The sequence below is a fragment of the Cololabis saira genome, chromosome 7 (assembly GCF_033807715.1).
Source record: "Cololabis saira isolate AMF1-May2022 chromosome 7, fColSai1.1, whole genome shotgun sequence".
Lineage (NCBI taxonomy): Eukaryota > Metazoa > Chordata > Actinopteri > Beloniformes > Belonidae > Cololabis > Cololabis saira.
The window spans coordinates 22557949-22677382 of NC_084593.1; the positions used below are offsets into that span (position 1 = coordinate 22557949).

At 40.9% G+C, this 119434-nt stretch overlaps 5 protein-coding genes across 7 annotated transcripts; 1 reads left to right on the forward strand and 4 right to left on the reverse strand.

The window, feature by feature from the left end:
- Positions 1-5797: 5797 nt before the first annotated feature.
- On the reverse strand, positions 5798-10363 carry si:ch211-153b23.3 (uncharacterized). The gene is made up of 11 exons (XM_061726230.1): positions 10284-10363; positions 9398-9596; positions 7831-9312; positions 7658-7750; positions 7461-7565; positions 7253-7362; positions 6967-7158; positions 6721-6883; positions 6432-6597; positions 6210-6304; positions 5798-6134 (listed from the first exon to the last, which is right to left on the reverse strand). Exons 2-11 carry the CDS (start codon positions 9552-9554, stop codon positions 6049-6051), a joined length of 2649 nt encoding a protein of 882 aa, XP_061582214.1. The 5' UTR covers positions 9555-9596; positions 10284-10363; the 3' UTR covers positions 5798-6048.
- A 215-nt stretch (positions 10364-10578) lies between these two features.
- irg1l (immunoresponsive gene 1, like) lies at positions 10579-14680 on the forward strand. Of its 2 annotated transcripts, none has more exons than XM_061726231.1 (6): positions 10579-10760; positions 11200-11269; positions 11405-11592; positions 11930-12022; positions 12616-12821; positions 13232-14680. In XM_061726231.1, the coding sequence occupies exons 1-6, from the start codon at positions 10743-10745 to the stop codon at positions 14157-14159; spliced, it is 1503 nt and encodes a 500-aa protein (XP_061582215.1). In that variant the 5' UTR covers positions 10579-10742; the 3' UTR covers positions 14160-14680. The 2 variants fall into 2 exon arrangements, with proteins under 2 accessions (XP_061582215.1, XP_061582216.1); XM_061726232.1 differs by having other exon boundaries at positions 10579-10754.
- An 8196-nt stretch (positions 14681-22876) lies between these two features.
- On the reverse strand, positions 22877-24533 carry glod5 (glyoxalase domain containing 5). Its single transcript, XM_061726233.1, has 4 exons — positions 24407-24533; positions 23746-23901; positions 23316-23471; positions 22877-23206 (listed from the first exon to the last, which is right to left on the reverse strand). Exons 1-4 carry the CDS (start codon positions 24461-24463, stop codon positions 23084-23086), a joined length of 492 nt encoding a protein of 163 aa, XP_061582217.1. The 5' UTR covers positions 24464-24533; the 3' UTR covers positions 22877-23083.
- A 1905-nt stretch (positions 24534-26438) lies between these two features.
- On the reverse strand, positions 26439-37531 carry rlim (ring finger protein, LIM domain interacting). Its single transcript, XM_061725085.1, has 4 exons — positions 37400-37531; positions 32346-32573; positions 30128-30232; positions 26439-30036 (listed from the first exon to the last, which is right to left on the reverse strand). The coding sequence occupies exons 2-4, from the start codon at positions 32512-32514 to the stop codon at positions 28178-28180; spliced, it is 2133 nt and encodes a 710-aa protein (XP_061581069.1). The 5' UTR covers positions 32515-32573; positions 37400-37531; the 3' UTR covers positions 26439-28177.
- Positions 37532-43626: 6095 nt separating this feature from the next.
- On the reverse strand, positions 43627-107976 carry nexmifb (neurite extension and migration factor b). Of its 2 annotated transcripts, XM_061725086.1 has the most exons (4): positions 107493-107976; positions 56823-56954; positions 47078-51287; positions 43627-46540 (listed from the first exon to the last, which is right to left on the reverse strand). In XM_061725086.1, the coding sequence occupies exons 2-4, from the start codon at positions 56902-56904 to the stop codon at positions 46297-46299; spliced, it is 4536 nt and encodes a 1511-aa protein (XP_061581070.1). In that variant the 5' UTR covers positions 56905-56954; positions 107493-107976; the 3' UTR covers positions 43627-46296. The 2 variants fall into 2 exon arrangements, with proteins under 2 accessions (XP_061581070.1, XP_061581071.1); XM_061725087.1 differs by having other exon boundaries at positions 46401-51287.
- Positions 107977-119434: the final 11458 nt, after the last annotated feature.

Below are 119434 nucleotides of genomic sequence, written 5' to 3' on the forward strand. Positions count from 1 at the left end.
TTGCGAGATAAGCAGTTTCTGTGCTTGCTTTGACTAGTCGAGCATTATTTAAACTGGGAAACCCCCTAACACCCAAAGACAGCTCCAAGGGCATTTCCTCCCTGCTACTGATAGCAGATCTTTTCAGGTACCGTCAAATGATTTACTAAAATAAAACCACGGGTTAAAACTTTGATCTAATATAGAAAAAGTTGTAAATGTTTCCATGATAACTTCTTGTTAGACTCTCTGCTGAATCGATTATGTAGACTCTTTGAACTACTGTAATTCCAAAGACATGTATTTGGATCATCAGCGATGGACTGGCTGCAGAGAGAGCTGATCTGGCTCCAGCAGATCCCGGTGAACTGGAGAACGCTGGTGCAGATGGATGGATATTTGGATCATGATACTTCACCTCGACATTAGATGTCAACAACCAGTTTTTCCACCACAATTCAAAATTTTGTGTCTTGATTTCTGTCGATAACAAAACAGTATCAGATTTTCTGACAAGAATCCACAAAGTAAGCTGATATTTTATTGATATTGTTTTTTCATAACATTGTTTCGTGCTGAGGAAACATTTTGTTATGTAATCGAAATGAAGGATAGCGAAAAAGAATTTGAAAAAATATTTCCATTGTCTTGTTAGGTGGCATTTACGTGTCACAGCTTCTAAGTATTTGACAATTCCCGTAAAGACAATTGAAGGAACAAAGGAGGACTGTGATAACCGTAACCCTGTTCTAGGTGAAGAACTCGTCATGCAAGTCACCATTTACTAAAGCAATATGCAGTTGAAGATGCAACAAAATACTACTGACAACACAAATTACATTAGATAATAAAGCCTGAAGTGCATCACTTGGTGCACTTGATGCACTTGACTTCTGTGAAATGCTTGGGTTCATCAGGGTTTTTGTGTCTTTCAACTTCTGACCCCCTCTGCCAGGCGATCCGGCCAGGAGTGATCAAGAACCGACTTGCATCCAAGTAGCACCCAAGTGGCACATCCTATACGAAAAGATGACACTAACTTTGGTAGCAGTTTATGTTTGAAACAAAACATGTTGTATATATTGTTAAAGCCAAGCAGTCTGGAGGTGTCTGGGTCATGCAACCCCAAATATAATTTTCAAATATAAGCCATAACCTAAAGATGATTGGTGTTATGCATGGAAATGAATTGTAATATAATAAGAACAGTTCTAACATTAATGAATACAATAAAATAACATACATGATGTAGTTCAGTTAGGTTGACCGAGCAGACCCCTTGACTATATCTTATTCAGCTGTGGATACTCACGTAGTTTACCATTACCAAGTATGAATGAGTAACGGGACCATTGTGAGCACTTTGAGTGTCCTTAAAAAAAGCGCGATAAAATCTAATCCATTATTATTATTACTTATGTAATACAGGCCTGGGCTGCTGGAGAACGTCCAGCGATGTATTTGCCAAGTGCCAACATTCTTACTTTCACGTTGATGCAAACAAGGAAATAAGAACAATTGCAGTTCCTTCAGACTGCTGGAGCATGACTGCAAATGCAGGAATCAGGTAGAATTATATAAAACAACAAACTTATTAGGGGCATGGACTTCTTATGTGCAGCCGCCACAGTCAATGACTAACTATCATCCCTTTTGCTACGTAGCACTTGTGTACTGACTTGTTATCTAAGCTTGCAAGCTGTGAATAAACACCTTTTGGATCATAGTCATTCATATTTTCACAAGAATAAGTTAAATTGAGCAGTTCATTTTACAAACAGATTTAAGTGACTGGCCTCTCAGCCGGTCAAGGTCGAAGTTTGGCTGAGAGCAGGAAGCCTGTACTAACTCAGCGATGCCTAAACACAACAGTCATTTCTAGTTTTGCCATCCAAAATGACATTTGAAATGGGAGGTTCTGTTGCAAATATTCGCTGGTAGCTCCTCAGCTTCTCCAGCGTGGATCAGCTGAAGGCCTGAAGGCCAGAAGCCACGAGGATCGTTTCAGGACCTGTCCAAGTGGACGTCTACTGTACCTTCAGTCCATCAGCCAGCAAAACCAGCAGGATTGTCTGAATACAACAGGTCCAACCCCACTGGCAGCTGGCCGAGTGACCAAGGGTCCCAGCGGAGCTCGAGCAGTCCTCATTTCAGTTCTGCCAACACTGGTTTCATACGTAAGAATGGCATCACCACTGTAGTCAGTGCTTAGACAAACGTGGATAAATGGAAATATTTTCTCCTCCTCTTTAGTTTTTGGTTTATTGGGTTGGTTTTTTTTTGGGGGGGGGGGGGTCACTCACAAGACAACAAATTTAATTAGCTCTTTTTTGCAGGCTGTTTAAACTTAAAGAGTGATTATGTTACCATTTAAAATATTCTTGGCAGTTTTTAAACACTTCATCCCTACCATTTCTGGCTAATGTATCACAAGATAAGATAAGCAGTTTCTGTGCTTGGTTTGACTATTCAGGCATTATTTAAACTGGGAAACCCTACAAAAGCCATTGACTCTGTTTGTATGTAAAACCACAGCTTTAAACTTTGATATAATAAAGAAAAAGTTGTAAGTGTTTCCATAATAACTTCTTGCTAGAGTCTCTGTTAAAGTGGGTATGTAGACTATTTGAACTTTGAACTTGTGTTTGACAAATTCCTGTAAAGACTATTCAACAAGGGCTGTGATAACCGTAACCCTGTTCCAGTTGAAGAACTCGTCATACAAGCCACCAACTCTAGAAGTTCACCCGATTCATTTACTGAAGCAATATGTAATTGAAGATGCAACAAAATAATACTGACAACACAAATAATATCAAATAATTTAGCCTGAAACGTGAACTACTGGTACCAAGAAATAAAATGAGAAAGAAAAACTACATTTATTTGAAATTTCAGTGGCACATCCAATTTCCAATATACCCCTGTATTGTGCAGGCTGGTTAAACTTAAAGACCAATTATGTAACCATTTAAAAGATTCTTGGCAGTGTTTAAACTCTTCAGCGCTACCATTTCTGGCTAATGTATCATTTTGCGAGATAAGCAGTTTCTGTGCTTGCTTTAACTAGTCGAGCATTATTTAAACTGGGAAACCCCCTAAAACCCAAAGACAGCTCCAAGGGCATTTCCTCCTTGCTACTGATAGCAGATCTTTTCAGGTACCGTCAAATAATTTACTAAAATAAAACCACGGGTTAAAACTTTGATCTAATATAGAAAAAGTTGTAAATGTTTCCATGATAACTTCTTGTTAGACTCTCTGCTGAAGCGGTTATGTAGACTCTTTGAACTACTGTAATTCCAAAGACATGTATTTGGATCATCAGCGATGGACTGGCTGCGGAGAGAGCTGATCTGGCTCCAGCAGATCCCGGTGAACTGGAAAACGCTGGTGCAGATGGATGGATATTTGGATCATGATACTTCACCTCGGCATTAGATGTCAACAACCAGTTTTTCCACCACAATTCAAAATGTTGTGTCTTAGTTTCTGTCGATAACAAAACAATATCAGATTTTCTGACAAGAATCCACAAAGTAAGCTGATATTTTATTGATATTGTTTTTTCATAACATTGTTTCGTGCTGAGGAAGCATTTTGTTATGTAATCGAAATGAAGGATAGCGATTAAGAATTTGAACAAATATTTCCATTGTCTTGTTAGGTGGCATTTACGTGTCACAGCTTCTAAGTATTTGACAATTCCCGTAAAGACAATTCAACGAACAAAGGAGGACTGTGATAACCGTAAACCCTGTTCCAGGTGAAGAACTCTTCATGCAAGTCACCATTTACTAAAGCAACATGCAGTTGAAGATGCAACAAAATACTACTGTCAACACAAATTACATTAGATAATATCTCAATGGCACATCCAATTTCCAATATACCCCACTTCCCGCCTCACTTGTTTAAATATTACCGTAAAACTGAATATTTCTGCTGTGGAGTCATGGCAAAAAAATTGACAGGTTGCAAAAACAGAGTGTAATTAACTTTATGTAACGACAGCTCTGAGATGAAAAGACCTTTGATCATTTCTGGCATATCTGCTTTCAGGCATAGGCTGCTGGAGGACTTTTACTGATGCATGATTTATCTCTCTGTTCTCTTAGACTCAATTATTTATTCTTTGCCTTTCTCTTTGCAATCTTGTTTCTGTCTTCAGGTAATTCTGGTTCCAGAGATAGATGTTTCTGGTCTGTCGTCACTACCCCAACAAACTGGCCCATTGTCCGTCATCTATCTTAATCAATTCTCTTTTTTTATAATGTTGTTATCGCATCTAGCTGAGACAGATGGTAACCCTCCCAAGATCTGGTTCTGTTGGATGTTTCTTCTATTTAAAGAAACTGTCAAAAGCACCTGCTTGAGGGAAATGCTTGAGGGGTTATTTTATGTAACAACCTGAAATGACTGTTGCTGTGAATAGCCACGATATAATATTTTTTTTATTGAAATTTATTACGTTTACTTCAAAGTACAGCTTTGTACATTTGTGTAACTGTGGATGTTGATTAATATTTTTTAAAGTTCAATAATTTAAAAAAAACATATATATTTTGCTATATCCAGCATATGGCACCAGGGTTGGGTATAAACATCTTTATTTCTTCTTTTACCTTTCTTGCTATACACACAAGAAATGTTCAGGGACCAGATGGTGAGGAGATTTTCACTGAATATGACGAAAAGTGTTCTGAGTAAGAAGAAATCCTCTAAAATTGCTTAACCTGCTTTTAAGATAGTATAGTTGTCACTTAAATGCCATTCTTTTAGATTTTTTACTTTTTGATTTAAAAACATCTTGACCCAGTTGTTCTTATTATGAGCAACAGCACAGATTCATGCAGCTGTTTCCAACTGAAAATGTAAATGTCTTAACAGGACTAGTGTTTATGTAGTCTCGACCCACAACTTAGAGAACGTCCTCTTGTGTGTGTATTTCCCATGCAATACACATACACTTAAGGGTTGTTTTTTTGTTTTGTTTTATAAGAAAAAATAAGTTATTTTGCAAAAACACATTGAATCGATCATGATTAGTCGTGAGCGACTATACAACTAAAATTAAAATCATCATGACTTAACAGCACTGCTGTTTATCAAGTTTTGACACAATTGCGTGGACGGCTTTCCCTTTGAGAACTGATCTGGTGAGTGTATTTGCTCTGCAGCTCCGTCATCACACTATTAATTAAATGAATTAATCAGGTAGCTTTGTGAATTAAACCAGCAAAGAAGACATTTAAAAAAATGTAAATGAACTAAGGAAATCTTCTTATTAAGAATATTCCTTTATTTTCAATTAAAACTTAGCAAAGAGATTTAGCAACATTTTCCTTTTCCTTTTTCTTCCTTAGTGCTTAACTCTTATTACTTCATTTTTAATAATTGCTCAGGGGTCATGTTCTGGGTCTCTGGAAAGTGCCTAGAGAATACTTCTGTTGTAAGAGACGTTATATAAATAAATAAAATTGAATTGAATCGAATTAACTGAATTCAAGGAAAGTTTTGCAAACATTTTATTTACATATATATTTATTTACATTTTTGTATTTGGTTTTAGCATACAAGCATATCAATGCAAGAAAACACAAAGAGCTTAAATGCATGCACCTCAGTACACCAGTGCCTTATTCCAAACTTCAACCCACAATGTGTACATACAGTATAAATTAAATGCATAAATACATATTTACAGCACGTATAGAAGGACAAATACACACACACACACACTCTATATATATATATATATATATATATATATATATATATATATATATATACTGTATATATATGTATAGAGAGCGAGAGAGAAGGGAGGGGGGGCGGGGGTTGCAGCTGTTTTTACATGGTAAGAAACATTCTTTTCAACAATGCATAGTACCACATCTCAATTTTGTTATGTAAAACAATAAAAAATGTAATAAAAATCAAATTATTAGTAGGAATAATGTTTCTTCTGTTATCATGTTTGCCAACACATCCATTTGCTCCAGGGTTGAATAGAAAAGCAGGGCTGAGGAGGCACAACTTGACTTGAGGGGAAGCTGCTCTTCTGCCTCAGAGCATTGTGCTCTTAACCCTCTCAAAGATCTGCTGGACCTTAACAGCAGGAACACATCCTTCCCTCACAATGCCGATGGAACCTGGGTGAAGAGTGAGATGAGCTTGAGTTTGAAAGTGCTTGATAAAACACACATAAGTTGCTAGTACACACTTACCTTCATCAATCTTCAGACAGTTGACTACGGTGGAAGCAACAACTTCGTTTGAGTCCCCATCACAGAGAACTCCTTGGATCTTGTGCCCCAGACGGCTGTGACAAAAGAAAATGGTAGTAAAAGGAGATTAAATATATTGTCTGAGTATTTCCCACTTTTGTCAGCTTGCTCTGCAAAATTGTTAGTTACAGTACATTCTAGCCTTTTTAAGGTAAGACTCACTTGATGACCATGCTGTGGTGGGTGCTGTCTGGTTCTCCACTTGGATTGGCGGAGGTAATAGCAAGAGGTCCAGTAATGTTACATAAGTGGCCGGTCACTGTGTGGTCGGGAACACGGATCATGATGCTGTCCCTGGTACCAACACGGTCGTAAGCTGGTCCCACTCCTATACAAGATCGTTCAGAGATGAGATCAACATGGATGATATCTTTTTGCTTTTTGTAACTAGACTGATAATGTCCTTAAATGACTGATGATAATGTCAATGCGATTAGTTTACACTGTTTACCTAGTTTGAACAGCCAGTCTCCTTTGCTGACGATGCAGCTAATGCCTCCGGGATACACATTCCTCATAAACTCCCACAGTAGAGGACTGAAAGGAGGCTTGGCTTCCACCAGTTGCTCCACACTGGAGATGCAAATGCAAATGGGTTTCTCTGCCGGTCTATCCTGAAATAGAAGCAATATGTAGGTAAAGTTCCACCACTTTTCACATCTTACACGCCAACAGTAACCATATCTTTGTTTCTTACTTTAATGTTGTAAATGTTCTCTATTGCCTGAGGATTTTTGCATGAGGCAGCCAGAGCATACACGGTGTCTGTGGGAATACCACACACTCCTCCCTCCTCCAGAATGCCAGCGATCTTCAACAGGCCGCTGGTGACACGTGACTCAGTTACTGGACAGGGTGGCTCTGGAGATGTTTCCTGCTTCACTTTTTCCTACGAGGCAAAGAGGCAGGCATGTGTTTGTTAAATGCGCAGGTTAATACATTACAGAAACTTCTATAATACAATTTAGTTTCTCATTGCCAACCTTTATCAAGGGAGGCCCCATAGGTAGAATCCTCTGTGAGAAGATGCAGTTTACCAATGAAGCCAAAGTGCCATACAGGCAAATGATGGAAACCAGTGCAAGCATGGCAACTATGAAATGAAAACAAAAGTAATCATTTACTAAATGGACACCTGTTCTGATTAAAAACTGCTTTTAAATTTAAAATTTTAACTTTTTTGATACTTACTTTCAAGTTCATATGGCAGTCTCTGCAGGGTGGAGAGCAGGAGGCAGACCAGAACAACTTCCATTACTACTGTTAGAAACAGCAGGACCAGGTTCCTGCAAGCAGCTGACACAAATAACAAAATAACTGTCAGCAAATTCTCAAAATAAACTACATTACAAAAATTTAAATTATTAAAAAAACATGATTAACCTTACCAATCACTATGAGGAAAGCATTGATGACCAAGAAAGCAATGGCTCCTGCTGTAAAACCATAAGCTGCCTCTGTGGAAAGTTGAAGCTGGTCACCTAGAAAATAATAATACATTATTAGAGTGATGTGTAAACTAGAGAGAACAACATTAGCAATATGACATATACTGATGTACCTGCAAATCTAAACCAGGTCCAAGTTGCCCAGACCACAAGATAGTTGGATGCGATGACTGACCCAAACCGGCCCCCTCCTGTGACCTGCAGCCTGCTGACATAGGCCTGGATGATTGCTCCAGAAATGAGGACCCAGGGAATAGTCAGATGGAGGAAGGTAGGATTTCTACTGGAAATTATTGAATGAACAGCGGAAAGAGACGCAACCCCATTGGAAAAGTAGAACAGAGCATCTGAGCCCTGGTCAGTTTGGGGTAGTGCCTCCTGGCCTCCCTGTTTAGACCCCCTGCACGTCAAAGCGCTCTTCAGCTGCTCATTGGGGATGGGCTGTGGTCCGACAGGGATCAGGGACTTTTCCGCAATGCTGTTGATGAGTCGTGAGAAGGTCTCATAGAACGAGGCTGCAGTGAAAAGGGAGCAAGCTACACCAAAGAAGATGTAGTAACCTTGCAGAGGGATCTGGGGGATTGTTGCAACCGTGAGCAGGACAAAGAACAAGTTGTGGATCAGTTCTAAGACATCCATGTTCAGGCTTCCAATGCAGAGCACCAAGCCTGTCGCTACGAAGAACCAGTCTCCCACCATTGCTTCTCTCCCAGGGACAACTGGACTGTCCTTCACACTCAGAGCAGATAGCACAAACTCATCCCAAGCCTTGATAAGCCAATATGTAGCATGAACTCCAAACTTTGTAGCGTGGTAGCAGTCTTGGCGCAGATGGGCATAGTAGCTGGACAGCAGTTGAGCAACTGATATGATTGAGACCCATGCAACTCCTAAACCAAACGACTTCATGTAACCAAAACTGTAGAAAGCAAAAATGAAAGGAGCAACGGAATCACAGAAGAAACCCAAGGCCATTGGTTCGGCATATTTCGTGTTCTTCTTCTTCTCTTGGCCAATGCTCTGAGCACTCGCTGAGTTGGCGGTCCCTAGCAGGAGAACATTAAAGAGGGGAGTCCCAAAGCCTTTGAGGGCTAGACGCTGAGTCAGACCTTTGAGGAGCAGAGCAGCTGAACCGTACATGGCAAAGATCAGAATGAGCAACTCTAGAACCCCAGCCACCACCAGAGCCCAGGATTCTGCCACTAAAGCTACCGCTTCAAAGATCAAAGTGGCTGTGATAGCCCCAAAAACAAAAGGCATGATGTAGTTGACTGTGGCAGAGCAAAATGCAAGAAGGAAAGACAGAAGGATGTAGGGGACCAGCCCAGCAATCGCTGACTCCCCTAAGGACAAGAACAGATGACAATCTCTGGAGGCATTCAGAGACGTGATGCTCAAGTTAATGCATGAGCTGTTTATCATCTGATCTGACTTGGGATCATTTAAGACACCATAGTAGATTCTGGTAGCACCATAACTACCCCAAAGGGCAGCATAACCAACGAAGGCAGTGCCACTCAGGTGATCATATTTTCGAAAGGAAATCAGTCCGGCCACCAGTTGGCATATACACCCAATCAGGATGAGATGAACACCTGCAAAAACAAAACAAGAACATTGGAAATTATTAACATAAAAAAAAGCTTTATGGTATTTTATCATGTTTTCTAAGGTTTTTACCTGCAAGTATGTTCTCTACTCCGACTGGTGCAATCCCAGTGTGAGCTGTATTAAAGTTCTGTAGAAGTACAAGGAATGCACTGATCCCATTGGACAGCATACCTAACACTCCAGGTTCCCCATAGAAACTGGCAGGAAATCCATCTAAAGCTGCCATGGCGTTGTCTTTTTATTATCAGTCTGCAGTTGTGCAAGGGTACTAAAACAATTAAACAAAACACACAATAAATGTCTACAACAACCTGTTTGTTTTACTCGCAACAGATACATGTGTCCCCATCCAAACTACATTTAAAATAATGTCTTTATTTACTAATTGTGATATCATAGTTGCCTCAGTGAAACATTTTAGTATATGTGACAGTACATGTTATTAGATTTAGAGATATGATGAAGAACATTTTTATTTTGTAATGACATGTTTGGGGGAAGAAAATTACTTGTAAGAAAGAAAAGGAAAATTGAACACAAATTTAAAATACTTATACTATATATGAGAGATTATTAACTGCCTAACAAAATCAGTTGATGTTTAATTAGATTATATGCTAGATTGAAAAAGAAAACTCTCCCCTGGGCTCTTTGATGAATTAGCACCACAATGATGACACCTGAGACTCTTAGTGTGACAGAATGCAACAGAAATAAAAGAAAAAGATGCATTCTGCTTGTTTGCTCTCTTCAGTGGAAAGTGGCACCAGATTCCCCCCAAAATCAAAGCAAATTATTCTTAACTCAAAACATTCATATTATTCCAAAGTAGTTATTGTTTTTCTATCTATCTTTTAAGATATTTTAATCCAGGACTCTGTAACTTCTTAGGTTAGGTTATTGACAATGGTTTGTGCTCTTGTCTGCAATAAAATAAATAAGAATAAACTCTTACCTGGTGAAGTTGCTGAGACAGGTAAACTGTTGAGTAGTACTGGAGGAGGGATGAAAGTTTGTAATAAGGCTTCCCTCAGAGGAGGAGGAGGAGGAGTTGGTAAAGAAAAATCCCCCACTCTCAAATACAATTAACAAACCGAGGTGACATCACTGCACCTTGCACAGAAATTGCAACTTCTTCCTCCTCTAAAGCCCTTCAGGGTGATGATGATGATGATAATGATTGTAACAATGGTGAAGATGACTCTCATGGAAATTCCTCCTGTTCTTACGTAAAGAATTTGTGATGGATGCCTCCCCTTTCCTGGTACTTCAACCCTTGTATTTACGGTCATTTTGAGACCTGGAATATAAATGTGGGTGGCTACTGGGAAAGCATAAGCATCCTTCACCACAAGTCTCTGCATCGAAGAGAAACAAGAAGAAGTCAACGTGCCAGAAACCTCTTACTAAAGCCATGCTCTCAAAGGTACAGGTAAAAACTAGTCATTCTTATATTCCTAATTCTGCTATATTAATAGAACATTACATTATCTAGATTTCATTTATGGGCATAAATCTCTGTTATGTGTTTAAAGTAGATTATAAGTTTCACTTATAACTAGTCATCTTAATTTTATACTGTGTATATGATGATTTCTATGTCGATTGTTGGTTTTGTGTGCATGTTATGGAAGAGTTTGTATCAAATGTTGAGGCAAATACTTTCACTGAACCACACCTGTCACAGCACCTGTCACAGCACAATAGCTCTTTCAAACAAGCACACAAGACAGTAATAATCATTATGGTGATAGCAAATTCTTCTCTGAATCCGGCACAAAAGGCATAAATTGTCACGTCTATCAACAGCCTCTATAATGGTAGTTTACACAAAAAGATTTTTATAAATAAAACTCCTTTGTGGTTTCCAGATGTTTGTCATGCAGAAAACCTTAAGACCGGTGCAGGCTGTCAGAGCACTGCATAAGTCTGCAGTGGAAGGTAAACATATTTGCTTACTGTGTCATGTTCCCAAATACAAACATGTTTTTCTCTGGTTCAGCCTAAAAAGAAAAAAGTCCAATGTGTTAGTTTTTTGACATTTCTTCCTCCTTTACATTTGTCGAATTCCTGCAGAGCTGAAGCGCCCGGATCCTGAGGACACAGTCACTGCTAGTTTTGGGAAGTTCATCAGTGAAATCAAGCCCCAGCATTTATCACCTGTCATGCTCCACCGCAGCAAGCGGATGGTCCTGGACAGCATTGGAGTCGGTCTGATTGGAAGCACAACGGATGTGTTTGAACTGGTCCTACAGCACTGCCAGGTGAAAGGAAAAGTGATTTAAAATGAATTGAGTGTTTAATTGATATCTATAATGCTGTTACAGAGATGACAGTGAATGTCTGAGCTTAGTCAAACAATAGAGCTAAATCAGGGACAGGTCTGTATGTGGGTGGGTGGAATGAAAAAACAACAACTTTGGTTTCATTTTTAACATTTGTCTCTGTCATTGATTACCTTGAAATTTTCCATATCACATATTTACAGAGTAGGCTAATGTCCCCCAGGTACTAAAAGGTCAGAGCAAGTGTATGTTTGTGTAAGCGATGATACATTCTGGGGCGTAAATGTTGCTTAGCTGTGCTTTTCCCTCCCTGCAGCATATGTACGCCCCAGATAACATCAGCTCGGTGTACGGCCGCAGGGGCATCAGGCTCTCCCCAACACTGGCCGCTTTTGTCAATGGAGTGGCGGTGAGTATAAAATAGTGGTTGCCATTACCCCGACGACATCAGGACACTCCACTCAGCTAAAAACCCATTAACTCAGTAAAAAAATAAATAAATAAATCAGTCTGTGGATACTCAGCTGTCAGAACAGTCTGACAGCAGGCTGTATTTTTCATTTTTATAAACCCCTCCTGTCTATAAAAATAAAAAACAAGTAAACTCACCTAAGAAATTTCCATCATGTCAGCCCAACCCATCGTTTCCAAAGGAGTCACCTGTATGTCCGGCAAAGTTGTACACCATGTATTTGCCTCAAGCTGTGTTTGTGTTCAAGCTGGACATAACAATTACTGAGGTTTTCCGGTTAAACTGCACCAAGCTGACCAAACACAGTGAAGGAACCTGTGTTCACTACAAAATAAAAAAAGGATGGGTGTGGAAGCAAATTGCATCATTTAGCGTAAACAGTTCCTGGGTTTACAACCTGCTCCTGTGGTATTTCAGGAAGCACGGCAGTGTCATATGCGTGGTAGATACACCGAGTATCAATTACGTTCTAATTGCTTTCACGCACGCTATGATGTAACATTCTCTGATTAGAATCTGTTTGCTTTTAGACTCACTCCATGGACTTTGATGATACATGGCACCCTGCCACCCATCCCTCGGGAGCCGTTCTTCCTGCTGTGTTAGCTGTCAGTGACATGATGCCTTCTGTTAGTAAGCCTAGCGGCCTGGAGTTCCTGCTCGCCTTCAATGTTGGCGTGGAGATCCAGGGACGTCTAATGAGGTTCTCTAACGAGGCCCACAACATCCCCAAGAGGTTTGTGCTTCACAGCTAGCATGGTAGCATCATTATTTTCTCTTGTACCTTGTCTCCCTGTGTGATTCATAATTGACATTTTCTCGTTCTTAAATGAATCAGCAAGTACCCACATGAATTTATAGATGTTCCTTTTTGACTCTACTGATCTCTGCACTTTGGTGTACAAGGACACCTCTGAGGTGCAATGTGCACTTTTTTTAGTTCCGCAACAACAGAGGCTCTGTGTGAGAATATCTCACGAGACTCCATTTGGCGAGTGTTTTTGTGCACGAATAGCCTGGCATTAAAAAAATTCTGTCTTTTAACATCCTTGAAATGAGCTGCTGTGTATATAGAGAGTGGTATTGAACAAAAGGTCATGAGGGTGAACAGTCACTAAATGTTTTTCTCTGCATGCTTCTTGTCAGGTTTCATCCACCCAGCGTGGTGGGCACCATGGGAAGTGCAGCGGCCTGTGCTCGCCTCTTGTCTCTGGATGCCTCCCAGTGCAGTCATGCCTTGGCTATAGCTGCCTCTTTAGCTGGGGCCCCAATGGCTAATGCTGCCACTCAGTCTAAACCCCTTCATATTGGTAATGCTTCGCGCCTGGGGCTTGAAGCCGCTCTGCTGGCCTCTCGAGGCCTAGAGGCCAGTCCTCTAGTCCTGGATGCTGTTGCAGGAGTGGCAGGCTTTAATGCTTTTTATGAAGATTATGTGCCCCGGCCTTTAGAATCACCCAGCGATGACGGCCATGTGTTCCTGTTAGAGGAGCAGGACATGGGCTTCAAGCGCTTTCCTGCTCATCTGGGGATGCACTGGGTGGCAGACGCTGCAGCCTCGGTCCATAAACGTCTTGTGGGAGTTGAAGATGGTAAATTCTCCCAAGCTCGCGTCCGAGACATCCTGCTCAGAGTGCCTAAGTCTAAATACATCAACAGGCCGTTCCCTGAGTCTGAGCACGAGGCACGCCATTCTTTCCAGTACAATGCTTGCACCGCTCTCCTGGATGGTGAGGTGACTGTGCAGTCTTTCACCCCAGACGCCATGAGGCGTCCTGAGCTGCTCAGCCTGCTGAGCCGTGTTCGGTTGGAACATCCTCATGACAACCCCGCTAATTTCAACCGTATGTACGGTGAAGTCCAGGTCACGCTGGTTGGGGGGGACATTCTAAGTGGCCGATGTGACACTTTCTACGGTCACTGGAGAAACCCACTGACGAATGAGAGCCTGGTGAAGAAGTTCAGAAACAACGCAGCGACGGTGCTTCCATCAGAGAAGGTTGAGCGGCTGATCGAGGCGGTGGGGGAACTGGACAGATTGGAGGACTGCGGGGTTGTTCTCTCACAGCTGCAATGAACAACTGCAGACGTATAGAAAGAAAAAAATGACTGTATATGACTAAATTAAGTGGTTATATGGTAATATCATTTGAAAAAATTACATTAGTCCAAATCAATGTTGCACATTTACACTTTTCTACCTTACAATATACAATATATATCATACTACTGCAGGTAGTCTGTTTATTGATTATTATCCATGCATTACAAACATCTTTCACTGACATTTTTCGTAAATCTTTACTGAAAAATATTGATAAACCTGTTGAGGCTGTACATGATTTATTTGCATGAATATAGAAAAGTTTTATCTTTAAACTTTACAGAGAAATCTATCATAGAACTTAATAAATGTGATCAAATGGGTAAAAGGGGATTTTTCTATGAGTGCTCTCAGATATCACTGTTCGATACATATGGTATACAGTGTGAGGGTGTGTATATATATATATATGTATTGTTGACATAATACTGTTCTTTTTGTTGTTGTTGAATGTTTCTGTTTACACTGAAATTAAATGTCCTGCTTGTATGTTTTCATTTGAATAAACTCACTAAAAACTACATCTTTTATGCCCATGATTTCTTCAACACAACCTGTAAATACAGACAGACCAAACTGCAACTTCTCAGGGTGATAAAGGAAACTTGGTCCAAATATGGGCCATTCTTTGAATGGCATATTATTGATGGCACAAATATAACTATTTCCAGTGTTTCAGGTCCCGTTTCAGGTCAGTCAGGATTACTAAAATTATTACATGTTGCTAAATGCCATAATAATGAGAGAGATAATTTCTTAGAGAAATGTATATTGCTTTCTTTGAAATCAAAAGTTTACATACATTTCCTTAGTATTTAGTAGCATTGCCTTTGAACTGCATGACTTGGGTCAAACGTTCTGGGTAACCCTCCACAAGCTTCTGACTCTGCTGGAGTTCTGGCCCATTCCTCCCGACAGAACTGGTGTAGCTGAGTCAGGGTTGTCGCTCGCACATGCCTTTTCAGACTTGCCCACACATTTTCGATGGGTCTCAGATCGGGGCTTTGTGATGGCCACTTCAAGACAATGACTTTGTTCTCCTCAAGCACTTTTCAACTATTTTGGCAGTATGCTTAGATGTTCTCTTAACATTTCCATGTCAAGTTCTTTCTTCGTGATGCCGTCTATTTTATGAAAAGCTCCAGTTCCTGCTGGAGCAAAACAGCCCCACAACATTATGCTGCATCCTCTCCGCTTCACAGTTGGTATGGTGTTCTCACTAAGGATACTATGAAAATGTATGCAAACGTTTGACATTAAAGAAAGCAACAATTACAACAAATACAATTCGGTAGGAAATTCTCTCTCTCATTATTGTGGCATTTAGCAAAATGAAATAATTTTGGTAATCCTGACTGACCTGAAACAGGAGATATTTAGTCGGATTCACAAGACAGTGAGACAAAAAATGTTACGTGTAAAATCAAAGGTCACGCTGTCGCGCTGAAGTGCGTGTTAAGTTCCCCCATGACTTCAGTGCCCACACCCTGGGTGGGGTTGGCGAAAGGGCCTTTCTGTGTGGAGTTTGCATGTTCTCCCCGTGTTCCCTTGGGTAGCAATGTGAGCTACCCTCACAAAAACATGCACCAGTCCTGGGCTATACATGCCCCCTCTGGCCAACCGGGGCGCCAGATGGGGTGGGGAGGATCTGGCCTGAATAACATGATCCTTCCACATGCTATGTCCGGCCGGAGAAACCCCACCCTGTCTGGTGAAAAGATGCGGCCTCCTCACTCCTCAGGTTAAGGAGGAGACCTGAGCTCAGTGCAGGGCCCTCCCGGGGCTTGGTAGAGGATGGCAATGCCCAGGACTGTCACTTAGGTAGGAGCACTGGGTGATAAAATGGGGGAAAAAACTGGGATAAAAATAATAAAAAAAAAAAAAAAAAAATCAAAGGTCAAAACACAAAAAAAAAGTACTAGCATTGATAAGATGGTGAAGGGAAATGGGATGGTGGAGGTGAATGAGCAATAGTGTCTGGGCATAGGAGTGGGTAGACCCAAAGCGCCACTATATCTATTTACAGAGGTTTCTGTCAGCACAAATGGAGCCAGATATTACTAGCAATATGCTCATAGAGCAAAACAGAGCTACCACATCCTAATCACATTTTTTTTAAATGCCTGTGAAGGGATGAAGGTGGAGGTCAAGATTACAGGTTGTAACTGAAACTGGGCGCCAATCTGAATGTAAAAATGAAGGTAGAGCAGTTTTTCACAGATATTTCTGTATTCCCCTTCTGTTGAGAACATATTATATCGGTCGCTGCTGTGGCCTCATTTATACGTCACGAAAATAGTTAATCATAAGTGATAAATGACAAAAACATTTGCAGTCAGGATTTCCCCACTCTGACAAAAATAGATGATTTCCCTGTCCAGGTGGGTTCATTTAAAGATGTGAAAAAAAGGAGCTGTTTCTTTCGCATCTACAGCTGTTCTGGGAAACATAACAGCTTCCTTGTTTCAGGCTGTAAACCTTACATCAATGTGTGTCCTGCAAAAAGTGGCCACCTGTTAAGCTTGGCCCTGCAAGGGATACAAGGAAACCAATATACTTCTGCTGGCCCGTGTAATCCACAGACAGAAACTCTGCACAAGAAAAAGAAAAGAAAAGTGACAATAAACTAGAATCCTTATGACAATCTTTCAGAATAACCTCGAACATGAAAAAAAAAATAAATAAAAAAGTAAATACATTAAAAAAAAAAAAAGATAATGAAGGCAGGACAGATAATGAACAGTAATGTTTCTTCAACTCAAGAAGAGAGTCTTTCTCTCTAAAAGGTATGTGCTTAGGTTTGTCAATCAAAAGGCAGACAAAATTAAAGTTCAGGTGTTGGTTTGATCATAATGCACTGCATCACATTTGACACAGCAATCATCACCAACACCTCATAGCAATTCCAAAGCACGGCGATGGAAGAGTCATGATTTGGGTTCATTTTGCAGCTACAGCACCTGCATGAGCTCCTTAATTTGACCACAAGCTCCTCTCTTTTTGTGACACCTGTCTGTCCAAAAGCTAAAGATTAACTGAAGTTTGGTCATGTGATGGATTAATAATCCCAAATGTATCCGTAAATTTGTGGTTCTAAGAGCCGATGAATATAGGATGTAATCAATTTTTCGTACACTACTTCACATTTTGGCTTGAGACTTTTTACAATATTAAAACGGTGGTGTGTTGTTGCCCCTCTGTGGTGGTATTCATCTATTTATCTAATTTTAACCCCTGATAAGGGGCCTGAGGATTTTTTTCATCTTCTTTTCTGATAAGTAAAACCTTATATTTAAAAAATATGTTGTTTTCTTTTTCTTTTTTTCTTTTGAACAGAAATGGGAGGCCTTTTCATTGAAACAAAGATGAGATTCAAGATTATTATTCTTGGGTAAGTGTCAAATTTATGTTGAGACAATGGTTTAACCCTTACCTGGCAATACACTGTAGAACAATGTGTTTCCCACGCACACAGTGGCCTAGATGAAATGGTAAGGTCAACAGTCATGTGTTTACACAGTTGAAGCTGTAAGCCTATGCACATCATTTTATGGCTTTTAATTTAATGCCAAACTCCTCGGTTTCTGGGTTTCAAAGCCCCAGAGAACATGGTGTCAATCGAAACAGGTGAAACCAAAGACGCTCTGGAGGAACTGGTATAGATACTCGATGAGTAACTCCTTTATTATTTAATGAGAACCGACTAGTCACTAACACGTGAATGAAAGATAAACACGGATATGTGACTGAGCTTGTGAAGTCTCTTTTCTGCATCTAATTCCAACATTCTGGGAAATCATGTATACGTGGAGTTTTAAACGGAAACTTGTGAAGTATTTTGAACATTTTCAGCACTGTTTTTGAAATGATAATTTTGAATTGATAAAAGAATAACAAACATAAAATTAAGTAATATTTTAAAATTACTCTTATTAGTTAAATAAAATGATATTATCTTTATCGCATAATTAACTTTGTCAATCACTTGATTGACTAAATAAATAAATACGTAGCATTACTTTAAAGTTACATCGTGGTTGAGATCGTTGCAGATATTTTACCTTTCTAATCTGTCTGTATACTCTGAGATAAAGAAACCATACAAGGAAAATCCTGCAGACGTAGAGACAATAGCATCAATGGCTAAATGACTAATAAGGAAGTATGAATAAGGTGGAAAGGAAATACTTGGGTTTTTAGTGTTAGAACTCTTCAAATACAACAAGGAAGGAAAGCGAGGTGATAAAATACCTGCAGTAAACAGGGCACATCCTTTAGATAACATTTAATTAACGTGAAATACACTAGACAGATGACTCATTTAATCTTGGTAAAGTTGTGTGGAAAAATAAAAAGGTGAATAGGATTAGAAAAATGAGGAAAGCCACTGGTTTTGCTGCATTGGCGAGGTATTTTAGTTATGCTGTGACCATCCCATTTACCAGATCTAAACACTTTGACACCTGAAAACAAGCTAGACAGCTATCCTGACACTCACTCACAAAAACAAGTCATTTATTGTATTTATTTATCTATAAGTTGTAAAGTTTAATAGATTTGTGAAGTTAATATGAATGTGCATTATATCATTATATTATATTGAGATCATAAACCTCTTATACTGGCCAAAATAGGCGCACAGCACATTATACACAATCATATAAAGATCAAACAACGATAATCTGATGAAATACAAACATTAACTCTGGAGGATCCCCGGAGAATATAATGAGACCTGGTAAATTGTCTTGTAGAGGATAAAAGTACAAGAAACAATTTGTCTTGAAATATAAATGAATCACAATCTTTTGATTAAAAAAATCTAAAATCATTCCAAAATGAAAAAAGATACAGAAATAAACACATGAAGGAAGATAATAAAAAGAGAAAAAACTAAATTAAACATGAAGAAACAATTAAAGGTTGAAAATAAAAAAAATATGAAGAAGTTAAAAAAAAAGTTGAATTGATAAATGAAAATTGAGGCTATTAATGCATGTATACATGAATATAACCAGAAATTAAAGTCGATTATGCATTAATTGTTGCCTTTTTTTATTCACTGATCCATTAATGCTTGTCTATTTTGTATTTTGTCAGTTTCAGTCCTTCATCAGTCCTCCATGGAAACAATACTTACTACACTTGGCACACATCAGCCAGTATAATCTGTATTAGCAAACTAATATTTGAGATGCAATCAATAAGTCAGAGTTCAACAACAGCGGGCATGACATAAAAGTATTTTTTCATACTCTCACCTGCCACCCCAAATAAAGCAAGGCAGCAGTGTGTCACATCATATGACGCAACACATAGAGAAATTTGAGCCTCTGGAAAGTGTGAAATAGATGGAGTTTCCACACGTCAATACCTGGCCAGGTTGATTGATTACTTGTTTGAAACCTTTGTTGTCCCCTCTGGGGAAAATCAGTTGTCAAACAGCTCATGACATTTAAAAAGATGAAGAAAAACAGAAAAACAGAGTTGACAATGCAATAAATAAATATAAACACTAAATAAATATGAAGTGCTGGTAGTTGCTGGTAGTTTGTTAAAGTCCCAAGTCAGTCAGGCTAACAACTCTAGCTCCAGGGCTCCCTGTGCCTGCAGGGTCGGGGTTGTAGAGTTCCGGTCAGGCCTTTGCCTCTCCTGCCTGCAGATAACCTCAAAATATCCATGCTGCTAAACTGGGTAAACGTGTCAGAGGGTTGGTAATGGCTCACCTGGGGCGTATCTTTTCTGGTAAATACACATAGCGAGAACACAGAGAATTCTGAGAAAAATTAAAAGAATGTTTCTTTGGTCCCTCTTGTTCCAGCTTACGGGAAACATTGTAAGCATGAGGAACTGTGAGGAGAATATGTTGAGGGTGTGCAAAGAAAAATAGTCAATTTATTAATTAATTTAACCATGTCAGTCCCACTGAGATCAAACTTCTCTTTTTCAGTGGAGTCTTGGGCAAGAGGCAGCAGCATATGGACCATTAGAAATAACTACATGGAGTATCAGAATATTATACTTTAAAATAATTTTAATGTAGTACCAATTCTCCCTGTTCAAAATGCCTTTTTTATCAAGTCGTCTTAAGGAGAACTGTGGAAGAGAGAAGTCACTTGTTGTCGCAGTACTGGCGCTATTTGTGGCAGAAGCAGGGTGTTCTGTGAAACACATGCAACTTGGTGAATAGTAAAAGCAAAGGCCAAAAGATAAATATTCATGCAAAGGCACACATTATCGTGTGCCTTTGCATACATTTGTTTATTTGGTCAAAAGGATGATAACTCTCCATGACTATTAACTGTGCAGTATGTGACAAATGCTTTCAAAACTACAGCCACTAATAGTGTTTGCCAATTCAATTACAGAATCATAATGACATAAAGAGAAAATAACAAATAAATAAGTTACTTGAGCTTAATCAAAGCAACACCAGTTCTAACAGGTTTCATGTACACAGTGGATCAAGGAATCAGGCAGCACATTTCCTTTCTTCACCTTCCTCATCGGATGACGCCAACTCTCCAAACAAATGTATTCAAACGATGCCATAATCACAACGACGATGTATGTGTGAATCGTGTTGTTATTTGGTTCGAAAACAAAAGCAAACTAATATTTGAGATGCAATCAATAAGTCGGAGTTCAACAACAGCGGGCGTGACATAAAAGTATTTTTTTCATACTCTCACCTGCCACCCCAAATAAAGCAAGGCAGCAGTGTGTCACATCACATGACGCAACACATAGAGAAATGTGAGCCTCTGGAAAGTGTGAAATAGATGGAGTTTCCACACGACAATACCTGGCCAGGTTCCGGTCAGGCCTTTGTCTCTCCTGCCTGCAAATAACATCAAAATATCCATGCTGCTTCGGGTAAACGTGTCAGAGGGTTGGTAATGGCTCACCTGGGGCGTATCATCTCTGGTAAATACACATAGCGAGAACACAGAGAATTCTGAGAAAAATTTAAAGAATGTTTCATTTGTCCCTCTTGTTCCACCTTACGGGAAAAATTGTAAGCATGAGGAACTGTGAGGAGAATATGTTGAGGGTGTGCAAAGAAAAATAGAGTCAATTTATTAATTAATTTAACCATGTCAGTCCCACTGAGATCAAACTTCTCTTTTTCAGTGGAGTCTTGGCCAAAAGGCAGCAGCATATGGACCATTAGAAATAACTACGTCGTGGAGTATCAGAATATTATACTTTAAAATAATTTTAATGTAGTAACAATTCTCCCTGTTCAAAATGCCTTTTTTATCAAGTGATCTCAGTTAAGGAGAACTGTGGAAGAGAGAAGTCACTTGTCGCAGTACTGGCGCTATTTGTGGCAGAAGCAGAGTGTTCTGTGAAACACATGCAACTTGGTGAATAGTAAAAGCAAAGGCCAAAAGATAAATATTCATGCAAAGGGACACATTATCGTGTGCCTTTTCATACATTTGTTTATTTGGTCAAAAGGATGAAGCTTAACTCTCCATGACTATTAACTGTGCAGTATGTGACAAATGCTTTCAAAACTACAGCCACTAATAGTTTTTGCCAATTCAATTACAGAATCATAATGACATAAAGAGAAAATAACAAATAAATACGTAACTTGAGCTTAATCAAAGCAACACCAGTTCTAACAGGTTTCATGTACACAGTGGATCAAGGAATCAGGCAGCCCGTTTCCTTTCTTCACCTTCCTCATCGGATGACGCCAACTCTCCAAACAAATGTATTCAAACGATGCCATAATCACAACGACGATGTATGTGTGAATCGTGTTGTTATTGGGTTGAAAGACAAAAGCAAACTAATATTTGAGATGCAATCAATAAGTCGGAGTTCAACAACATCGGGCGTGACATAAAAGTATTTTTTTTCATACTCTCACCTGCCACCCCAAATAAAGCAAGGCAGCAGTGTGTCATATCATATGACGCAAGACATAAAGAAATTTGAGCCTCTGGAAAGTGTGAAATAGATGGAGTTTCCACACGACAATACCTGGCCAGGTTCCGGTCCGGCCTTTGTCTCTCCTGCCTGCAAATAACATCAAAATATCCATGCTGCTTCTTTCTTCACCTTCCTCATCGGATGACGCCAACTCTCCAAACAAATGTATTTGTTCTGTTTGTATTTCATCAGGAAATTCTGTCATTTTCAAGACACAGAAAACCTGCCTTGGTTTTGGCCTGAATGTGGACTTTGTCAGGCTGACTACATAAAATCCAGTGGTTGACGTCTGTTGTAGGTTAAGTCAGTTCATTATTACTACTACTACTACTGTCATTTAGCAGATGCTTTTATTCAAAGCGACTTATATCTGAGATGAACACACCATTTCATGTAGCAATTAGGATAGAGGGCCTTGCTCAGGGGCCCAAGGTGGTTCATCTTGGTTGCCATTCTGGGGCTTGAACCTCCAGACCCAAACCCACCTCTGTAGCCACTAGGCCCCTTTAAAACCCATTAAAAACAAAAACTTTATTTTATCATCATATAATAATATAAATTGCTTAAGATATTTATACACTTAAATAAAAAATCAAAAAATACTTAAAAATCGGTTTCACACTTGCGGTTAACTTTGTGGGGTAACCTGTCTAACCGCACCAGTAAGTGAATGTAGACCTCCAACAGGTTTTTCAGTTTTCACTGCACAGCTGTGATAGTATTCTCCCAATAAAACCAGGAAATTAAAGAAAATTGTTAGATTTTTATTTTATTGTCAAAGTTAAGGTATTTGGCATATGACTTAGTTTCCCATTTCTGACCCAACGTCACTGACACAGGATACACACACAGAAAGCAAAGTAGAGCTTCAGAGCTGGCTGATGTTTCCAGTCATTTTGACTAAAACACTTCATAGTCAAAACACTGATTGTGCAGTGAGGGTGAGAAACTCAATGGTCGTAGTTTGACACTTCAATGAGGTTGTGATCAGGGTCTCTGAAATAAAGTGAGGTGATGGGTCCCACAGCGCCACTTCTTTCCACTGGACCCTCTTCAATATTCACCCCACAAGCCTGCAGAGATGGACAGAAGACATCTGATTTTAGCTTTACAAATTGTGAAACAAAATCAACAGAAGTAAAACTGCTAATTAAAGGCAGTGTCAGGCGATGTAAGGAGGACCTTTAGATGTGCAGCTACAACAGCCAGAGGGGTTTTAGTGATGAGGCACAGGTCAGCTGAGCCTGAAGTCGGATGTTTGGCTTTTGGATCAAACTCTTGGCCGAGTTGGTGGAGGTTAAATTTCTGCTGCCCAAAACTAAGAGCCTTGCGGTTTCCCTGTCAAAAGCAAAACAGGTGGTATTTGAGGACAATGAAATGTCTGAGCTCACTGGACCATCAAAGCCTGCCATCTAGTGGATGTTCTCTCGAACCAAACGCACTAAAGTGCTTCACTTTTCCTGGTCCTCTTGCAAAAAGTGCACATATATTGCAGATTATTTTAATACATACATCAAGCATTATTGTTGACAATAGAATTAAATTGGCACTATGATTACAGTGCAGTACTTATTCTTAGTTTATGAAAAGGTCAATAGAAACTGACACTTACTTTGAAAGTGATTTCTTCCATGCCGAGGACTGAGGTATAAAAGTTGATGGTGTCTGGGACGCTTTTCACGGTCAACACCAAATGATCCAGATGGCTCATTTCGACTGGACTGGTAGCTTTAAATCTGACAAGTCTCTGTGTCTGAATGGAGGATATCTACAAAATGCAAAATAAAAATTTAAAGGATGAACGGAATAATATATTATTATATTATTATAAACCACTGCCTTCAACATAAATGCATCAGAAACAGCGCCACTCGGTGGTGAAAGTGTTGCTACAGCATCTGAATGACAAATTAAAGGCAATTTAGAGAAAATAAACGGAATATCGGTGAATGTCGAAGTAATACATAAACTAGTTTGCTAACTTTCCATGATTATAACTGTTATTTATGACAGAGTACATTTACACCCACAGAGGCAGTTTTCAGTGTCACGGTAAGGATTAAGGCTGATTTATGGTTCCGCGTTACACCAACGCAGAGCCTACGGCGTAGGTTACGCGGCGACGCGCACCGTAGGCTCTGCGTTGATTTAACGCGGAACCATAACTCAGGCTTTAGCCTACGTTGATTTCAAGTCTGTGCCAACAAAGTTGGTGGGACAAACGTGAGAGCAAATGCTGAGTAAAAAAATGAACTAGTAATGGCCGTATTTACCTTTAAACAGGTCCTTTGAAAGAGCCACAAATGACTCCCTGCTGCCCGGAGCGCCATCCTTTCCACTTCCTTGTTTGTCTTCCCTGTCAACCAACTCTACCAAACTCACCCATGTTTTTAGCAGCTTAGGTTTTTAAGGCTCTACGGGCCAAAGTGTGATAAATTTGTGTGTGAACATTTTTATTAATTTTTCTTAGAAGTTAATAATGTGATATCTTAGCAAAAGGTTATGCTCAGAAATACTGATATTTGTAGAAATGGATAATGTTAACATACCAGCAGGGGGCGCCATTAAGCACACTAATGCATACTTTTATTACACTTTGTACATTTCCCTTCTACGACGGAGTATTAGGGCCAAACTAAGACAAAAAAAAAGGGGGAAATTACGAGAATAAACTCATAATATTATGAGAATAAAGTCGTAACATTACGAGAATAAAGTTGTAATGTTGCGAGAATAAAGTCGTAATAGAATAAAGTCGTAATATTACGAGAATAAAGTCGTAATATTACGAGAATAAAGTCGTAATTTATGAGAATAAAGTCGTAATATTATGAGAATAAACTCGTAATATTATGAGAATAAAGTCGTAATATTATGAGAATATAATTTATGAGAACTCTAACAGGAAGAGCATCTTCCCCCTGTGTTAAAATGAGGAATATTGAGCATCTTGTGAAGTTCTATTTATATATTTATAATATATTTAATATTACGACTTTATTCTCGTAATATTACGACTTTATTCTCATATTATTATGACTTTATTTTTTATTTTTTGTGTTAGTTTGGCCCTAATACTCCGTCGTACCCTTCCACCTACAAACACTGTAGCCAGAAGTTACTCTTTGACCCTGACGTCTGGAAAAACAAGTGCAACGCTTCTTAAATTTAAACTACCGTATTGGTTCCATAATAACTTACCGGGATTGTTATTTGCTGCTGTTAATGGACTCACCGGCAACTTCATTTGGTAACACCTGGTGTACGTAATACAGTAGTGTGTACACAACTGTACATTCACCAGTAACTACAAGTCACACAACCGAGTTGGAGTCAGCACACTGGGTTGTACAGCACTGAGCATTTGAAGTCCATTTATCCATCACTCTACACCAAGACACTGGTTGAATGCCAGTCTAACGGCATGAATACCAAATGAAAATATCAGACAATACATGTCAGAGTACTTTTAATTGAATTAAAATACTTCTTGGTGTCTACTTTTAGTAAAGGAACCGAGTTTTACACTTAACTGTTGGATGAACCCAGAAATAACATTTTAATTAATTACTGTGATTTGACATGAATGGAACTGATTGTTTAATCAGAATTGTTTCACATTAATTGCTAAACCAATTTAAAATTGTATCATTAATTGATATAATACTGTATGAACCTTCCGGATTCATCAGGTCAGAACCGGACATTGAGAAGCTGTGTTCAGCTTCTATGCTCCACATGTCTGGAACAAACTCCCAGAAAGCCTCAGATCAGCAGAAACAGTATTTAAGCAAAGGTTGAAGAAGCACCTGTTTTCAATTCCATTTGAATAAAAGGTCCAAATCTGCACTGGTACTTGTAACTTCCAAAACCTAAATCAGATTTTGGCTACTGGTGTTTTTCTATCGTTCCTATTTCTTTCTTTTTTGTTTAAACTTTAAATCATGCTTTTTATTTCTACTATGTGATGTTATGTCTCCGAAAAGCACTTTGAATCACCTTGTTGTTAAATTGTGCTATACAAATAGACTTGCCTGCCTTACTATATTGTGATCCAACTTCTGATGTGCAACTCTGCTGAACCTCTGCATCTTGCTTGCTATCCACCGATTCTACTGTCTATTATGTGATGACTCTGATAACACTGGCAGGAAAACAACATCTTTGATTCTTCATCTTCACACTTATTATTAGAAATTAATAAACAGAATTCATTAAAATGATCATTAAATCAAACAATACATATTTTGTACAATTGAAATAACAAAAGGCTGCAATAACAAAAGGCATACATGCGATGCAGTATTTCAAAGCATAACAACTTGTTTAATTGAGCGGTTAGTTTCATTTAACACCCAGTAAACATACTGCACTGGGTGGATCACAGAACGGGGTCAAACCTAAACTTGACCTCAGTGAAGACATACATTTACATGTTTATGATATTCAAAAAAAAAAAAAAAAAAAAATCTTGCATTCAAACTTTTAAGTCCCAAAAAGGGATGTCGTAATTGTGGCTAAGACATCAAACAGTGAAACAAGAAATATGACAGGATGGCATTAAAAGTGATACCCTTTCTTTGTTTTAGCCAGTGTTCCTGTTCTTCAACAGTGCTAATAAAACCTACAGAAATTCTAAGTCAAAAGAAATTCAACACATACTGTAAAAGGGTATTAGGTCTTCATTTAAGATTTTAGACAGCCATAAACAACCGTTTTTAACAACAGTATACATTTATATCATGGTTTGTACTTCTACTTGTAACTTTTGCATGTATTGCACACATTTGGAGCATTGCTCATGAGGCAGTAAGAGGGCACGTTGGACAAATGTCTGTACTTTCTACTGAAGCTTAGAATAAAAAAAAAAAAAGAATGCATTTCTCCAGGCTTGATAAGTGTCTGACAGTCAACATCTGGATGAATAAATTAAGCAGTATCGTGTTTAATAGATCTATTCTGGTTGGGGTTAAGTAGGTAAATCAACAGGAAAACATAAAACCAGCTGGCAGGTGGCAGATGATTTGATGTGACTGTGAGAGAACTATACACAAAACTAGAGAAGAATAAAATGAAAAATAAAAAAGGCCCCAACTGAAAATTGATAGCATCATGGCAAGTCCACATCTGAGACACCCCTATTTCTTATTTTTCTTTTATCAAATTATAACATTAAACACTACAGTACTCCAAAGGTTGAAAAGTTGAATTTGTTTTCCATATACCAGTACCACAGTCATTTCTTTAAATTCCTGCCACCACCCCCACCAAAGTCTTTGGTGCTCACTTACAGTTTCATGGGTAAATTCCACTCAAAGAAAGCAGCTTGTCTGTTATGTAAACTAAAAAGGAAAGTAAAATTTAGACTGTAGATTGCAAACCTGATGTATGTGCCACATCCTTTGGACATAATCTCTACACAACCCAGCAATGCACATCGTTACCACTCTCTCGTAAAGTTACGAAAGCTTTCAGTAAATGCAGAGAGCATAACTCAGATCTTCATATGAGAATGTTTGCATTCCAAAACGATTTCACTGGTACAGAGTATGATTCAAACTTATTTTACAAGCTTATTTACAGCTAATACTTCAAACCTCGTGTAAATAAAGATTGTACCTTTATCCAACTTGTGGTATATAAGGCGACATTTAGGATTTGACATAAAAGAATAGATCTGTAGTGCCTAAACTACCTGGAAGTATGCAGCGTTTATAATCAGAGGATTGTTTATGAGATATAGGCCTGATTGTGGGAATGATTTGATGCAATGCAACACTGCATGGTCACTATAAGTTGATCAGCAGCATGCATTGCTCTGTGCCCCTTCTGGACAGCAATAGTAAACTCCTAACTAGGGGCCGAATAAGTATTGATGTTATGTTATGGATCACCCTAAATTAAGTCTGTGGTGTTGGAATCAAACCTACTAATGGCATGGAGGAAATACATTTCAAAAGTCCAGACACATGTTCTCGATGCATCTTCTATGACTTGGACATTTACTTAATTTAGGGGTGGTGGGGGGTTCCTCCGAGTCAGCGTTACACCACACTCTCTCGGTTGGCTGACACCAGGACAGCCCTGCGGCAGATGGGGCAAGTGGAGTTTTCAGAAAGCCAGCGATCTATGCAGTGCACATGGTATTCATGAGAGCAGGGAAGCTTACGTAGCTTGTTCCCTTCTGCATACTCTGTTATGCAGACACTACAGGTCTTCAGCGCATCACTCTCACCAAAATTGCGCATGGAGAGGTTGTCAATCTGTTCTTTGGTCAGCCCCTGGGGCTGGTCCTCATCATCATCGTTGAGGAGGAAGAAGTGAGCAAGCCGCAGGAAGGGCAGTGAGCTGGGCTCCTCTAGGCTGATAGGTGGTCTCGGGCGAGCCCGACCACCAGAGGGTGATGACCCGGTGGCAAGGCTCTCATTCGTATCAGTCTCAACCGTCCTTTCCCTTACTCCAGCAACAACTGGCTGCTCATCAACATCAGCAGTTGAGGCGTCAGCATTATTACCATCTGGATTGTTGAGGGTTTGCAAGTCTGCAGGTGTGCTGGCTCCGCGATTTGAATCGGAAGAATCTGAGTCTGAGTCCATGAGGTAGCCGAGCTCACCAAAGCCTGTCATTATCTGCCTAATCATAGACTGGAGAGCCATTGAGGTTGCTTCTCCCAAACCTGCATCAGAGATTCTTCGGATAGGGATACGAATAGTGCTGACATAGGTCCTCACGCCAGCACGCTCCGATCGGGAGAAAGTCCTACGAAATCCGCCACGCTCACTCTCATAAAGAAATGTGTTGTTTGAGTTCTGGGAGCGAGACCGGGTTCGACTGGCAATGCTGTCTCTTTGCCGATATTCGCCTGGACGCACGCGACGCACCTGGAGATCAAGCATTATAGTAGGGGGCCGGCGCTCTGCTGAACCCCCCTCAGCCCCAGCAGCGTCTCCTTCCTGAGATCCTACATTTGGGGCCTCTGGAACTGATTCGGCACCAGCTCTAGGTGACTGAGCATCACCATCTGCTGTGCTTTGCCGAGAAAGAACATGTTGTCGAGTCCGTGAACTGCCCTCCACTTGAAGCACAGGTGTGGTATTGGTGGAAGAACTAGGGCTCTGGGCGCTATAAGAATGCCGTGGGCTCGGTAGACCATCAAGTTGATCCAAGTTGAGGGGGGAGCGGCTCCTGGCAATACGAGCCCTAGTCCTGCGTGGCTCTGGACTGCGGCTGCGGGCTCTCCTTTGACCTCGGCGTGGAGAAGAACACGGTGGGGGTTGAACTGGCAGGGCTACAGGTGGGCTGGGAGGTTCCTCCACGACTTCTGGTGAAACAACCTCTTCTAGTTCTGGCTCTGGCTCCGGCTCCGGATCTGGCACTGGCTCTGGTTCTGGCAGTTGCTCTGGTTCCGGCTCTGGTTCCGGCTCCGGCTCCGGCTCTGCCTCTGGCTCTGGTTCCGGTTCTGGCTCCGGTTCAAGCTCTGCCTCCGGCTCCGGTTCCGGCTCCGGTTCTGGTTCTGGCTCTGCCTCCGGCTCTGGTTCCGGCACTGGCTCCGGCTCAGGCTCCACAATGACAGCCAATTCTTCTACAACCGGTTCTTCAACCACCTCCGTCTCCATAGGAACCGGTGGTTCAGGATTTGCGATGCCCTCTTCAGCCTCGGGAGGCTGTTCAGAAGGTTCCTGCTCTCCTTCAGCGGCAGCCTGCTGTTCAGCCAGGTTGCGGTTCACACTTATTTCCAAGCTAAAGCGAAAATCACCACTATTTGGGTTGGTCTGGCTCACAGCCCTCCAGGACTGGTTTCCACGATGACCAGTTCTGGTTGTGTTGCCTGTGCGTCGGACCGTGTTTAGCCAGTCCAGGAGACTATCCCCACCAGCAGGATCCTCAGAGGCCTCTGGTTGCTCTGAAATATGTAACAATTGATAGAAAAACTAGTGAATAAACAACATCAAAATGACAATGATAATTTATACAAAAAAAATGATTAAACCTACCAGGTGGATCTTCGCTATTTTCAGTACTAGGGTTGTTATTCTGCTGCTCTGGGCCTTCTTTGATTTGATGCAGTCTACTAATCAGCTCATCTTCCGTTAACTCCCCTGGAAGAGATTATTAGAAAACATTGTGATGAGACAAAAATAAAGATTTATTTGGCAACCTACACATTACTTTCTTGAAGGTTATTAGGTGTTCAATCCCTCTTCTCTAGTGACCAGCCGCAAGTGTGTTTAGTTTTCTTTGAACACAACAGATAAGTAATGAAATCCTCCAGATTTACCAGGGAATGAACTGTCCACTCAATGGCATCGCCTAGATGGGTGCTCTTCTGAAGGATATTCCAAACTTACAAGTCCCTCCCACTATTAACAGATTGGACATATTTGATTGTGCACAGTAGTTACAATCAAGCAGACTCGGGAATGTAAGCACATACTGTATATGATTTTTAGAAGAAAAAGAGAAAGAGAGAGCGACAGAGAGAGAGAGAGAGAGAGAGAGAGAGAGAAAAACTAATTTGAAGTTGGGGAAAGTGACAGCATCATGTAATGCTACATGTCCATCTCTTGCCCTTTAAAATGTGAAGTAAAATCACAACAAATTGCATACAAAGTATGAAGAAACTGGCATGACACAAGAACCTGTGAGCAACATCAGTATAATACAATCTCGAATTTGTGTTTTAAAAGTTAGATCATCATAATGAGTCCCCTTTTTTCAACCCATGGATATTTAGTGCATTACCATGGAGTACAATAATAAAACTATAAAAGGCTCAACAACCTATGTAGTAAGGTTATGGGCGTTCTTCTTAGCTTGTGGCTTTACTAGAACCCTTGAACCCAAACTGATAGTTCGAAAGGGAAGCACAGTGTTTTATATGGAAAATGGGCAATCATATTCAGGCATCAGAACGGCTTGTCCTAAAAAAAGAGGAAAATTCTCGACGTGGACGAGTGACGGCGCAACGCGTCCGAACCCTCTAGGGGGGTCCGGGGGCATGCCCCCCCGTAATATTTCGAAAAATAGACTCAAAATGGTGCATTCTGGTGGTCTCAAAGCTCCATAATCACATATTTTATCAATGCAAGAATACACACAAAAAAATCTGAATTTTTGCAAAGAATGATGCATTTTGATAACATAACATGCATTCATCATCATGGGTAATTCTTCATGCATGAATAAATCTTGAAATGAAGATAATTATATCTTAAACTTCTACAATGGCCAGAATCCCCCTTTCCCACCGAAAAAACTAGGGATGCACCGAAATGAAAATTGGAGGCCGAACCTGAAGCCGAATAAAATTTAAAGACTTGGCTGAATACTGAGTACCGAATAGCCTACGGAATGCGGTTGTTCACAGTTTTTCATTTATTTTGCCATTTTTTTCACAATTGCATAGATAATAACAACAAAAACAGTAAACTAATGAGTTGAGCCACTGTCAAGCAGCTGGCGATGCGGTTGCTTAAATTGACCAAAAGGTGGCTCTCTAACATCACAGTTTGTGTACTGTGCGTGACTCTGACGCTGGTTAGTAATTAAGGAGTTAAAACTCACTCGCCACTTAGGGGACTCAGTAGCCAGCAGAAACGGCAGTAGGAGCATTTATTACATTTATTAACTGTAGTACCGCTATTATGAGAGGTTATTTCTCACAGTATTAGCCTAAAGGGACTTAAGTCTGATTTATGGTCCCGCGTTACACCAACGCAGAGCCTACGGCGTAGGGTACGCGGCCGTACGCACCGTACGGCGCGCGTCGCCGCGTACCCTACGCCGTAGGCTCTGCGTCGATTTAACGCAGAACCATAATTCAGGCTTCACTCACTGCCGCAACGTGTTGCCTCCATTCATTTCAATGAGAAGCACACCGCAAAACACTGCATTGCATATTCAGCGCCGCACAGAGGCTCCCAAGTGGAAATTATTTTTGATTTCTGAATGAATGGATAGATACGTCGCTTATTTTTTGAATATAATTTTTTTCTTTTCTGGCCTGGCACATCGCGTTTGAGTCCGTTGTTTGGGGAATTTTTTTTTCTTTTTTCCCCCCGTTCTGCGGAAACCGCGGAAATTTTTTGCTGAGACCAAAATCCGCAGAATTCTGCGGATCCGCAGAAGATTCTGATGCCTGCATATTACAGGACCGTGAGGACTTCAATATCCCATGATAAGCATCATTAAATTAATGGTAAGATATATTACCTGGATTGCCCAAAAGATTGTTGTCTCTCATAAGACGATAGTCCTCCTCGCTGAGATTATTGACAAACTGGTAGAAGGCCTCCTCTCTGTCAAGGCGATCCAGCTGCCTCCTGCGCTGTGACTCTGGCTGGTCACTGCTACCCGGCTCAACACCGTCAGACCCTTCCATTGAATCAGAAGGGAGGGAGCTCTACGGGGTGCTCTCCAACTTCCAACAAGATCCAATTGCTACAGGGACAAACAGGAATATTGTAACAATGGATCCAAACAACAACAACAACAACACCTGAAAGTGACACTATGCAGGCTATACTAGCCTGGGTTTGTTTATAACCACTATACTAGTGTATATCTAGTAATGCAGGGGTGTCCAAAGTCGGTCCTCGAGTGCCGCTGTCCTGCACGTTTTAGATGTTTCACTGCTTCATACAAGTGACAGGCTGCATCTGAAATCGCATACTTCCACTCTAATGAGTATGCAAAAACACTATGTGAGATTTTTTAGTGCGTCCGAAACATTAGTACGTACTCAATAGTGTGCTCTATCCATACTCATTCTGGAGAAATGTATTAGTGTGGATTGATGGACACTAGCTAAGCAGAAACTTCCCACAATGCAATGCAGCGGTGTTTTGTTGCTAAGTGATACGTATATGTCATAAGTATAATAATACTATTATATAATATTAATATTATAATATTCGTATATAATAATATTATATAACGTCATCTTGTTTCGGCCAGGATAAACGGGAAATAGCGGAGCGGTGCAGCTACTGCTGCTGTGACACGTCACTTCCTCCCAACGGCAGGAAGTGACGTGTGCGCTCTGAATAGTACGTCCGAATTAATGCATACTACTGATATTTACTCAAAAGTGTGCTGAACTTAAGCATACTTTTTAGTATATTTTGTTTTGTATGGCATTTCGGACGCACCGACTGTGTCAAACAGAATTGTGTAGACCTTGATGACAATGATTAATTAGAATCAGGTACGTTAAAGCAGGGAAACGTCTAAAACATGCAGGACACCGGCCTGAGGACCAGGGTTGCTCACCCCTGTTTTAGATGTTTCCCTGTTTCCACACACCTGATTTAAATTAATACTCGTCACCAGCTTGACTTCAAGGTCTGTATAATTCTGTTAATGACACAGGCGTGAAAACAAAACATGGAAACATCTAAAAACCTACAGGACACCGGCCCTTGATGATCGACTTTGGACACCACTGTAGTAATGAAAGAAGGACAACAACACGCAATAAAAGTCACAATATGACATCTGCTTACATCGATTGTCTTCAACCGTGGTCCTCGGGACCTTTAGATGCTGCCCTGCTTCAACACACCCCGATACAAACGGCTGTGTCATTAACAGACTTGTCCAGACCTTGATGACAAGCTGATGACGACCATTCATTAGAATCAGGTGTGATGATGCAGGGCAACATCTAAAACAGGGGTGTCCAAAGTCGGTCCTCGAGGGCCGGTGTCCTGCAGGTTTTAGATGTTTCCCTGCTTCAGGACACTGTGATAAAAGTAGCTGTGTCACCAACAGAGTTGTCCAGACCTTGATGGCAAGCTGGTGACGACCGTTAATTTGAATCAGGTGTGTTGAAGCAAGGAGACATCTAAAACATGCAGGACACCGGCTCTCGAGGACCGACTTTGGACACCCCTGATCTAAAACAGTGGTTCTCAAATGGGGGTACGCGTACCCCTGGGGGTACGTGAAGGCACTCCAGGGGGTACGTGAGATTTTAAAATATACATATATTTAAAAAGTAGCATCCATTCAAAAATCCTTTAAAAATTTAATATTTCATAAATAATTGAGGAAAATATAAGTCTAAATTCATAAAATCAATTTTATCTTCAGGAGTAGGCTATTCAACTTATCCTAAAACCGCAGAGTATCCCCCACATCAGGATGGTTCCAACTAACCCAGGGGTCACCAATCCTGGTCTTCGAGGGCCGGTGTCCCTGCAGGTTTTAGATGTTTCCCTGCTTCATTGCACCATGATACAAGTGTCATTAACAGAATTGTGCAGCCCTGGATGACAAACTGATGATGATGATTAATTAGAATCAGGTGTGTTAAAGCAGGGAAACATCTAAAACATGCAGGAGACCGGCCCTTGAGGACCAGGATTGGTGACCCCTGACCTAACCTGTCAAATGCCACCTGGCTTCACCTGTCAATCACTTGGACCAACGATGGAGTCGTGGTTGAAGCATAGCAGCAATATTTTTATGTTTAATAAATCAGTTACTGATGGCACAGTGCTCTGTTTTAGGTCTTTTTTTACAACCAAAAGTGCTTTGCGCTGGTTAGGGGGTACCTGGCTGAAAAAATATTTCACAAGGGGTACATCACTGAAAAAAGGTTGCGGACCACTGATCTAAAACAATGGTTCTCAAATGGGGGTACGCATACTCCTGGGGGTACGTGAGATTTTAAAATATACATATATTTAAAAAGTAGCATCCATGCAAAAATCCTTTAAAAATAAATATTTCATAAATAATTGAGGAAAATATAAGTCTAAATTCATAAAATGAATTTTATCTTCAGGAGTAGGCTATTCAACTAATTATCCTAAAACCGCAGAGTATCCCCCACACCAGGATGGTTCCACCTAACCCAGGGGTCACCAATGCTGGTCTTCGAGGGTCGGTGTCCCTGCAGGTTTTAGATGTTTTCCTGCTTCATTGAACCATGATACAAGTGACTGTGTCATTAACAGAATTGTGCAGCCCTGGATGACAAGCTGATGACGATGATTAATTAGAATCAGGTGTGTTAAAGCAGGGAAACATCTAAAACATGCAGGACACCGGCCCTCGAGGACCAGGATTGGTGACCCCTGACCTAACCTGTCAAATGCCACCTGGCTTCACCTGTCAATCACTTGGACCTACGATGGAGTCGCGGTTGAAGCATAGCAGCAATATTTTTATGTTTAATAAATCAGTTACTGATGGCACAGTGTTCTGTTTTAGGTCTTTTTTTTTTACAACCAAAAGTGCTTTGCGCTGGTTAGGGGGTACTTGGCTAAAAAAAATTTCACAGGGGGTACATCACTGAAAAAAGGTTGAGGACCACTGATCTAAAACAATAGTCCTCAAATGGGGGTACGCATACCCCTGGGGGTACGTGAGATTTTAAAATATACATATATTTAAAAAGTAGCATCGATGCAAAAATCCTTTAAAAATAAATATTTCATAAATAATTGAGGAAAATATAAGTCTAAATTCATAAAATGAATTTTATCTTCAGGAGTAGACTATTCAACTTATTATCTTAAAACCGCAGAGTATCCCCCACACCAGGATGGTTCCATCCAATCCCAGGGGTCACCAATCCTGGTCTTCGAGGGCCGGTTTCCCTGCTTCATTGCACCATGATACAAGTGACTGTGTCATTAACAGAATTGTGCAGCCCTGGATGACAAGCTGATGACGATGATTAATTAGAATCAGGTGTGTTAAAGCAGGGAAACATCTAAACCAGTGGTCCTCAACCTTTTTTCAGTGATGTACCTCCTGTGAAATATTTTTTCAGCCAAGTACCCCCTAACCAGCGCAAAGCACTTTTGGTTGTAAAAAAAAAGAGACCTAAAACAGAGCACTGTGCCATCAGTAACTGATTTATTAAACATAAAAATATTGCTGCTATGCTTCAACCACGACTCCATCGTTGGTCCAAGTGATTGACAGGTGAAGCCAGGTGGCATTTGACAGGTTAGGTGGAACCATCCTGGTGTGGGGGATACTCTAGGGTTTTAGGATAATAAGTTGAATAGCCTACTCCTGAAGATAAAATTCATTTTATGAATTTAGACTTATATTTTCCTCAACTATTTAGGAAATATTTATTTTTAAAGGATTTTTGCATGGATGCTACTTTTTAAATATATGTATATTTTAAAATCTCACATACCCCTGGAGTGCCTTCACGTACCCCCAGGGGTACGCGTACCCCCATTTGAGAACCACTGATCTAAAACATGCAGGAGACCGGCCCTTGAGGACCAGGATTGGTGACCCCTGACCTAACCTGTCAAATGCCACCTGGCTTCACCTGTTAATCACTTGGACCAACGATGGAGTCGTGGTTGAAGCATAGCAGCAATATTTTTATGTTTAATAAATCAGTTACTGATGGCACAGTGCTCCGTTTTAGGTCTTTTTTTTACAACCAAAAGTGCTTTGCGCTGGTTAGGGGGTACCTGGCTGAAAAAATATTTCACAGTGGGTACATCACTGAAAAAAGGTTGAGGACCACTGATCTAAAACATGCAGGACAGAGGGTTGAAGCCCACTGCTCTACATCATTCAAACAGTACCAACTCAGTGTTACCACGACACACGTCCACAATCATTATTTAATCAGCATGCAGAGTCCTCTACTTTCAACCAACTAACGTATACGGTATCATAAACAACAAGAAGGTCATTTAATTTAGTCAGATGCCACCAATAATGCATGTGGATACCGCGGAGCTCCGTGTTTTCCAACACAGAGTCAGCATGTTGGTCAAAGTCGAGATGAAAACAAAATGGCATCGTGTACCTCAGCTCTTTGCTATCCTAGCCCTTAGCACTGTCAGGCTCTGACGAGAACAGGACCAGTCCGGCTCAAACAGCCCAGTCAACACATTAAAGCTGGGATGGAAACGCGGCGAGGTTGTGGTTTTGACCCCAAAACCGCCAGGGAAGTCAAACCAAAACAATCCCGTTGATGTTTCTAAGCCAGTCACTCGGCTAATAGCTCGATAGGTTCCTACGCAGCCTACACGGCTGCTCTAATCCGAGCCAATTACACTTTAACCAGCTGTTCTCAGTCACACATTAGTCTGTGTGGTGCTTTAACCACAGATAAAGCCGTTAGACGGCCCCGCATGTGCTTTTTAGTGTTTACGCGGAGCTGCTTAGCATTGCCGCAAGCTAAGTGCTAGTCCCGTCAGCCCGCTGACGTCCGCACACAGACGAACACAGGGCAGCACCGGGACCTGCCGTCGCTCACAAAGTCACTGACACATTACCTTTTTCGGTGACGGTAGAAACACTGTGAAATCGGAGGAGATGGGTGTTGTTTTGAGACTATTTTGAAGGGATTGAGAGTTAGCTCGGTGCGACCTCAGGTTTCCATTTTCTCTCTCGTAGGAAGCCTGTAATGATCTTCCGGTGTTGGTAGCTTCCCCCCGGTATTTTTCTTGCAGGTAGACAAAACTCGCAATTTTCGATTAGGAGTGAGCCTCATAATAAAGGAAAGCGAGTTTTATTATATATATATTGTGCAAAAAAATTATATATAAAGAGTTTAATCTATATGCAATGTATAAATTTAAGCAGTACGACAAGAGGGTGCCTGAAAGACAAATATGAGGGTTGTAATTGCCACCTCGTAAAGCAATCGACAAAATGTTTGTTTTGAGCGAGGCTGCTGTTAGACAGCTGTAGCGTTAGGGTGCGGTTGTAAAATGCAAATCCTATCCATCCAGAATTCAGGACAAAGCCAGAATGTTGTTTGTTATGAAACTCTTTTGGGGCATAGTCCCCCAGCACTTATACCTTTTTTCTTTGCTTTTTACGAAACCTACTACCACACACATGGTCCTTTGTGAACGCACCTCCATAATGCACTTAAGAGCCAAACTGATATTAACAAAGTGCAGGAATTCATTGGGGGAAAAAATCCTTGGTAATTCATTACATTTATATTTGAGCACTTAAACGAACATATTATCTTGCTTGACATTGAGTATTAAAAACTTAAACATAAGTTAACATAAGTACAGTGAGCGAAACAACCAGAGTCAAATTCCCTGTCTTGTTCGACCTGACTTGGCCAAATAAACCTGATTCTGATCCTGATAAGAGTTTTCTAATAGGTACACAGCAGCTGCATGCTGGGGGTTGCATGCTCCAGAATAGAGGGGCATCAAAGTAGACGGTAAAGATATATAACCACCTGTGTGTTTAATGGTTAACATATAAAATGCATAATGACTTTTTCAAAATAAAATGTTATGTCCAAGTTTCAGAATTACACCTTACATCTAGTCACTACTGCTGCCGTGGTAGGCTATTATGATTGGCATCGTGAACAGAATGGGTATGTTTCTGTAAAAGTATTTACTGTTTCTAATATAATATGTAGCAGAATATATGTTGCAATAACCAAAATGCTGTTTGTTTCTTAAGTATCAATATTACAATCTCTGGTGTTGTGCAAACTGAGGTCTTGCTCATGTTACCCACACAAAAAAGTATACACATTATTCTGTGTAGTATATAATTTATAATGTGCAAATATATATTTTAGTTTCTGAAACTCAGTATAATGAAGAGTATAATAAACTTCCAAAGTGTCCCTGATGATTCTGCTTTATGTTCAAAAGAGATGTAGGCACATTCTGTATTATGGTTGTATTTTCCCACATCCATGCCTACTGCTGCTTATTACACATTAATTTAAAAAAAAAGAAAGAAAGAAAAAAAAACAGGTAGCTTATGTGTAGTGTAGATCTTATGAGATAATGGGGGATGTTATGGGGAGTTGATAGACAGGTTTCTCAGCAAAATCATCACAAAGGTGGGTCTGTAAAAAAGGAGGCTGAACATAGGGTCCATCCCAGTTTATTTGATAGAGCAAAAGTGGTATTATGTTAGTTAATTATCAAAAAACTATAACTCCGATCAGGTCATTTCTCAGTATGTTTGAAAACGTTCTTGGTGATATAACTGCATTGGTCTATGCTGTTACATGTGCAGAATGTTTACAATACGTGAAAATGATGTGACATGTTTGTATGATTCTATTCTGATAATTTAACTTGCCTTTTTATGCTTTTTTTCTGTTCTCATCATCTTAATGTCTATTTTAAAGTACATTGAGTAGAATATGTGTATGAAATGAGCTATAAGCTTGCATGGTCCTGCCTCGACTAAATGTGAAGATTTGTTCTTATTGAACCAAGGGCACCAAGAACCGAGAAGCACCAATAACAAAAGTTTAACATTATCAGGTTCCATTTTCTAGGAATAAACCGAAAAACTGATTTCATCCTGAGAGAAAAGATCGGGGTGTTCACCTGGATAACAAGTTGGACTGGAGATGTGCAGATTTAGCAATGATTTTGTATACCTATATATAAGTTTGTCGTGTAGAAGGCAGTTTTATCTGTAGCCAGCTGTTAGAGTAGCAGCATCAGAGACAAATTATAACATTTTCTGGTCAGTGTTCGGCCTCTCCAAACGTTTTAGTGTTTTTCAACGAGCATTGCTCCAAAGATGTTTTCAGTGTCGGTAACTTGTATGACAGTTCATGTTTAAAAGTGATAAGTGCAGATAATTTAATGTAAGGTTGCAAGCTGTCAAGTAACCCTAGCCCTAATGTATGCATTATGCTTTATTTAACCTCTGCTTTACTTAAATTGATTATACTTTTATAAAATAAGTTTCATGTTGCATTAAAAAAAGACTTCAACATAGTAAGTGAGATCATAAAGTTATTAGGAAAACAGACAAACAGTAACAAAGGAAGCAAGAAGTTTATAAACTCATCTTCTGTCCATTCAAAAAAAGATATTTTTTGACCTGGACTTCTCAGATTTGGAAACCACAGCCATATTTTATAGTCAGTTTGTTGTATAAAAGTCTGATGTTTTTTAATGGCAGGTTGAGCATGCAGCTACGTAAGTCCTGTGTGGGAAACGGTGGATCAGAGTAACAAAAAGGAAAGATGCCTCGGGTGCCTTGTTGCATTCCTTTGCTTTTCAGTACCCGTTGTACCTCTTTTCACCTGTAAAAAGCAAATAGTGGAATCTGTGAAACATTTTTTGAAAAAAAAAAAAATGTATCGTAAAAAAAAGGTGCGTATTAATAACAAAGAGAAAATGGATGTGGACCCACAATTTTTGTTGCATAATGGTACAATGTGTAATTTCTCATTTCTGTATAATTTTTAATTATAGCCTACAAATACATTTGTACAGTACCTTGGAGCACTTTATTTCTCATTTCCCAGTGACAGTGAGAAGGTTCCACAACAATAGTTTTGAACAAAATGTAAGTTAATATTTTCTTCTGAATATGTTGTTGAATTTTCACTTTAAAAATGTTCACGACATTCTATGGTGTTAATGAATGTAGAGTTTGAAAATATAAAATCACAGGTCAGACATTTATAGAGGGATAGTGGCTTAGCAAGTGGCAACATCTGCATTGCTGCTGTGATGCGAACGAGGAGGTGAATGTATGTGCAGTTCCTCGACTAACCACCAGGGGCTGGCTGGCTCCAAAAGCAAGCCTCCATTAATACCCCTGTTAATCTGCCCAGATTTGCAGCTGAAATAAATATACTTACAAACATATTGTACAGTTATTCTTACGCAGTCTTTGTGGCTTAGTGGTTTGCACATCTGCATGGTTCCTAGTTAGACTCCCTGGCTGGCATCTTTCTGTGTGGAGTGACGGTTACGTGGGTTTTCTCCAGATTCTCTGGTTTCCTCCAACAGCCCAAAAACATACATATAAATTATAACAGCTATAATAGCTGGTGTTCATGAATTGATCCAAGGAGTTGATGTGAGCTTTTGTGTGTGGGTGTGTGTGTGTGTGTGTTTTGTTTTTATCTGTGTGGCAGACGTCCTGCAACCCTGAATAGAAACAAATGGGTATAAATAAAGGATCTTTAAAGAAAACTGAAGGAAATGACTATCAGTGTAGGCACTATAGCTTGTGAGAATATGATATAATTGTTCACCATTTTCTTAAATGACTTTAATGACATGTAAGAACTTAGGGGAAAGTGTATTTCATTATTGAGTCAACAAAATTCATAAATTATGTAAATTAATGATTATCATAGACTTTTCTTCTGATTTCTAATGGTGATTTTCAACATTCAATAATGTTTATAAGCCAAAAAAAGAGAAAAGATTATTGCACAAAACAACATTTAACTACTGTTTCCATCTGCGGCTCAGTGAAAGCTCGCAACACAGATTCACAGAAGTCTGTGAAGGTGATTCCTGACTTTATATTTTATTTCAGAGACATTGAGATAAAAATAATTGCACTTATGAATGAAGTCTCGTGACATTTGATGAAACTGTCACAAAACATGTGATATGAGCTTCAACATGCCATGAAAACCATACGTGGGAGTTGTAGGGGTTAGGTGTGTCTGTTACAGAAATGGCAAGCAGGAGATTCAAGTTTGCCTACAATCCGAACAAATACTTTCTAAACTTAAACCTTACCTGCCTATATTGGACTACAGATGGAAACTAGCCTTGTGCTACAATCTGGCACATTTACATATGTATATATGTTCATCAATGTGCATTGTCCTGAGAAATAAATAAAGTAAAGTAAAGTTAAGTAAACTTACTTTAGTTTGAAATGTCAATTTTGTTTACAGTCTATTTTTTCTTCTGTTTCTTCTGCAGCCTCTCTTTTGGTGACAGCATTAACATGTTCCACCCACACACAAAATATGTTTCTTACACACACAAAAAAAGACAAAAAAATAAAACACATTAGTTGGAAGGCTGTTAGGTGTCATGGAAATATGAGTATTTGTATCTCTCAGTACAGAAACAATGACATTTATATCAGGACAATTTCAAATTCTGCCATGTAGGTGCTTCCACATGTTTCACTAGAATGTGCTGTGACTTTGTGAGTCCTCCATGGGGACTTTAGTTGTGCAGATCACATGCACTCTTGTTATTCTCTTATATAATAAAGAATTACATTCTTGAAATAAAGATATTTTTGTATCAAATGGCATACTGTCCTTCGGTTGCCACTTCACACTGGATCCAAGTTAAAACTTTAACCTAGCATAAAATAATGTTTCAAGCTCACATAGGATGTGTATTTGTGTCATGTGGGGATAAAATGTTTAGTGTTTTGACAGTTCTCAACATTTTTGCAGACTTCTCTGAACTGTTGCATCATGGAGAAGTTGGGATGTGCAGTGCAGCTTTCTGGAGAATGGTAACAAATACGACTGATAAAGATGCTGGCGGAAGTGGAAGGATGGCACTGACATGCCAGAGGAGACCCAGCAATGACCGCATGGCAGTAGATGGCGTAGAAATGTCTTTAAACTCCAGGCATCTCACTCACAAAGTGGGAGGAAACATAAATGATTACACCCAGAAACATGGAGAAAACTGTTTGCATGTTTATGCCAATTACTTATCTAGTAGCCTACTTGTAAATACACTAATGAAGCCACGGTGGCTTATACAACGGATTACATCAGATTAGTAAAACTATGTATACAAAGAAGTTGTTTCCTTTTACAGGAAGTCGAAATCAGAAAAAAAATTGCAGATTTTTAATTTTATTCATTATTTTCAAACACACAGAATTAGACACGCATGGTGCTAACTCCATCAACATGTCAATCGGTTGTCTTCTTAGTGATAATAATGATAACAAAAAAAAAAAAAAACTAAGTCACAAACAATCGCCCTAATGACAGAACCGGCTGTCTGTCCATGCGATGTGAGCGCACCGACAAGACAAGCGGGGTCTCGTTTAATAAGCACAGGTGTACCCCATCTTCTGCGATCGACATCCCATCTTATAATTTGCTTGCTCCTTTATCTGCTACGGGTGACTAAAGAACAAAAACAATGCTAATACCAGCTGACAATTTTGGAGGGATACATCACGGGATGTGTTTATGGTGCGAGACTGCATCTCCAGCTCCAATTAAGCATGCCACAGTGAGTTGCGGTGCGGACCGCAGCGGCCCGGCTCCAGTTCTGGATGAGCAGTCACTCCAGCAACGCCTGACCCCCAGTGCTAATTAGATATGACATTAAAATAACATGAGCCGAAGCCAGACTTGTAAAGAAATCAACCTGACTTGTTTAAGAATCCTCCCAATAAAACAAACAAGGGATAGACAAATTAGAAAAATTAAGGTTGTTTTTTATGCTTGCATGATTCATGGCATTGAGGAAAAACACTCCACACAGTAATGCATGTTCTACATATTATTCTTACAAGAGTACCACAAAGATGAAGGGATATTTGCTTAACAGATATCCTCCTTAGCCTTTTCACCTCATTGTTATAACCTTCTCTAATTATTACATTGAATGGACTAAATTTGTGTGCAGATAGATTAATAATGGCAATGATTTATCTTCGCTGTGATGTTATGTGATGTAAGACCTGACAACAAGAGTTGGCAGGTGGTAAAAAACACAACCCAGCTCTCTTCAGAAAGCAGCATTCAAAATCTTATTTTAATTTGTATATTTACTCCATAAACATTATTACAAAACTCAGCAAGTTACCAATATTACATTATCACCATACAGGCTTGATCACAAATATTTAAAACCTTTGCAACAGTTACAACAAAAAAAACAAAAACAAAACAAAATAATACTCAAATAATTTACATGAAAATCTATAAAACAGCAAATTGTTCACAAATTATATTTTTTCCAAGTTTTCATTTTTTTTTCTTTGCTTATTTGTGTTTTGCACAGTAACACAACACTCCCACAACAAAATCATGGTCTTATTACAAAACTCCCAACAAAATGTAAATATTTCTAGTTTTTCTGTCGATACTTTCATATTTTGGTTTTTAAAACCAGAAACGTGTCACTGTATTTCCTTTCCACTGCCCACAGAGGCGCATAAAAGGTTACTCACACACACAAATACTTCACAGCACTTTCTAAGAAAAATATACACTTACAAAATATGTTACAAATTGGCACACAAAAAATATACAAGATTTTGTTGTGTCAAGAGTTCATTAAGATTCCTTCTGGTAACAACTCTAGACAGTATATATAAAGCTCGGTAATCTTTTAATGAAAAGAGCGAAAGTAATTCCAATCAGTGTCAAAGAATCATGAAGTGAATACATCAAACATAACATTATAATATACATTCATAAAGAGGGTTAGGTACCTAATCTATTTTGCATTTCTTTTTTTTGTTAACTCTGGGAAAACCAAAAAAATATATTAGAAAAAAGAAAAAAGTGTAAGCCCAAAATCAAACTAAAGTAAAGAAAACAATTGTCAGCTTTCTTAGCACCATTAACATGAGGCAGCTAAACAGTGGCACGTTTTAGAAACAAAAAGAGGTTAAAAATAATAATAACAAAACAAATAAATAAATAAAAACACAAACTTATGAACTCAGAGAAGTACATTCAATTTGACAATAGGCAGAAATGAGAGAAGGCAGACTAAATGGGCTCGCAGCCCATGTGGAGCTTCCCATCAGCAGCTTGTCTTGGTCCTAACCCTGATACACTATAGAGAAGAAACAAAGGATCATGGCAGAGAAGAGAGAAAAAACAGACACAGAAAGATTGATTATGACTCTTGCCATATGCAAGCAATCAATTACTATAACCTGTGTGTCAGAATTGCCATATCCTGTGTGACAAGGCCTGTTTTTGAATCAATCAATCATTTTGCCCACACATCTTTGAGCAGTCTCAAGTAATTGCTGCTCAAAAAAATGATATTATTGTTCATAAGATATAAAATTTAGGCCATGTTGGAGTACACATTTGTACCAGATACTCTGTAACTGTTTGATTGGCTCTGCATTCCTCCTGAAATCCCTTTAATTTATAAAATCTAAAGATTTTATAACTGATTGAATATGATTGTATGGTCCATTTTAAGGTGGATTTCTAGATGTTTATTTCAGTGCTCTGAGGTAGTGAATGAGCCCAAAGTAATTGATAGCAATGATGTGGTCGGGTACATAGGTTGTGTGTGTGTATGTATATATATTTATAAATATATTGTTCTTCCCAATTTGTGTCATTATATTTAGTATTTTGTGGCCTTGAGTTACGATATTTTCTTTCAGAATACTGACCCATTCAAACTGAGATAATAACTGAATACTTTTCTAAAGAAAAATATATACTGTAAATAAAGAATTATGTTCAATTTCAATTTGGATGTTATGTCAAAAGTGAATAAAAAAATATGAGTCACCATCGGTGCAACCTATAAAGTAAGGCAGTGTTAGGAAATAAAGTACATGAGAATGTTGTGAATAGTTACTGTTCACGTGACCGTTTCAGGCCAGACAGAAGTAAAATTTCCATGTGGAGCAAATGCAAAGACATGCTTTTCTTCATTTACAAGACTCCTGATTTCATTTATACTGAAAACTGTTGTCACATTCACAATGAACCTAACTGCAAAAATGTCCATTCAATTCTGATGCACGCATCAGATAAGTAATAATTTGTCTTTATTTTCCGGCACAAACAGATATTCAGTGGGGCACAGCCCCAGATGACAAATAATTCCCTTCCTTACCCTCAGACATCTGCATTACCCTCCCGTTGATCCAGAGAGATCTCGTATGAACTTCTTTTTTATTTTGTTTGTTGTTTTTTTTTTCATCCTGTTCCTCTACAGTGGCCTTCAGAGCAGATCTTCCCTTTGCCTCTCTTTTGTTGCTTCTCAGTGCCAGGCGATGTTGAGGTAAATTGAATTTGGCAAACAAAGTGGGGGGGAACGAGGAAAAATTCAGCGTCTTTCTGATTTGGTTTAGTGAGTGGTGATGTACCACTGTCAGCTGTTGGTGCCTTTCGTCAGAGAGGATAGAGGAAAAAGTCTCAAATAAAGAATTCCTGTAGTTGCAAGTCTCTGTAAGGAGTCTCCAACCCGAGCAGCCAATATTCCAATGGATAGAAAAGAGGAACAGCCAATATTCACACATATATAAGAGGTCATTTACACAGCATTGTTACTTTTGGCACATTGATTTTAAGATTATAACTATCTTTTTTCTTTTTTTTTCTTTTTTTTTGCAAATATTGCATGTCCCTGTACAACAACATTGACAAAAATACTCTGAGGGTGGAGCTTTTATGAATTTGCAAGGCGTAAAAATGTTAATTTAGATAACCAGTTCATTTAAAATCCAAAAGAAAAAAAGAAAAAGAAATGCTTGATAAAAAGAAATGGGGAGTCATTCCAACACTGAGGGGGAAAAAAAACAAAACAACAAACATCTGATATGTCATCAATACAAAATGGTCCCATCTTGTGTGTTTAAGATGTCTTGGGCTTAAATAGGGCTCATTAACTGTAGTTTTCCCTCTTGAAATGAGCCAGGCAGTGTATGAAGGACAGCAACAACAGGACATCCATATTCTGCATACAAAAACAGATGAGGAAGGGGGAGGGGGTGCGTAGATGTCACTCAATGCATTTGTGTATATAGCTACATCTTTAGGGAAAAGGGAAATAAATATATAATTCAGGGGGAGCAGGTTCTGCTTAGAAAATACAAAACAAAGTTCCTCAAAAAGGCGACAGAGCAGTTTTCAAGGCTTATTCTCTTTTTTTTTCCAGACAAAAGTAAAACAAAACCGACTATAAGAAGAATAAACAAAGCAGAAACAACAAAAGCAAGAAAAAAATGCAGCCATGGTTGTTTCAAATCTCAATCAAGCTTGACACAATCACTCAATAGGTAGTTTGCAAAGTACAAGAAGTTTTTCATGCAGATATTAATTCCTCTTCGGGGGGGTTAAAAGGAAGTGGGAGTAGTCAGGGGAAACGTAGTACTCATGCAGCTCTGGCATAGCGTCAGTGTAGGTATGTTTGGGAGAGAGGGCTGAGCAGGTAGTGGGTGGGGGGGTGGGGGAGTGAGAAGGGGAACATTAGCAGCTGATAACAAAATATTACCTCAGTTTCTCAAAAGAAGTCATCAGTGCTATGTCCTTATTTGGGTCCCTCTCAGCTCGCTTCCCCTTCAGTGTCTCAATCCGAGGGAACTTTGCACTGGTCTTGTGGCGGTATAGCTTTTTGTGCGCAGGCCCGGGATTAATGAAGTTGGGTTTGTCAAACATATTACAACCCAGGGCTAGCTGAGGGAATAAGGGATGAGATGGGTTGAATTTGGCCTGGTTTTTACCTCCCTTTCCCCCCGCCTTTCTGCCTCTGCCAGCCCCCGTTAGCACAGTTCCTTTTTTCTTCAAGTCAGCCTCCGTTCCTGCCAAGATTTTGAGGGTCTTTAGGTTCAGGCTGTTGGCCTCGGAGGGCATGCAGGCCTCAGACATGGGATTCCACAGTGGCTCGATGGAGGCCATCATGAATCTTTGGACCTCAGCCATGCCAGAGACAATGTTGGACAGAATATTGGAGGGCTCCTCGAATTCTCTCTGGTCATCCCCGACCAGACTGTTACTCTCTGACCAGCCGGTGCCAGGCCAGTCCCCGGTGCTGCTACTGTCAGTCAGGCCCGTACCACAACCTGCCTGGTTCTTTGCTGCCTTACCCTCTAACATTGCCTTTATCTTTTTGGTGGACCGAGAGTTCTGTTTGGGAGTCTTGACCTTTTCTGACTTGGGAGCTCTGGGAGCCCGGGGTTTCTTTGGGCTCTGTCCTGCAGTTGTCTGCTTGCAGCCACCTTTCCTCTTCGACTTAATGCTCTTTGCACCATCCAACATCTCACCCGTCTGTTCATCGAATTTGTTGACTCCCAACTCCTTTTCATCTAAACCTGCGATATCTTGACTGTTGAAGTTGTGCAATGGAAACTGGCTGTCCTCCACTGTGTATGTGTTAGTTTGATGCTCCTGTTGCTGTACAGCATCACAGTTCCACTTCACCTCCCTGTTGCAGTCTATGATATCATTCACATCCTGGTATTCCCCAACATTCCCTGCTATCTTCATCTCACGTCCCACCACCTGGGGTGATAGGTTAGGGGTCTCGGGAGGGGAAAGTTCAGACAGTGATGAGTGTCTGAACTTGTCAGGAGTGAAGTTGGAGATATCCAGCAAATCTGAGGACTCCCTTAGTGGGGTAAGGGCATCCACACTCTGCTGAATCACCACTTTAGGACTGCAGTGAGCTAAGAAACTGTCTCGGCCCTCCTCCTCGCCCTCTCGCTCACAAGACTTGAGGCTGAGAGAGCTGTAATTGCTGGAGGAGGCTGACAGAGAGCCCACTGAGTCATAACTGATGAGCCGACCATTGTCTGTGCACAGGGACCCTCTCTGGTATTGCACCTGGCCCTCCACACAGGCAGACTGACACACTTGCAGATCTGCTCCAGGCTGCAGCCCCGCCTCTGTCAGGTAGCTCTTCTCATAAAGCAGTCTGTCAGCCTCAGGGCTCAGCTGGCTGTAGTTAGAGACTGGCAGGCTGTCATTCAGGGGCACAGCAGCTGGGAAGTTGTTGGGTAAGATGGGAGTCTCAGGGGTTTCAGGCCCAAAGCTCTGGCTGTGACTTGTGCAGAGCTGTGGGTGCCACATCTGGGGGAAGCTGGGGCAGTTCTGGGGTGACTGCTGGAGCTCTGACTCAGAGGGAGGGGAAAGGACACAGCTTTGAGCGAGCTGCAGAGAGGAAAACTGTTTCTCTTCCAGGGACAGCCCTAGAGAATACTGCTGCCTAGATGACTGCTGGGGGAAATAGGAGATCGCTGCTCCACTGGAGGAGTCTGTAGCATCTAGCAGGGTCTGCAGGTAGCCCCCAGGGATGACAGGGACACCCGTCTCCACCTCCTCTGAGGAGGACGCTTTGTCGGGAGAACAGGTGGATGAAACAAAGGGGAATTTCTCCCCAGATGTGGGAGTAGTGGTGGCACTGTCAGAAAAACAAGGTTTGACTGTAACTGAACTGCTTCCCTGCTCTAACCCAGCAGTAGTGTCCTCAATCTGTGCCACAGTGACACAGGCATCCGTCTCATTTGTCACACTCCTCCTCTCCTCTGCTTCTGCCGCTTTCATTCTTGTGCTCCGCAGCCTGGCTTCGCTTTTGAATTTCCTTATCCGGAATGTTTTATTTCCTCCCCATCTCCTCCCCTCCCTCTCCTCCCTCTCCTGGGAGCGGCTCTTGGATCTGACTGTGTGCATGATGGCATTTGTGTCTAATGTGACTGGGAGGCCTGGGGCTGCTATTATTCCTCCTGCCGTGGGGGTGGCCTCCTCTTTAGTGACACCTCCCTGGCCCTGATCAGAGAAAGGGGAGCCCTGTGCTGTTGCTGATTGCTCCAATGTGTGAATCCTCTGAACCTTAAGCCTGTTTGCAATCTTGTATTTCCTTTTGGGATGACTAGAATTGAAAGGCCGATGATGGCGTCCGTTTAGATGAAAACCGCGTTGTCGTTTATCTCTGGCAGCCAGCTTAAGCCGCTCCTGTCTCTCTCTTTGCTTCTCCTGCCAGAAATCTTTCAGAGGAGCCAGTGTCTCATATTTGCTTACTGTTTCTGCATTTAAGCTCACAGTTGCATCCACGGGGTCCAGCTTGCCCAGTTTCACCGACATGAGTCTCTCTCCTTTAAACCTGTTGATGATGATGTATTTAATAACCACAGGTGGCTCTTTGCGACATGATTTCCGACGTCTTTTGGGACACCAGTCTACATCCTCCTCTTCTTTCTGACCAGAGGGAGCTTTCTCTTTTTTCTCTGCATTCTTTTCACTTTCAAGCGAGTCAACATCATATAAGTAATCATCACTGTATCGAACCTTTCTCTTGGAGCGCAGGCCGTAATTGAGAGGGTTCGAGGGGCTGAGAAATCTCTTAGAGTGACCCTTTTTAAACTTACCCTCCTGCAGAGTGTCTGAGGAGGAGCCAGTGCAAGAGCTGTCATCACTGAATTCTCCTGACTCCTCTGTGGAGTTGAAGTCTATTAGGTAACTGACTTTGGAGCTGGACATGGGGGAACCTTGAGAACCGTCAAGTGGACTCCGACCACTGCAGTCGCCAGGTTTCCCCTCCTGGGCCATCTCCATGATGAGGTCATCAGTTTTAGGATGTAGCTCCTCAGTGCTCCTCCTCAAGACGGATGCTCCATCATCTTTCTTGGCACAATTGGACAGGACGCTGGGGAAGAAGTTGAACTGCGTCTCCTCCTGCAGCACATTTGTTTTTTCCCTCATGTTGTCTTGGAAAGACTCGTAACGGATTTTCAGTGAGCACACGTCACTGCTTAATGTTGAATCATCATCTTCATCATCAAACAGGTTGTCAACGTCCTCCTCGGAGAAAAGGTTGACTGAAAGTTCGTTCTTAGAACAAAGGTCCAGCAGCTCCATCTTACTCTCACTGATGAAAGACTCAAAGTAGCCCCAGTCCTGACTGGCGTTAGCCAGCAGAACCTCTTCCCCACTAACTTTATCCAGTAACAGACCCTCATACAAGTTCTTAGCTGTTGCATCGTCCTCGGGGTCATCACAGTCCACTGTTGTTTTGTTTCCGTCTGCTCTCTTGCCCTCATTTGGGGTTTTTGGCAGAGGAAAGCTAAGTAGCTGGTCAGAAAGTAGCTGCTCCCCGTAGTGACTCACCGCCTCCCCCGCATGGCTCAGGCACTGGATGCTGATGTTGTTGATGTCAGAGTAGTCTTCTCGACTCACATCCCCTATCCGAACACTTAGCCCGGGGTCTGTGTCAGGGTTGGCGCTAGGATCGTGGGGTGGGTTCTGGATGGAATTAGGGTCAGTAGCATCGCGGGTCTCAATATAGCAGCCGAGGCAAGTTCGGGCAGGCTGAAGAAGACACTCCTCCGTCAAGGTGGACACCGTGCCGGGTTCCATCATCGTGGCTGATAGAGGAAGGACAACCGGCAGTGGAGGGGAGGTTTTCTTGGTATCTCCTGCTCGACCCCAGGAGGTTACAGCTGAGCTGGGAAGGGATGCGGGAGTGCGGTGTAGTTGAGGGACTACAGTTGGAGCATCGTCGGAGGGAGGGCAGGGTGCCACCGCCAGACGCAGAGAGGGATCGGCGCCAAGGGGAAGGTGGAGAGATGGCGATGATGCAGGGGTGGTCCTCGGGTGTGTTGGGCACGCCTGCTGTGAAGTCTCTGCAGCACGAGGAGGTGAGGAGGACGGAGGGAGAGCAGCATTGATGAGCCCGCACAGACTCAGATCACCACTCTGCTCACATACCCCTGCGGGGAAAAAGGAGAAGATTTCAGCTCTTTGAAGTGAACATTGTTGTTGTGCCGTAGTCACGTCCTTCTAGGCTGCTCAAATGCAATTAGAGCCAATTAACCCCCTTGAGCTTTAAAGTGCCATATTGTGATTCTAGTCTTAAATATCACCAGTGCACATTTTAGTACCGCATTCAGTTAGACGATTTAACCATGTCAGGTTGGGTACTTTCTCACCCAGTATCATCTGATATATAAACAGAAAATTAAGACTTTAATAAAGACACATTGAATGACCTCCTTTATGTTAAGTTAGAAATGTGAGCCGTTTGTTTAATGGCACAAAATAAGCATAGGCAGTTACATCAGTGGAGGGGAGGCAATATAACGTCCCTGCGTGAGTGAAAATGACTGTTAGCGACTTGTATGTCATTTGCAATAATGCAACATTTCTATCATGGGATAATAGTTCCTAATGGTTTGAATATTCTGTTAATCACCTTGGTTACCACTGAATTATACTACCGTATATGTCTTCCTAAACCAAAGAGCAATGCATGAGACTAAATTTATACTCAAGATCCATTTAATATAGCTAGAATAAAATCACGACATATGCAATCACTGGGTTCTTAACAGAGCAAATTATGGCCGGTATTTAGTTTAATTCTACTTGTTTTAGGTGCAGCTACAGCATATTTAAACTTACACAGGCTGGCGGCAATATTTACGTTGGCGATAAAAAATGTGAAGTAGTTTGGCATTTTTGTACAGGTCATTTTAAGACAATATCTTAATCAGTGGAAGGCATACATATAAGGTGTTATAATTACAACTCTGGGAGGCAGATATGTGGCAGCAGGCAGATAGCTTTGTTTGCTCTGCATAATTAGATGACAGCAGCGGAGGCAGGTATGTACACATGGGACACGACAGGCCCATATGTTGGAGACTGTATAACCAATATCTTCTCCACCTGCCTCCCTCGCCACAATCCCAAGTCGCCACCTCACACATTTTCTTCAAAACGATGCCAGGAAGAAATTTGGATTTTTTAAAAACACAACACTGCAATTAAGGTGGTTACACAGGTTAACTAGCAACAGCCTTCCCATTTCAGAATGGATGATCACTGCTGATGGCGGTGATAAACGCTGGAGGGGGAAACTGCCTTGTAAACAGCCCTGGGTATGGCTGTGTTAGTGATGAATACATCTTTGAATATGGATGAGACTTTTGAGGGATTTAATGTGATAATACAATTTCTGATGGGTGGTATCTCTGGGTCTGGGGCCTGCAGACACATTGGAGCAACAAAAAACGCTCACTAAAAGTATACATCTGTGCAACCGTTATCCTGACTGCAGGACACCTCAGGAGAAAATGCATCTCTTCTCTTTCCCACTCGGACTCGGGGAAACTGTTATGGCAGCAAATTGTTGGAGGCGGCAGAAGCATCAGGGAGGCGTTTGACATCAGCTCTTTTCAATCTGTGAGCCAGAATGACCTCAGAGTAAGAGCACGAGACTGAAACATGCTCTCTGGACAATCGGTGCAGTCATACTTTTCTACCTTTATTTTATAATGTCTTCTACTTTGTGTGAACTATATCACAAAGAAATGTGCAAAGGAAGACCAGCATGATACATCTTTACATACAGAGTTGAAGTATATTCACTTGGAATTACATGCAGATAGAGGATTAGAAATACTCCGGGAGAATCTATTTAAAAAATGATGTGTTATCTCTTCTACTGGCCGTACTGTGGAGGTAAAGCCGCGGAAAAAAGGGAAGCTCCCAAAAAGGGGAGACGCTATTAGCCTCCTTTATCCCCTTGTACTGGAACAGGACCTAAGCCGCCACCCAATGTTGCAAAAAGGTTGTTCAAAAATGTTGCAAAACATTTAACTCATATCGGGAAATGTGTTTCCTCTGGGTTTAAAATGGATTAACAATCTATTTTGTGCATGTGTGTGCGTGTATGAAAGCGGGAGTGATAGAGTGTGAGTATTGGCTTGGGGGTATAGTGTTATCCAGAGGCCATCTGTCTCCAGCTGGACCATTAGCTCTTCAGCTGTTCAGAATGTGCCACAGATCAGTCAGTCAGACAGGTATACAAACACACACTAACACACACATACAGTGGCTCGCAGCGATGACTCTAGCTGACAAATTGAGTTTGACATCAGAGGTCAAAGCGGGATCAGCAGCCTCGCATTTGCTGATATGGTACAGCATAATGTTACTACTGAATCTGAGCTGGCAAATGTACACGAGATTAACACCCCAAATGCTCACTGCTACCAGAGCTCAATATCCAGCTCGCAGAGAGAATAGCGCATACAAAAAAAAAAGAAAACAAAAAAGGAACAAGCTTTATGCTCTGAGATCATTCTGACACAGTTGTTGGTCCGTTCTGGTGTTATCGAGAGAGAAGCTCCTTGAACAGAAGCTGAGGCTGGATGCGACACAGTTCATGCAATCTGGCCTGGACGTTCACCATGAGCATATGGACGAACCCCGGCTGCTGGCAGGTGGCGGTGATCTTCTGATCCCCAGAGCTGCCAAGCCCAGCCATGCTAGACGGCACGGCCACTGCCAAACTAGACCAGACCAGACCAGACTAGTTAGCGCTCTGAGGTTCTCAGAGTCACAGCTCTCTCTCTCTCTCACTCGGGGCTTCGTCCACCTGAGGTAGGAAACAGCTGCTCGGTGCCAGGTAGCTCTGCACGCGAGCAAGCTCATGCCGAGGGACATGGTCATGGACACGAAGAGAGAGTAGTAGTTGGCTGCTGTGGCTTTATGTACAGAACTGGTGTGTCAGATGCCACACATGCACATACACATGCTTGCCTTTTCTTCTCTTTACTTGCAGCTACTTTCTAAATGTGACAAAAATAGAAAACTACAAGAACGTTTCTATATGAGGACCATCTGTCCGCCATGTTGGGATGAACAACATTCATATAGCATACTAATGAAGCCAGAGGAATAAAATAAGTCCTATCTTCCAATATGAAGCGTGATGCAAATGAAAACAGCTGACATGGCCTTTTTCTCTATTAATGGCTTTTTTTTTAAAATCATTCCCACTTTCCATCTATTCTTCCATCCTTTTCAGCTCACTATCTCCTCCCCCTCCGACTTCCTGTTCCTTATCCCTGTTATATGGGGGATTTTATATTCGCAAAATGCAGAGGTAGCCGTTTCGCGGCTAAGACGCCCGGGGCGTCCACTAATCCAGCCGATTGGTCGGCCACAGAAGCTTTTCTCACTCTCTCACTCGCCACTATATGACATTTTGTGAATGGCAGTGGAGAGGATCAATCCAGCCAGTACTGGATGTTCATAATAAGCGGTGAGTAACTGCAGCGTGATTCATAGTCTTCCTTCTCTGAGAGGTGCCCTACACCTGCTCAATGGAGCCGCTTTCACAGTTTCCTGTACTTCTTGACAGTCTCATTCTCCTGTTTTCTCTCCTTCTCTCTTCCTCTGGGTGCCTCTCAAGCACCAGTCCGGTGATGGGGATAATCTGTGAGACACTCGCAGAGGGGACCCGTCAGCCCCTTAGCCTGACTAGAGCTGAAACACTAAGATAAATCTCACCTAAGACTCTGCAGTGCTTGGTTAGTCTCACTCGCTGGGTGTTGACTGCCGCCGGTACACACCTGCTGATTGGCCGAATGCATCAAGTGGTATTCTTATCTTCTTTTGCGAACGTGAACTGTGTTGCTGTTTTCGACAAGTTTAGAAGAAGATTTCAACAGTACAGTAAGGCAGTCCGTCTGGTTCTTTGATTGGCCGGTTGTAAACATCAACACAGACACACCGGTCCATCAGAGCACTAATGAACAGTTTCTAACCCAGAGTCATTACCACACTGAATTCTGCACCAAGATCACATCATCTGTAGATAAAATTGTGCAATAACTTCATTACAATCTATTTATTAGTACATTTTCATCTCCACAACACGGCAGTGCTCCAGTGCACAGCTCTATGCAGAGAAATGTGCATCACAGCATCTTTTTTATGCATCCCTTTTTCATTATGTGCATAATGAAAGTTTTATGAGTGGGGTACGCGTGTGGATATTAAGGTTAATTGGGGGATTTTACTAAAGTGTACTTTGAGAAAACTACTGTATATGCAATGATAATAAAGATATCTTACCTTAATATGTTCACTGCATTTTGACAACTCACGCATTTTAATCAAACACATCCAATAGAGGTTTTTGTTTTGAGCAGAAGCCACGTCGCTGTGGCAGCTTTAAGCATGGATTAAGTAGATGAACAATGCGTCACAAATCCCACCAAAATGATTATAACATGATTTCACCTTAGTTTTTTTTTTTTATTATTAATAAAAGACATCACAAATCGCAGAAGTAAAAACAAGAGAATATTGTACTATTATTATTAGTATTATTATAATGTAGCTACGACTTAGTTTACTTTCTCTGTAGGCTGAGATGTTGCTGCTCCTGCTGTTCACCGATTTAACATCTTAAATAAAACGTGGTGTCTTGAACTTGTCTGGCTTTCTTGCTTAGAGTTTTGTTAGGAAACACCTTACTGTAACCTTACTTACTTACTGTAACCAGATCTGCACTCTTCTGGTTATAATTTGAAAAGTTAACAGGATATATGAGTGTAATACGCATCTTAAACCCATATATTTCCATATGAAACACCTACTTCAATATTGAACATGGCTTCAAGAAGTTGGTGAAGCCTGTTTGGCTTAAGGTTTTTCTCCCACTATGGGAGTTTTTACCTGCCATTGTTTATATAATAATTGCTCGGGGGTTTATGTTTATGTTTATGTTTATGTTCATGTTCTGGATCTCTGGAAAGCGTCTAGAGACAACATCGGTTGTATTAGACGCTATATAAATAAAATTGAATTGAATTGAATTGAATTGAATTTCAAAAATGGGATGTGCAGGAATACTTGATAAAAACAGATGGGTTATGTTAGTGTCACTTCACGGTATGCAGTATGGCTATAAAACTGGCTTGCTTTAATCATATTTATTTTTCATGAAACATAAAACTTTATTTTACACTTGGCATCTTTTGTCCTTGATAATGAACGTACGCTTGTGTAAGAGCATTAATGGTTGCATCGTCTGTCACATTTGCAGCTTTTTATGAGAAAAGGTGGACGTCATATTCCTGAGTTGTTGAGGCATGAACGGAGAGGATTAACAATTGCTCAAAAAGCCTTATTTAATGTTTCTTTACCACTTCTCATTTAAAAAAGACAGGATGTGTTTCTCACTCCCCATTTCTTTTCAGAGAGCTTAAAAATGGGGGTGAAAAAGTAATTCAAGAAAGCTAGTTGCAAAGCATGTGGTAAAGCTATTCTTCTCCTCAAAGCTTTCATTTATTGAAGCGAATGCTTGCATATCTTTGAGAAAATGAAAAATTTCTTAACCAAATGTTCAAATTTTCCATAAATTAAAATCACAATTAACACGTTGCTGAGGTTACATGAAATCCTACTTTCAGTTTATGAAATAAATGTTCAGAAAAAAGTGTTGTTACCTGTATTCTGTACAACATTTGCATTCTCTGCTTCTGAAGTCTTCACAATCAATGTGAGACTGCTGTCTGTTAACACATCCATCAATACTGCTCAACGGTGCACCATCTACGCATCATTTTGACAGGTCCCACCTGTTGAAAGAGAAACACAGCAGAGGAAGAAAGAGGCATGAGTGTGAAGGGTACCGTTAGAGGGTGACGAGCACATGTCTAACGCAGACGGAGACTAAACTCAAACACAAAGTTGCACTAATTGAAGAAAAAGCTCCAAACATGACAGGGACCTCAAAGAGGCCCTTAGGGCACCAAACAATCACTCATTTCTTCTCCATATCACACATTCTAGTCTAAGATTAATTTGCACTTTCCCAACCAAGAAAGTACACAAAGAGTCACTAGTGAGATCACTATGGCAACTGTAAGAAATACTCTCCTATTTTAAGCTTCATTTAAGATTTATAGCAAGAGATGTTAACCTATGCGAACCTCTCATAGGCGGCTCTGAGCATATTTGTTTATTGTAATTAGCGGACTCCTTTTCTCGGTAGCAAGAGAACAACCCAGCTCAAAGAGGAGAGATTAAAGCGATGCGACTGAGGCAGTGACAGCAACACTGACAATACTTTTTTATTGTAGAAACTCATGATGGTTAAAGTGGAGGTGGGGAAGGATTGAGTGTGTGCAGTGTGCGAGTGTGAAGGCAGGGTTGCGGTGCGATACAAAGCTATTTTTTGTAAAGGTGGAAGTTTGTCAGCCTCTGGAAACTGGGTGGGAAAGAAAAATACAAATCCATCGTGATTGCAAAAGAGCAGGTTACAGAAACGGAGCCTGTAAACGATTAACATTTGATGTTGTTGGCTCCTGTCTTTTTATCTTGTTTTCTTATTCCTCCCCCCTGTGGTCCGGCTCTAGAGGAGGGGAGCCGCAGGATGACAAATGGGCCAAGGTTGGGGATCTAATAACAGGATCTCCTCTCGGTATGAAAAGGGTGGCTGGGAGATTAAGACAGGCGGTAGAAAATAAGACAAAGTTATAGCGCGCGGCGGAGTACAACCCACCGCCGTCTCTTTCATCCACTTTTTTTCTAAATGTCATTAGCTGTTCACTGACCTGAGTGGGAGAGCTACCTGAAGGGATCTCCTGCTCCAGCTTACAGATGCATACACACCAGCGCTCGCTGGGTAATTACCTCATGAGCCATCGCATCTATTCATGTGTGCGGCAGGTACAGAGGCTCTGTAGGTGCAACTCATAACACACAGCTACCTTATAATGTAGGTACAGGTTTTCTTTATTTTAAACAAGAAATACAAATTAAGAAGCTGACTGGGAATGAAAAAGCTGAAAAAAAAGAAATAGAAAACAAATGAAGCAACACAATCCTAAAGTGAGTCTGACTTTCAGAATCAATAAGCATCACTGTCAGGGGGGCATTTGTCTGTGTTAATGGGCCTTTTGTTCTCTCTACAGCCAAACTCTCTCCTTACCAGAGCTATGCTTATACTTTATACGGTTATACTTTCACTAGTTGGACCCAGAATTATTTGGATAATGACAGACTTTTACAAGTTCAAGGAAGTTCAAGGAACTTGAACTAAATCAATTAAATTGTGATCCACGCGTAGACTTTCAGCTTCATTGCAAGAGCTTTCACAATAATATGGGCTTTATCGTTTATCGTTTTATCGTTTAGGAATCGCTGCCACTTTAAGCAAAGTGCTACCAAAGTACCAAGCCTTAAAAGTATTTGGACAAATTGACATGATCGTCAATGTAACCATAACTTTTAATTCTTGAAAATCCATTACAGTTAATAACTCTCCTTCTTTATTCCGTCTCGAGTCTCTTAATTGCTTCTGTGACAACGTCTACCGTAGCTCAGTGAGTTCATTCAGGAGTGTTGATGTCTGGCACTGTACTGTAAGTGATGCGTCGTTGTCAGGACAGGAACTAGCGCAGAAAGCAAAGCATGACAGCTCGACGTTTCCTAAAAGTAAATATCCCTTCAACTGCAATGAAAGCTCATATTCTAATGTGAACAAGAAGTCTTACATACATACATAAAGGATCACATACTTTAAAGCTGTAGTTCTTGCATGTTGTGTAGTCAAACAATGCCGTCGCAACAAATCACAACTGAACAGTGCAGGATCTTTGCAGATTACAGGTTTTCTTTAGTACTTCAGCTCCTCCTACTGCACCGCTGGTCCGGCAAACAGACAATACCAAAACATGCCTCAGCACTTAAGAGGCATAATCTTGTGATAAATAGACCCCATGTTTATTACTGGATGTTAAAGAGAAAAAACCTTTGTTAGGGAGCAAAACAATGTGAGTCAAATCAGTTTGGAGTTAGAACAGTTTGCAGCGTAATTGATTTAAGATTAACAAAGACGGTGAGTAGCAACTTCAGAACGTTAACACTCTTTTCCACCTTGTAACAGACCTCAGATTGATTTAACTCTGGGATATTCCTTTAAAAGCTTTGAAATGCTCTTATAATGAGTCTTATACGGGTGGTGAAAACCCTGCAGTACATTTGGGCTTGATTTTGACTAACATATCATTATCTTTTGAAAACACACACATGTAAACATAAGTAGTATCAAACTTTATTATACAGTAACTCAATGTATAGACATTTACCACAGAAATTATTTAATGGGTTGATGTAATTACGGTTCAAGGCTATCGAGGACGTGGTCTGCTCTTCAAAGAGACGCCCTACTACACCTCAAGCCCCAGCTTAAGTACTCATCTGCAGAGCTGTGAAACGGTTTTGAGGTCAAGTTGTACTAATCACTGAAAAACTGAAGTTCTACCTCTGGCAATAAAAACATCCCCTTCAATAAGGCATGAACTGGAACTGACTGAAATGAGCTAAGCCTGGCCTTATCAGCGTTATCAATACAGCAGTCCTGAGGAAGAAAAAAAGGGGGGGCGGCGAGAGCGCGAGAAGGCACAGCAGCCCCCTATTAAGAACAGGCTGTAGCCAGTAAGAGGTGTGTCCCCGGTGCGGCCGTGACAGAACGCACAGCTGGAATGCTGTTCAGGCCAGAGAGGTGCTGCTGCAGTTCAGCTCTAAGAGCAGCCTTTCAGCGTGTCTGGTCTGTTGCATGTGTGTTCGATGAAGCCCCGAGGATCCACAGCATCAACATCCCCTGGCAGAAACTTCACATGCAATCTCATGCAGAAAGGAAGAGAGAAAATGAAAGCCGGCTATTTAACAACACTCCCGACTCCCTTCCTGCCAGCCACCTCCAGTGCCTCAGATGCGTTTATTTTCCACATTATTCATGATTCCTCTGTATGCTCTTTCTCTCTCCCTCCTTTACCATCTCAACCACTCTGTCAAGACCTGACGAGAGGCCATTTCAATAATGAAGATGGACTAACTGCAATAGAGAGTGCACATAAATTGGAGCTACAGCCAACAAGCATGTCCAATTTGCCAAGCGGTTAAGCCTGATGTCTGGGCGCAGCTTTAAGAGAGCGCCGTGGCTGCCGTCAACAGGTTTGCGGCGACCTGATTCATCCATCCACATCATTAATACTTCACAGAGGGCGCCACCATTTAACTCTACTGCAAGAAACTGCTCTTTGAACACTGCACATTAGGACACGTAATCACCGGAACACTTATTTCTGGAGCATGCAGGTGCCGAAAAATAGCAAGTACTTCTGACCCCTCCGTTGTTCTTGCTTGTGGTCCCTTTGCATGATGAGAAAGAGAAACAGAGACAAAGAGCAGTGAGTGGAGAAAGCCAAACAGAATGATTAGAATTTGATTTATCCTTTTAAACCCTCCTCCACAGATCATGTGTTAATGTGCAAGCTGGATAACAAGATAAGGACGTGTTTACCCGCTCTATATGGAACTTATCAGCACCACAATCTAATTCCTGCAAGCTTCTTCCCTGGTCCCGGTTTCACTGCATTTCTCCTCGATTCAATTGCATTTCTCTCCAATGAAGCGGCAACAAGAGGAATAGCTGGAGTTGGATTATGTATTACTGCCAAAATGACAAGGCAAGGTCCTACAGCAGTAGTATATGTAGGAACAAAGGGGCGATTGTGTCAACACAGGGAGAGAGTCAGGGGCCAAGGAACAGATCACCAACAGAGGAGCTCTTAAAGAGGGCACAGCGCCACAGGGAACACTGATCCACACAGACACAGTCCAAATGGCGTCTCTTCTTTTCAGCACAGGTGTACAGTTTCACTGGCCACAGACCAGCGGAGTAACCTGTCTCTCATACAGCTCACAATAAATAACGTTGTCCTCGAGAGTTTGCAGCAATATTGGACTACAAAGAAGTACAGATACAATGAGGAGTAAGACACATAACAACACATTTTTTACATAGATTCACAAATACACAATGGCAAAAACAACAATGTAGATTTAGCCCCTGAAACTCAATGTAAGGTGCAATAATTGCTCAAAGCAGTCTGCATCTGACAAAGCTACAATAGGTATGATTGAGGCATAAAAGAACAAAAAACAAAACACTTTTGTCCACGCTTGAGAGCTTATGCCGCACTTGAAAGTCTACAGCCACCACCAACACAGAAACTAAGAAAGAAATGTAACCCTGACACTTTGGAGCCATCGATGTCAGTGAGTCACTCAGATTTGCAGGATACTGTGACATCACAGACCCGGCAAAGAGCAGAATTACCCAGACTCCTCATCCTTATGCCCACCCAGCTTTAATTCCCCTTAATATCACATTTAATGTACCCACAAAAATGTTGAAACTCTTTTGCGCTTGGATTTTTCTATTAAGAGCTAATTCTCATCAGCAGTGGTATAATTCACTTAACTAAGAAAGTAAGTTTGATAATGGTGCTTTACCAGTACTTTAATAGCATTTCTTTCTTTCTTTCTTTTTTAAATCAGAAGTTCGAAATGTTAATTTTCTCAACTTCTCCTTAATTACACCATCCGTGAAAGATGCAACTCCAATATAGCAAAAATAAACTGTTGACAGTAGGTAACAGCTCTTAGCATTAATCTCTAAACACCTGAAGAATTGAGAAACAATGAATCCAGGTTTTGTGGAGCCGAGGAGTGACGGAGGAACCACAAAATGTTTTCCCAGCCGAGGTGAGTGTAACCCATGAAGGTGAGATTGTATCCAAATTAAGGACCAGTAGCAGTTGTCAATGATTAAACCATAGACAAGGGTTTCATGGAGAAAGAGCCCTTTATTTCAGTGAAGTACCGAAGGATTCTTTTTCTTTACTCTCTGAATCAGAATTGCCTAAACGTCATTGACTAAAATATGGTACACACATCTATAGCAGCTGAGAAAATGAGAATAGATCAAATAATAAAAAAAATAACGCTCTTTAGCACATGATTCAGTAAAGTAAAGTGTGACTCCACACCAGCCACAGCTCTGTGTTTCCATTGCAACCACGTCACGACCGGGGACTGCGTTTCATGGCAATATAAATAAGAATGTTTTTATCACTTCTGCAGCTTTTCTTGCTGTCAGGCTGGGATAGTGTCAGAATACTCCCTTATGAGGTCTATATTTGAATAAATACACAAAAAGAAAAGTGTTGGCGTTCCGGTCTCACCTCATTTATCTTCACGGGGACAAAGGTTTGATTTCCACGACAACGGGAAATGTAACTATTTGAAAATAAAATTGCCAGTCAAGTATTTTTCTGTCAGTTTGATGGTTGTTTGTGCGGTAGATTGAGCTCAGTTTGTGATTATTTGAGCTCTCGGGCTAGATACTGTATCCTCTCGTAGTATGTACTTCATGGGCGACCGGATGAAATGTATGTCAGAATAAGTGTTCATGCCAGCTTGTAGCCAAGGGAAAAGAGAGGTTAAGTGGAGTTGAATAACAGAGCTGTGAATTCATGGTTGAAAAGGGAGCTGAGGAACTCCATCTCTGTGGAATTGTTATGACAAACATCTTTTAATACTTGAGAAAATTGTGTCAACTTGGAGAAAAAAAGAAAAACAGGTTCTCCTTCAAAGACAGCAGCTGTGCCATGATTTTCTTTCTATTAACACACAAAATGATAACTGAGACACAAAGTTAGAGGCAGCTGAATTCCCACACAATGTACACACGGCTCATTCATGGTTCTGCTGCTCACTTCTGCCTGCCGAACACAGCGGAAAAAGAGAGAAGTTTACCTCAAGTTAGAGAGCAATGATGCGCTCGATTTGAGCTGGAAAGTCACAGTTCAGTTGTTGCCAGAAGAGGAAACCTCAGCACCCCCAACTTTAAAATCAAAAATGGCTGCCCCAATCTTTAACTTAATATAAGCTACGGTTTGCAAGCCCTCATTTTTCAAAGAGAAGAGTCAGCTCAGGAGTATTGTCATTCTCAGCTCCAGCTTCCAACTTCCTTGATGAATATGGAGAATATGTTTTGTCACTAAACATCAATCTGTCTAGTTTCTGATTGTCCCTCAAAAATTATTTAAACTTGTAGAAAAAGTTTTTTTTTCACAACCTCTAAGTCTCTGAGGCTGGTAATCAAATATAGACAGATTTTAAAAAGAGATGGTGGACCCCATAAGGACAGTCTCCACCTGTTTGTCTCCACCTGTTTTCAAGATTATAATCTTCTGAACGCACACACCAGAAGATTCAGCCAGACTGCAAGACCACATGCCTGAAACTAATGAATTCACTGTGGCGATGCCAAGGATATCCCAGTTTCCCACAGAAAACTTGACTTCCGGAGAAAAACAAATAAATATAGGTCTTGCATGACAAGTAATATGTTTCTCTTGTTTAAAGTATTTCTAAAAGCTACACTTCTTGTGGGTGTGTTGTGGTCTGTTCACCAAGTTTGAGAGCTGCATGCAACTTGTGCTTGGTGAAGCCACCCGATCTGCTCACAGTCATTGTTTATTGTTTATTAATAAATATATTTGATAGAGATGCACCAATTGATCGGCAACTGATCGGGATCGACCGATAGTGCCCTAATCGGTTTTGATCGGAGTTCTCAAAATAATTTGTAAAGTTCAAAGCAGGCCGATCCGATGACGTTTACATCAACAAACTGCCGCCAGCGCGTGCGTTCCCACATCTCAGACCCAGGTCTCCTAGGGGGGCGTGGCAGTCTCTACAAAACATCAACACTGAATACAGCGTCACAGGTATGGGAGGTTTACGATGTCCGAAAAGAACAAATTTGCAGTTTGCAAAGTGTGTGCAAAGGATATACCTCGAGGAGGAATGTTGTAAAAGAATTAAAACACAACAAAGTTGATAACACATTGGAAGTTTCTCTCATGAAGGTAGTATATTAAGCTGTCAAAGTTGGCTGACACTTAAAGGAGCTGTATGTAAGAGCAATAATAAAACGAATCATAAAATGACCCCGATATGTCAACAGACATTTAAAAATCATGTTCATTTCAAATACTTATGTCACTGACAACAGCACTCAAGCCTGGATATTCCAGTTTAAAAAGAGGAGTTGCAGCCCTCAACTGATGTTTATGTTGTCATTTTTTGTTTTGGCCTGAAGCTCCACCCTCCACCTATCTCCCAATCACCAAGTCAGTATTGTTTCTGAAGCTCCACCCTCCACCTATCTCCCAATCACCAAGTCAGTATTGTTTCTGAAGCTCCACCCTCCACCTATCTCCCAATCACCAAGTCAGTATTGTTTCGGCATCCGGGTTGCCAGCTCGGCTCTAATTATCGCAGCCATGGCAGCCTACGTTCCTGCTGCATTCTGCAGCCTACCTGGCAACCTCTGGTCGGGGGGAGGAGGGGGAGGGTACACGCTCAACAATATTTTGAAAGTGACTGCAGTACCAGTTTTGACCATTTCTTACAGACGGCTCCTTTAAGCAGAGAAAGAAAAAGAGCGTTCAGCAAATGCACTAAATGAGCGGAACGTAACATAGACCTATAAACGACAGCAACAACAGCAAGGAAGAGAAGTAACTACATCATAAGGTAATGGATTCATATGCGTTGATCATCATTTCTGTTGTAGAAGACATCGGTTTTAAAAGCGTCGTCAGCTGCTTGGATCCACGGTATGTGCTGCAGAGTCGTTAATATTCCACTGATGAATGCCAGCCGGAGTTGTACCAGACTATATACAGTCACAGCCAAAGCCTCATGCAGGACAACAGTCGTGTCAGTCGGCTTCACGAGTGACATGTGGAGTTCTAGTGTGAAGAGTTGTGCTTCACTCACAAGAGTTTCCTGGATCACACGCGGTGGATTCTATCGCTAAGCTTTCGCAAAGCTTTCATATATCATTTTTATTTCAAAATTAAATTCATTTTTCCACAGGAAAACAAATGTTTATAGTTTACAACTTGTATTAACTCTAAGTGAGTGACATGTCTACTGTTGTCTGTGTTGGTGCACTGCACGTGTTGTGTTGTACACACATTTACTGCCACAAGAAAGCTTAAGCTTAAGTCTATGTCTAAGTCGTCTCTAAGAGTCTCTAGAGAGGGAAATATTGTTCATTGCCTCAGCCTGAAATAAAACAGTGGTCAATTCATGATACGTGCTCATCTCCTCATTTTTATACCTAATAATATAATGTCAGTGTCATGTTGTGTACATGAGACAACAATATTGCCGAATTTATGGATTTCACGCTGTGATCGGTGATCGACAATATCGGGATCGGCAGATACTGCTTTTGGAGATCGGTGATCGTCCCTCAAAATCCCGATCGGTGCATCTCTAAAGTTTGATAGTTAGAACAGAGACTAGGGAAGCTCTGACTCAATTGAGAGCGGCAAAATAAACTTCCTAACGTCACGCATTTGAGAATTATTTGGACGAATAATCGTTTGCATCAGCTTTCAAATTCAACCTTCGATCCAGGTTTAAGCAAACATTGTGAGGGTCAAATCAGGCACCAAATATGGTTTATGGAGTACATAGCCAGCCTGAAGCCCCCGACCACACAATCAGTTCATGGACCTCTGTAGGGAACAACCAGATGCAAAGTTTAATCTTTTATTGTCGTTAATTAAGTGCCAACTGAATGAAATTGATCAGTGAGCGGAAACATTAGGAACTACGAAGGAGGCCATCGTCAAATTGAAGAACGCTATCATGCTTTGTGAAAGCACAAATTGTGGAGAGAATATTGTGCCTTCGTGGGATCAATGTGAAAGCACAGCTGAGGAGTGGAGGCAGAATGAAGATGGGATCTCCACTGTGTCCTCACCCGTCATTAAAAAAATAAGATATTGTTTTTGCTTAATTAATAATGTCTCAGATGATGCTATATTGATAGCAATGTCAGGCTCTGCTGCTCTCTTACCATTTCATCTTGTTGGCATTTAACTATTAAATGTCATGATTTTTTCATGTCTCCCAACTACTTTGTGAAGAATTTATTTTCTTAAAATATAAACTATAGCTGTATTATTTCATTAATATCTTGTTACTCAGCCCTCAAGAGACCATGTAGGAATCTATAAATATAGGAGTTGCATCCTGCATATAAAATAATAATGACTACAAATTAGATTATGTCAATTTGATGAATTTAGTTCAGCATTCTGTTAGCTCTGGTTTCCTTTCAAGCTACTCCTGAGGGAGATATCTTACTCTTCAGGTGCTAAACGCTCTAGTTTGTTGACAACTTTGCTTTTTGGCACAGAGGAAAATATACAATATAATATACACCATTTTATTGAGGGGAACTGCAGAGTTGAGGGATTTTTAATCAGATCAGTGGTTATATAAGGGGGGGGCAAACATTTAACTTTTGTATTCAATAAAGGACAATATCGAACTTAATTGTCACATTTGAACAAAGCTGATGCAGACAGATTTGTCTACAGAAGATGAATCATCTGCTTCCTTAATTGTATTGATATGTTTTTATTTCACTCACTAATACAAAGCTCAGACTTGTCAGGTAAAATCGCGCCAAAAGATGAGAACAAAGCGCAATGATTTTGTCTCTCACATATGAGGTGAGAGAGAGAGAGAGAGAGAGAGAGAGAGAGAGAGAGGAAAAAAAATCCTTATCTTTATATCTTAATTCATTGTTGTCTCCTACTGTGCACCATCTACGTCCGCTAGTTGGTGCTGTATTTGATCCAGCATCTTTACCTACAATCCCTCACATGGCCACAGTGATGGCAGAGATATGTATCCGCTTGAGATAGTCATCGTCAATCACAGCTTGCTGAAGAGCCAGGAAAGCATTCGATGGGTAAAGATTCACTATGAATCAGGATTAGGATCTTTATCGGCACAGCTCAACCTGCAGAGAGCGATCTGGACAATTGTAAATAACTGTAACCTGGACTGCCTCAGTCTGCTTCAGAACGATGCTGCAGGCCTCTGGATGTCCAAAACCAGCTTTTCTTCAAGACACAGAGTTATATTTTGTCCTTAATGTGATCGAAAGATGGCTGGAAGATGTGAATGACACTTATATCTTGCAGGATATAATTATAGCTCAGAATGTGGCTTCACAGATAAGTCATGCACCATGCATCATATAACACTATTTTATTTGAATTAAGCCAATGCGTATACATATATATACATATATATATATATATATATATATATATACATATATATATATATATATATATATATATATACATATATATATATATATATATATATATATATATATATATATATATATATATATATATATATATATATATATATATATATATATATATATATATATATATGAATGTATGCATGCATGTATGAACGGGAAAGTTCATACATGTTCATCAAGTTCATTCTATCCTCCCTCCAGCAAATGCGATAAAATAGCGCTGTTGCTATGATTGCATTTAATTTAAGATGATTTAAGATTATTTGTGAGATTGTAGTCACGAGTACACTGATGATAACAATAACAGATAAATTAAGTGAAAGCTGTGGTCTTGGTTTAGTCTTGGTTTTCTTGTGCTTATTCATACGTCTGTTCTGTTTCCCTGACTTCCCTTTCTTGTCCACTCATCTCGTTAGTTTCCCTGATTGTTCATACCCGCACCCCATCGGCCCCCATGACTGTGTAGTGTCCCGTCTTTCCTCCCTACCTGCAAAGAGTGCTTGCATTGCTCCAAAGTTGTACTCCTCTCACCCCTGCCTCCTAACCTCATCTTTGAACATTTATTTTCCTTTGAAGTGTAAACTGTTTTCTTTTTGTTACTAATAAAGCACATTATTTTTACTCCTATTTTGCCTCCCTAGCATCCTTAATTTGGATCTTGCACACACAAATCATGACAGAAACTGCAATATTTGACTGATCTTAGAAAAATATAAACAGTCCCAACATGAGAGTAGCGGCACATAAAGTTCGGGTCGTGTTTACCACCATGTTGCATCAGCTCCTCTTTTGACATTCTGTGTTTGGAAACTGAGGAGACCAAATGATGTTGTTAAATGTTAACTGAGATATTTTCCTATTATTCATGCTGGATTTCAGCTGCTCAATAGTTCAAGGCACCTCATATCTTTTTATCTTTTTCTGCAGGCAGGTCAGTTTAAGAAGACTCTTGTGTGCAGAGCCATGCTGTTGTCAAATGTTCAGAATGTGCTTTGACATTCTTCTGCTATCACAAAAATCTCCCTTAGTAGTTATTATCTGGATGTAACTATTTCTCTTGTAAAAGAGATTTTTAATCGCAACAATACTTTTTTTCCTGGTTAAATGAAGGTTATAATAATAATAATAATAATTTCTTGGCCTAAAACCTGCGTAAACAATTCAGCATCCTTGGTGTAAGTCGCCCCATACCACCAGAGACGGTGGAGTCAAAGAGGGCAAAGTCACTCTTGTTCATACCTTTACAGGGAAAAAAAAAATCTGTTTCAACATTAAAATGCATAATTAGCTGACTTTAAAAGGTTTTTTCCAAATTGAGGTAGAAAAAAAAAGAAATGGTGGTCATATGGAGTTTCAACTCTGAGCATTCGTGACGACCTAAAGATCATAAACGATTCAATACTGGTTTTACAGCATTTTACCCTCAAATAAAGAGACTATTATGTATATAATATGGTTATTATGGGTTCTTTTAATCTTTAATGATGTATCAAAGTTGGAATTTTCAAATTATTTACAGTTTCTTTTAAAAACTTTTACCTTTAAATTAAACCATTTTAGATAGTTTGTTACAACAGTGGAACGTTGGAAGCTGATTTATTTGTTAATTTCTATTTATTTATCTGTTTTGTAGTTGAGCTTTGCATTGTTCGACCTCCCAGCCATTGTGATGGGTACATGAAACAATTATTTAAAATAAATAATAACCAAATATTTTTTACATTCCACAACAGATATCACTAGTCTGTTTGTTTCACCCTTTTATGAGACATAAAAGGTTACCACAGCAACGTAGCTTATGACGGGAGCTCCTTTGTAATCATAAACTAAAAGAAAAACCACCAAGAGCTGTGATTTTTTTGTCTTTACATGAAAACACTGTTGGTGTTACATAGCAGGGGCACAAAGCCAGGGAGAGAGAATTAAAAACAGCTTACAATGGTCAAATCTGCGAATGGTTGATGCGAGAAGAGACGAGCCAGACTATGTCAGTGTGATGCCAGCATCCCTCAGAGTCGAATAAAACGAACAGATGACCCAAACTTGGAAACTAGACCACGTCCATGTGTCATCCAACTTCATCACTGACGTCAAGAAAAGCATCCCGGAACACTGAGCACCTGAGGACATTCAGGTCAGTGATGCTGCTAAAATGATTCAGAAATACATCCGCCATCGTGACAGGTGAGCAAAAAAGTTCATTTTTAACCCTGCTTTATGGTGTCACTTTAAAACTATTATCGATTCATTGATAAACGATTCATTGTTTATCTGTAGCACAACCTGAACAGCCTAAACAGCGAGCTGAAGAGGACGGTATGAGATAAGACATGGATTTTTTTTTAAAAAGAGCGAGAGAAGGTCAAGAGTGAGCTGGAAGAAAGGCGATTACAATACATTCCCGGTTCCTTCCAGAGACGACGGCTGCACTTAACTAAAAAAAAAAATAAAAATATATATATATATATATATATATATATATATATATATATATATATATATATATATATATATATATATATATATATATATATATATATATATATATGAAGAAAGACAGAGAAGGAATGGGGCCATGATGGAGAATGACAGAGAGAAGAATGGCAATAACGTAGGCAGTAGGTGAGGTGTTAAAAGTTGATTAGGCTATTAAAGGTCACATAGTCAGGCCTCATCAGCTGTCCCAATGGACCGCAAGAAGCAGCTCGGGGCATCAGCGCTGCTGCTAATGAGACAGAGGCAATGGCATCCTCATGCACATATGGATATATCCTGCAATCTTCTTAAAGTACACGAGAGTACACGCCAGCACCCTGTTAATGTGATGAGATTAACAAAAAAACATCTTGACTAGCCTGAGGTTGTTATGACAAGCCCAGTACATAGTAGAAAGGAGGTTGAAACAAGTGCAGCACATAGTACAGAGGAAGGCTGTGTGAGGCATGCAAGGCTGAATTATTTGATCACAGAGACTGGAAGTGTATTATAGTTTAAATCTGTTTCTCTTCACAGAGCTGCACACATGCACGCACAACTGAGCAAACCCCAAACTTTCACGGCACAGATTCATTTGATCATTTGAACAAATCCGGTTTGGTCCACCTACTACTCTTTAAGGGTCAGCCTTATGAAACGATTGCATATTTTAATGAGGCTGTGCATGCAAGCAGCTCCGTGCACAAAAGCACATGCACACATTCCCATACACACTCATTACTTCTGCAGTGCTCCCACTCACTACCGTTAAAAACATGCTGATGTATGAGTAACAGCTGATAAATGCAGAAGATGCATCCACCCTCCAGAAATACAGAGCTGAGACTAACAATCATGACTGAACTCGTGACTGTCTGACACACACAAAGGTGATCTCAACCACCTGCATGCATGGATCAAATCATCTTTTACTGCAACAGCAAAAGACAAAAAAATAGGGGTAAAAGCTACTTATCATATTTCCAAGGTGCATTCATCAGAGCTATGCTTCATTTGTTGTGCGGTTGGGACTAGGGGCCAATATGGTGCAGTGATCACTGCTAATACAGCGACAAAATGTCCTGCAGGTTACACGCCTGCTAAGCCACTCTGTCAATGTCTGTTTCCACCAGAACGATTCCTGTCAGACGCTTTATGGGTTGAAGTGATCAATATTTTTTTATTACTCCCACTTTGTTCCACCTCCCTCCCGTAAGCTATGGAATAAAGGAAGTTTATGCAGTTTTCAGGGCTGCTCCCTTTTTCTTTTTTTACAAAAGTGAGTCTGTGTGCATTCCTTATGATAAATAAACACATGGCAGGCTTTGTCTATCGTTATTTATTATTTAGAGGCGTGCTTTCACTGCGAGGGACTGCGAGGGACTGTGAGTGCGCTTGCGTTCAACACTGTTCACAGAAGAACTAAGAGTTCCTCATAATGAGAAGCCCTTAAAGGTGAAGCCGGATCACAGAGAAAGGGCGTCAGAACAAGTGATGATAGTCACCATGGTGCTGGGATCTGTGATAGGACATCACAGCAGAAAAAGGAAAAAAAAACACATGTAGGAACACAGTGATATACTTTACCTGTTTTAATGTACCTTCTGCAAGAAAACACCTGCCTACAGCGGAGAGGGTGGAAAAAAGCAAAATCACACTCAATATCAGTGTTGGCTACAACAGCCAGAAATGGCTAATCAATAGAGCAGTGCACCTATGGGAGGCATGTTCCATTAAGTCCATGGGTCAATGTGTTTTCTAGCAGATAGCACTGGTTTATTTTGCCTGATGCTTGTCCCCGTCCGCATTACCCCCCATGCTTGATTAGCTGCCCTGCTTGGCTCCATTGATGTGTACCAGTGATCACCCGGGAAACCCATCAGTCAGCCACTCCCGGAAGGGACAGGGTGAGCACATCCCACCTGGGACCTCTGAACTCTGACCTAGGAGGACCCTTAGTTAATAAGGTGTATGTTTACCAAGCATCTGCTGGGTTCACGCCATCAATTCTCCTTTCTGAAATATACAATCGCAAGCACGTATGCTCTCAGTGAGTTATGATGCAATGCAGGGTCAAACATGTAGCTTTTATTTCCCTTTTTTGGGGGAGCTACTTGTCCTTTGTTAGATATTTCCTTTTGTGTCAACTGCGAGATAATTTTGTCAGCATGTGCATCAAGTCACTACACATCCTGACAAACAGAATGTGAGAACATGCATGTATCACAAGAGCTGGTAATTAATGAAATGACCCCTGGATGCTGCACCTACAGCAACCCCCTCTCATCACAGTCACACACGCGCGCATGCACACACGCACACGCACACACACACACACAAGAATATAATAGCTGTCTGGAACCTGCCAATTATTCTGTACTTTACTGGACCCTCGCTGCATCGGAGGTGTGATTGGAATAACAACCACCCCACTGAACCACGCAATCCTCTATTCCCTGCAGGCACGCGTTGAACCAGCAGGGGAAGAAGGAGGGAAGATGGCAGCCATGATGAGGAAGAGGATGGGGACAAGATAGAGGGAGAGGAGGTGGGTGTAGAGAAAGAGAGGGGGGGCTGAGGATTACATGATGGAATGAGGAGAAAGAGAGCAGAGTAGAAGTCAAAGACGGGGCTCCTTGGCAACATGCAGGAGCAGTGTGAGTGCTGTCTGAGTGACACTCATTCTCATATCCCCCCCTCTGGGGAAATAACCCCCTTAATCCAGCATGCTCTTTTAGATAGACAAGATCCCCCTTCTTCTCCCAGCAAGGATATGAAACGCTCCCCCTTGTGATTCTAATACCAGGGATGAGGGCTAGAAATCGAATTCACAACCATGTGACGTGGCGCAACCAGAGAAAGACATCAGTGTTCTTATCTCCTCCTCTCTGGCAGCTGAGTTGCTACACTGGTAAAAGATACAGTCATTGGTTACCGCAGGAGGAAGTGGCCTGCCATTGGCTGATTTCTTGGGGGGAGACATAACAGTGGTAATACGAGGAACAATGCTAGCCAGGTTACTTTTACTGGAAATGGACGCATTTTAAAAGAAGAAATTTGTGCATTTATATTGCAATACACTGGGTTTCTTTTTTTTTTCTTCTCGCCTACTGTGCATTCGGTAAAAAGCAGCTCCTTTGCTTCGGCTTCTCAAAATCACCTTCTTTATCCTTCCTGCTGTTTCTAATGCCCCTGTCCCCCTTGGTAATATCCTTTCTTATAAGCATGCACAATGTGACAAACATTCGTCGGCGGAGTTAATTAGCGGCACACAGTTCTGGATGGATCACTGAATCAATAAAGTCAAGGCGGGCCCAATCACAGCAGGCCGAGCGGCAGGACCCACCAACCACATAGCCTTTTCAGCGCAAACCGAGGGAGGTCTTTTTCTCTCCATTCTGGTAAATCACTCCACAGCCAGGCTGCTTGGTACACAGAGTGAACTGCAGAGCTAGGCCGACACAGTGTGATATTATATTAGCATTACAAAGGCTTTCCCACCATCTGTGACACACAGTGGAAAAAAAAAATATATAAAAAAATCACTTTTCAGTTTCCAAGCCCTGAGTGTTGATGTTTCTATAGGATCTGTGGGGATGGGTGATGGGAGCATGGCTGGGAATGACAAAGGGATCACACATTTATTACAGTATGATTCACCTCCAGTACAGTATATACAGTACACAATAGAAACTGTGACTTATTCCACTTCGGTTTTAGCAAATATGATCATTCACACTAACCTAGTAATGTTATCTCACGGCACTCTGGTGTTTCTGCTTATGTTTTTACAAATGGGTTGGGTTTCTAACAATTTCTAGCATCATGCATGATGAAGAAATCCATAAAGTGCTTGGTTCTCCTCAGTGAGAGCGGAGATAAGAGTTCTGTGCCTCAGTCAGCGGCCTAGGGGAATGAATAGACTCTGGCTCGTACACACAGTGCTCCTTGCTTTCCACTGTAGCCTGTTGTCACTAGCCCCTGGTCGTGTGCCAGTCGCCTACTTGGCAGGGAGAGGTGCTGTAAAAAGCAACTGGCAGGTCTGGTAAATAATGCTGATGGAGTGTGATAGAGAGAAAAGCATCGCCTTTATCCCACAGAAATACTCTGTTTCAGGAGCGGGAGACGTACACTGATTCCTTTTTTTCATACACAATCTATTCATCTGGAGAGGTAAGGAAAAAAGATGACCTACCTACCTCTATGTTATCTTTCATTATGTTAGCCAGCTTCAGTAAAAACAATATCCTTCAGCCAGCGGGTTAGCAGAATACTCAGCACTGCAGAGCAGAGGACCTGCCAACAGCTGGGATTTACAGTGGAAACTTCATGCATACAATTACGCAGATGAAGGAGGGACAAGTGGACAATAGCAATGCAGCGTTGAGGGGAAGCACTCATCCAGGCAATCATATAAAGCCCTCTACTTAGGCTTGAGTAAGAGAGAGAAAGAGAGATACAGGATTTATCACACACAATGTAACTGCCTTCATAGATCAAGCCTCATCTCAGAAACATGATCGCCCTACTGTGAGAACAACAGCTGTCCCTCAACTACGGTGTCTAAATACGGCGTTTGGATGCAAAAGCAACTTCAAGTTCAGTGGCTGCACGCCTTGTAGATTGCTTTTCTACGTGAAGTTTTATGGATGCAAAGGCCCTGACAGAGCTGAATCTGGATCAGGAAGATCATGTGAACATTGCTCATTGTCCCCATTCACTAAACCTGCTTTACCACGTCTTTAAAGTCGTGATGGAAAGTCCAGCCTCACCAGCAAGCACTTCTTAGTCCACATACACACACTTGGTGGTCTCAGGCATTAACAGTCGCCTTCAAATGACAGCGTATGATCCCATGGAGAGACTGTGATTTATATTTGAAGGAACACATTGCACACTTGGACCCTTGTCCACGTGAGAATTACTGCATATAAGGAGCATATCCGACCGAGTGGCGGCATGTAACGCCAATCTCATCCCTGCAGGAGTGCAAAGGGTCAATGAGGTTTCCAGCCTAGTGAGATATTCCTGCCTGCAAGCCTCATTCTGAAAACACCTGTAGCTGCATCCTCCTGCTCGCTAAGTGCAATGCGTATTAGCATATGGACATACATCCAGTCTGGTGAGGCCGTTTCAAAGACAGCCCGTGAGAGCGAAGGTAGCAGGGTTAGCTCTGCTGTCAAAACTAATATCCACCTCTTGAAGACTAGACTGGGGAGAGGCAGCCAGAACCATCTGCATGAAGGAGAGGCTCTGAAATCACCTCTCATAAAATACGACAAGGGAGCCAGCTCACACTGGTTAAAACATGATGAAAGAAATGAAATCCAGCACAGCTCTCTGTCTGTGGATAATCAAACAACCCTGGCGCTAAAAGCATGGCATTCAGATTCAATTGTGTAAGCTGCTGCTGTCTGAGGAAAGAAAAAGAAATAAAAGAAAGTTGTTTTGAATTCTGCGAGGGTTTAAAAGATGTGTTTTGTAATGCCTTCCATTAGAAATAAACACACAAGCCCCGAAACTAGAGCGGTAGTTAACAGTAGTGTGTGATGAAACAAAGAGATGCAGCAGTGATCGTGTCAAATGATGACTTGACTGGTAATGCAACAAAAGCAATAAAGATTTATTGAAACACGGGCAGCAGCATGATCTCCCGATGGTATCTTGGAGCCGGGGCAGGACAGCCACATGTTTCCCACAAGGGATCTACGGTACATAATAACCAGCAGACAATGACAATATCACGCAGGGATCGTCGGAGGCAAAAGATACCTTTGGTGCTGAAGAACAGGAAAAAAAGACAAAACACCAAAAGGTGACGTAGGGAAACAGTAAAATTCTTTAAAAGCTTTACTACCTCAAACTGGAATTATTCAGTATATGTATAAAACATCTATACAGGGTAAAATAACATCATATCACATCAAGGAGCCTCACACGTTCCCTCACACACCAGCAGGCTTTTACACTTGGACTGCAATGTAGTAGTGCGCCAAAACAGCCGAGGCAACAGAGCGAGCGAACAAATGCCTTATTACTGTGTGTGAAGTGGAGCAGGGGGGGGTGGGGGGTGGGGCGGTGGACCGGGGGGTGCAGGGAAAGTCTCAGTGACAGAGGCAAAGGCTGATGAAAGCTCTGCACAGAGCGGTTGAAAGCATAGACACATGACACAGCTCATAACTGCTCACCATCCAGGACAGGATCGCGTTCACGTCGCCCTCAACATGTATATTTAAACGCTTGCAGCACCAGTTCAATTTCAGCTAAAAGCCTTTTTCTTTTTATAACACACACACACACACACACACGTGTGTACAAATATGTAAGAAAAATCAGGGCAAGCCTCACACAGAGGCCGATGACCCCAAAATGGAAAACATTTTCCTCGCACATTTTTATTTCTTTTTCATTTTAATAAGCGGAGAAACTGAGCAGGCTGCAGTGGCCCTGACACATTGAGACTGCGCGATCTCACACATGGTTTGTCTTCAAGGCCCTTCATGTGTTTGTGCACAGGAGTCAGCGCGAGAAAGCGTGTGGGTGTGTTTGCCTGACTACATCTCTGTGTAAGAGGAAAAAAAGCGAGTGACGTGATGATGCGAACGACCGCGGAAATAGAAGGAAAAACAAAATATACGTACAAGAGGCCTGAGATGAAAATGAGAAAAACAGGAGAAAAAAAAAACCAACACGGTGGTGACGATGGCTGCTGTGGTGGTGGGGGTGTCTGTGAGCCCAGGAGGTAGGTAAGATTACAGATGTACACACAGTGTTCTGGAGCACGGGCCAAGGGCTGAATAACAGAGTGTTGCTGCTTCTGCGGAGCCGCCTGCTGCAGATCTCTCTGTGCCTTGTTCTGCTCGGTGCCCAGGGCAGCCATTCAGAGACGCTCCCCGTGAAGGCTCTCATACCTCAAATAACAGAGTTCCTCTAAATGAATGGCGCTGTTGTTGATGAGCCCTTAGAAAAACACCACGGGCAGAGACATTCCAGAGGGCACACGTTGTTCTTCATAGTTATTCATGTTTACCAGCAGCCGCTCCATCCAGGTTCTCTCCTCCCCGTCCGTTCTCATGGCTATCCAAATCTCTGCTAATATTATGTTTCATAATATCTCTAATGCAGGAGCAGGACAGTTGGGAAGCAAGCTTAAAATTTAAAAAAAAAAAGTATTTTAAGAAATCCAAGCTAATGTCACATTTGAGTAGTAGAACATTATTTAACCCCACTTGTATTAATAAATACTTATGTATTTCCAGATTCTGTAAATTATATTAAAACATTATGTATTTCTGTGCTCACAGGTGAAGAGGAGTGAGCACAGTCATCATTTTTATCGAAGGAGAGTGGAAGACATGATGTACAACTCTTTATAAAGGTTTATGGCTGTTGTCCTACATGAAATGCCCCTTGTGAGATAATTTAAACTTGGTTTCATACATACCATCAGACATACTCTCACACAAATACCATTATACTCAAACAATATTATACTTTCTTACAAAAACTTGTATAGCCTTTTACATACATAATCATACTCTCAAACTCACTCTATTGTCTGAGCCAGAAGTCATTCATGCACACTCACAACTTTTCTTTCTTACAAATGCAATTGTTTTTACTTACAATTGATATTATACTCTTATGCATACACCATAGTGTTCTATGTGGTAGTATATGCAAGATGGAATAAAGAACTGTATGAGAATAAATTATGTTTTTGCACAGATGCAAATGGTAGCGCTAGATAACACAGTAATGTGTGAAATAATGATCGTGGAGGTGAAAGACTGACTGGTAATGTGAATTAGTATCATAACGAGTGTGCAAGAGTGTATGATGATATGATATATGTAAGACAACATGAGTTTATATGAGAAAAAGTTAGGGTACACGTGAAAAGAAAACAGTAAGGTGTTTTAAAGAGTATGATTATCTCAGTGAAAGACAGTAATTTTGTGTTTACAAAAGTTTGATGGTTTGAGGTAATAGTATTACGTTACTTTGATCAAACGGGAAGCCAGGTTAAATTATCATTCCCTGATTGGTTAATGCCTCCAAAAATGAAATACTCCAACCACATTTGGTACTAAATTTGAGGAACTCCCCTTCTAAGGACTATTGTACAGCTTTATTTGACCAGTGGCATGCCATTTTTAATTATTTTCCAAGGTATAGGTGTCCTGGATCCATTGTTTGCAATTTTTTGTTCCATAATAACTTCATATGAAAGTTTAAGACCTATGGAAATGAGACAAAGAAGCCTCTTAGCCTCAGGAGCACCACCAACAGTGAGAACCGGTCATCTGGGTCGCAACGAGTACAATATAGAGCACGATCAAATGACCTACTATGTGTTTCTGACAATGGCTGAATGCTTTGGAATCAGCAGGAAGACATTGTACCGGCACAGGCGGCGACTTCAAACTGGGCCACTGACCTATAGAGAAACGTTTGATGAAGCAATGGTAGACATTGTAAGGGAGATCCTTCAAACTAGCCCAGATGCAGGTGAAGGGAATCTGCTAGGAGGTCTTGCATCATGCAACATCAGGGTTACAGCGCTGGCGGGAGACTTGCCTGCAACAGCTTGATCCAATTGGACGGCCGTGCATTCGTCTGAGAATTTATAATGTTTAAACTTCAAATCAGTTATGGTCAGTATTTTGTAATAATATATCGGACGCCGTTCTTGCTCAACCGCCTCGTTAGAAGACGTCTCTGCGGATGGCGGCGGCCGACTTTGTTCCAACATTTCAGACACTGTCGAGGCGACAAGGAGGGCGGTCCGTGATATCCCGCTTCCTTTTTTATAACCAATAATGAACTGAGAATTAACTTTTCTGCCAAACTCCCTTACAGATTAAACTATTCTCATTCGCACACCATGTCATGCTGTTTTGCGTTCACAGTCATTTTGTCACTTCCACACGACTGTACGCGAGTATATGTAGATGTAAAAATATATTATTGTGCACGTCAAAGGGTATAGAAATCTATGTAATAAAGTATGATAGCAAATAGAATAAGCTATGTATATAATAGTAAGTGGGTATACAAGTAATTATGAGAGAGAACAGCATTGATGGCATGTGTGAAACCAAGTTTAAATAATCTCCCAGGGGGCCTCTCATATTCCTCCGTCAATGACGATAATGACCTTGTTTGAGAAGTCTCTTGTTATGAGTATCTGGTTTTGGCCAAGACGAGACCACCTGCCACATAGGTTTCATGCAGAAGCTATTTAAATAACATTAGACTGTCACGTGTGGTTGGCTCTTACACTGTTATAAGACCATCATAACTATGAATGAATACTTTCCTCAAGCTTGAGTAGAGTAGCCCAATGTAGACTAATAATGCCATAAACAGTCTTCAACCTCAGGTATAGCAGTCACTTTATATGCCAGTGCTGGTTTGTATGTTGTCAGATCATTTTATAGCAACTGCATAAAGAACCCAAACATGTATTTCCGTTCATGTACATTAAACAGTCTCAGGGCAAACTAAAGACATATACCCAGCCCCTCTTGTGGGATGCAGCCTCGCAGCCAGGCAGCAAGAATGTGTCCCTGACGTAATCATTTACTTTGGAGCAATCAACATCTCATCAAACAGTAAGCTGGCATTTACACTAACAAAGACAGCAGGTGTCTCAAATCAGGGCAATCAACTTAAGGACGGGGCCGGGAAAAAGCCTGAGACATAACAAGTTAGACACATCAATAAACCAGCAACAACAAACTAAAAGAATGCAGGTGGAAAACATGTAAATGAAGCTGCCCTTCATTTAATATAAGACATGTTGTAGTCTGATTTTTTGCACATATTACTCTGGTTTGTTGTTGTTGTTGCGGCACATGTTAACATGGTCATCTGATGAGTCAAAGCGTCAGTGAATGAAAGGGGGGCTCTGTAATTCTACAAGACACGTCTTACAATCAGTAAATGAATAACGTTTTGGGATAAAAAGCAGGCACGCGCCTGCAGGAACACAGATTAAGTTATGTTTAGGAAGGGTGTGTGGGCTCGCGCTTGTAGAGCGCCACAGAAAAACAAGACCTAAAGGGAAAAAAGCCTGAGCCAAATACAAACCTAAACACGAGTTGCTTTAAAAAATAGTACATCCAGAAGTATCTGGGCAGCCCCCGCTTGCTGACTGTGCCAGTCTGCCTCACTACTTCTGGACTGATGACATCGCAAGTCAGTGCCAAACTGAAAACAAATATGAAAGGCTTCAATGTAGACGACTATGACTGCTTAGCCTTAGCTTCAGCGCTATTTTAAAATATGTATTCAAACACACAGCAACCGAATTTAGAAATTTCACAGTGAAACGCCTCAGGCATCGCATAAATGCCCTCTATGTGTGTAAAGCCCTTATGGTAAACCTTTAATCTACTGCATGCCTACATATATGTAAAATGCTTTAATGAGTCTAGCAGGTTTAGGTGACTTCAACCACAGACATCCGAAACAGAAATCTTCGTTGCATCATTGCACATTGAAAAGAAAATAAAGAGCTTGTGTGATTGGTCAGCTCTGCAGATGTATCGCTGGTATTTTCTGGCTGTATAATCCTGCTGCAGTCACCTTTTCAGACTGTTGAGCACTGATGACGGGACCGTTCATGTGGCTCCCTGGCACTTGTTTCCACCAGAAAAATAGAGCCCTTGGCTTCAGTCGATTCGTTCTTGACTGAACGCCCTGCATCCAGTAAAGCCGTTTCAAGTGTAGCTACACTTGATCTGGTCGTATTTTGGAAGATAAACTGTCACAGTTGTAGACATTCAAACTAGTAAAACATGCCGAGTAGGGATGGGCGGTATGGACTAAAAAATGTATCACGATCATTTCTGGCATTTATCCCGATAACGATAAAAATGACGATAAAAAAAATACCAATTCAACTCCACCTTTGCAGCTATAAATCTATCACCACATTCAATCTTTGGAGCCCCCAAAACACTGCTCTAAAAGAATACTAAATGCTACTAAACTACACCAATTAAATTGAATTAATAAAAAACAATTAAATGAGTCCACCTGTACTGCAAAACTGTAATGACTCAGATCCTCCATGTTTGTTACACAAACACGTATCAACGGGAATTTCTTTCTTTCTTTCTTTCTTTCTTTCTTTCTTTCTTTCTTTCTTTCTTTCTTTCTTTCTTTCTGGCTCATATCTTTCTTTCTTTCTGGCTCATTTCTTTCTTTCTTTCTGGCTCACTTCCTTCCTTCCTTCCTTCCTTCCTTCCTTCCTTCCTTCCTTCCTTCCTTCCTTCCTTCCTTCCTTCCTTCCTTCCTTCCTTCCTTCCTTCCTTCCTTCACACACATGTATGTTGTGCGTGGATTTAACACAGAACCATAAATCAGCTTTACACAAAAACGTCATCAACGGGAATTTATCGTTTTTACCGTGAGATGACAAATTCTTACCGTGGGGAATTTTTTTGACGGTATATCGTGAACGGTAAAATATCGCCCATTCCTAATGCCGAGTGTTTTTTAATTTTACTTTTAACGAGAGGTGACATGAGAAATTTACAATCTAAAGTGACCTACAGGTCCACCGACTGATCATGAATATTTAAAACTGGTCAAATAATATCACACAGCCTGTCAGTGTTTGAGTCAGAAACCTTGACCCCAATCATTTCCAACATAATAATGTTAATGTTAGAATATCAATTTAAATTCATTTCTGGTCAAGACCACATGAGCCAGTAAAATGGCTAATTACTGTCTTGATACAGTTGTAACATGTACACCGAGCACAGAAAATGGCCTTCTTCAACTTCTTGTGGGTGTGGTTTACCTTTCTCCATTTGTTTTTGACACGGTTCCAATTAGATTGTTGATGGGAAACTTTAAGCATTGCGGGAAACTTATGCAACTACACAGCAAATGAAGAGTGGCGAGAAGGAATAGCAGCAGTTTAAACAGACCAAATGCAGGTTGAGCCAGTGTTGGGTGGGTGGTACGAGAGGTCTTGGTGTGTGTGTGAAACTACCCGGACCCGGCACACGCTCACTTCTCCTGCAGCTACTCTTGTGAAGCAGCAGCTTTTCATCAGCAACATTGGCAGCGTACTCCTTAAATCTCTAGGCAAACTTTGCCACATTGACATGGTTTATGAGAGATTATTTTGAATAAACATTTTTGAATAAGTGTGTCTTTTGTGTTGAAACAAGTGTATGGATGTACATGATATTATGAAATTGGCACATTCAGTTTCAGTTGAGTAACATTAGCTACTAGAGCGCTTTTGATCTAACGTGTTTCCTGCTTATATTTAGTTAAATCATACAAAATAATAAATGATCATAATTTGCTGCTGGTTGATCTTTGTGATATGACTGGTTCATTTGTTTGATCCTGATTATAATGTGGAGGATTAAATTTAAGTCAGTGCAGCACAGGTTACTCAAACTGAATCAACTAGCATATTTTAACTTTTTAGTTGGGTTTTACAACATGCTTTACCATGTTTCTCTTTCACCTACACACACACACACACACACACACACACACACACACACACACACACACACATACACACACACACACACACACACACACACAGACATAAATGTATTACCTCCTGCTTGTTTTAAGTTTGAGTGAAACAATAATAAAAGGCTTTCTGAGTTTTTCACATACCAAAAAGGTGATTCATTAATCATTAAGGCATTAATACATGATGAAAACATTAATTGGGTTTTATTATTGCAATTATTGCTGCAGATGTTGAGTGTCGGATTTGAACATGAATAAACCCGACTAACAGCAAAAACACAACTGAGTTCACCTTAACTGAACCAGGCTGCTTTAAAAAAAAAACAAACACACACTGCATGTATTAAATATCTTCTTCGCACTCCATCTGTAGCCTAAGCTCACAACATTGTTAAACTTTACGACCACGATGAGCAGAAGCTAGCAGAAGAACGAGTGAGCATCCAGTTGCAGTGAATCGTGGCAGAGCTGTAGCTGTTCATCTCAGCTGCTTCTTGTGAAAGTTTGTAAAAGTAACAGGTGAAAAATAAGGTGGGTGTTGAAAGTGATTTTCAACTCTGACAATCCACTAAGGACCCACTTACTCCATTGACTTGGGTTCTCTCAGTGGGTGGGTGTCTCTCTAACATCTCCAGTGCTGTGCTGGCCCTTTTAAAGAAGTTCATTCAGTGTTTAACCAACAGATTGTAGGTGTTTCTCTTGCAAGTATATTCATGTGCTCAGGCAGTACTAAATCAGTCAACTGGTTCTGCAATCCACCCGACACTGAATTGACTTCAGACCCACACTTAAAACCTGAACGAAGCAAAAGAGCCAGAAAAAAGGAAGTTTAACAATCTTGTTCCACATGTCTAAATAGCATACAGTAGATTTCTCTTGTCAACACATACAGCATTACTCATATGTGCTGATTTTCCTTCTTCAAAATGAGGTAAAGACTAAACAACATCCAAACAATTGTACAGGCTGCAGTATACGCAAAATACTCAACAGCGTGCTCTGTCCAGAAAAATGTCCTGTGTCCAAAGACTAGCTCAACAACTGTAGTCCATAACAGAAAGAGCCATTGCACCAGAAGCGGGTCAGAGTGGTCAAATACCCGGCAATTGCTTTAAAAAAACTGAAAATCAGCCACATACTGGATCATTGTCACTTTTGTGGTGGTATCCTAGTTTCAAACACTCACTGCTGTACCAGACTGTAGTACTGTATATACTGCACACTGCAATGTTTACACAGTGATTTTGAAAGAAACAGCCAGTCTTCCAGCAAAGAAATAATTTCTATGTTAATCAATTCATACGTATTTCACATTTCCATGCAAATGTCTGAACATACTTTTTCTATGAATTCAGTCGGTCTATTCTCAAAACAAAGACCCTGTGACTGATGCGGTTGATGGAAAACGTGAGGCTATATCTGCATCGCTGAAGAAAGAGTGCATTTTCTGATCCAACTCAAGGCTACTGCACAGTTATGTCACTGAAACAGTACATCAGCTTCACTTCAGCACCCTTCTGACCTTGTTAGATACTGTTTTTTCCTTACAATTACAGCCTAGCATTGGGCTTTTGTCCTGCTCTGTGCCATGGTGGCCTTGCTGCCTCCATCCACTCTCTCCTGTGTGAATGACAGCTAATAAAAGCCCTGGGCTTTTGCTGGCGTCACCATCACTATGTCATTCCACTGCAGGGGGAGTGTGCTTTTAGATATGAAGTCCACTGCCACAAAAGCACTAAAGAGACAGGCACAACCCCTCACAAAATTGCCCTTAAACTCCAGAGATTTTTTTAACTGACAATTTATTGACAGACAATTGTCACCCGTCTACCCATGTGTTATTTACTGTGCTGCATCTGCACGAATCCGCATATGCCATGACTGTCAATACTGAGAGAGGCTTCATAGCTGCAGCAAATGCAACCGCCCTAATTATAAGGGTCTGCGTTAAGATTTCATAACAAAAGAAAAAAAAAGAAAAAAAACAGGATTACAATAAAGCCTCTCAAAGTCAATAAGGCACTAAGGTAGTGCAAAATAATTTGATCACACCAAAAACCTGAAGTAAAATACTGAATCCGTGTTGTTTATGCTTGCAAAGGTGTGTGTGCGTGCATACATGAGTGCCTGTCTGTGTGCAATGGAGAGAGATAGAGGCCTTGAGTGCAATTGGAGGAGTAGATGCTGCAGCATTCAGAGAGGGAAAGCAAAGCTAACTGTGAGTCAGACTCTCTCTGTCTCTTTGGCCCTCACCTCCCTCCTTCTACTTTCACTCTCCCCTTCTCCTCCCTCTCTCAGCACTTAAGCAGCTGCCTCCACTTATGCAGGGCACGTTTAAGATGACAGGAGGGAGGGAGGAGGGGAGGGAGAAAAAGGGGGGAGGAAGGGTATGATGGGGAGGTGGCAGGAGGGGCACTGGGGGAGGGTAACAAAAGGTTGCATGATGATTGCACAACGATTCGAAAGCTGCTGAAGGGGGGATATTCCAGCTTAGGTGAGGATGCATCCCCCCCCTCCTCCGCCTGCTCTAAAAAACCCACGCTGCTATACATCAAAGAGGAGAAGGTTAACTGCTAGACACAGTAACCTCTGTAATAGAATTGTTTTCTAATGACCATCAAAGAGTGTTTACTACCTATGGCTCTCTGGTGATTAATGGCCGCATGTGCAGGCCACTACCTAGTTCACATCCTCTCTCGCTGTGCTCGAAGATGATGACAGAGATGTGATGAAGGTTGGGACAGAAGATCAGTCTTCTCCATGTCTCTTCAAGATCTCTTCAGATACGATTGGTTTGGTCCTCTGACTTCCTATAAAAAAATGACTCAAAGAGAAAACTACAGCAGTTGAACTACCAGTGAAGACAGCATCACTGCGCTGCTGCAGCCCTAATTAATGATCAAGATCCAGCAGCAATGTTAATACAGATTGCTTGTTTTGCTTAATGATGAAATAAGTGGAGTCCGTTTTTATAGCTTGTTACTTCTTTTTTTTTTTGACATCTTCTAGAAAATTATAATTTATTTTGTATAATATATTTAGCTCTAGCTGCTCCACCGATTCCATGAAATATTAGGTGAAAACATCCTCACAATGTGAATTGTTCTGGATTTAAGGAAACAATGGCCATTTTCAGTGACGGTGCATATTTTTTTAAAGAGGTGGATCGTCTCTTTGATCGCTTATGAAACAAGTGAGGCGAGAGCAGACGCAAAATCTGAGGTAAATAACAAAATGCATGCTCTGTGTACAATACCTCCGATAAGCCAGTGATGTGATGAAGCTTGAGCTAGATTTTGGTAAAATAAAACAAAATGAAATAAAATATCTTTTTGGGTTCAGTAAAATTAAATTATTACTTACTGGTATTTATTAACCCCCTTAAACTATGGTTATCTCTTTTTTATCAAAACTGCATGTTTAGCCATGAAAATAATCTCATCCAGCCTTACATATCTTGGATATAACTACATAAATTTGACTTGTTTAATTTGTATGAGTCCATGCGTACGTAAATAAGCCTCTTCCCCCAGTCACCTGGCTGCACCCTCGACTCTGCTCAAACGCTTTTGACTTTCCGGTTTTGCTTATGTTATCATTTGTTCCCAATCAGCAGGTCCAGCCCCAAACTGAGGATTAGTTTCTTACTTTTACTTCGTATTACTGTAGTGTCTTATCTTACAGTCCATTGAGCACTTAATGTATCAACTGTCCACCACGAAATTAAATGATTTGTTCTGAAAACATAATCACTTTATTATGTATACCTAAGTGATAACACCAAAAGCACCTACCACAGCGGGAGCTAAGTGACTATGATTGTTGACACTTTCACCATGGTGCGTACGATATTAGCGGTGATATTATACAGTTTTGTCTTTTAAAGCTAAGAAATGTTTGTGGTGTGGATGCAAACCAGAATTAAAGGATAGAAAGGTAGTAAATTGACTTTTTTCCCCCTGAAGGGTGCCAGGGCGCAAAGAAGCATGCAGAGACACAGGCAATTCCGTGTCGATTGACGAACCCAAGACATGTGACCCAAACAATACTACACCCAGAGCTGGGGATTGTGCAGGGTATGAACAGGCATGAGACCCGGTGAAAAGGATGAAGGGGATGAGAGCACAGGTGCAGTCCATGATGAGGAGAACTGAGGAGTGCTGGGAGTTGTAGTGTCTGCTGACAGTGGTAGCGTGGGAGGAGCTTGCACGACAATAGGGAGTTGAACAGATTTTCTCCACTTTTTACCATCTCAAGCAATTCTAGCTGTCAGACTGTCAATTTTGTATAAGACAGTTGTTTACTTTTTACAATATTTTTCCACCAAAGAGCATTCGTCTTCATGTCATTCCATGTACACCATGATATCCTGCCGCTGATCAGTTGTGTCTGTCAGGAGCTGAGTCAGACTTGTTGGCTATCTTACAGCCCAACGTCACTTATGCAAAGATTTAACAGATGCTACATGTCTGTGCTTTTCCAAGGCTCTTTGAAAAGCATGTTGTCATCATCGCTTTCATTAACTCTAGTTGTTGCTGTCTCCTACTCATTGTTTTGTTTGGTGTGATATCTGCGCCTATCCTGAGTCAGCAGCAGAACTTTCTCGGCACCAAAAGCAGTGTGTTGCAAGGACATACATTATATTTTTAAATTATTTTCTTTTCAGAGTAAAGAATACCTCAATCTGAACAAACGCTGTGGACGCTCAACTCTGTCTGCAAACTCAGCACAGCGTTGTGACTGTGTCAAAAAAAAACAAAACCACTGCTACAAGAGCCTCAAATCGCTTTTCAGGAAGCATCGTCTTAGTTTTATCTACCCCAGATAGATGAGAGAAACAGATTTTTTTCAATAAAATATTTTTTGTGACAAATGTAGTTTGACACAGTTGGACAGTGTTGGATATCATTAGTTTGATGATGCTCCCAGAAAGAGATCTCTGATGTTTTGGGAGGGTTTGGGTTGTTGTTTTTTTTTTTTTTGGCAGACTCATAACGCTGTGCCACACTGAGGGAGAAAGCAGCCCAGTGTCATGGACCAAGATTTGCTATGGAGCAAATTCTTGATGTTTTTCATAGCTGATGGGAGCAGAAACTATGAGGCTTGAAGTTGTTTAGATGTTGAAAAGTAACTCCTTTGACCCTCAGTGTGTGTCATTGTTGGCCCAGCTCCCCATCGAAATTCCTCCTTGATTCTGAAAACTGTGAACCCTGCAAGCACCTATTACTGCATGTAAGGGACCGACAACTCATTAGTACTTCACAAAACTTAAATAGAGATATATATATATATACCTGTAAAAATGACTAACATTATGTCTCTAGAAGATATTCCCTCAGTGTTAAGAAGTGACACCAAAACAGCCACTATTCCAACTTTTGAGTTGAAGTTAATTCGTAAATAAAAAAAAACTGCAGTGCCTTCACTGACCACTAGAGACTGGGTACAAAAGCAAGTTAATCTCTCGTGACCCCAAAGTTAACATGTTTAACTTCAAAGATGAAATAAACATTCAATCACTACTTGGAGCATAACACTGTTTTGATTTCTGAGTATAGTGTAAGAGCTGTGAATAACAACCAAACAGAACATAATCATACACATTTTAAAGAGAATGTATTTTGTTGAGCTGTTAATTGTATTCAATGTGAGTTGGCCTGGCAGGGTCCAAGGATGAAACTTAGGTAAGCAGAGGCAGCTTTTGGTAACTCTGCAAGGCGAAATGCAGTGGTAATTTCTGATGTCTACTGGCCGTTCCACAACTTCTCTGAAACAGCCAGCAGCCACAGCAGATCATTTTAGGACCCTTCCAGTTGGACGTCTGCTGAGACTCATAGCCAATCAGTCCAGCACTTCCGGGCTAACCTTGGCGGGCTTGGCCGAGCAACAAGGGGTCCCATTGGAGTTCTGCTAGCCCTCATTTACGCTTTGGCAGCACTTGTTTTGGTCATCATTTTGGTAGCAACACTTGAAATGAGGATGTTTGTACTGATTTTATCAAATAAACACAGTCACTTTAAGTATCATAGATTAGCTTAAACTAAGCCAGCCAAGCTACAATAGCCAACAGTGACTGAAGGTGGTTTTGTTCTAGCCGAGTTCCCAGACCTGCTCACTTTGCAACATGATGCCAAACAGTAGCAATGAGGGAAAAAAAGACTTCAAAAGGACTCTTCAGAAAAGCTACAGAATATCAAATGATCATGCCTTACCTTGGCATAAAGACTGCTCCCAGAAGGAAACAGCTATCTTAACCTTTAGACCTGCTAGCATGTGTCGCTTTTTCCTCTTCAGTCACGCAGAGTTAGATGGAATGATTCCCTATTGTACTTCACTGCACTACTGGAAAACACACACACACACACACACACACACACACACACACACACACACACACACACACACACACACACACACACACACACACACACACACACACACACACACACACACACACCTCTGTTAACTTGATTTGGTTTGGCTCCAGTACCTTATGGATGAAACAGACCTCTCCTGAAGATAAAATGTTCTGTTTAAACCACAGTATGCCTCATTACCTGCCTCGTGCGAGGTAGCACACAAGGTTAGCACCCAAGCATTCACCATGCTGAGTGCCCAGATGGTTGGCAAATACGAAGCTTAACTTTCAAATTCAAAAATCATCAGGCTAGAAACAGATCTTCACAAGAATGCTACTGATACTCAGTCTGCAGGACATGGAAGCAGGTTCACTGCTAGGTGCTTTATATGACAATGGACTTTGCTGCTAGTTTTACCCATGTCTGTGTTTGCTCTGTGGTGGACTAGCAACCTGTCCAGGCTGTACCCCGCGAAGCGGATCGGCACCATCAACTGGAAATAGTTACTGAATTATATTTCTAAAGATTCTTTCCAAGAGAAAGTATTGCTGAAAAGAAAACAACAACCCAGTTTAAACTAGAATGATGAGTAATTTGAGATCCCAGAAGAAAATTTGACATTTTGAAGAATCAAAAAGAAGATCCACAGCATCTTTGGTCCCCTAACTAGGTTTATTGAACACAATAAATGTCCTACTAATTCTTTCACAGTCTCTAGCGCCAAAACAAAAGAAGCTCATTGATAACAGCTCAATAAGTGACACAGCCAGGAGCCACAGAGCTTTGAAGTTTTTTCAAACAAAATGTGACCGTAATAGACCTGACAGTTTTTATAACTGGTGTGATGTTTGCCAAATAGTATGTTATCCTTTACTTTCTTTAAATCTAAGAGAAGGATACGCTAGTAATTCATCCATCCGAGCTTTACACTGTTATTTTCCTCTTTAAATTACAGTATTTTATCAGTATTTTTCTTGTAAAATGAGAGTCAGAAATGAAGACAGTTTTCATCCACATCACAAAATCCATTCCATTACTCTCATAGCAGAGATTTCCCTTTGTTCTCTGAGCCACAAATTATTTCCCCGTTGCTTCAGAAGGCGACTCTTTACTTGGCTTCAAAACCAAAGGACAGGGGCAGGCGTGGTGGGAGCCGGGTGGGGGGGTGGGGGGTGGCAGAGGACAGAAGGAGAAGAAAGAAGATACACAGAGTGAAAGAGTGAGGGAATGGGTAAGGGGAAGCATGAGGGGGGGGGGCGCGAAAAAAAACGCCAACGAGACGAGACAGAAAAATCCAGAGAAGGGTGTTAGTCGAAGAAAGAATGTTTGCGCAATATGTTTGTATGTGTTTGAGCGCAATAATGATGAGAGCACGGGACAGAACAACAACACCACTCTGCCCTTCAGACCGTCGACTAATCTCGATATTCACACACCATCTCTGCCTGCTAATACGCCGCCTTTCTTTGATATTTGTTTTCCCTTTTAAAGTCACTGATGATATTAGTTTTTGAAACCCGGCTCAGAAGCTTATTGATAGGCAACGCAGAAAAGAAATATAAATGGTCTCAGAATCTCTGATGAGAAAGAACAATAATTCTTGTCTGTTGCCTGTGAAGCTGCAGCACGTCTGCAAAAACAAACCACTCCAGGAGGGAGTTTCTGTGTTTTCCTACACAGAGACACTCTGTGCTGCATTTTTTTCTTGGGCACTGTGTGATCAGCAGTCTCCCTCCATAATACATGAAAAAAAAAAAACAAGCTTTCCTTTGCAACACTTAATCAGGCAGTATTGAATCAGTGAGGAGAAGTAAAAGGAGCACACTGTTATGGCTTTAATGTGTGCCTCTCTGCATTTGCAGGGGGTGGGGGGTGGGGGGGTCGGGGGGGTCGGTGGGGTGGGTTAGTCTCTGATGTGCCACAGCTGAAATTGGCAGGCTATCAGTCGCAACCCTGTAACACAATGTACAGAATTTCTAAACAGTAGAAAGAGATACGACAGCCAAAAGGCATGTAGACAGATTGAGGGAGGAAGAAGGAGAAGAGATGGAGATAAGAGTGCAAATCACGTCGGAGAAATGCCATTTTTAGAAGTTTGATGTGTAAGGTTTAGTGTTTTCTTTACCACGGGGCCAGAACACCAGTTAATGGTAAATTCTAATTCGGAAACTTTAATTAATGATGCAAATTAAACAAAATCACATAAATGATCTTATTGACTTTGGTATGACCGCAGATGGTGTTAAGAGTATTATAGCGTTACATATTTTGTGCCTCCATCGCCGTTGCCTTTTCTTCTCTAAACAATGATGTTCTGGCTTTGCGGATACCGATCAGTACCGAGGTTGAGGTGTCATTGTGTCTCATTCCACCTGTATATATTTATTCAAGGCTGAGCAAGTGATCATTTCAAGAAGCATTCATTGTTTTATAAACTTATATGATTCTTACATTCCAATGATTGTAAATTATGTAAATTATTTCATAAGCTTTGTGACATAAATGCGAAAAAACATCTGTCATTTGTGGAGGCTGACACATTGAAAACAACATAGCTGTTATTTTACTCAGGTCTAGTGAAATGATTTGTCACTCTTTCAGCCAATCAAGCAGACTCTCTGCTTGTTTCCGTGGTCGTGATGTGCACTCGTCTCATGCATACTCAGTGCTAATATTGTAGGCCAGAGTTCCTCTTTCCTGGTCCTCAGGTTCCACTCTCCCAACACACCTGGCTCGATTAATGCAGTGCGGTAATTAACTGATTTGGGCAGACTTTGTCGACAAGCTGATGAGGTGCGAATCGGATCAAGTGTGTGAAAGGAAAGTAAATGTGAGTAGAAATGTAATGTAAAATTAAATACATTTCTACACATTTTCTGTAGCAAGTCAAATATCCAGCCAGGCTTTGAGACTGTATAATATGCGTACCGATTTGACCATACTTTGATATGCAAGAGGCACCTGGATGTTGCGCCACTTCTCGGAAAATGTCCTGCTGTGCAACTGATCAGTCTTCCTTGTATACTATATGCTCTATAGTGCAATAATACATTAAGCCACTACAGCAGATCCAGGTGGACCAGTCACATGACCGTTTGTGATCTAGCATAGTTGTTTCTACAGTAGCATAGTACATTATACACTGAATCAGCATGCAATACATACAGTAAATGTATAACACACCATATGTGGTTTCAAAAATGGGCATCGACTTGAAACTTTGTCATTAACTATTCTTCCATTACTGGTGATTTGTGTTTACTGATAAATACTGATTTATTAGTGTTTTATGTTTAAACATTCATAATGCAACTTTTGACAACAAAAAAAGAAGTGGGGAAAAAAGTCCATAAATTTCCAGGACTAAATTTTAACATTGATAAATACACATTCAAGACAATTGTTGTCCTTTATTGTGATACTAGATTTTGCTGATGGAAAAATTTAATTTTATCACTCCATGAAGAGTTCTGATATCTGCAGTGAGACGTATTTTCTCTCCTCGTTACAGTACTATAAACTGCCCTGTATTGCTGTTTCCAGGCTTAATTAACTTCTTCATTACAGCTTTCATTTTCATAACAACTAATTTTCAATTCTAACGTACAAGAAAAATGCATCTCTCAGTGATATCTAAAGGATCGTATGAACTTTAGAGCTCTATGTTACTCATTTACCTTAGAAATGTATTTTAGGAAACTGATGAAAGATTACTCGCTGGAGAAACGTCAAATGTACTCACTTCGAAATGGTTTGAGTGTGTTTGATAATGCGCTGCTGGATTGGTAAGTAACATTAATATACTATAATATATTACAGTTGTTTGCTGCTTTATTAAAATTGAAATTGTTGTATGGTGGAACTTAAGGTCAGTTTGTGATTTATTTCATATTTTTAACTCATAAAATGTTCCCTAAATTCAGCTATGAAAGTAAATTTGAATTTGGTTGATTAATTAAATGTACTGATTTGCATTATTTTCTCCCATAAAAAGTGCTGATACAAATATACAAGAAAAGGTGTAGTTTGTGAGTTTTCCCCCACTGGTTTTAAGAAATACAAACCAAAAACCTCTTAAATTAAAATATCGCCTTTGCCTCCTCCATCAACGACAGAATTACCAGACTGTGTCCAAATGGAAGCTCAAGTCTTCAAAATGTTGGGGAAAAGGTTTCTACCTTTTCTGTCGACAATTGATAGCAAAGGCCTCCCTGTTGGTAATCAGGCCTATTGATTAGAGCCTGCGAGGGGCTGGGAGCCGGCGGCTGCCTGCATATGCAGAGAGGTATTAGCAGCCGTTTTCTCCCAGCCTGTGGGACAATGCAGCCTCTGAGCAAGGTGATTAAAAGACCGAGCTATTGAGCTCCTCCAATCAATGCACTCCTGTGTCACTGGACAGAGGAGGAGACGAGATCCCAAACACACACACACACACACACACACACACACACACACACACACACACACACACACACACACACACACACACACACACACACACACACACGGCCTCACCTCCTTCATTTCACTTCTCCCTTCCCCCAAATTCTGAAACAGCTTTGTTAAGTGTTCGGGGCTAAAGGGGGCTAAATCCTCATCGCCAGGCTGCAAGGTTTTCTTGACCACCCTGCAACAGAACTTGCCATTTGCATCATGTGCATTGGCCAATTAAACAAATCAAATACCGCAAAGAAGAAGGGGTGTGGGATAAAAGTGGGAGCTTTCCATTTAAATGGATAAGGTTAATGAGTTATTTGTATGGTTGACGTATTCTGATGGTTTAAAAGGTTAGGCGCATCTACACAGCTGCCCTTTGGAGTGATCTCCTCTGTTTCACGCTCCCTCAAGCAGCGGTAATGAGAGGTCAGTGTGCACCGTGAGGGCCCTAGGACCCAGCAGCCATCACCTGACCACCACACAGCCACGGACACATTACCATTTCCACCAAAACAAACAGACCTTGAAAAGAGGAGCTGGTCATTTCATCACTTGGTTTTAACCTAGCTTTCAATATTCTTACAAGTGGTCTGCTTTCAGCTCGCTGCTTCAGGAAAACTCCTCTCTCTTTTTTTTGTCTTTTGTTGTTGTTTTTTTTTTTTTGGGGTGGGGGTGGGTTCACTTTCATATTTTCAGAAACTGCAGAATCCTATTTTTTCTCTCCTCGTGGAGCCCTCCTGGCTTTTCACGAGTCTAAATCGTTTTCTTCGCATAGGCGGTCCTTCTGCAGTCTTTACATCTGCAGTCCTAATCAGGTCAGTTTTTGTTAATGTGCGTCTCATCAACACCTTGGCTAAACCTGCCCAACGCGCTGCGCATAGCTGACATGCAATCGGTCGTGGAAAACAACTCAAACGCAGCAGGGTTAGTGAAGAGCATGCAGGCCAGCAGTTTTCCATACTTACCACACCCTAACCATGAACTTGTACCTGGTGACAATATTGAAAAAAGGTCTATGCTTAATTAAGAGCTATTGATTTGGTAATTATTGCACGAGTTGGTATGTCCAAATAGGACAGCAAAGCCATATCACAGATGACCAGGCAGCCTGGGGTGTGTCGCTGTCAGGTTTGCCAGTGTGAGCGGACAGAGGCGGTGGGCGCTGCTTAAGACGGAGTATTGGACAAACACAAACAAACGAAGCAGCGACCACTGTGACTCAGTGCTCTAATGAACCAGTGTATTGACTTGCTGGCTTTCGCTTTCTACCTCTCTCTCTCTACCTCGCTCTCTCTCTCTCTCTACCTCGCTCTCTCTCTCTCTCTCTCTCTCTCTCTCCCTCACACACACACACACACACACACACACTGCCTCGCTCACTCTCTCCCTCTGTCTGGTATGTTTGTATGGATCCCAGCTGCCACTCGGAATACCAATTACTGTAGGACCAGGAGAGGGGGAAGGAAAAGGGTGAAAAGGAGTGAAACGGAGAATATTAGAGAGAAAGCGGGACATGGAGAGAATCGGTAGAAGGATGGAAAGAAAGAAAGGGGGAAGCCATGGAGGGGATCCTAGATACTGATCTTCACTGAAGAGTTATTGGGAATGATGGAGTTATGTGCCAAACACAGCTACTTTGTCAGGACTTCTTGGCATCAGACTGTGGGGGGGGGGGTCACTGAGGCCTTCACATATCTGTGTATTGAAGTTTAATGCAGCAGCACTGCAGAATAAAATGTTTTTGTTGGCTCACAGTGTAAAGTAACCTTGAAAAGCTTGACATGTGAAATAATTACCTTTTCTAATGTTTTAATTTGCAAATTTTTGTAACATATTTGATACATTGGACATTAATGGCAACTCACTGATCTCCACATCGTTATTTTTAATTGTAAACAGAAATTGTTGCGTATGTTTTGATTATGTGGATGATGCACAGGTCTCAGAAATGGTCAATTGGCAATATAGATTTACAAAGTTTCACAGTAAAGACTCAAAAACTGTTAAACGGCAGCACTTTCCAGCACCCCTTGTTTACTGCATGCCTTTCAAAGTCCTGGCGTTTCTGTCTTGTCCAGCACGTCAAACCGTGTAATATGATAAAACATTAAACAATTCTCACATTTTAAAGGCACAAAGAAGAAAAACAACCAAAACATTGCTTGCAGTGGTCTGCCGTTGTAAATGTAACATGATGGTGTTTTGCATTACATGAAGCTGTCAAATACAGCAAATGATACTGCGCCATATGCTCAGAACCGGGAGGGGGTGGACGCCGCAGACTGTCTCACCACAGCACCAGTTCAAGTCCCATTCGAGCCATATTGTCCAAAGACTTCTCACTTTCAGCCTCATCGTCAGTCACAGCTGTTCAGGGTCAGACATCAAAAATACATATGATCATGAAGTGGCTTACATGAAAAAGCTAACAAATGTAAAAATAAATACATAAATAAAAAATGTGGAATCTCTTATTGTCACCGTAAGAGAGAGGAGCAGCTGATAGGCGGCTGAACGTTTACACCTCTGCTTCATTAGGCTGAAATATTCTTAATGTAAACAACAAAAGATGTGATTTTTAAATCACAGGGCATTCATTTACTAATAACTTATAAGAATTTCAATTTTTTTTCTGCACTATTTCAATTTTGTGTCTCTGAGACAAAGGGGCGAAGAGAAGAAGAAACCAACACGGAAGGAAGTAAAATCCTACTTTAGTTACACCAGTAAAGGTTAATAACTATGATAGGGTATATTTTAAACCAAATCATGCTCTTGTCTTAACTCTGACTGAGCAGTTTTGCTGTCTAAACCCAACTGAAAAAACACATGACGCAAACTGTAATAAAATGGGATTCACTTTGAACTTTGAAATGAAAATTAGAGGTTCACAAGAAAGCCAAAGCGAGTCTATGAAATAAAAAGTGCTGCGATTTATTTAACGGTAAGTCCCGCTGCCTGCTAGTGAGGACTTTGCAACTTGTTTATGAACTCGCTTTTGCTCTTTGTGTCAAATATCACCACCGCAGTGGCAATACCAAGGGAGACCGGTGCATCTCAGAGATGCTGCCGTCTTTGACAAAACAGCAGTATTTGAGGGCCTGGGAGGGAGAACACTGCTTGCAAGGAGCCAAAAAGCATCTGCATGTGAGACACCTACATCCCAAATGCCGTGACACTCCAGCAGCTGACACACAACGGTAAATCAAAGGAGACCTTTTTTTTTGTGGTCTGCCAGAAATAGCTGCAGCCTCTGCGCAGGGAGGGAACAGGGTGTTTCTCTGGCAAAAGTGACAGTTTTTCCCCAGTGAATTTCAGGGATGAAGCTGGGCACTGCACCTCCCTTTTTTCGAAACACGCATATTTGATTAAGGGATTGGGAGCATCGGGTCACTTTTGGGTCCGATGACACCCGCTTGCTCGCTCCCTCTTTCGCCTCTCTCCTCCAACTGCCGCAACAATTCTCATGACAACCGTAATGAGCATGCTCACATTCTGCACGATACCACTAATTTGAGAAATTTCCAGCACAAAGACATAATTAGACAAACTAATTAGACGAAGACTTCGCTGAACAGAGATCCTCCACAGTTCAACTCATCCGCCTACCTGCCGACGACTAAAATAGGAAGCAGCCGTCAAGCCCATCCATGCTTATTCCCCTCAGTTTGTGCAGTGAGATGTTTGTGAGATGGTGCACGAGGGAGAATAACATGATCTCTCCCAACGGGCTGCCGCTGCTCCTCGGGGTGCCTTTGTTGTGGCTTCAGTGTCACATAGGACTAACAGGTCTTGTTCAGTCGCCGATTGTCTTCCAACTTATAACTGAAGCTACATACCAAAGAAAACAAATGCAGTGGCACACGCCAGCATAAGACATGTTAATAAATCAGAAAGAGACACTCAGTGAACGCTTAAAAATACACGGTTCTGGTTGAGGTGTTCATAGTGAACTATAGGTGAAGTGGTGGGTTTTCTAATGAAGAATATGACAAGAGTACTTAGAGGGAGTTGGAGTGGTGAGGGAGGTAGATGGTAATTGATTTTAAAAGTGATGGGAAAACCCACAGGTCTCAGGAGGGAGCAGAAAACTGTCGACGGATACAGAAGCCCCAGCTGCCTCCAAGATTAATGGAATTAATTCTTAGTCTCTCTTAAATACCTTTTATAATGGGAACTTAAATTAACAATTCGTAAAGCCCCCAGAGATGAAGTCAAAGTGTAAATTGTTACAATTTTCATTCTTTTTTTTCTCTCTTAACAATGAAGCTTTTGTCCTCTGAACATGTGTTCCTTGTGGGCACTTAGTATTATCCAAAAAAAACGCGCTCATTCGTTAGCATTTAGAACAGAGAATATTGAAAAAAACAAGAATACAAAATGAAATTGGTCTGTGAATGCAGAGCGACTCATGCGTGCACAAAAACAAACTTCCATGCCTACGTAGAAGCTCGGGGGGCCAAATAAGCTCGTGCTGCACATGCGTACCTACACATCCAAGTGCCTGGCACACTGTCACTGCGTTCATTGTGGAATCTCAATAGCTGTGGGCAGATTTGTAAGAGCATAAGCGACTGATACAAACGGCGTGCCACAACGGTTGCTGCTGCTAATTTTCTGTCAGGTCACTAAGTCCAGATAGACTCGGCAGCAAGGGATTAACAGTCAGCGCTGAGCTGTTTTGCAAGCGCAGGCGGCCCCGAAAAACAGCTCATTCATATACATATGCATATAAATGTACACACACACACACAAAAGGTGCATGTAGCTAGTGTGCACAGTGCATATAGATACACCACCTCTCCAGAGACCCAATCACTTGAGCCAAAACACAGCAGCAGCACACATCTTTGATAGCACTTTTGAAACCTATTAGATCCTATGGCTAGCTCTACCCTTACAAAGAGTTTCCCTCAATGGAATTACCTGCATAAATAAACCATAAGCAAATCCCAAACAGTGCACACCAAAAGGTGCAGTCATGCACAAGTGTATGCACACACCTCAGAGACAGATATGAAAGGAGGAAGGTTGTACATAACGCCATTTGAATATAAAAGGGAAATTGCTAGTGCTGCGATGCTGCAAATGTATCGAGCCCATAGGACAGACACAGCAGTAGGATCCAGTCCAAGTGCCTGCCTGAGAAACTCTTCTTTTGCTGGTTATAAGCATATGTGAACAACAGCTCTATAATTGTGTGAGCCACTGAAGCCGTCTGAAGACGAAAGGTGCCGCTGGACTCAGATGGATTTCTATCAGAGGCCTTCAGAAGTGGCAGACAAGGATGTGGCTCCGGTGAGGTTCGTCGCTGAGCGTGGACATGTGATTTCTGCATTCTTGCAGCTACAGATGGATTCTTTACTCAAATACAATAAACAAACATGACGGTGTGAACATATCTTCATTGATGGCAGACTTTCTTTGCCTTTCTTTTCTCACAAAAGTTGGATCAACTGTTGTAGCAAAAAATAAAAAATAAAATGAAGGGGCAGGAAAGGATGTTCAGTACAATCATTAAAATGCAGTTATGCTTAAAAGAGCATAGACCTGAAATCAGGTACGATCTGTCCCCAGAGACAGCACCAATCTGATACAATATCAATATATGGGGCAAATGACACGGTTCACTGAGTTTCAGATATTGCAAAGACAAAAAAAAATTTTTAAAGGGGATCTATTATGAAAAACACGTTTTTTCTTGCTTTAACATATAAAGTGGTCTCCCCTCAGCCTGCCAACTCAGAGAAGGAGGAAAGCAACCAAATTCTGCAGTGTCTGTACAGCCGCCCGGATGAGCCGTCCAGTGTGATGTGGCTTCTACGAGCCGTTCAGATTCTGCTCCCGTCATTATGTAACGACGGGAGCGATGAGTGAAACCACGCCCACAACTAACTCTGGCTGGAACAACAACAACAACAACAACTCCGCCGGCTGGAGCTTCCGCCATTTTTTCGTAGCGGTGTATCGCGTCATCGCGTCAATCACGTCAGGCAGCCAATCAGCACAGAGCCTCATTATCATACCCTCCCCGCCCACTCAGAATCCCACATAGAGATGGAGGTTAGAGAATGTGAAGATAAAGACATGGCTCAGAAGCTGAATTTCTAATTTATTTAGCTAAATAAATCATTCAAGGCCTGTTTAAAATAGGTATTCGATGCCATAATAGGTCACCTTTAAATTAAATCCAAATTCAAAACCACGTTTTTACTGTTACAATATTCCTGCTTGATTTCACCCTTTTGAAAGCTTAGATATTGTAAATGTTTGTTTTTTTTGCTCGTTTTTTGCGCTCTTATTGCAATTTTTATTCAATTAAAAAAGCAACTATCGCTAAGTGACATGACCTCAAATCAGCATCACGATTAAGAGAACAGTTTACTTCAATGACGAGTAATGAGCCATTATTTTAGTTTTGTTTTATTTTTGCACTCCGAGATCACTGACAAGGTTTTTGGTGTAAATATACTTAACTATTGCAACGGGGAGTTATTTTTCCAATAAAAAAAGATTACACATCTTTATGATTTTAAAATAAGTGAAGCGAAACATGCATAGATGACGTTAATAAAATCCACATCAACGTATAAAAACTTGTATCCTCAAAATTAAAAACACACATCAGGTAGTTTTCACACACATCCTCACACTGATACCCACACAGCACACGTACAGCCCACACCCACATACACATCAAAACATTATCATAAATAAATATCATAAATATCTGGCTTGACACTGAGATGAGGAGCCATATCTTGATATTTATGGTATTTCACATTTGAGTTCTAACGTAAAAAGAAAGTTGTGAGCTAAAATAAGGATCCAGTCATAAAGCAGAGAAGCGGCTCTTCACCCTATAATGCCAGATGTCATATTTGATACGTGAATTTCTGAGGGCAGCATCCTCCTAATCGAAAAAGGAAAACAAAGTTTATTACAAACGAAAACATTATAAACAATAAAACTAAATAAAAAATATGTACATTTATCTAATATAGTCATAATGATAGGGAAACTAATTATTTAGAAATTGTTCTAATTCAAAATTTGATGGGTTTTTGATTCCAATATATAAATAACACCTCAGATAAAAAGAAATTGGGATTTGTCGTGTTATTTCATACATCAGGCTTTAAAGGGTTAATTGGGAAATTAAAAATAACAAATAACAGCCTAGTGGCAGTGGGCAGGAGGCAGCAGGCTCCTGCGGTGATGCGGCTCGATGGTGAGTTTCAACCCTCCTGAAGGTTGACACAGCTCTGACTAGCACTCACACCTTAGTTATGCTGATTTAAAAGGTGAATGGGGATTTTCCCTGGTGTCTTGCACCTGGTTGCTATGGTGATCATGCCAGGTTAAATGGGATCTATACCGGGAAACTGAAAATTTTGTCTTAAGGCTCAACATACCTCACTCACCCATTAATCTCTGTTCTCAGTAGCTCCAGAGGGACGCAACACTCAAGTTCAGCTCCGAGTGAGTCATCTCCATGCGATCATCTCCCATTTATCCAGTAAAATATTCCTCAGTTGAATTAATATCTTCAAGCCACGTGATGCTGAATTGACTGTTTTTATATTTATATAATGATGTTTGAGTACCAGTGTCAAATACTCTACAAACGTTAAACTTTGACTTATTAATGTTTGCCTGTGATCTCCACTGACCCAGTCTTATTTCTTCTGAGAGCAAATGGATTACTGACTCATTTGTCATGGCAGCGATCTACTCCGTTGTGTATTTAAGTAATAACGTAGCAATGTGAATGTTTTTCTTTTGAGTCTGATGACCGAAAAACCACGAGAAAAAAAACAACCACTCAGCTTATGTCAAGTCCTCTCCTCTTCTGCAGAGAATTTGAGTTTACTCGCATAAATAAGACTAAACAAAATTTAGCATACTCTGCTGAATAGTTTGTATTTATTGTGGCTGTTTGTCCAAGAAGACTGGGAAGGAACCTGGGAAATGAAATGGATTTTATTTCCCTTATCTGAGCACATTAAGCTTCTGTACACATCGGCAGTGGGTATCAGCATCAGTGTCAAGGAAACCAGGCTGAGTTTTACTCAGGAAATAAACAGTTTCACACTCTGCTGGTGTCAGATGAACCAATACACACTTTAGAAAATAAAGCATGTTCACAGACCATCTGCATAGCTTTTTTTTTTACTTTAGAAATGCAAAACAGTTTTGAAGACTTTCTAATCTATTACAAAAACACTTTGTATTCACTTTTCTTTATCTTCACTGGGCTGCAAATAATTATTTTAATTGGCTGTTGAGTTACATCCAACAAGCAGTCCAAAGCCTTTAAAAATTTCAATTTGATGTTCTATAATTCAAAGCACACCTTCCACTTTTTTTTAAAATCTTTTTTCCCCATTTCTTTTTAAAAACTGATATTCCTGTTGACTGGATAAATAATTACATGACCTTGCTCTCACTTCAACACAAAGAAACTGAAACTTTGTTTTAATGAGACATTACAGTCTGAAATGACTAAAATGAAATTATGATTTAGAAAAATATCTAAAAAAAAACACACTTGCGAAGAAAACTAACAACATAAATTCCGGATCTCATTAAAGCAGACGAGATAGTTACCACTGACTTTCCTTCATCGGCATTAGTCAGAACATAGATAAATTGAAAAATAAATTCGTCTGGTACTTGATTTGAAAACAAACAGTGGTCTAACACCGAAATGAAGGCAATTACTCAGCAAATCCAGAGATCCTGAACTCCAATAATACACAAAAATACCACCATGTCTGTGAGGATTTGAGGGACTGAACGATGAATTAGCTGTTTTATCAATGACGGCTACGCTGAGGTGCGTTTTTCGTGGAGAGCCTTTTCACGGGCTCAGCTGTGATAGATGTAGGCTGTGTTCTGACTACGTCGCTGAATGATGACTAGAGGAAATGGGTTAGAGGAGCAGGGAGAGACAGCGAGTTGAAAAATGTCTGTTTGCACATGCAGCGCTGCAGCTCGTCGCCGCATGCTGCTGTCAGGGGTGAGCCGAGAATAAATGTCAAGCCCACATCCCGGCCCTTCAAGACTCTTTGTGCTACAATTAGCTACTTGTTTGTGACAGCAGAGACTGGGTCACTGTCATAATGTAAAATACCGCGTGCATCTATGTGTGTTTGCGAGTGGACGCGAGTGTTGCATGCACTGCGAGAAATGACAGGGGACACAAAGCTGAAGAAAGGAGCAGAAAGGGTTGCTGGAGCTGGATCTGACACGCGCTGTGAAGTGAGTGAGTATACACACAGCTGTACATCCTAGAAGTCAAGGAGCCACACTACACACTCCATACACTCTCCTGCCATGCATCTGAAATGAGAAGTCCTAATTATTATTTCCATTGTGCCCCACTCCTCTGACAAGCACCACTAACTGTGAATGATTATAATTATTACCCGTAGTAAAATAGCAGTCACGCTGTTGTATCATCAGCAACATCATCCAACAGATCACGGTCAGATTCAACTTGAAATTCATGCATGCAGTCCAATTTTGCATCCCCTCTGCCAAGATTATTCCCAAACTTTTGACTTCTGCTTGCATGTGCTGTGAATGGGTATTGTCTTGGCTCGGTGACGCGGTGCTAAATGAGAAGTAAGGCACTTTTCATCAACTGACTGTATCTGACAGGAAAACCGTTGCATCTGCTGAGCAGGCATTTGCTGTTCTGCTCCCCTATGTGAACCGCAGATTATGATAAAAATGGCCATTTGTTTTCGATTATCACCAATTTTGAAAGGAGCACAACTGCTGCAGCGTGAACAAACATCAGCGCCATTAACGAGACGTGCATAAACAACACATATGAGACTCAAAGGTCACATAAAAATGACAAACTCAACTGTAACAGAAGATTTAAAACAAAATATAGCCAGCCTCACGTTTGTACATAAATTCACAACATCGATTAGAAGAGGAAAACAAGCCTGTATTAAATAGCTGGTAATTGTTTAGAGCAGAAATATAGTGTGGTGGCTTTTGGAGGCGCTGGCGGCTTGTTAAGTGACAAAAAGACAAAACAGCATTTAGAAAATGAAAGGTGCAAGGAAACATCCAGGGCACAGCGAGCGTCTCTGCCATTAGAAATATTTCTGTCTCTCTCTCGACCGTTTGTTTGTTCCAACTGGCTGTACTGGACAGACGCACCCTGAGCCCCCACCACCACCACCACCACCGTCAACAGTAACTATGTCTCTCCCTTTTTTCTGTCCTTTCGTCCTCTGTCTGTCCAGCCTTCCTTCTAATCTTCCCACTACGTCCGTACCCCCTCCTGTTTTTTCCCTCTTTCACTGTGCATCCTTCACTGTTTTCATCCCTTTCTCTTCATCAACCCCCTTTATTTCATCCCACCCCCACTTTTTCTACCACCAAATGAAAAATAACACTAATGAAGGTGCCTTATCATGGCAGTATTCAGAGGCCCGGCAACATACACATCCAGGGTAAAGTGAATATGAAGCTGACACAGCTGCAACATGACTAAAAGACATGTTCAAATTACACAATGGACACTGCAGACAAGGGGGATGTATTAGTGTTATTATATAACAAAAACCAGGGCTGTTATTGCTACTATGTGTGCCATTACAAAGGGAACAATACATAGGAGCACACTGTGTGAAACCAATTAAAATCCAGTTGTGTCATATACCTTCTTTCCTTTCCATGTCATGTTGCAAACGTGCTGCTTTAGCAACGTTCACATCAGCGCACCTGAGTCCACTGCATTAAATCATCACCTCTTTGGGCTCTTTTTCAGATTTCCCAGCGTTGGACCTCGCTATCCGTTTCTAGAATCCCGCAAGCCGAAATTCGAGGGGGCTCGGGAGAGCTTGAGCAGAACTGGGGAAATTTCCCATTATCCATCCATCTGCAATATAAGGGTCTGATGTGGAAGCAGGAAATGAGCTATGAACATCAAGCTTGCCTGCTCATGTTCCCAACGGCCACCAGCCTACATATTGAGATCAAGTAGGCAATGTGGAAAGTGGTTTAATAGACACCAGTTTAATTGGACTTTTATTTGTTAATGGCTGAAATCCTGATGCATTACTTTAATTATCGTGGCAGAACTAATTCACGAACACGATGCGAAAACGACGCTGGACTTTAAATTCAAATGGCATCCCAATGATTTTTTTCCCCCTCCCTCTCCTTCTCCAACCCTCCCACCCTGCTTCTGCATTTCACAGGAATCTCTCTGATAAGGCTTGTAAAACGTGTGATAGTGTCAATTCACCTAACCAGCCATGAATAAAGCCACTGGAAGAAGAGAGGGAGGATATTTTTCTTATAATTTCTAAATGCAGCGGGGCCCACCCCGGATTTTCCATGTGAGCACGTCCATGTCTGCTCTGCACTCTGACTGCTGAGCAGACCTTGGCCTAATAGAGCGCTCTGTCAGTGCAGAAGAGGAGCCAATCAAGAGAGAGCTCCTAAATGCATTTCTGGTTGTATTGTTTTTAATTCATTATGTCACTCTGTTGTAACGGTTTTGTCTCCGCGCCACACTCCTCATACTGACACATATTTTCAAAAACGGGGCATTCTTTAAAGTAGATTAGCATAGTTTGCCTGTCAGCTACAGATGGGTTTTTTTGCCTCTCTCAGCCACTGTGTGTGTCTGCGTGCAGTAGAATGTGTACGTTTACATGCATGCGCACGTGAGCACTGTCTGTGTGTGTGTCTTCCTGGAACGGCTCCTGTCTGGGGGGCAAAGCGAGCAGCAAAGAGCTCAGCAGCGCCTCAGTCCCTCAGGACATGCTGCAGCTCCCTCCTCACGGCCACGAAAAGCAATCAGAGCCCAGCCTTCTCCCCTGGACTTACCTCTGCCTTTAATTACAGAGCTCAGCAGCCGCAGCGGCGGCGGCGGCGGCGGAAGCAAGCACAGAGAAAGGCTGCCTCCGCTGAGCCACAGCTGAGCACGTCACAGCCCAAATGCGGGGCTGGGGGTCGACACGGCAGGCCTCTCCAAACACGGACCTAAACACAGACAAGTCAGTGTGTCCTGATTGGCTCAGCGTGCTTCTACGTAGACCGAGACAGAGCCAAGGTGCTTGTAGAGAGACAGTGAGCAGGAAAAAGAAAAAAGGCAGGACACCAGACATATAACCCGGCAGGGGTTCCACACCGCCAAGGAAAGCCCTTTCTGCATACGTAATAAGATGTGCTCACCTGGTGAGAGTCAGAATGTGTAACATGAGGGATTTGGGATGACTTGTTTATGCCACTGCAGTATATCTTTTCTTCATTGTGCTACAGAGTGATGAGGACATAATGTGCCCACTTGTAGGTAAAAGGGGGGACTGATGAGGATCAGCTCACAGAGTTTAATTGAGACTCTCTCCAATATGAGAGACATGGCAGCGGCCTCACACATGTGCCTCCGGCTGAAGTAGAAGAGAAGCCACAGTGCACACATGGACAGGGGAAGATAAGAGCCTGTGTACACAAGCTGCTGGTTTTATTGCTGCAACATAACACTCCAACAGCATTTTAAACACATTTTCAGAAAAACCTGCCAGCACTGTCCTTGCTTACAGGGGAACAGAGGCGCGACGCTGTAATGTGTCATTGGGCTCAATTTCTCACCCAATTTAAAACGGACAGAAAATGGCACTTCGGTGAAAGCAATGAGACTGACCAGGAGGAGACGTGAATGGCAAATGTTGTACAAACAAATCTCCATGGCACGCTTGGTGGCACATAACCAAGACACGCACGAGTGCTATCATAGTTCCCACACATATGAATTTCCAACAAGGCTGGCCGTCCTGAGCAAGGAGGCCCTCTCCCCCTCCTCGTGTCACATAGCCTCGGGCCCGATGGCACACTGCGCCTTCACACATGATAATGACACCCACATCAACGTGTCAACTCAATTTGTCCCTCTTATAGGCTTTCTTTGACTCAATCAGTGCATGGCCTTCCATCTGGTTTCCACTGCTGTCCTCACATTAGAGAAGGAGAGGGCAAAGGCAAGCAACAGCTCTCTGAAAGTGCCCCCTGAACCCCTGCGGCTTAACTTAATCATATATTTTTATTAAGCAAGCGCTCCGCTGGGCACCCAGAGCAAGCTGGAGAGTCAAAACCAACCTGCAAAATTGGCTACAAAGGCTACATCAAACCACATGTCAGGTCAGTAACTATGTGCTGGACAGATCATTATCCGTGGCTATATATTCACAAAGTTCTTTTTGAAACTCCCATCCTCCATACAAAATAACTCTAACCATCAAAATTTTTCTGCTTGTTCAAACGTAATCCAATTAAAATGTTCTTTAATGCAAAGTTACACCTCCACAGAGCCCAGCGGAGGGGCCGTTATTAAGGGCTGCAGCTCATTATTTCCCAGAATGCGGCTGGCCATGTTGCTGACGGAGACCTCCAGTAAACATCTGTCATGAAGCATCCTTTAAAGGGGAGCACAGACACAGTAAGCTACTGATCTAGTGACCCCCACAGTGCAGGCATTCACACATGCCTTCCTGCACCTGTGTGCACTCTGCTATGGTGATGTTGAGGCCAATTCTCAGAATTTATGCTCATAAACCATTTATGAATCATTTACTCATCACATCACGGTGGAGGGGCCTAGCTGTAAGATGATGTGTTATCCCATTAGGTTTCAATAGCCCATTCATGAATCTTTCATTAGTTTGGACTATGGATTATTCACCCTTTTTTTCATCCCTAATTCATTTTGGGGCAGTGTGGCTCGGCGAGCCTCACGCTTGATACAAAATGACGTCCACAGGCCACTGTTTGTCTCCAAAAACATGCAAACAGTGCAAGATTGCTCCCCTTATTTTCAGCAAGCACACGTGGCATCTTTATCCGCGTTGCATTTCGGAGCCTAAAGCGAATAGATGGTGAGCTTGTGCTTTAAGTAAGTGGGGCTATTTTTCGCAGGGAATGGGTAATCGATGGAGCAGAGACGGATGAATGCAGGCTAAAGCCTGATTTATGGTTCCGCGTTAAATCGACGCAGAGTACGGTGCGCGTCGCCGCGTACCCTACGCCGTAGGTTCTGCGTTGGTGCCTTACGACAGCTGTCCCAAGGAGGCAGGGCTGCTACTACTCCGCATGCATGGTGTGTTCTCCCTTTGAATAAAAATGTCCGATCACACCAAATCAGGGAAAGCAGGAACATAGGCTCAATCAGTGCATCAATGCATGTGTGTAGAAAATCAAGCTGTCATGTGCACAGCCAACAGAACACGCGTCCTGTTACGACAGACACGCTGAGGAGAAAACATAATAATAAGGATTTCAGCGCTTACCTCCAGAGCTGCGTTTTTTTTTTTGTTTTGTTTTTTTTTTTTTCCTCCCACCGCCGCAATGGGATCCCTCTCAGCTGCTCTGGACAGTATCAGAGATGCGCCTTTCATGCAAATGCAAACACTTCCCCTGCATGCTGGTGCAGCAGCAGCAGCAGCAGCAGCAGCAGCTCTACTGGGCCTCCAGTAACCAGCAGGTGGACGCGCCTCTCACTGATGGAGACACTCTCCTCTCCCCCGTCGCTCCATTTCTCTCAGTTTTCGGGAAGAATCGGTATTCCAGGAAACGCGCTGCAGGGCAGCCAGCATGTCCTCGATGTGGCCGCTTTTCTGGGCTCGAGCGGGGGCCGTCGCTTCTTCCAAAGTCCCGGTTCCTCCGGTTCCTCCGGCGCCCCCTCGCCTGTATCTACAGGCTGCTGCCTCTCCGAGAGATGCTCAATGTTGCCATTGTCGCGGCGTATTTTTTTTCTCTTTTTTTCCTCCCTCTCTCTCTTTCTCTCTTTCTCTCTCTTTTTTTTTTTTTTTTTTTTTTTTGCAGCTGGACCTCTACCCCCTCCTCGCAGTCTCGTAGGCGCGCACGGAGCTCGCTCCCCCCCTCCGGTGATTCTCGCTCCGACCTATGAGCGCGCACAGCCGGCCGACGCACGGCCACGCACCGCTTTGACGGACGCGCTGAGCAAATCAGGTAGCCCACTCCAAATAGGACTGTATCATAACAGGGCAACTGCAATGACATAAATAATGAATAGACTACTCGTGTTTGCCTAGGCTGGGTGATAGGCTCGCTCTCGAGAAGAGATCAGGATGGACTTGAGAAATTTCACCATGCGTCTTCGACACAACTGGATCCGCGCATAAAAAAACAACAACACAGCGAATGTGAATGAGTAAATAAACCATTGCATACACATGTTGGTTTGTATGAGAGAAAAAAATAATATATTTCTTGATAAATTATTAATGAACGGACGCAGTGAAACTGTGGTGCACGTAGGTTATAATTATCAGAATCAGAATCAGCTTTATTGGCCAAGTTTGAACATTGCCCGACAAGGAATTTGACTCCGGTTATTTCGCTCACTGTACCCAGATTTAAAAATAGCAAACAGTAAAGAAACAAATGTGGCACTTATTAACATATACAATTAAAAAACTGAAAGGTGCTGAAAGCTCTAATGAGGTAGACATGGTAATGACGGCTCTAAATAAAATAACATATATACATTTTTTTTTAAAGTGAAAGGTGCAGCAGAATGAGGCAGACATGATTGTTGTTGGAAGGTGCATTGTTACAGCATGTGATAGTGTTATTATAATTACTGTCATTATTGTTATTGTTTTTGCACGGTGATTGGTTTCTCTGAGTCTCTGCTTATATGACATATGACAGTGGCTGGAAGAGGTGTATGGACCGCTTATGTTCTTTATGGTCAGACTAAACACCTCCAGGTGTGCAACTATAGTGACAATTATATTCATCATTGCCTAATCTGTTGATTATATCCTCCATAATTTGATTAGCGGCATAATAATCAATAAACGTCCGACAATACTGACAAATGCTTGGCTTCAGAGGTCAAGGTAATTTATCAGGCTGTATATTTCACCAAATATTGACACAGGAGACGCTCAGACGTGGGCGGAGATGTGAGTGAGTGGGGGGTGCGTAAGCCTAGGTCATCTTTTCCAATCATTTCTAGACTAAATGGAAACAATAAGTCCAAACTGTCATCTAAGCAACTCAAGTAATGGTAATTAATGAGGTACATATGCTGAACATTTGGCTCTTTTGTCACAATTTAGACTAACGTCATAGTAGGACTGTTTATTTTTAAAGATATTTATAATATTATGAATATGTATTCATATGTTATAAATAGATAGGATCTTGTTCTGTTATTTGAGTGTGTTGATTTTCATTCTCGGGTTATCTGCACTCTTGTTCTGCTGCACTCAAGTTAACAGTCAAGTTGAGGTGGTTTCTGGACCTACGAAAAGCTGCAGTTCTTCAACTGACCACAGGGGGCTCCACAAAAGTCAGTCAGTCTCCAAAAATTGATATAAAATGTACAAGTTTGCAGAGCCTGAACCAGGCAATACATCATCATATGTACTGCCTGGTTGAAAGAAAGAAAAGAAAAGAAATCTGTAAGGGAGGGTTTTTTTTGTTGTTTTTTTTTACCACTTTTAGCTTAGAACTGTAGTTACTTTGAGCATGGCATCTGATTTGTGAACAGAGCATAGTCATTCATATTTTAAAAATAGTTTTTTGATTTGTGTTGTTAATTTTGCATCCAGGCTGTTGGTTGGTCTGGAAGGGTCCAAAGACAAAGCTTAGCTAGGAGCAAGCAGCTTGTGCTAACTTGCTAAACACAGTGGTTATTTCAGATTTCACAGCTGAAACTAGATGTAGTAGTATGTTCTGCTCTTACAACATGTGTAGTGCAGTCTGGTAAAGCATATGCAGCATGTCACAGTAAAATCAACGATGCTATGGCTCAAGCTTAAGTCGGTCATTTGACCTCTTCATTGCATGTTAGAAATGTTCCCAAAAGTAGTAAACCCTCCAGGCACTTCTGGCATACTGCAGATTGTACCATTTTCTGCATACTGCATACTATATAGTACATTATGCCAATTTTTTTGCCTAAATTCTTGTTTCCCCTGTTGTAATTGTCTACACCCTTGTCTTGTTACATCTTGTGTCTGTCTATCATCTTGTCTCTCCTTCCTGTCTTCGGGGTTTGTTGTCGTCTGTCAGTGTTACTCCTGGTGTTGTTTCCTCCCTAGTTGTAGATACATGTACATGTATTCATGTATCTATTCACGGTTATTTGGCATTTGATACTCTGCATTAGTAGCCCTTTCGGTTAGGATTTAAGCACTTTGGTCTCTTCTGCCTCCTTCGTCACCTGTACTTGGGTCCATCTCCTTTAATAATTAGGTGCATTTGATTAGTTAACTGTTACTCATCTAATTAACTTTACACAGTGTAAAGTGTTCTGAACATATAGACATGAATGCAGACATCAAGTGATGTATTTTATCTAATGGGTGTAGACTAATCTGATTAATACTGTAAATGAGTGTGTTTACAATTACAATGCAGCGTATAGCTGAATCATTTTAGTGTGGGCACCAGACAAATGTTTGGGTACAAATAGTCAAAAAGGTACAAGTCAACAGCAGAAGACATGAAAAATTAAACACGAAGCTACATGGAGCCAATTATCCTCCAGTGCCACTGTTTTCCAGAACTGCAACCTGCCTGTCATGTTGTCAAGAAGTGACAAGTGTTCAAAGACATGGCTAAATGGTTAAATATACACAGACATACAGTACAAGTAAAAGCTGGGACATCAATAAATGTTGATGCTCAATTTGAATATCATCTGAATGGACAGATGAAATGAGAGTGACTCCTGTTGGAGCAGCCAGATAGAAAACACGGAGGATCAGTAATGGAGAGAGGACACCAGCAGTTAGTTAGTCACCAGCAGGGTGGGGGGGTTCTGGTATGGGACATCAAGGTTGATCCAGCTGGACCTTTCCAACTAGAAGACTGACTACAAATCCGTTTCCATATCTGCTGCCAGTTTGTGAGAAATACTTTCTTGGGACATCTGCAGCACATCACAAGGACATGCAGGATAATCCATGGCCTTGCAATATCTTTAAAAAACATGTTTTCCAAATAATTTGGTTGCATTATGTTGAATAACACAACTTTGAGCTTAACATATTTTGTCTGGTCAAAATTAAAACACAGTCTTCAAAAATGCAATTTGAATTTTGTGTGTGAACTATAGCTACCATACTGTACCGTAGGTCTAGTTTCTCTAAATGTATATATCTATACATGAATGCTGGGAAATCATCAGGCTGTCTGAAAAATCAAAAACTATCAGTGAAACGTTTAATACTAACCTGTTATTTTCATGTGTTGTGAATATATGTTTAAGATGCCACCCGCACTCTTCCGGTAAAATAAGAGGGTAAAAATCACCTTGTACATCACCACTGACGTTTTTTTGTTTTTGTATTTTGAACCTGTTCTCCCATCTGTAAATGCTCATAACCACATTGTTGTTTAAAGAATCTATGTATAACCCAACATAACGCCTGCACACACAAATACACACACCTACTGCAAATTACAGTAGAAATAGAGGAGTAGCATTTATTTCATTAGGTATGTCTTCACTTTTAGTGTTAAGTACTAGACGTATCATAATGATCTCCATAGTGACTCCATAGTAACAGATATTAAATCCACGTTCCTTAAAATACCTTTTCAACCATAGTCATCACTACAGATGTTTTTACGAAAGAATCAAATTAGCTTACAGCTTTTCTTAGGACTGCAAATTAATAACCTTTTCATGCTGATATAATTACAGAGCTTCTTCAAGACATTACTGTAAACACAAGGAATAACTACTGTAGTACACTATGGTTAATTTAAAATCTTCAGCTATGAAAACTCACAAAAGTTTTTTCTTCACAAGTGAAGCTGCTGCAATATCTCTAATGAAAAAATGTAAATTAGCGGTTGAAGGAATATACTGTATGTCAGTGAGGATAGAAGCCACGTTATGTGCAGTATATATATATATATATATATATATATATATATATATATATATATATATATATATATATGTTATGTGCAGTACTCGAGTCGTAAAAAAAAATCAGGGGGGATGGTGGATTTTATCATATGGGGACAGATCATTTGTGCTGATTACAAATGATATAATATATTACAAATAATAGCACTGACCAAGACACCTGCAGAAATACTGCAGGAATGACATAGCAGCAGTTAAATGCAGCCTTCTGTAAGCTTTAAATATCCACTGGGCTTACATCAAATACTTGTACATCAAAACACAAAAATAAAAAACAGTTTTCTGAACTTATCAATATGCCTCTGTCCTTCACAGGATAAGTAAAATGGATCACTGCAAAAACTCAAAATCTTAACAAGAATATTTGTCTTATTTCTAGTTAAAATGTCTCATTTTAGTAAAGAAATCTCATTACACTTAAAACAAGACTCATCACTGGAAAAAAAAAAAACAATTTTCACCTGTTTCAAGTAGATTTTCACTTGAAATAAATAGAAAATCTTTTTTTTTTTTTTTTTGATTTTTTTTGCTTGTAATAAGAAGATAAATCCCACTGACAGAGTTTCCTACTTATTTCAAGTGAAAATTTACTTGAAACAGGTGAAAATTGTCAAATAAGTTATTTTTCTGGTGTTATTTTTCTGGTGATGACTTTAAATGTTGAAGTAGCAGTAAAACCACATTCATTGATGAAATGACATAAGGGATGGAAAGGGGGGGGGTGTCAGTTTTACTGGGGGGATGATTTTGACCGTTTTTATTTCAGGGTGGATGCCATCCCCCCTCATCCCCCCCTCAACTCGAGTACTGGTTATATGTTATAAAGTTATATCATATAACTTTCATTAATATCTTATGATTGTGTGCATTTAAGATGTAAATTATTGACATACTGCTTCTTTAATACAACTGATACTAACCTTTATTGGTAGGTTAACTTATCACTTCAGGAATGTTTGTGGATCATATCTGCAGGCACCGTGGCAAGACAATGTGACATTTAAATAAACCAAACATATCTGCATCTTCTTTTCAGATGTCCCCAAAATTACAATAACATTCTAATTACTCTTGTAAAATTGAACATTTCAGATTGCCGAACTGTTCTTTGTCCTTGGAAGAATGGCATCACTTTGTGTTACTTATGTGAACTGGTTTACAGTCACAAATACTCACAAATATGATCAAAATATCTTTAATAATCTCTGTGGATACGTGCAACATAGCTTTTATTATAAAACAGAAAACTCAGATTACAGATATCTTTAATCATATTTTTTTCTGGAAAAAGTTTTTAGTTTTAAAGGTCACCTAGATTTTCATCATGAAGTTGGGCTGTTTGAATTATAACAGTTATTACTATGAACAGTTTCACTGCACGTAACCAGGATTCTATTTCCCCATGTGATGTCATGCTCTTCACTCTTTGCTGGATGTTATATGTTCTGACAAAATGAGCTATTAACCTTTGCTTTACTCCTGATTTTATTCATAATATCCATACAACACAGAGATTTGTGAATTCATTTTCATTTGTTATTATTTATATTGGGGCAGCACGGTGGCTTAGTGGTTAGCACTGTTGCCTCACAACAAGAAGGTTCCTGGTTCTACTCCCTGGCCGGGGGGGGGGGAGGGGTGGAGTTTGCATGTTCTCCCCGTGTTTGGTGGGTTCCCTCCAGTTACTCCGGCTTCTTCCCACAAACCAAAAACATGCATACTAGGTTAACTGATGATTCTAAATTGCCCGTAGGTGTGAGTGTGCGTATGCGTGGTGGTCTGTGTGTACATGTGGCCCTGTGATAGACAGGCGACCTGTCCAGGTGAACCCCTGCCTCTCACCTGTGATTAGCTGGGATAGTCTCCAGCAGACCCCGGTGACCCTGCAAAGGATAAAACGGGTATAGAAAATGGATGGATTGTTTATGTTTAAGAAATGTAAAAAAAAAAAGTAAAATCATGAATATATTATTGTGTTTTTTTTATTGTGTTTTAATTTTTCAGTACCAGGATTCCAAAACCCATAAAAGTTTTTACTAAAACCCCTTTTTTCACTAAACATTTAACAGTGACATGTGGAATAAGTACAGTATAAAATATCAGTTGTTTTTAGAGACACAAATATACAAAAACAAGTAGATTTTAACTCATTTTATTCATTGTTTATTGAGGATGGACTGATTTCTTAAAGTTAATAATGGGAGGAAACCAGAGCACCCGGAGAAAACATGTGTAACTTTTACTGAACGTGAACCTCTACGATGCTTTTCATCTTGTTATTGTCGTTTACTTCGTGACAGCCCGTTTGTTTTTGCACTCACTCCTGATCTTGGACTGTCTTCTTGTGCTTATACTGGTGCAGACATGCTGGGGTGAGGAATTTCTTAAATCGTCTCCACAGAGAAGGATTATAAACCATTTTGGAGTTTGAATCTGAGTCTAAGTCCTCTTTTATTTTATTTTTTAAAGATTTTTTTGGGCTCTAGTGGCCCTTTTATTGGAGATGCAGACTGGAAAGGGGTAGAGAGAGAGAACGGGGAAGACACGCAGCAAAGGTGCGCGGGCCTGATTCGAACCCGCGACCGCTGCAGGAGGAGGACTGTAGCCTCAGTATATGAGCCGCTGCTTAACCCACTGCGCCACCGAGCGGCCCTAAGTCCTCTTTTATAACAGAGTCCTGCGGTTCAGGGACTTCTTCAATCACTTCAAGTTGGTTCATATTCTCAGTAAGTTCTAACTTTTTCTTTCTTCTGCGTCTATGCTTCTTTGGTTTTTGTGCAGAAACCCCGTCCTGTTCGGACACCAAAGCTGTTTCAGTAGTTGGTACTGGTTTGGAAAACTCTTCTGGCTCAGGGTCTCCCACTTTTGCAGCACTGACATCAGACTGGTCACATGTTTCAGTGAGTTCTAACGTCTTGTTATTCTCGGGTCCAGGCTCCATCGGTGACGCTTTCTCTGTTTCTTTTTGAGAAATATCTTCTGGTTTGGAGACCAACTCCTTTTCATCGGCCCCCATCGGCTCAGAGATCCCTCTGGTTCTGAAGCTCCTACTTTTGTAGCCACCACTTATGAAATCATCAAGTCTTCTGGTGGTGTACCATCTTCTGGTTGAGGGAGGCGTTCAATGACCTGATTAGCGTCCTCGGATTGTTCTGACTTTTTCTTCTTTCTGCGTCTACGCTTCTTTGCTTTTTTCTCAGAAACTACATCCTGTTTGGAAACCATTTGTGTTCCAGTGGTCTGTTTCAGTTCAGAGACTTCTTCTGGTCCTGAAGGTTCTGTTTCTTCAACCAATTTTTCTGCAACCTCATGCTTCCTGTTTGGATGAAAACCCTCTGAATTCGGGACGTCATCGTGGACTTCTGCTGGGAGATTTGAAACCTCCTTTTCTTCAGACACATTTTCAAAAGCAGCTTCTTCAGTTTGAGATGAGCCACTTATCACTTCTGAGACGTTTTCTGTTGCAGAGGACTCAGATTCATCTGCACTGATCTCAGAGGTTTCCAGGACAGACTTCAGTTGCTCCGTGAGCTCTGCAAACCTAAACTCCACACACTTTGGTTCACGGCTTCCTGTGCCTCCAGTTTAGAGATCAGATCCAGATTGGAGCTCGTCTCTTCTTCTAGTTGCTTTTTTAAGTTCTCTATTTCTTCAAGTACCGACTGATGGGTCTCTGCGTGTTCTGACTTAACCTCACCGTCCTCTTCTTCAAGTGTTTTGGAGGACTGAAGTAGATCCTCAATAATGCTGTTGCACTGATTGATGTCTTGTTCGTAGACCAGTGTGAGCTGGCGTTCAGCCTCCAAATGACTTTCAGTTTCTTTGATTTTTTTTTAAATAAACAAGCAAATCCTTCTCTGCTGAATCTTTAAAGTACTTCTCCTGAGCTAGAAAGAAATCCTTTTTCTCCAGCTTGTTCTTAAACATTTCCATCTCATCTGCTGGTTCTTCGGTGGGTGAACCTTTACAGATGTTCCCCTGCTTCTGAGCAGAGGGTTGGTAGTAGATCCTCCTCCTATCTTCATTTCCAGAGTGGAGCTTTGCACGTGTAGCAGGGACTCTGGGGTTTCCCAGCTGGATGTCCCTCCTTTGAGGAGTAATGACGGTGGTAGACGCCACCACATCGCTCCACAGACGTTTACCGGAAGATGCTACGGTACCGCTCATCGTTCTGGTTGTTTTTTTTTCAGAAAGAAGATTTAAAAATATTGTTAAAATTAGTTCGGTATGACTTGAAGTTCTTCTTACAACCGTGATGTGTGTCGCAAGCAGTCTAAAAGGCTTGTGAAGAATCTATGTTTAGTGATGTCATCAGGCTCTGTGATGTCAATTCTCCAATGGGAAGGGTGGAGTCAGAAAGGGGAGGGAACTCAGGCTCCAGGTGTTCCAATTCACTTCTATGGTCTCTCTCTCTCATATATATGTATGTATGTATATATATATATATATATATATATATATATATATATATATATATATATATATATATATATATATATATATATATATATATATATATATATATATTTATACTGTAGATACCATACAAGGTTTATTTCAGTTGTACTAAAGAAGCAGTATTTTCAATACATTTTGAAGTAACAGCACACAGGATCAATCATAAGTTTCCATTTACACATGTATGTATTTATATATATCCCGTGCCTGAAAGGATTATTTTCGTGTGGAGTTTCCATGCTTTCTTTGTTCTTGTATGGGGAATCATGGGTTGATTGATGATTTTAAACTGTCCTTAAGTGTCAGAATGTGTGGTTTTTTGTCTAAAATTGTTGCCCTGCGATGCACTGATGACCTATCCATGGTGTACCCCTGCCTTTTGTCTGTAGTTTTCTGGGACAATTAATACGTTCTTTGGTGCTGGCAGAGAAGATTTGGCAATTTTTTTTATGGGCACAACGACATACTCAGCTCTGCTGCTCATCCCATAAATGTATGTTCATTACAAATGTGGCATAATTTAATAGTTAAATAAACAGGCTTTCCAAAAATAAAAGATTAATTTCCAAGAAGCATTGTTTCAATAAAGAAATAATTTACCAAACAAATATCCTTACTTTTTGTGCTTCATATTGATATACAGCAGGGCTATTCAATTGGCGGCCCGCGGGCCACATGCGGCCCGCCAGGAGCTTTTATGTGGCCCCTGGTCATATTTCAAAAAAAGGGGTGTTTGTTGAAAAAAAAAATAAATAAATTTAAATAATATTTTTATAACTGACTACTATGGACTAAAATGGTTGTGCTCAATGCTTAATATAATATTCAAATAAGGAAATCTTGGTGGAAAGTGGTGCTTTGTCATTATGGCGTGTTTTATTAAAAGTAGGTCAATATCAATTTCATTAAGTTTGCACAATGCATGGTTTCAAAATGAACTTGCATTCAAAATAATATTTCTTTATCTGAATATTATATTTAACATTCACAATTACTAAATCTGGAGACAATTAATACATAATTCATATGTAAACTAGATATATTCAAATGTATAATACAAATGTATTATATTTACATAAGTCATCGTCTTTGAGTGCAAAATACATTTTGAAAACCCCCACATTTTCAAATTGTGCGGCCCTCTCCATACAGTCCTTTTGCAGATGTGGCCCCCGGCCGAATCTAGTTGAATACCCCTGATATACAGTATATATGGATAAAGAAAAAAGTGATGTTTTCACTATTTTCTCGAACATCATTTACATTATTTAGAGATAATCACCTTCTATTACCATACCGTACACGTTTTACACTGCACATTATCTCCGAAGCAGACAGGCAGACACAAACCCCTCAGAAGCTCAGGAGAACCTGGATTATTATGAAACAACTGCTATGGGACTTTGACAGCAGCTGTAGTCATTTTACTGGGACACTGGCATTTTCGAGTCACGAATAGGACACTAACATGGACATTTTATGCAGATTCAGTCTTTAAGTTAATGGCAATCAGCCTGATAAGTCAAGAGTCTGTGCTTTCACTTATCCTTCTTATCATTTTATCAGGGTTTTTCTACTGTAACCGGGTCCTCTTTGACCAGCCCCACCCTGTATCTCTCTCTTTCACATCAGCTGCTGTGAAGATAGAACCAAAGTCCTTGTCAGGCTGCCACCTGCACAACTTCTTGCATGTGCGTTTTGCAAAGCTTTGCACAAAATGAATGAGGAAAAGAATTAAGCTTTTATTAAACTGTGGAAGAAACCATTTAACTTCGTTCCACGTGACGTTGAAAAAAGGATTTTGTTATTTTCTTTGTTTTAAAAGGAAAAAGGGGCTTATCGTCTATGAGGATGAAACGCATTCAGATTCACAAAAATCGGCAGTGAGCTTTTATATTGCAAATGTGTGACCTGGATCATCCGACATCCGCTCAGAGGTTGCATCATCTGCAACGCACTATGTGTGAGGAAGAAAATACCACCCTCACTGCCTTTATTGACTTTAAAAAAAGGACCAGCTGTGTGTGTGTGTGTGTGTGTGCAAGTGCACGCATGTGTGAATATTCATTCTCATTTTGACCAGAAGCATTCATATAGTACACTGGGATTATACACATAAATTTACACTCCCACACAAAACGGTGGAAATAACTACATCTTCTCTGAGGCATTGATGCATATTTATCAAGGCGTAGACGCCCTTGGCCACATGCTAGTTCCATTGTAGTGGGATGGGAGTGAGCTGACTGTCTGGTGCAGAGAGATCGCCCTGAGTCTCAGCCTGCTCTGCCTGCTCTGCCTGCTCTGCCTGTTATCACGATGAAAATAAGTGCGGAGGACTTGAGCAACAGGCCAAGAAGGGGTCAGCAGGGATTTGACGTGTGTGGTTGAATCTCTCTTATCACCTGTGCACTCTTAACAGCTGTCATGGGACCGGAGATCCAGTTCTTTGGGCATGTTTTGGAGGATGTACATATTTAACCAAGACCTGGATCACCATGCAGAACAATAGGATATAGCCAAGAGCAGGCAGAGAGAGTGGGTGCAGCAAGAAGATATTATCTAAATATCTGCAGCAGCATGTTCTTTGAAACTGTCTCCTTCAGCAGAAGGTCGTGGTGCTGCTGCAGTCCATATTAAGGACATTATTAGAGGCCTTTGTGTGTCTGTCTGCTTTTGCGCCTGCAGTCTGCTGCATGGTAAACAGGGGAATGGCTTCCTCATTACCTCCTGAAACATTCACACGGCTCACAACAATGCTACTCACATTCATGCCACGCTGAACAATTAAGTGCCATTGAAGAAAAAAATTGTGTGACTCAGTTTTTAAACATAAATAACAAGAGACCAAACACT

Excerpts from the sequence above, each read along its gene's own strand:
- nexmifb (XM_061725086.1), bottom strand. The coding sequence starts at position 56,904 with ATGGATGTGTTAACAGACAGCAGTCTCACATTGATTGTGAAGACTTCA. Across the intron at positions 51,288-56,822 it reads AAATGTTGTACAGAATACAG|GGGTATGTGAGCAGAGTGGT; the intron begins GTAACAACACTT and ends TTTTCCCCGCAG. Across the intron at positions 46,541-47,077 it reads ACTTCTTTTGAGAAACTGAG|AATATGGATGTCCTGTTGTT; the intron begins GTAATATTTTGT and ends TTTTGTATGCAG.
- rlim (XM_061725085.1), bottom strand. The coding sequence starts at position 32,514 with ATGGAAGGGTCTGACGGTGTTGAGCCGGGTAGCAGTGACCAGCCAGAG. Across the intron at positions 30,233-32,345 it reads CAATCTTTTGGGCAATCCAG|GGGAGTTAACGGAAGATGAG; the intron begins GTAATATATCTT and ends AATCTCTTCCAG. Across the intron at positions 30,037-30,127 it reads AAATAGCGAAGATCCACCTG|AGCAACCAGAGGCCTCTGAG; the intron begins GTAGGTTTAATC and ends TACATATTTCAG.
- glod5 (XM_061726233.1), bottom strand. The coding sequence starts at position 24,463 with ATGGCGCTCCGGGCAGCAGGGAGTCATTTGTGGCTCTTTCAAAGGACC. Across the intron at positions 23,902-24,406 it reads TTCAAAGGACCTGTTTAAAG|ATATCCTCCATTCAGACACA; the intron begins GTAAATACGGCC and ends TGCATTTTGTAG. Across the intron at positions 23,472-23,745 it reads TGGAAGAAATCACTTTCAAA|GGAAACCGCAAGGCTCTTAG; the intron begins GTAAGTGTCAGT and ends TGCTTTTGACAG.
- irg1l (XM_061726231.1), top strand. Across the intron at positions 11,270-11,404 it reads GCATAAGTCTGCAGTGGAAG|AGCTGAAGCGCCCGGATCCT; the intron begins GTAAACATATTT and ends GAATTCCTGCAG. Across the intron at positions 12,023-12,615 it reads CTTTTGTCAATGGAGTGGCG|ACTCACTCCATGGACTTTGA; the intron begins GTGAGTATAAAA and ends GTTTGCTTTTAG.
- si:ch211-153b23.3 (XM_061726230.1), bottom strand. The coding sequence starts at position 9,554 with ATGGCAGCTTTAGATGGATTTCCTGCCAGTTTCTATGGGGAACCTGGA. Across the intron at positions 9,313-9,397 it reads AGTAGAGAACATACTTGCAG|GTGTTCATCTCATCCTGATT; the intron begins GTAAAAACCTTA and ends TTGTTTTTGCAG. Across the intron at positions 6,598-6,720 it reads AGACTGGCTGTTCAAACTAG|GAGTGGGACCAGCTTACGAC; the intron begins GTAAACAGTGTA and ends GATCTTGTATAG.